This window comes from Podarcis muralis, chromosome 8 (assembly GCF_964188315.1).
Source record: "Podarcis muralis chromosome 8, rPodMur119.hap1.1, whole genome shotgun sequence".
NCBI classification, from domain to species: domain Eukaryota; kingdom Metazoa; phylum Chordata; class Lepidosauria; order Squamata; family Lacertidae; genus Podarcis; species Podarcis muralis.
Genome location: NC_135662.1, coordinates 25,308,502 through 25,447,332, shown reverse-complemented (window position 1 = coordinate 25,447,332; position 138,831 = coordinate 25,308,502). Strand labels below are relative to the sequence as shown.

General features: G+C 44.5%; 4 protein-coding genes across 11 annotated transcripts; 3 read left to right on the top strand and 1 right to left on the bottom strand.

Annotated features, from left to right (window-relative positions):
• Positions 1 to 6,499: 6,499 nt before the first annotated feature.
• DPY19L4 (dpy-19 like 4) lies at positions 6,500 to 28,933 on the top strand. The gene is made up of 18 exons (XM_077932845.1): positions 6,500 to 6,607; positions 8,361 to 8,485; positions 9,337 to 9,427; positions 10,931 to 11,052; positions 11,609 to 11,754; positions 13,144 to 13,267; positions 14,141 to 14,275; positions 14,505 to 14,636; positions 15,881 to 15,979; positions 16,332 to 16,405; positions 17,748 to 17,906; positions 20,163 to 20,282; positions 20,832 to 20,952; positions 21,550 to 21,606; positions 22,220 to 22,302; positions 22,956 to 23,088; positions 23,518 to 23,676; positions 25,720 to 28,933. Exons 2-18 carry the CDS (start codon positions 8,423 to 8,425, stop codon positions 25,882 to 25,884), a joined length of 1,983 nt encoding a protein of 660 aa, XP_077788971.1. The 5' UTR covers positions 6,500 to 6,607; positions 8,361 to 8,422; the 3' UTR covers positions 25,885 to 28,933.
• A 1,278-nt stretch (positions 28,934 to 30,211) lies between these two features.
• On the top strand, positions 30,212 to 86,333 carry LOC114600413 (neural-cadherin-like). 6 transcript variants are annotated; one of them, XM_028736479.2, is made up of 34 exons: positions 30,213 to 31,359; positions 44,293 to 44,487; positions 45,861 to 46,086; positions 46,858 to 47,062; positions 48,381 to 48,492; positions 49,676 to 49,925; positions 51,768 to 51,910; positions 52,450 to 52,622; positions 52,974 to 53,142; positions 54,889 to 55,059; positions 57,121 to 57,293; positions 57,635 to 57,802; positions 58,424 to 58,673; positions 58,774 to 58,901; positions 60,413 to 60,599; positions 60,727 to 60,870; positions 62,430 to 62,713; positions 63,794 to 65,411; positions 67,294 to 67,387; positions 68,748 to 68,932; positions 70,148 to 70,380; positions 71,684 to 71,961; positions 73,518 to 73,732; positions 74,939 to 75,066; positions 75,357 to 75,484; positions 75,995 to 76,118; positions 76,222 to 76,402; positions 76,933 to 77,099; positions 78,019 to 78,283; positions 78,986 to 79,166; positions 80,593 to 80,846; positions 82,902 to 83,056; positions 84,507 to 84,663; positions 85,510 to 85,634. In XM_028736479.2, exons 1-34 carry the CDS (start codon positions 30,303 to 30,305, stop codon positions 85,518 to 85,520), a joined length of 8,409 nt encoding a protein of 2,802 aa, XP_028592312.2. In that variant the 5' UTR covers positions 30,213 to 30,302; the 3' UTR covers positions 85,521 to 85,634. The 6 variants fall into 6 exon arrangements, with proteins under 6 accessions (XP_028592315.2, XP_028592312.2, XP_028592309.2 ...); XM_028736476.2 differs by lacking the exon at positions 84,507 to 84,663 and having other exon boundaries at positions 30,214 to 31,359; positions 82,902 to 83,002; positions 85,510 to 86,333; XM_028736475.2 differs by lacking the exon at positions 84,507 to 84,663 and having other exon boundaries at positions 30,214 to 31,359; positions 85,510 to 86,333.
• Positions 86,334 to 87,934: 1,601 nt separating this feature from the next.
• Positions 87,935 to 113,977, top strand: INTS8 (integrator complex subunit 8). The gene is made up of 28 exons (XM_077932842.1): positions 87,935 to 88,123; positions 88,824 to 89,005; positions 89,564 to 89,738; positions 90,560 to 90,700; positions 91,500 to 91,571; positions 92,081 to 92,132; positions 97,078 to 97,260; positions 97,836 to 97,943; positions 98,250 to 98,399; positions 99,213 to 99,313; positions 100,232 to 100,373; positions 101,144 to 101,214; positions 101,807 to 101,982; positions 103,179 to 103,312; positions 103,760 to 103,870; positions 105,071 to 105,272; positions 105,670 to 105,791; positions 106,934 to 107,118; positions 107,526 to 107,559; positions 108,638 to 108,694; positions 108,785 to 108,846; positions 111,013 to 111,131; positions 112,208 to 112,311; positions 112,681 to 112,731; positions 112,909 to 112,982; positions 113,059 to 113,123; positions 113,433 to 113,476; positions 113,627 to 113,977. The coding sequence occupies exons 1-28, from the start codon at positions 88,008 to 88,010 to the stop codon at positions 113,741 to 113,743; spliced, it is 3,150 nt and encodes a 1,049-aa protein (XP_077788968.1). The 5' UTR covers positions 87,935 to 88,007; the 3' UTR covers positions 113,744 to 113,977.
• Positions 113,978 to 114,609: 632 nt separating this feature from the next.
• Positions 114,610 to 132,261, bottom strand: CCNE2 (cyclin E2). Of its 3 annotated transcripts, XM_077932843.1 has the most exons (12): positions 132,177 to 132,261; positions 129,512 to 129,549; positions 129,249 to 129,351; positions 128,131 to 128,181; positions 127,002 to 127,153; positions 124,642 to 124,777; positions 121,190 to 121,336; positions 119,407 to 119,502; positions 118,239 to 118,373; positions 117,054 to 117,165; positions 115,652 to 115,806; positions 114,610 to 114,777 (listed from the first exon to the last, which is right to left on the bottom strand). In XM_077932843.1, the coding sequence occupies exons 2-12, from the start codon at positions 129,523 to 129,525 to the stop codon at positions 114,679 to 114,681; spliced, it is 1,200 nt and encodes a 399-aa protein (XP_077788969.1). In that variant the 5' UTR covers positions 129,526 to 129,549; positions 132,177 to 132,261; the 3' UTR covers positions 114,610 to 114,678. The 3 variants fall into 3 exon arrangements, with proteins under 3 accessions (XP_077788969.1, XP_028592299.2, XP_028592301.2); XM_028736466.2 differs by having other exon boundaries at positions 114,612 to 115,806; XM_028736468.2 differs by lacking the exon at positions 132,177 to 132,261 and adding an exon at positions 131,358 to 131,377 and having other exon boundaries at positions 114,612 to 115,806.
• Between the last annotated feature and the right edge of the window lie 6,570 nt (positions 132,262 to 138,831).

Here is a 138,831-nt window from a genome sequence, read left to right as displayed (position 1 = left end):
CGCCGGGGCTGCGGGGCTCCGCGGCCGGGCTGGAGGAAGGCGCTGCGGGTTGAGATTAGGAGGGGCGTGGATGTGGGGCGTGTGTGTGTGTCGGGCTCACTGAAATGCAAGAAGGAATGTAGGAAGCCAAAGGAGTCGTGGGGAGGGAGTTAGGAAGGCGAGGACGACCAGGTGGGCATTTAGCTCCCCTTCGTCCCTGTACAAGTGAGTGTGTATGTGGATTTTTCCCCCCTCCCTCTCTCTTTTGGCTTCTCAGTTTCTGCAAACAATTGTGACACAGGTGAAACCAGGCTTTTCGAAACGCAGGTGACAAAAGTAAGCGGTTGGTTTTTTCAAGGAATGTGCTTTGCCTGTTAAGGAGTTCTCTGGACAGGAAGCACTTGGGGGGAAAGCGAAATCTGCAGGCGCCCAACAGGGGTGTGTGATGGTTTTGATGCTCTCTGCGTTATATGGGGTTCTTGTGCGTCTTCCTACACGGAAGAGCTTTCTGTGTGAGGAGGTACAACCCATGTTTGTTTTAATGGGCTTTCATACTCATTTGCTTCCATCTTCCGTGCCTTTTTAAAGTTTTGAAAAGTCTAAACCGCTGGTATGACTTGATGGGACCCTCAGGGTGGCTTCCGTTGAAACAAGGTTTAAGCAAGATTGTATTAAATGCACAAATAAATACTGTAACATATATTGTACCAAAGTTGGCAGGTATAGACATTTGAAGGAGTGGAACAAAAATATATTAACAGCCCTCTATCTGGTTCTTGTTGAAAGAAAGAAAGAAAGAAAGAAAGAAAGAAAGAAAGAAAGAAAGAAAGACATATGTCAGCTCAGCAAGATCTTGCCTTTCCAACTCCAGCGGTTGTTGCAACAAAAATATTGTTGCGCCAACCTTGTGAAACAGAAGCAAGATGGCCTGCCAGATCTATTGATGAAAGAGAAGTCCTGCTCTTTAGCTTCTGGCAAAGATAGGACTCTGAGCTCTCCCAGCACCCCCTTGGACCAAGGCTGTTTTGAGTTAGGTTTAAAGCTGGGTTAGAAAATCTCTGGCCTGGGACCGAAATGGCCAGGGACCCTTCATGCCTGGCCCTCAGGACTCCCTGCAGGCTGCACACCCACCCTGGCCACACTGTTAACCAGCCCCGCTTTGCACCTTCCTTAAAGAGTTTTTGCCAGGTTGGGATGTGTCCTTGAACTCTGATAATGCTTCTTGCTTGCCTGTGTGGAGGATAGAGAGGGGTTGTGAGCATATGTGGAAACTACCCTACCTTACAAAGGTAAAATTTACACCCAGAGGGGAATGTGGGCCTCGGACTCAAATCGGTTCCCCTGGTTTAAAGGTTGAATTTGGTGCTTTAGTGCTTTGCATTGTGTCAGGAAGCCAATTGGAAGCCAGTGCCAGATCTCCTAGCATGGTTGTACCGTGCTCTCAGTGGCTAATAATGAATGGGACACCACATTTTGAATTAACTGAAGTTTCTGAACAGTTTTCAATGACAGATCAATGTAGAGTGCATTGTAGTACCCCAGCCTGGGAGTTACTAAAGTGCTTGTGTATGTCTTAAGTATCATGTGACATCCCTACCTCAAAATATGTGCCCCAAATAATCTCACAATATTTAACCACACTCATATCTATAAGGACAATTCTATAAACTAACGTAAAAAGAGAAACTTCAACACACCACCAGATTTTTATACAATGGTACCCGTTGCTTGGTCTCTGCTCCTGCCAACCTAGCAGTTCGAAAGCGCGTCAAAGTGCAAGTAGATAAGTGGGGGGAAGGTAAACAGCGTTTCCGTGCGCTTCTCTGGTTTGCCAGAAGCAGCTTAGTCATGCTGGCCACATGACCCGGAAGCTGTACGCCGGCTCCCTCGGCCAGTAAAACGAGATGAGCGCTACAACCCCAGAGTCGTCCGCGACTGGACCTAACAGTCAGGGGTCCCTTTACCGTTACCTTTACCTTTACCTTGGTTTACGAACTTAATCCGTTCCGGAAGTCCATTCTTAAACCAAAGCGTTCTTAAACCGAGGTGTGCTTTCCCTACTGAGGCCTCCTGCTGCCAGTGCCCTTCCACCGTTCGGCTTCTGAGGCAAAGCTCGCTAACCGGAACACCTTCTTCCAGTTTTGCAGAGTTTGTTTTCCGAATACAGTGGTACCTCGGGTTACATATGCTTCAGGTTACATACACTTCAGGTTACAGACTCCGCTAACCCAGAAATAGTACCTCGGGTTAAGAACTTTGCTTCAGGATGAGAACAGAAATCGTGCTCCGGGGCGCAGCGGCAGCAGGAGGCCCCACTAGCTAAAGTGGTGCTTCAGGTTAAGAACAGTTTCAGGTTAAGAACAGACCTCCAGAACGAATTAAATACTTAACCCGAGGTACCACTGTAGTTCGTGAACAGGGCTGTTCATAGACCAAGGTACCACTGCATTTGGCTTACTGTTATCTTTCTTTCAATTAGATAAACAGAATTTGGTCTAAGCTACATGACCGAAACATAATATTAAGTTGCTTTTTTCATTCTTTGAAGCATGCTGTCTTAAAGTTATAATAATTTTGTGGAACATACTACTGGGTGACAGGTTCAACATACGTATAGATGATGAGAGTTTTCCATGTGGCTCAAATGCAACAGTGATCTTTGCAATATAAAAAACTCAGATGCAGTACATCTGCTCAGTCAAATGTTAACTTTTGGCTAATAAGCTAAACCTACCTGAGCAGTTAAGTCTATGCATGCACTTTGCAAGCATCCTCCAAATGAGTGTGCATTAAAGAAAAAAGACTAGTGGTGGCCTGTTACCCTAACACTGTTATCCTTGAAGCACTGGCTTGGTTATATCATGCTTGTTTTAAGGTAGTTGAGCAATTGGCACAAAGAGAAACTTTTATTTATTATTGCCGTCGTTGCAAACTGGTATATTTTTCATTGACATATTGCTTGTATCTCATTTTGCAATATGTTTAATGTGCCCTGTTCCCCAGTCTGCATCCACCATCATATACACCTGCAATCATAAACCACCTGCCCTCTTCCACCTCCCATTTCTGTTACTCACCCACTCTGCTCGCTCCCCAACCTGGAAAAAGATTAAGAGAAGTGGGGCCGGACAGTGACCTTAAGCAACTGCTGTTTTTGCACCCTTGGACAATCTCCTTATCTCCTTTACTTATTTTTGAAAGGAAACTTAACATTTTGCTTTAGATATGACCTTACCACATCATAACATTCTTGGCTTTGTTGCACAACATAGTGCTGCTCATATCAGGTTTGTTTGGTATTGTGAATGTGTTTACCTTCAAAGATCAGTATATAGTATTTTAGATATCCTAAACATCTGGACAGACCAGCTCAGAATTCAGAATGTCATTTGCATCTCTGAAAATTTCCAAAATTCCAGATAAGGGACTACAATGCTGACTGAGATTATCTAGATTGTTCTTAGTGACTGCAGATGAGTGAGATTTTTATCTTCTCTGTGGAAAGAGGTTTGTAACATTCATTGGGCTTCGTGAGCCTGACAAACTTGTTTCATAAGAACGCATGAAGAGTCCTGCTGAATTTGGCCAAGACCCACAGAGTCTTGTGGCCCCATCCATACATGTAAACAGGGACGCGGACTTATAAAAAATATTGGGGGGGCCCGGGAAAGCTCATGAATAATAAATAAGCTAATGAATATGCAAATAAAGTGGCGCCGCCTCCTCGTGAGCGAATAGGGGAGAGCGTGCTGCGCCTATTAATCAGCTCCAAAGGAAATTGGGTGGAGCTTTTGCTCGGGAGGGAGGGCAGGAGGCATGCAGCCCGCCCCTCCCTGTGCATTTTGGGCTGGGGGAGGGGCGGCGATGGCGCTCTGCTGGAGGGGCGCCGGAGATTATTGGGGGGGCGGAGCCCCCCCATACGAATTTTTGAGGGGGCTCGGGCCCCCTCAAGCCCCATGGAGTCGGCGCCTATGCATGTAAAGCAGTATCATACTGCTTTAAACAGTCAAGGCTTCCCCCAAAGAATCCTGGGAACTGTAGTGTGTTTTTTTTAAAGGGTGCTGAGAAACTATAGAAACTATTGTTCCCCTTAGAGAGCTAACTATTCCCAGAGTTCCCTGGGGTTGATTGTTAAACCGCTTTGGGAATCTTAGCTCTGTGGTGGGAATAGGGATCTCCTAAGAACTCTCAGCACCCTTAACAAATTACATTTCCCAGGATTCTTTGGGGGAAGCCACAATTGTTTAAATTAGTATGATACTGCTTTAAATGTATCGTGCAGATGGGGCCTTGTATCCTGGTTGCAGCAATGAATAGCCAGGTGCTTCTTGGAAGATCTTGTTTTTTCCAAGGATCTGGTATTCAGAAGTGTTTCACCCCTGGAGATGTGGAGATTCCATTTAGGTATTGTAGCTTGTGGTTAATAGCTTCTAGTCCCCTCCCCTGCCCCCATAATGGGGGTCCTTTGAAATGCTAAACATCCTAATTATGTGTCAGAATGGAAAATCGTAGACCTATTTTTAGCACTTAACCTTGCTCAACTTTCCCTTTCACCTTGGTAAAAGGTATTCAGGGGATGAAAACAATATTTTCCTTGTTTTTAAAGCAGCAAGAAACTAAACAGAAGCAGTTTGCCTGTGTGTTTTGGTCACAGTTCAGCAGTCTGTAAAATCAACATGTAGGTCATTTAGCTGACTTCCTCTGTGTTACAGTGTGGGTGTTTTAATGCTTCTTATTTAGACTTTCCTGTTATAAAAAAGGTTTTGAAGCTCAACTATGTGAAAAAACGTTAATTTGCATAGTCTTGCCTGTGTGTGGTAAAATAACCAGTGGTATAGAACTGTAGTGTTCAAAGCTGTACCTTTTTAAAAAATAGATAACTTACCTGCCCTTTACCACAAGGTCCCAAGGCAGTTTACAACAATAAAAGGCACAATGATAAAACAAAGAAAATAGATACAATGGTGAAACCAGAAAAGTGTAAAAATAATTGAAAAACAGCTTCACATATAAAAATAGTTTAAAAGTGTTCCAGTACAGATGCAGTCTGGAATAATGATCTCTACTTAGCTAAGAGTCTCCCTCTGACACACAGGTATTTGCAGGAGGTCTTCTCATAGGAGATCACAAGTAGAACCTGTAAGAAAATGTTGTAGTGGGTTCTGGTCATTTCTGGTTCTGGTCATTTCATTCCCCCCCCCCCGTCTTGATTTTCAGTCCCCCTCCCCAACAACAGTCAGTTCCTACTGAGCATGTTCAGTCCTCGTTGGGCCCTTTTTAGGAATTCCCCCCAATTTAGGGGTCCCTTCCCCCCCAAAACCCCAGTTCTTTTAAAATACTTTTTCTTGTGAATGTGTTGGTGGGAGTTTGTAGGAGTGTCAGTGGGCAGAAGTCTTGTGTCTGAAGTCTCTCCTGCCAATTCCCCCCCCCCCTTTTCCCTCCCCGTGTACTTAATTTCTGGCCTTGGAATCTGGATGAATTAAAAACAGGTTAAAATCAGCCAAGATAGCGATAGTAATTGGCAGGGGAGAATTGGCATAGCGGGAGAAGGATTAAAACATCTGCCTGCAAGTGCCCTCACACTGCACTTGCCTTCTGATACCTATTATTTGTTAATTTGCAATTTGTTTATTAACGGGATTGTTCCTCAGTGCTCTTCAGTGCCATGGAAAGGGGTCCACTTGGGCCTCCCAGGTTAGGGAGTTCCACAACATGGGCACTAAAACTGAAAATGTGGCCTAGGACCCACGTACCTACGGGACCGCCCCTCCTGGTATGCCCCGCGGAGGACCTTAAGATACACAAATAACATCACTTTGGAGGTCCTGAGCCTCAAGGAGGTTATATTGGTTTCAACTAGGGCCAGGGCCTTTTCAGCACTGGCCCCGACGTGGTGGAACGCTCTGTCACAAGAGACTAGGGCCCTGCAGGACTTGACATCTTTCTGCAGGGCCTGCAAGACAGAGCTGTTCCGCCTGGCCTTTGGTTTGGACTTGGTCTGACCCATGTTTCCCTCCCCTTATGATTTATCAGCTACTTTAAAATGAGGCTGCATTTAAAATTGCATTTTAAACTGTATTTTAAATTGTGTCCCCCCCCCTTTTTCTTTCCCCCCTCTCTTTTTCCCCTATTAGGTTTTTACTGTGATTTTATTGGTGTTAGCCGCCCTAAGCCCAGCTCTGGCTGGGGAGGGTGGGGTATAAATAAAATTTATTATTACTATTAAAATGCCAGCCAGCCTTCTGTTGATGTCAGTAAGATGCAAAGCAGGGCCTCCGACTATGATGGTGGGTGGGCTGGTTGCTTATGTAGGAAGGCTGTCCTCTGAATACCCTGGGCTGATGCTTGCCATTGCTCAGCATTATGCTAATATATGGGCACCACACCTAATTAGAAAACTTAATGAGACACAATCCTGTTTGGAAGAAGTCCCACTGAGTTCCATGGGATTTGTTCCCAGATAAGAGAATGTGTATTTGTAGGATTGCAGCCCAATAATAACTTCTGGCTCTATTGTCAGGAGCTGCAGATCTGAAGCAGAGAAAGAAGCCGAACAGTACAGAAGCTGAAGGAAAAGCTCCTGAAGAAAACAATGAGGAAACGAAAAAGTCAAAAAAACCTCCAAGACGTAAGTTGTGTCCTTTTTTTTTAACGTGGCGCTCTACTTCTTTCATTGTAAAATCATGTACAGTGGTGCCTCGCAAGACGAAAATAATCCGTTCTGCGAGTCTCTTCGTCTAGCGTCTTTTTCGTCTTGCGAAGCAACCCGATTAGCGGATTAGCGGATTAGCACTATTAGCGGCTTAGCGGTTTAGCGGCTATTAAAGGCTTAGCGGTTTAGCAGCTAAAAGGCTATTAGCGGCTTAGCGGCTTAGAAAAAGGGGGGAGGAGCGGGAAAAAATCACAAGACTCGCAAGACGTTTTCGTCTTGTAAAGCAAGCCCATAGGGAAAATCGTCTTGCGAAGCAACTCAAAAACGGAAAACCCTTTCGTCTAGCGGGTTTTTCGTCTTGCGAGGCATTCGTCTTGCGGGGCACCACTGTATATGGGTTAAGATTTTCTCTGTGTTGCAAATTCACTTTGCAATTCTTTTGTTGCACCACATGAAAATCTTTACATTGAGGGGGGGGAACTTGTGGCTGCAGCACACTATGTAATAGTGCAGCCTTGTAAATCAACATGCAAAAGATTCTCTAGCCTGTAAAAGAATAAAATACTAGCCGACTACAAAACTAGGAGTCTGCATTTCTGTGCTGGCTGTGGAAGAGAGAAGCCCTCTTCTTTGAGACCAGCAGGGAAAACACATATGATCTAACCTCTTAAACTAGTAAATGATATTTGATTTCCAGTAATTGACTGCTAGTTTTGGGCTTGCAGTCAATTACTGGAAGGGTGGACCATTTTGTCTCTTCTCTGCCAGGCTGCTGAATTTCTGTGCTGGCTGTGGTAGGTGAGAGTTCCCTCCCTCTGTGGCTAGTATGGAAAGCTAGTGGGATGTTGGATGAGGAATGGAGTGATCTACCCTTCCTCTCCCAGGCTGCCCACTAGCCTCCGTGGAACAGCTGCCAAGCAAGAGGCTAGGCTGTCTCAGCAGTTGACTCTGCGCTTCATGCTGGTTTCACAGTTACTCTTCCGAAAAACAGTCATGTTCGTGCATCGCTTCCTTTGCCTACAGCCGTACTGCTGATGGGCCATCTACATGAGAAATGTACAGTAGCTAGAAATGGATTCAGTTTATGCTTTTCCCTAAACTGCAGTTTCCCCTTAAATAATGCCCCAGTTCAGTCTGGGTGGCAAGCTCTGTCTTCAGTGAGAGAAGCTTTCCTGGTTAAAGTTCTTCTGCCCATTTCAGCAGCTTACAGAGGTGGAAATGGTGGTTCTGCAGGAGCATCTAAACTGGAGTCTGCAGAGTTGGAGGGTGATGACGTGACTTCCTCAGGCCACAGAGGTGTTGGCAGAATGGACTCCTTCTGTGCTGGAGGTTCTGGGGAACAGGAAACCAGTGTGTCTCGTCCCTGTGAACAGTTCCCTGTTCTTCCTTCAATTCTTCCTCCAAGTCCTCATCCCCCAAAGAGGGGAAGGTCATGGCACTGGAAGGCTTAGACTAGGACACACTCCTCAGGAAGCTAGATAGGAAAAACAGCAACAGGAAATTCCAGATTGAACTATATAATGACTAAAGTATATAATGGCTCTATCCACACAGCGTCCTGTAGCTTCTGTGTCTTGTTGGAAACTCTTGATCAGGTCACTGGAACTGGCTGATATGAGAATATGGGATTAGGCGGACCATTGGTTTGGCCTTGAAAGCTTTGTTCTTTGTGCTCAAGACCTAGAGCTTCCTGGTGGCTTCATGTGACGTTCCTAACATTCTTTTACAGATGTCTTCATTCCACGTTTCGCAAAGCTTTTCTTTGGCTGTCTTGCAGCAGTCATAAGTGGAATGATGTATGCCATGTACCTTTCGACATACCATGAGCGCAAATTCTGGTTCTCTGGCAGGCCGGTAAGGAAATAGAATCATAATTACAAACAATACAGAAAACGCTCTATCTTTACCTTATTCAGAAGAGAGGAGCCTCTAGCCCTTGGGTTGAATGTGGCCCTCTCAGCCTTTCTGTCTGGCCCTCAGAACTTCCTCCAGGCCATGTTCCCTTTCCCCCCTTCTCTGCACCCTTTATTGGGCTGGTCTGAACCTGAAGTGTGATAAAGCATCTTGCTTACTAGGACGGGTGGGTACAGACACCTTTCTCTACTGGAAAAGGGCTGCTGCCAGATGGAGTACCAGTATCAAGCTAGTTAGGCTGTCATTCTGAAAGAACATAAAAGCTGCTCTTTGTAGCTCATAGATACTCCAGATTAATTCCCATTATTGTGGTGAACAAGTCTGCTGTTGCAATTGCCAGAAGCTGCAACTGGAGTTTTGTGCTGCCCCAGGTCTTTTCCATTGAAGTATTTTTCACAGCCTCTGTGCAAGGAGGAGGTGTTTTTTGTTCTTTTGCTGTGTTTTACTGTTGGCTTTTAAATCTTGTTAACATTTTGTAGTGAGCCACTCGTGGAAGTTCATTGACAAATAGCTCAATAAATCTTATAACTATTATTGGGTGATCTCCAACATTCATCAATAGAGCAGACCCATTGAAATTGTTGGAGTTGTCTGCACTCAGTTTGCTGTGAGTATGACTTAGTTGAATATCACCCATTATTGCTGTTAGGATTATTAATGAATGGAAATGACACCCCAGTCGAACTTCCCCCGTGATTTATTAAAGATGTATCCTTTCTCGGTGGATGGTTGTGTCATCCAGGCAAATGAATATAAAATGAGAATATGATTTTCTTATTTTGGTTTTCTAGGAGCTTGAACGAGAAATCACATTTCAGGGTGATGGTGCCATTTACTACTCATTTTACAAAGACTTATTAAGAGCTCCCTCCTTTAAAAGAGGTAAGACACATACATTTACTAAATAGCAAGTGAGACAAAATCAGAAAAGATAGTACTGAGTGGCTTCTTGGGATGGAGGAGAGAAAGCCAGTGTGGTGTAGTGGTTAAGAGCAGTAGTCTCGTAATCTGGTGAACCGGGTTCGCGTCTCCGCTCCTCCACTTGCAGCTGCTGGGTGACCTTGGGCTAGTCACACTTCTTTGAAGTCTCTCAGCCCCACTCACCTCACAGAGTGTTTGTTGTGGGGGAGGAAGGGAAAGGAGAATGTTAGCCGCTTTGAGACTCCTTAAAGGGAGTGAAAGGCGGGATATCAAATCCAAACTCTTCTTCTTCTTACACAAAGCTGTTGGACAGGCTTATGTAACTCCGTTTGCACATCTTATCAATGCAAAGTTGGTTCATCAAAGCTTCCACTTGTGTATTATATCCCTTGTTCTCTGGGATAATGTATTTCTAATCTTATTAGGCCTAGTGGTCTGGAAACCCTAACCCAGTGGTCAGGCAAAGGAGAACTATGGACCTGATCTGTTCCCCTACAGGAGACAGCTGAGATTCTCCTGTGAGCCACAGAACTTCACTCCACCACCAAAAGCTCTTTTCCCTGGATTGCGCTGCTAGCTGTAGAGTAGAGCAGGGCCTGCGCTGCTAATGAATTGTAAATAAAGAGCTAGATTTCAGGACTGGCGTAATGAAGCTTGCACACTGTTTCGTCCAAGGAGCTGCAGTGTTCACTGCACAGTGGCAAAGCCAGAGGCTGCCTATCAAATTCATCAACAGACAAATGCAGGCTTTGTAGCAGGACTAGTTCGGGAAGGGAGTTACTAGCCTCCCAAGCAAATGGGTGTAGATACTCTCCAATACATCTGTCTAACCTTGCTTGTTATGTTATCAGATGGCATCTAGCAGCTTTTCACAAAGCACAATATCCCTGAAATCCTAAAGGCTATTCCAATATTTCACCCCATGGAGATGCCCTATGCCTTTGCAAGTAGCCTCCACAGTAGTCCTGTTCAAGCATTTAGAGAATGGCAACACAAGTAGTGGATTTGTCAGGCACACATCAGTCCTGCCTATGGTGTTCCATCTATTCCATCCACCTCCAATCCTCTCTTGTTCAGCAGGAAGGTCTGCATTCAGCTGAACGTGCTTAGAAGCCTCCCAATAACTGGGAATACTGTGCCATCTGTGGTCCCAATTGCAAGGAGCCTTCAGAGCCTGCTCAGCCGAATACCCTTTGGACCTTCCTACTCAATGCAGGAAGGATGGGGCCAGCGCATGCAAGGGCATTGGGTGGGCGAGACTAGTTGGCCTGGCCTCAACTCATGGAGATGTTCCATTCTTAGGCATGACTCCTGAACAGGGCTCAAGTTGCAGAAACCAAACATGGTAGAACTCTTCCTCAAGTTGCAGAAACCAAACATGGTAGAACTCTTCCTTTTGTTGATCTTGAGAAATTGCATAAATAATGCTGGCATCCCTTCCTCCCACCCAAATCTCATTCTCAGGAGTTAATCAATTAACCCACGACAACAGGACTCTCTCGCTGAAGACCATGAATGTCGTGCGGCAAATGACCTTGTATCCAGAATTGATCGCCAGCCTCTTATACCAAGCATCTGGCAGTGAAGTATGCTTTGTCCCCCTCTTGTTTCTTTACAGTCCTGGGGGATAAGTAGTTGGGAAGTGTGTTGCCCTAAAAGCAAGCAGCTTTTTTTCCTCCAGAGCATTATATGTGGTGAGCTGTCGGAGGACTGCTACACTGTGCACTGAGGGTTCTCTGTGTGCCCAGAGAAAGTGCAACCCCCTCTGCGTGTAATCAGCCCCTTAGTTGAGACCTGGGTGTGGAGTCTCAGTTAATGGAAGTACCCCTAAGAGTAGCTTGAGGAGTGTAAGGAAGTCCATATCTTATATTTTGAAAAGCTGAAAGCTGCATGGCTGCAGTTTATTGCTATGAGGGTTCTCAGTGACCCATGCAAATAGCCTTTGCCTTTGCTCTATAAAGGGGTTAGTGTTTTGCGGCAACAGTAAGGTGCTGCTGCTACTCCCCACCCCCGGTTATTATCTTCCAGCCCATCAGCTTCATGGTCTTCTCTTTCCATTTGTGAATTTCAAACGGTGCTTTATTGTTGTAACTGAGCTGCTAGTATTGCGTGTTTGAAAATATTTATGTCTTTAATTTTCAGGAGGTTATTGAGCCAGTATATTTTTACATTGGCATAGTATTTGGACTGCAGGGGATCTATGTGACTGCGTTGTTCGTAACCAGCTGGCTAATGAGTGGGACTTGGCTGGCAGGGATGCTGACTGTCGTCTGGTTCATTATTAACAGGTAAAGCAAATCTTTACTACCCACCCCACCCCACCCCATAATTTGCTGTTCTTTCCCTGCCTTCAACTGAACAAGCAACTGTATTCCTAATTCTTTCTTTTCCTTTTCCCTTCTACACTATTTCCAAAGGGAACTTTTATGAAAGTTTCTAGTTGCTGATGTATAACACTACCAGGAGAGGTTCATTCTGTAACTGGAAATATTATAAGAGCGGGAAATGGATCATGTGAATAAGAATTGGTTATGGCCTTTCACACACGCACGCGCACACACACCATACTTGTTGTCCTGTGGTTTTTGTTGGTTACATTTGCATGTTGGGCTTTAAATGTATGGAAAGTGTCTTGAAGCCCATTGTATGAAATTCTCTGTGGAGAGGTTATAGGCTTATGGATTCCGGATGGAGCGTGTCACTTTCTTCATGCCGTTTCATGACGGGGCAAGGTATTTAATTCTTGTATATGTAGTTTATACTCCAATTTGTGGCTATAATTGTGCTGTTTATAAAATCAAATATATACATCTGAGAGGGAAAGAACCCATTGCATAGACCATTGCTTTTGCAGTATTGCTGTTTAAAATTTAGTAATCGAAATGTTATTGTAAAAGCTCATTGTCCTTGCTTTCATTAGAGTATTTTTCTATTTGTAGAAGGCAGTCTTTCCCAACCAGGTCTTTTGGCCTGCAGCTCCATTCAGGCCTATTGCCCATGCTGCCTGGACCCAATATGTGTTGTAATCTAAAGGGCACCAGGTTGGGTTAGGGTGAAAAATGACATCTAGGATTAAATAGCAAGGCTATTAATGATCAGTCCCCCAAAAGTTCTAATCGCTAAAAACTCCAAGGCTCTTCATTATGGTCAGTGACTAATATTCAGAAAAAAAGTCATACAAATGAATATACAAAAGAATACCAAACAAAACAAAATAGAGAACCTTTACAATAAAAACAAAATAGAGAACCATAAGTGTCGTACTATAAAATGCCCGGCACAGAGAACAAAATTATCAATTTGCTAAAATTAGTCTCTGGAGAGTTTTACATGCAGCAGCACAATATTGAGCCATCCTGGAAGAGATGGATGTGTTCTTATCAGAAAGGAGTAAAATAGCATTAAATGCATCCAGTCGCTCTGGGAATTTCCGTTTGAAATGGGTGAATAAAAATCATGCATATCACGATAGAAGGAGCAGTACGTAAGAACACCAGTTCTACCTCTCCAGATTTGCAGGGACATTGACATTGACCACAGGGGATTTTTTAGAACTTCCCTTCCAAAACTGCCGATCTCTTAAGGCTTTATTGCTGATACGTTGTTTCTGTCAAGCCTATATTTATGTTCTAAAGTAACCTGTATATTTTAATGGGTCGTCCCTGTATGTTTTCCAGGGCAGATACCACAAAAATAGACTATTCTATCCCGTCAAGAGAAAATTGGGCATTGCCATATTTTGCTTGTCAAGTAGCAGCTCTTACTGGCTATTTAAAGAACAACATAAATCCTTCTGCTGAGGTAAGATGAAGATGTTTTCATTCAAAATATAATAGTATAAATAGGCTGATCAGATTTGAGAACCTTGATCCAATAAACCATTTCGGGCCAGGGGCTGAATTTGGCCCTGCAGGCTTCTGTGTTTGGCCCTCTGAACTCTCCCCAGGCCACACCCCCTCCGTAAACACACTTTCTACTGGCATTCCTTCACATCTTGAGTACTTTTGCCTGGCTGGCATGTGTCCTTAAACCCAGATAATGCATTATTGTTTCCGTGGATGGAGGATAAGAGAGGAGCGTTCATACCATACGAAGGTTTAAATTTGCATGAATTGCTCCGCCCACTCCCCTGGCCCAATCCAGCGCTGGCATGTGGCCCATGGGAAATTGCCCAGAGGCAAATGCAGCCTTTTGGCTGGAAAGGGTGCCCCAACTCTGCTTTAAAAAATGAGATGGTTTTGCCTAAGGTAAAATGTAATGGACCAAAAAAAAATTCATTTTCCAGTACTGTTAAGGCCTCTTCTTCTTGCTACTATCATATTAAGAATAAAAATGCATTCATGAGTTATGCAGGATTGTATGTTTTAAGATGGAATGCCAGTTACTGATACAGTGGTACCTCAGGTTACATACGCTTCAGGTTACAGACTCTGCTAAACCAGATATAGTACCTCGGGTTAAGAACTTTACCTCAGGATGAGAACAGAAATTGTGTGGCGGAAGCGGGAGGCCCCATTAGCTAAAGTGGTACCTCAGGTTAAGAACAGTTTCAGGTTAAGAACAGACCTCCGGAATGAATTAAGTACTTAACCCAAGGTACCACTGTACTAAATCTTGCTTTGTATGAAAATAAGTACATGGTGATTAAGATGTCTTCCCTTTCAATTCCCCCAGAGGTTTTGCTACCTGTTGGTGAGTGCTTCAACCTACACTTTCATGATGATGTGGGAGTACAGTCACTATCTGCTGTTTGTCCAGGCTGTGTCTCTCTTCTTGTTGGACACCGTGGGTTTCACGCAGACAGAGAAGGTATTTCGGCACTTGAAACTTACCAATTTTAATACCAGTTTAATTGCTAGCTTGCTGCTCTTCCCCTCTCTTTTTGCCTGCCTTCTAAACCCGTGAACTGTTCATTCTGCTAACAGGCACAGATAAAAGGCTGGCAGAAAAAGTTTAAATATAGAGGATGGTTGTTTCTTGCAGCCGTGATCGCCTGTTGCTTTGAGGGTCAATACCTTTTTGCTTTTCCCTTCCGCAGGTACATGAAGTGTATAAGGTCTACTTGTTTTCTCTCTTTCTGGGATACATGTTACAGTTTGAGAATCCAGCTCTGTTAGTGTCTCCGCTCCTCAGCCTTGTCGCAGCGGTGCTGCTGGCAAAATACCTCCAGGTAATAACTGGGAAATCATTTGGTGGTTTTACCTCTGCCTGTACTGCTGTTTCTCTCTCTCTCTCTCTCTCTCTCTAGCAGAGGTAGTGAATCTTTTTCAGCCTGAGGTCTGTGTTCCACCATGGACAACCTTCCATGGTCTCTTTGTCATGGACGGGCTGGATACAGTGGAATGGTGGGAGGAACCAGCTGGGGAACCCCCAAGGGGAAAAAGCCCAGAGCCCAGGGATTGGTGGTGGGATGAGGATAAGTGGTCAGAGGGAGAAGAGGGAGCAGGCTGGGAGAAGGAGGTGTCAGAAGCTGAAGAGGTAACAGGATTTAGTGAGCAGCAAGAGCTTATAGCAGAGAGAAGTCCAGAATCAGAAGCAAGAGAGGATAGAGGCCAAGAGGTGGAGGTGTTTCAGGCTGGTGAAGAAGCCAGGATGTTTCCACCTCCGGCTGCGACAAGCTCCCCTCCCCCTTGGTCTCCCAGAACCAGGAGAGGGATGAAGTGAAAGGAGCAAAGGCAGGCATGCCGGCGTAATCTCAGATGGCTTGGGAAAGACCCGGGAAAGGAGGAGACTTAGGCAGCCGTGGGAAGGCGGGGACATTCAGAAGAGTTGCTGTGGTCATTAGGCCTGGCACTACTGAACAACCCTTGTTTCTTCTAACTCCTGACATCTCTGCATGTGGGGCATGAAAGGCCCAAAGTGGGGGGGGGGGGTCTGAGGCAAAAGTGGGCGGAGCAACCTAAGTAGGATGCATCCCAGCCATGAAAAGGGCAGAGTGTTCTGTAACACGACACATCTCTCTGTGCAGGCAAGCGAGGTCAGGGACACGTTCCAGTTAGGCAGAAGCGCTTGAGGAGAGAGTGGAGAAGGGCAGGCAAGGGCCATGGTTTAGGAAGTAGGGGGTGGACGTGGCCTGAGTGGGTTCTGAGAGGCTTGGAGGGCTCCATTTGACCCACAGGCCTGATGTTCCCTGTCTCCCTCCTCTATAAGAGCCAGTGTGGTGTAGTGGTTAAGAGCAGTAGACTCGTAATCCGGTGAACCGGGTTCACGTCTCCGCTCCTCCACATGCAGCTGCTGGGTGACCTTGGGCTAGTCGCCTTCTCTCAGCCTCACTCACCTCACAGAGTGTTTGTTGTGGGGAAGGAAGGAAAAGGAGATTGTTAGCCGCTTTGAGATTCCTTAGGGTAGTGATAAAGCGGGATATTAAATCCAAACTCTTCTTCTTCTGTAAATACTTTCTTGTCTGTTTTTTAGATGAATACAAAAAAGGGGACACTTCTTTCAAGGATGCTGAAAGTCATTTACTTTTATTTGGTATTCACAATAACAGTGACTTTGAATTTTGTAGTGAAGGTAAGATTTTATTTTAATTTTTTTAAATTAATCGTACAGGATAATGAAAGCATTTGTTTGTTTTTGGATGTTAGTTGCCTAGGGGAATAATAATAATCTCAAAATGCCTCTTCCTGCTGTGCCTTTTCTTTTTCTAGTGGAAAAAGATAACTGGTAAAGAATTAACCCATCTTTTGAAACTGTCAACATGGCTAAGTTTTTTTGTTTTTAAAAAAATCTTCCAGTAGAAAATGTGATGCTGCTAACTGAAAGATTGTTTATCTCTTGTGCTGGCAAATGTTTGTCAGATGCAGCAACGATCTGTCAAAAAGTGTGGTGCTAACACACAATTTCTTTTCTGTTTGTTTTGCAGACTTTTATTCCCCATAAAGAAAATGAACATTTAATGAAAGTGCTTGAAGTAAAATTGGGTTTAAACATTACTAAGTAAGTCTGAAGTGATATTTTGTAAAATGCAAGGAGTTGTACATTACGATCACTGGAGGAGAGCTTGGCGTCTGTTTGAGAATCTTATCAGCTCTAACCCAGTGGCAGCTGTCCAGGTTCACTAGCAGAGCTTTACACACTGAGATGGGGGGAGTACTTGTTATTACTGGATTTTCAGTATCTTAGTTGATGAAAATGCCAGCCAATGTGCAGCTGTTGTGAAAGACAAATTCAGTGTGTTTTTTTTAAATGATATTTATTAGAAGTTTAAAGATTACAAAAAAAAGAAAAAGAAAAACAACAAAAAATTTAACAAGACATACATTACAATACATAAAATCCAATACAACAATACAGCAAAAAAAAAAAAAAGAACGATAACATTAAAACACATCCAATATTGAAAGACAAATTCAGTGTTGGGAATCATTTGAAAATAAAGCTGCTGATACTGTAATGCGACCACATTTGGAAAACTGTATACTTTTCTGGTTGCTGCACTTCTAAAGGGATATTGTCGAGCTTTAAAAAGTGCAGAAGAAAGGCAGTCAAAATGGGCTGGAGCAACTGGAAAGGTTATAGCATTTGGAGTTCTGTAGCTTAAAAAAAAAAAAGCAAGGGAAGGGAACGGGGACACGATAGAGGTGCGTAAATTCTGCATGACACTTGGAGAAATTAGACAGAGTTTTTTCTTCCTCTCATGATAGTAGAAGCTGGGGTAATCCAATGGAGTTGAATGATAGCTGTTCCAAACAGAAGGAAGTGCTTTTTCACACAACACACTAAGCAATGGAGTTCACTACCACAGGATTTGGTGAACGCCAGCAATTTGGTGAACAGTTTTAACGGGTTTAGAAGATCATATGGAGGATAAGGCCAACGTAGCTGCTGTCTGTCACCTCTAGAATCAGAGGCAGTATGGCTCTACATACCTGTTGCTGAGGGTCACGGGCAGAAAAGTGCAATTGAGCTCATGTCCTGCTTGTGGGGAGAAGCAAGTCACCCAGTAGGGTGGAGCTGCAGTCCTAGCTTCCCAGCAACAGGGTTGCTGCCACTTAACTGGGAGGGAGAAGGGGAGGCAGGCACAGTGGCAAGAGCACCAGAGAAGATTGGCGTGGTGCAAAAGCACCAGCGGAGCCATTCTGCCTAGAAAGCAGCACTGCCCTTGCTTCTGGGCTTCCCATAGACATCTGATTGGCCACTGTGGGAGCAAAGTGCTGGAGCAGACAAGTCTTTGGTCTGATCCAGCAACTTGGTGATATTAGAAAATGCAATTGATAGGGCTTATACTGACTGGCTAAGCTCATGACTGCCCTCCCCACCCTTTTTTTGCAATTTTTAGGAACTTCACAATCAACTGGCTGCTTTGTCAAGAGTCCCTTCAGGCACCATCCCAAGACTTCTTTCTGCGACTCACTCAGTCCTCACTATTGCCTTTCTACCTTTTAGTGCTAATCATTTGCCTCGTGTCTGTTGGCCAGGCCACCTTCAGGAGAATTAGGTAAGGTAACTTCTCTCTGTTCTCAACCGCATGGTCCGTAGCTTGTTTATGACCTTATGTGTTAGTTGCTGCATGTAATGGAGGTACCTTCAACAGCAAACACCAGCTGCAGAACAAGAACTTCCAAGCTGGAAAACACTCTTTTTGAGGTAGTACATATAACTTCCCCTTCCTTTGCATGTAACATAATATATGATGCATGCCTATCTGTTTGCATTTGAATTTTGCATACAGAAATGCATTCTGTATTTACATGTGAAAAAATTATGCAGAATAGTGGTATAAATCCTGAGCTGTTGCATGTAGAGGTGTGATTGTAGGCAAGTATGTGCTGCACAGGGACGCGGGTGGCGCTGTGGGTAAAACCTCAGCGCCTAGGACTTGCCAATCGCATGGTCGGCGGTTTGAATCCCCGCATGTGCTCCCGCTGCTCGGTCCCAGCGCCTGCCAACCTAGCAGTTCGAAAGCACCCCCGGGTGGAAGTAGATAAATAGGGACCGCTTACTACTAGTGGGAAGGTAAATGGCGTTTCCGTGTGCGGCTCTGGCTCGCCAGAGTAGCTTCGTCACGCTGGCCACGTGACCCGGAAGTGTCTGCGGACAGCGCTGGCTCCCGGCCTCTAGAGTGAGATGAGCGCACAACCCTAGAGTCTGTCAAGACTGGCCCGTACGGGCAGGGGTACCTTTACCTTTACTAGGTGCTGCACACGACATAGAATATATACCACCCTTAGGTAACCCTGGTGCCCTCTGACGTTTTTGACTACAACTCCCATCAGCCCCAGCCGGCATGTGCTGGAGGACATCAGGTTGGCTAAGGATGGTGATATTACGGTGGTGACATTAGTTCACTGCCACACCATCATGCCTAGAGTGCTTCAGAATTGGAGGCTGTGTGAATCTGCTCAAAGACTGAGCTGAAAAAGATTGAATTTGTCAGATTGGATATGTTTAATGTTTTAATTGTAGCTGGTTTTGGGCAAGCAGTGGCTGTGCTGAATACAGATACTGCTGCAAAAAGGGTTGGTGGTGGGGAGGGGGAACTTAAGAGGTCTGTTCTTGGGTTATTGTAAGGCTCTAAGTTGATATCATGGACTGGTTGGAAGAATGGTGGGAGGAACCACCTGGGGAACCCCCAAGGGAAAGAAGTCTCCGAGCCCAGAGAGGGGTGGTGGGGCAACAATGAGCGGTCAGAGAAGAAAGAGGAGACTGAGAAGAGAAGGTGTCAGAAGCTGAAGAGGTAACAGGGCTTAGTGAGCAGGGAGAGTCTGTGGCAGAGAGAAGTCCAGAATGAGAGGCAGAAGCTTTGCCAAGAGGCAAAGATGAGTCAGGCTGGGTCAGGGATTGGCTGGACGAGGAAGAGTGGTATAAGCCAGTAGACCAGGAGGCCCCTGAGGTGGAAGGGGACTTTGAACCAGGTTTCAGACTTGTGAGACAGGGAGAAATCAGCAGCAGAGAATGAGAGTGAAGGGGAGAGGCTTGAGGTAGCCACAGACATGGATAGAGAAGGAGCAGGGACTGTGTCTTCTCTGCAATACAGTCCTGGTTCAGCTCCTACCCTTCCCCAACTCTCAGTGCAGGAATTAAGGGTTGAGAAAAGGCTACAACAATTAAGAAAAGTTGAGTCGCAGCGAAAAAATGTAAGGAGGAGGGAGGTATAAATAAGGGGGAGAGAGGACAGAACTTTAGCTTCTGCAGCTGACGTGCTTATCTGATGAGTGTGCTGTATGCTGACTCCTTGGTTACTGAGCAGAAAAGTTAATTACTGCAAGCACTGTGCCTGGTTCCGCTTACGTCGGACGAAAGATGGAGGGGCTTTTCTGACAGCCTGACTGGCTGGTGAAGAGTCACAGGTGTCTCCCCCTCCTGCTGTGATAAGCTCCCTCCCCCGAGTCTCCCAGAACCAGAAGAAGTATGAAAAGGGCAGAGGAGAAGTTGGCTTCATGCAGGCACAGTGTCTGATTGATTGCTTGGGGAAAACCCTGGAGAGGAGGGACTTTCAGTCTCGGCATCTGATCCATGGGGCAAGACTTAACAGTTGTGGGCTGCTGTGCTCATTAGGTCTGATGCTCTGCCAAATCTTTGCAGATCGTGTTCTTGCTAAAAAAAAAAGTTAACTTCAACTTGCATGGTGTGATTTAATGCAAGCTTACTTCTGACAGATGAGCATAAGGAAGAGCCCCATCTTGGGGCTTGATGTGGACTGCTTAGTTGTCAATGGACTCTATAGTTTTTCTTTGTCTTCCACAAGCTGCAGTGGTGAACCAGTCAATGACACAGCGAAGCTTGAGGGCAGGAGGATTGGAGAAAGGCCAGAGGTGGTGTACCATGTACTTCACACACTTTCGCTGGGATTGCTTGCAATGATGATGGAAGGGTGAGTTTGTCTAGGTTTGGTTTTCCCTGGAAGTGGCAAGGAATTTCTCTTAACTTGCTTTCGTTTCTTTCTGGATGTGGATGGAGGAACTCTTTCAGACAAATATATGTGCTTGGATCAAAATGGGCTTCAGTTGCAGAATCAGATTTTAACTGCAGAATAGGGCTATCTGCACCTTAGGAAATAGAGGCAAGAAGACCCCTCGGACAGCTTCTTATGGGTCTGCGAGGACCATTATGTACTCCTGCACCCTCTGGAAGTGCTGTTCTATGAAAGCAGCTTCAAATGCCTATTTTGGATGCCTCAAACAGGCTTAGAAATGGGTTTGAGTCTAAAGAAAGTCTAAAGAAAGCCCACACAGAAGTAGTTTGTTGGAGGACGCAGAGAAATTGCTGTAGGTTTCTTTGTAGTCTTCGATGGTGTCTTCTTGACACCAGCTTTTCGCGAAGGCACTCGGAGATGGTAGTGGGATTCGATGCTGTTGCAATCTCCCTTGAACAATATATGTAGGAACTCATCTCTTTATGGATTTGTGTGGTGGTTTTCTAGAATGAAGTACGTGTGGACTCCCTATGTTTGCATGATTGCTGCATTTGGCGTATGCTCTCCGGAGCTCTGGATGACTCTATTCAAGTGGCTCCGACTGAAGGCTGTGCACCCTATTTTGCTGGTGAGTTCCTAGTTCTAGGTAATTGTATCCATGGAGGAGCTGTGTGCATGCCAGCTCCACCCGCAACTTTCCCCCACTGCATGGGGGAGAAAACCTGAAGGGGAATGATAAGCATGTGCAGCTGAATCTGCTTTCAGTCATCCCCAACGATCAGGAACCCTGCGCACTGGATACAGTGCCTGTTCCATCACAATTATCTCTGGTCCTGTCATAATGTAAGTATAGGATTGCTTTGTTAAGCTAATTAACCGACAGTACAGTGGTACCTCGGTTTACGAACTTAATTCAATCTGGAAGTCCGTTCTTACACCAAAGCATTCTTAAACCGAGGCGCGCTCACCGAATAGTTTGTTAACAGGGCTGTTCGTAGACCGAGGTACCACTGTAGTATTTAGAACTCTTCAGTGCAATCCTGTACACGCCTACTCAAGGTAAGTCCCATTGAATCCAAGGGGACTTCCCTCCATTCAAATGTGTGTATATTACTGCAGTCGCAACGAGTGAACTGTAGTGATAAGAAGGTATCTGCGCTTGCGTGGTTGAGGACTTAAAAGAGCAAATCATAATCTTTTATGGTGTGTCTGATTGATATTTCAGGCTCTTATCCTGAGTATGGCAGTCCCAGCTATCATTGGCTTCAGCTTGTGGAAAGAGGTAAGATAATATGACACTCCCATTATTACTAACAGCAGTCAGCATTATCCAGTTGGAGTATTGGTTGAAGGGGACTCGACAAGGGTGAGCAGGTAGTTCATTTTCATGCTTGTGCAGTTCTCCAAATTCTCCATATATTGCTGTATTTTGAGAGAGGCTTTTCCGACATATCTCCTTGGCCAGAAATCCACAGCTAAAATGGCAGCAGCAAAAGTGTATGGCCACTAGGTAGCACTGTGAGTCTCAAATGCAGGCCTGGTTGGTTTGCTAAAGTAAATAAATAGAAATAAAAATGAATCTAGCCCGGTGATGAGGAAAACGAACACTTTATATTAACAAAAATTTTTATTAATAAATTGTGGATAATTTTGTTGGGAGTATTTGAGTCAAAAGGATTCCTTTTTTCTTTTACTAATGCATTATGAAGAATAAAATGGATTCTGTCCACTCTGATGGAAGCTAGCCTAATAGTGTAGCAAAGGGCTCTTGAGCATTGATGCTGCTGCGATTTGATAGTAAAGCTAGAAAGATGGTTTTTAGTCTGATCCCCTGCATTATTTAAAGTTCTGTAATTTGTTTTCCCACAGTTCATAGCCTTGGTGCTTCCTTTTAGTTTTTTCCTAGGATAATGGCAGAACTTTCAGAACTGCAGGAGTTTTATGACCCTGACACAGTTGGACTCATGACCTGGATCAAGTAAGCCATCCCATTTTGCGTACTTTTTGGTGTTCCTTCTTAGCGCAGGATATTTTTTGTAACCTAAGCTGCAGTCAGTGCAGTTGTTTATCTCACACATGCCTCTAGCCAAGCTCCATGTGGCCTTGCCACTCACCTTTTTGGGTTAGCACTCGGGACTGTTGCCCGGTTGAAGAAACCTTGGTGAATTGAATGTGTGTGTTTTAACCCATCTAGATTGCATGTTTTGCTATTGGCAGCATTACAGCTGTGCAGGACCCCGTTCTTGTCGATTCCTCTATTGCGCAGCCTGGAGTGGTGTGATGTGTTGAAGCACCATCTATCTTTTGCCTCAGACAGCTAGATGTCTTAGACTGGCCTTGCCTTCACTGCTGCATTTTGCACCAGCTGAAGTTTCCAAATACTTTTCAGAGGCAGCCACACATCATACTCCAATCCTCATGGAACTAAAGGGTGGTGACTGTGGCCCAATACACCCTCTCTAGGAACAGGCGCCGTGAGCACTGCAGTCTTAAGCTGTGCAAGAGCACCCCTGGCCTGGCCGCTATGTGGAAGCACAGCCAGGTCCCAAGAGCATTTTCAGGCTGTACTATATAACTTTATAGAATTACTTAAGTGAGGACATGGTTTCTCCCCCCCCCCCCCCCCCGCAGAAGACAGGCTCCTATCGCTGCTGTGTTTGCCGGCAGTCCGCAGCTGATGGGCACGGTCAAGTTGTGCACTGGCTGGATGGTGACCAATCTGCCCCTGTATAATGAGGAGGACCTGCAAAAGAGGAATGAGAATGTGAGTCATCTTTGCTTTGTATCATTTTTAAAGGGCTTCTCACGTTTTGTAGTGTACTTCGAAATCTTTAGCCGGGGATAATGTTGCTGTTGTTCCCATTCCACGGGCAGGAAATGGAAGCTGAAACTTGCTCATGTATTTTGAATGCAAGCTTAGAAAGTTAAGTTCACTGAAATCAACAGAAATTTAAACACCACACTGTATTGTTATTGTTGCTGATGATTCTTCCAAGTGGAAATAAAAACCATTTAATGCAATGGGGTCTGGCGTAAGTCTGTGTAGGATTCAGGAGTAAAACTTGAGGGTGACTGCTTTTGTTTGACACGATGAAAAGTCTTGTTTAAAATTCTTGCATTAGAATTGTATCACTCCTCCAAATAATTAATGAATAAGGTTATTAAATTTCGATTGCACATTTGAATCCTGCAGATTTTTCAGATCTATTCCAAAAGATCAGCTGAAGATATTTATAAGATACTCACGTCATACAAAGCCACCTATTTGGTTATAGAGGATTCCATTTGCAATGAGGTGGGGCCTGTGAGGGGATGCCGGGTCAAAGACTTACTGGATATTGCCAACGGCCATGTAAGTAGCACCTTGAGCTTCTGTCAAAATTCTTTTGCAAGTTTCCTTTTAGAAGGTATAAAGTTTCCTGGAGGGCTTTATACTACATTCAGTTTAAGCCATGGGTAGGCAAACTAAGGCCTGGGGGCTAGATCCGTCCCAATTGCTTTCTAAATTTGGCCCATGGATGGTCCGGAAATCAGCATGTTTTTACATAAGTAGAATATGTCCTTTTACACTGGTACGCCGGGTTAAGTACTTAATTCGTTCAGGAGGTCCATTCTTAACCTGAAACTGTTCTTAACCTGAAGCACCACTTTAGCTAATGGGGCCTCCCGCTGCTGCTGCGCCGCCAGAGCACGATTTCTGTTCTCATCCTGTAGCAAAGTTCTTAACCCAAGGTAATATTTCAGGGTTAGCGGAGTCTGTAACCTGAAGCGTATGTAACCCAAGGTACCACTGTATTTAAAATGCATCTCTGGGTTATTTGTGGGGCATAGGAATTTGTTCATCACCTCCTCCCAAATATAGTCCAGCCCCCCACAAGGTCTGAGGGACAGTGGACCGGCCCGCTGCTGAAAAAGTTTGCTGACAGCTTTTGCTTGCTTGTTAGAAGGAAGTCCCACTGTATTGAGTACTACTCACTTACAAATGTGTCTATAGGATTTCAGCCTGTTTCTTCACTTACACAAGTGCCTAATTTCCATAGGGGTAACTCTGTTAGTCTCTTGCAGCAAAAACACGAGCTAAAGACTAACCAGTTCATAATGGAAAAGATTTCATGAACTGCTGTGCACTTCATCAGACGCGTTAAGTGTTAGGAAAATGAAACGTCAGAGGGAGACTGCAATGTGAAATTGCAGAGTTAAAATTCATTCAGTGCTATTACTTGGGGACTAAATTGGCACAATGGATTTATGTCACACTTTGCGGGTTAATTGGATTACCCATGCCAGAGTGTCTGTTATCTTCAACACAACTACTTTTCTTTTAATGGCCACTGTTAAGAATGTAATTATAACAACCTGTACTTTTATGTATTTCATTTCTTTTTGACTTCACTCATTACACCCTCAAACCATGTTTATACACCTAGAGTTTCCTGCCAAAAAATGTGCTGCTAGCCACTGGTGTAGGTTGCTTTAGAAGGGAATTAGACAAATTCAGGGAAGATGGGTTTATCAACATCTAATAGCCACAGGGATTGGCTAGTTCAACAAAGCAGAGCTATTGGCTTCATGTCCTACTTATAGGCTTTCCAGAAGTCTGATGGATCTTTGGTCTGATCTGTCATGACTCTTTTTCTGTAGGTATGGAGTAGCTATTTGACCATCACAACAGCATTCACTGAGTACAAGGGCCTCAAAGGCAGTGGTCAAGCACCACCTTGACTGGGTCATTGTGGTTCAGTGTCACTCAATAATTTGTGAGGAATTGGTGTGCACAAACTTCTATTTCTGTTTTGGACATCTTTTTTTCTGTCTTTCATGCTTTATCAATTAGATACCGATTATGTCTCCAAAGCCACACAGATGGATCCAATCTCATGCCAATGAACTCAAATCTTTTTTTTATATGTTAGACTGAGTCTGAGGTTTTTTTTAATGTTCATTTCTTCCTTATCCAGATTAATGATAAAATATATATTTCACTTGTTGCTACTGCAGGACTGGGTAACTTCATTCAGTGCTAATAATCACTTCAGGCAGAATATGATTATTTGAATATTATTCATCATAGAATAATTGAGTTGGAAGGGTCATCTAGTCCAGTCTCCCTACAATGCAGGAACTAGGTCATACATGACACAGGTAGCTTGCATTGAATTTTCTCATATGGGATAATAGATTCCGTGCTGTTAACGAGTGGCTCCTACATTCTACAACATACTTTTAGAAAGAATTGTTGCTCTACAAATGAAATGTTCCCCTCTCTCTTTCTCCAGCACAGCTAGACTAGGTTCGTTCACAGTACAGTTTCTCAGATCGTGAAATTAAAAATCAGTTAATGTCAGTCCTTTGTGTGCATTGAGTTAAAATACACATTTTCCTTGTTTCTCCCCAGGTGTATTATGAAGACAACGACAGCTATGGCTACTCTAAATATGGACGGTTTTGCCAGGAGATCAAAATGAACTATTCTCCGTACGTGAACTACTTCACTCGAGTATACTGGAACAGGTCCTATTACGTATACAAAATCAACACTGTGATATCCTTCCAGTCCTGAGATACCATTTTGAAGACTGACTTGAGTTGGCAGAATTCCTAAATGGGAAGAGGTCATTTACGAACGTACTTTTTTATATCCCATATACAGTATAAACACACACACACATCCTTGAGAACATGCAAAACGGTACCTGACTGGAATACTGCGGACAGACTACAGAACAGCAAAAGAGAGAGATGCTGCAAGGCCATGCGAGTAGAATATGGACTGTCTTCCATATTTTAAAATACCTCTTCCCAGCTTTTCCAGTTTTAACCTTATTTTAATGTGCATTGATTTTATTTTTTATTGTTTATAGCAACTGCTGCCTTTAAGTAGTTTTATTTACTTGGTTAAATATAAAAAAAGGAATGTGTAAACCTTCTGGGCATGATCCTGAAGCTATGCATATTTATCTGGGGTTGTGGGAGGATATTCAGTCCTTTTTGGAGCTGCAGGTTCCCACCATATTTTTTTAATGAATGGAAGTGGAGCAGGAGGGTTTGGAGATTGCTGGAAATTATTCGGGTTGGGTGGGGTATGAGTTGTATACAGGGTATTGCTTGGCTGAGATTGATTCTTGTTAATCATGGTTGCTAGCTATGATCTGCTTTCTGGCAGATCTGTCATTGATCTTCAATGGAGCACAATTTTACCCTACGTTTGGTGAAAGACTATATCCTAAGAAGGTAGCACACAGTGGACTACATGTCTTTAAAAAAGAAATCAGTGTCCCAAATAAGAGTTTACTCTTAATATGTACAATTTTCTTTGAAATGTGTAGATGTGTTTTAGGAATATACATCCAATATTATGATGGAGACCTTCTAATTGTTTCAAATATACAATTTAGTCCCTAAACAGGAAAGGGCTTGGAGAGGTTTGACTTAACCATTTTGCAGATTTCAGCCACTTTGCAGAACTGTGCATCCGCTTAAATATGATGGATGGGGTTAATCACTTTGATCTGGTTTTATAGCCTTGTTAAAAGTTATTTCTCGAATTGGATTTTAAAAACCACACACTGAAGACCAGGCTGGTAACAGCAGATTGTATTTTGGGTCAAGTTGTTTTTAAACATTTAAATATTGTTATGGGACCTTAGCAATTTCTCTCCATGTATTTATGCTGTTGTTCTTGGTAATTTTCTTTACTTTTCTGTGTGTGTGTGTCCCCCCCCCCCCCCCCCATCCCTCTGAGTTTGATATTTATGGTCTTTCAAAAACAACAATCCTGAAGAGTTTTGTTTTTTTAAAGTGTAAGCTGTGAGAGCATTCCTTCTGTGCTTCACGGAAAGCCTTCTACCCACTGACTAGAACTGAAATTCCAGATGCTGGCATTTTCATTCAAGGTACACAAACATGAGAACAACCAGGCAAAGCAGATTTAGTATGTGTATATTTTATTACACACGTTATGTGTGGTAGTCATTGCTGCCTATTTTATGCAGGTCAAACAACTTGGTAGTAATATTTTGAAGAAGAATTCATTATGAAGAACTCCAGCTCATAGAACTTAAAATCATATTGGTGTTATGATTTCTGAGAGGGTATATATTGTACTGCTGAATGATTGGATGTAAAATGCCTTATGACATTAGCCTTGAGATGCATTCACTTCGACAATGTCTGTATCCGTGAGGTTTTGTTTGCCGCAGTCATTCTCTGTGTTCCTTTACAAATGCAATTATGCCTCTGCATTGAAAAAAAATTCTGATGCTGCAATAAATTGCATCAGATGCACTTACCTTGAATTTACTGCAAGGGAATTTACGTTTCAATACTTTTTTGTACTGATTGAAGGGCTGCACATTTTGACATGTTTCCGGCATCAAATACTCCACCTCCCTTCACCAGGCACTGCCGTGGTGTAATCACCTTTGAATTCTATGAGGCTTCCATGGAAATAGATGCAGGTCATGCAGTAACGTCAATATGTCTGGCCAGCTCTAATATAATATCATTAATGGAGGTAAACCAGCAACCTCTATGGTAGTCTCTAATGTTCATGAATTCCACTCCTAACTATTGCACTTCTGCGCTGGCTGAATTACTTCAGCCCTAACAGTCTTGCTCAAAATGCAGTTATATCTCCGCTTCTGAAATGGGCTCCTTTTGAATATTTACTCCAGTGCTGAGTAACTTCAAGCTTGTCCACACAGTTGAAGATGAGCTTGTTTTCCAGCCTGAAATTTTGTTTTATATGTTCTGAGCGCATAAGCCCTTACCCCTGATTTTTAAGTAGTGATGTTGCTTACCCATATCCCACTCCTCATGCTTGAAGAGAAATGAAATCCGATAGCTCTTAAGTTCCAGAAACTTATTACAGCAACAAGGGGTGGAAAGTGCCGCTCTGCTAATAGAGATGGAGGTATTCCACCTGGAAGTCCCCTGCATGCCTGTAGAGAAGAGGGAAACAGGACATGGTGGGAACAAGCACGTATTCCTCCCCACAGTAGCCAATGGGAAGGTAGAAGAAAAAAGCTACCCTTGCCCTGTCCATGGCAAAATCTTGGGACAATGGATGAGGACAGCTGCTATTCTCCCTATTGCAAATGTGCAGTAGGATTGCTCTGTTTTGTAAGCTTTCTCTGTGAGTTGTGGGACCTTTTGAAATCAGATTTGCAGCTGTGGAAGGAGGAGGTGGTGGCTCTCATGGCCTCTGGTTAGATAAAAACTTCACAAACCGTGATAGTGTTTTTTCCCCCATAGAGAAAAAAGTAGCAAAAAAATTAAAACTGCAAATCTAATGTTGGTTATTGGACTAGCTGTTGAATAGCCAGAAGTGGGAGGTAGATGAGGTCTTGTTATTTTTATTAGTTTTGCAAAATGCAGCATTTTCCTAACATTCCCTGAGGACTTTGAAGGCGGTATTTGGAAAGCTTGTAAGCATCACTCTAATTAAGGTTTTTCGGGCATAACCTGTTATGGTTCTAATGAATGGAGAAATAACTAGTCCTTAAAAAAAAAAAAAAGCATTCAAACCTCTTGCTGTCGATGTTGCAGTCCAGTTGGAACATGTGCCTTGTAAATCTTTTTTTTATTAAAGAAACAAACTCTAACCTCTGCACATTTTGTTGATTCTTTTTATGTCTAAAATCCACAGTTGAATTTCAGTAGGGACAAATGTCAGGTTCTACACTTAGGCAAGAAGAACTAGCTGCACAAATATAAGATGGGGGACACCTGGATTGCCAGTAGTATACGGGAAAAGGACCTAGGGGTCTTAGTAGACCACAAGCTTAACGTAACAGTGTGATGCAGCAGCAAAAAAAGCTGCTGCTATTCTAGAATGCATCTACTGAAGTACAGTGTCCTAATCAAGGGAAGTAATAGTACCACTCTATTCTGCCTTGGTCAGACCACACCTGGAGTACTGTGTCCAGTTCTGGGCACCACAATTTAAGTAGGATATTGACTAGCTAGAATGTGTGCAGAGGAGGGCAACCAAGATTATCAAGGGTCTGGAAATCAAGCCTTGGAGGGAATAGTTGAGGGTATGCTTAGCCTGGAAAAGAGGATACTGAGAGAAGATATGACAGTCTTCTTCAAGTATCTAAAGGGCTGTCACATGGAGGAAGCATGTTTTCTCTGCTCCAGAGGGTAGGACTGGAAACAACAAGAAAGGAGATTCCGACTAAACATCAGGAAGAACTTTCTGAAAATACGAGCTGTTTGACAGTGGAATGGACTCCCATGAAAGGTGATTGACTCTCCTTTCCAGGAAGGTACATGGTCTGGGCCCTAGGGAGCAGTTGCTGCAACCTGAGCCATAACCTGAGACTTCTGCATTGAAGGTGCTGCTGTGCTTTTCGCTTCAAGCCCATAGCTGTCAGCTTTCAGATTTGAAAATAAGGGATCAGCAGCCTCGAAAATAACGGATCAGCAGCCTCATCTGTCCCGGGGACAGTCTACGGGATATCTAACAATCCGGGATAGCAGCGGGAAACAGCGCTGGAATAAGGGAATTTCCCGCAAAAAAAGGGGAAGGTTGACAGCTATGTTCAAGCCCCTCTTGGTTCTAGCAGACAGCGAGGCGGGGGAAGGTGGCCTACGGACCCGTCTCTCGGCTGAACTTTCTCCTGCGACCTCTGGCGCGCCTTCCCCTGTCTCAAGTCTGCCCTGACTCTTCCTCCTGCCTTGCGGGCGGCATCACACCCCCAAAACCACTGGTCATCGCTTCTGCGAGAGTGATCTTACGCACAGAATCTGCAAAGAGCGGGCCGTTTTTTTCACACCATCGACCCACACGGTACAAGTTTCTAGGCAAACGCACTCCGCCTCCTCTCACCCGATTGGCCGCTCTTGCGCGGAGGGCGGAGCGCCCGTCCCGCCCATCCCTCCACGTGGAGTCGGCGGTGCTGGGCGCGCAGTCTTGGGCTGCTGGAGAACTTGCCCCGTCTCCGGGCATCGCTGGGCGCCGCACCGAGGGGGAGAATGAGGGACTCGCCGGCCGGGGCCCGCCGATGGCTCCTCTTCCTCTGGCTGGCGGCCGGCTCGGGCGGCTCCCCGTGCCGCTGGCCCGCCTCGCCGCGCGCGCTCTGCTTCTATGGGCAGGTGCCCGAGAACAGCCCTCCGGGGACGCGGGTGCAAGGGCTGCGGGTGCCGCTGCGGAGGCTGCTGCTGCGGGCGCCGTCCCCGACGCCGGGAGCCGCCTGGGCCCTGGAGGGCGACGGCGCCTCGCACTTCGCCCTGCAGCTGCTCCCGCCCGGGGCTCCCCGTCGGCGGCCGGCGCTGCTGCTGCTTTTGCGCACGGCCGAGCGCCTGGACCGGGAGGCGCGCCCGCGCTACAGCCTGCGGCTGACGGGCCCCTCGAGGGCGGCGCTGCTGCTCCGGCTGCGGGTGCTGGACCGCAACGACCACCGGCCTCGCTTCCCGCCGGGCCCCGCGCCGCCCCTCGAGGTGGACGAGCTGGCGCCGCTGGGCTCCGAGGTGGCGCGCCTGCGCGCCCTGGACGCCGACGAAGGCGCCAACGCGCGCCTCACCTACCGCTCGTGGCCCGGCGCCTCTTCCGAGCCGGGCCGCCGCCTCTTCGTGGTGCCGCGCAGCGGGCAGGTGCTCACCGTGGGCTCCCTGCTGGGCCTGCGCCGCCTCAGCCTCTGGGTCTCGGCCCAGGACCACGGGCTGCCCCGGCCCTTGCGCAGCCCCGCCAGGCGCCTGGAGCTGGCCGTGAGGAAGAGGACGGCGACGACGGCCGCCGTCCAAGGCGCTGCTCCGTCGCCGCGCAAGGCCCGCGCCCTGGCCGCCTCCTCCAGCCCCAGCTACAAAGTCCACGTCCCCGTCGGGGCGCCTGCGGGGGAGCTCATCTTCACCGTCCCGGACACCCGCTACCAGGAGGCGGGCGGCAGCTGGTTCGAGATGGTCTCTCCGGCCGCGGCGGGGGCTTTCCCGGTGGAGCTGGACAGGGGCTCCGGCCGACTGTCCCTCGTCCGGCAGCTGGAGAGGGGAGGCCGGACGGAGGTGGTGGTCAAGGTGCATCGGATAGACGGGCAAGGTGAGGCTGCCTCACAGCAGATGCAGTGACATCTTAGGGGTTTTAATAAAAACAACAGGTATAAGCCAGTCCTTTACTCAAAGTATATCTTTTGGGGTTGTCGACACAGAAATTTAAGGTAAACGTCCCAGCAACGCAATAAGATTGAGAATAATGAAACCATCTAACTATCTAAATGCAGCATATTCTAAAATGCTTGGGCTTGATGCTGAACAGAACACAGTGTTAGGTGCCAGGTGTGGGTTGTGTGGTAAATTGCCCCATGTGGAGCGGGTCAGAGAAGTGCTTTGCCACTAAGGCTGTTCTAGATGCATAAGCTGCCCAAATGATTTCCTGGGATAGCAACATTTTTGTGGTGCTGTGGGAGCAACACGGAAGCAGCATGTAGACTGAAAGATTGGTGCCTGCATTCATGTGATTATTTCAAAAGAGATGCTGGAGTTCACAGACTCATTCCCTTTTTAATTATTTTGTTTTAAAGCATATATTGACTTGTGTGAGAGATTGCAGACTTTAGAAATGCTTTAGAAATAAACCTACTGAGCAGAAATTCTGCCTCCTAATTCTTCAGACTCGTGATACAGCTACTCTCCATAGATGAGGCTTGTCTAATGCTTCAAACTACAATACACATCGTGCTCAAGTGTTCATAATTTTGCTCAGCCTTTTTCTCAAATGAAAATGGTCACAGGTCTGGTGGATGGGAAGGAGGTGATTCACTCTTTCTCCTTGGGCCTTTTCTCCTGATGGGAAAAGTACACAATCCTTTCATGTTTTCCCTTTGGAGAGAAGAAGGACATGGGAGAGCAATACAGTATTTGATTAGAAAAATGGTTTGAGAGGCTCTTCCACCTCCTCCCTCATTTCTTTGTTTGAGATTGCAGGTGGCAGACGTTTTGGTTTTTCTTCAACTTTGTATTTTATAGTTTAGCTGTGTGAGTTCATCATTTGTAAAGATTTCAACAGTTTTGGAACAGAATATTGAGTTATGGTGCAAACATTCACAAGCAAACAAGACATGCTGAAGCACATTTCAAGCTGTACATCCTATTATCCTTGGCAAACAGTGTGTGGACTGAGGGATCCTTCCTAACCAGTGTGAAAATGGTTGCTTGTTTGCACAAAACAACAGTTATTTCAAATATGCAGTTTGCTTTTGAATAAATGCAGCTTCCTTTCTAAAGAGAGAGGTCATTAAACAGGTGCAGCGGCAATATCTGAAAGTGCAGTATTGATATTTTTTTGCTTACATTCCTTGATTGCAAAACAGCCCCCCCCCCCCCCCCCCCCGTGAAAGCATAGTGATTCAACCTATTGAGAATCTTGTTTCTTTTTTCTGGGGGGGGAAATTAAGTTTCTAGTCTTCAAGACTTCTAAGATGGAACTGACTGTAGTGGAGCAAGTCCCTTTATTGTGACTAACCAAAATGTCACAAAAAGCGCACAAGCTCTTTGAGTCCAGCAAAACTCTTTATCATGCTGGATGTTAAGCAAAGTGGGAAGGACGGAGAGCGGTGATAAGAGAGCTGGTTTGATTTTGAAGCCATGGTGTCTGGATTTTCAGTAGTACACCTTCCTTCTCTTAAGTAGGGGCAAGTGCCTACATCAGGGATAGCAAGTTTTCTGCCCTCCAGATGTTGCTGAACTTGCCTGTTGACTGTGCTGGCTGGGGCGCCTGGGAGTTACTTTTGCTATCTACATGCAGGTGGTACTGTTAAAGGGTTTGTTAGTGGTCATAGAGATTGAACATATTTAGATACACTTTGTATATGTGTTCTAAAGCTTCCTCCTTGTTTCCCATCCCTGGACTTCAGTGTAAGTTGAGGTTTCACACTCACAAGGGCTAACAACACATTTATGTATTTTTGGTCATATGAAGAGCCAGTTGTGTTCTCAAGGTGCTAACACTGCCTGTTACAGCAGGTATGGGTAGCCTGTAGCCCTCCAGATATGGCAGCTCCCAGCCAGCATGGTCAATGGCTGGGGATAATGGGAGTTGTATCTGGAGGGCCACACTGAGCTGTGGAGCATCTCCAAGTGGCTTAGTTTCCATCTCATATGACTCTTTCCATTGACGCAATCTAGACAGTGTCTTAGTGCAGGTTTGATGCAACAACATCTGGACGTCTTTCCCATGCTTACTGTGTACATTTCTGTTTGCAAATGTCATGGATGAGGACATGGTAACAGAGGTCAGGCCATTTCTCCATCTGGTCCAGTATTGTTCTCTCTGGCATCAGAGTCAAAGGCAGATGCTCTTTCCCACCAGGTGCTACTTGATCTCAGGGGCCGAACCTGGGACCTTCTCCATTCAAAACAGCGACAGAGAACCTCTGGCCCTCCAGGTGTTCCTAGGTTCCAGTTCTTACTAGACCCAACCACCATGGCCAGTGATCGTAGATGATGGCAGTTGTGATCCAAGAGGGCAATTGGATCCTCACTTCCTGGTGTAAACTGCATGCTCTACTACATCCCTTGAATGTTTTAAATAGCTATTTTTAACTGTCCTTATGGATGATTTTACTGTTTGGTTCTTTTTGTCAACCGCATTGAGTTTTTCTTCTTGCAACCAGGTAGTGTCTAAATTCTATGAAATGTATAAATAATAAAATACTGAGCTGTGGTTCCTCCCCACCCCCCACGCCAGCCCTTCAAATTGGTTTAGTCCCATCCACCTCCACTGCATTAAAAGTCCAGACAAGGCTTTTTGTGCAGGCTTGATCTAGCTTATTAAGTTAAAAGCAGGCAAACCGATGAAGGGTATTGCTGTGTTAACTTGTGAAGCCGACTGCACAATCGGTGTGCTGCTCTTCTGCATTGTTGTTCTTTAAAAAGAGCTTATTATGATCTCTGCCATGATCCTCTTTGCAAAGCTGTGTTCTGCTTCATCCTGTGCCCAATAACAATATCGACAAGACAAAACGCCTCGGGGTGGAAATCATTCCAGTGATCATGTAGGACAAGGTCATAGCCACACTTCCTTTAGAGCAGCTGTTCAAAATTAAATTACATTTGGAAATCTTCAAAATAAAACATGCTGGGAAAATGTCTGTGTGGTTGCTTATAACTGTTAAGCAGTTCCGGGAACTATTAAGTTTTACAAATGCACTCGGAAGAATTGGCAAAAACCAACCCATTGGTGGCTCTTGCGACAGTGCAATACTGTGGAATGCCAAGCTTGACCCAGCAAACAGCCCTTTACCAACATCCATTATGTGGACTATAAAGATGAGGAAGGAAATGTAAAGAGAATTCTGTAATTTTTTTCGTGCCCTTCATTTGAGTAGGATTACACTTAAACAGGCAGTACAAAGTTGCCCTGTGTGGTTGTTACTTATTTATTAGACTTGTTGATCCCTCGCTACCCATAGGTCTCCAAACGATTCACAGCACATTTAAAAAGAAAGTATAAATAAGCTATATAATGAAAACGGAATAAAGCAACTCCCATAATAACCACATGTTGAGGAAGTTATCTCTCAATTTCAATTTCCTACCTATAAAATGGAAATACACGTAGTGCATAGAATTGTTTAAGGATAAACTAGTTCAGGCAATGTTATTGCCCACCATGGATATTACAAAAAAGTAGGTTTGATGCTTTGCTGACTCTGGTTTCATTATTTTGTGTGCTATTCTTGTCATCTTTTAAGGTTTGTGTACATTGCTCTGTCATGAATAGCTATAGGCTTTCTGTGCCTCCTTGTCCCTGGGAGTCTAATTTAGTCTGCGTGGGTCCCAATTAGCAAAGGAAACAGGTAATTACAAAAGCCAATTTAATCTCCAAATTAGTCTAAATTTTTTAAAGATAGGAAAATGCAAAATCCATTAAATTCCCAGGACTGCTTCTTTGTACTGGTCGTTATTGCTTTCCTTTTCTTCCAGTATAAATCCATCCTTTGTGTCCTTTCCCTTGATATTCCTGAGGCTCTTGGTGTCTGCCCTACTTGAGAGACAAAGTGACCATAAGCTGCATATTGAACCCTGCCGCAGCTTTATGAAAGCGAAAAAAAGCAGCTTTTGTGAGTGTTTGAGAGGAGTTCCAAGCGCTCCATCACCTTATTTCTTAGCAAAATGGAAAGCCTAAAAGAGCAGGGTGTAAAAAAAGGGAAAAAAGTTATATGTTCTGTATTTCTGAAGGGTGGCTGCTCATTGTCCTTTAACACACTGTATAACAAATCAACTCATTTTATGGGTAACATTTATCATAGAGCCCATAACGGATGTTCTCTGAGTGTTAAAAGTGTGTATTCTTAAAAATGCACTTTTCAGATAGATCAAACACAGAGTTAAGTGCAATGAAAACCGATTTGAATTAAAATGGAACTAAATTAAAAATGGTCCGCATTCTGCCAGAGGAATTTAATTTTCATCAGTTCACCCAGAAGTTATAGGAATGACTTCAGAGATATTTTTGAACTATTTCAGTGAATTTGTTCCAAGTACTGGCAGTACCTTGCATGATGAAGGAAATATATGTCTCTTCTTTAAGCAGCTTACGTTTATTATTGATTTGTATACTTTTGGAATAAGTTGGTGGGACGAAAGTGTAGCAGCAGTGGTTTGCATTCAGTTTTCAACACTTATTTTGGGCTAAGTAAACTTGCCCAGACCAGGCCTGTGTGGTTTAAGTAGGTAGTAATATCCCTCCCCCCCCCCCCCCCGCACTCTTTGGTATCAGTTTGGCTTAAACATCCTGCTGATTTTGTGTCTTGCCAGATCGCTTTCTTGTGGTGACAGATCAGTATTGACAAATAGCTTGGCTGTAACATCAAGCTGTTTATGTCAACGGAACAAAATGTTGTGTGGTCATATTGATTCAGCACTAGCTGAACACTTTTGTATGTCTGATTATTATTTTTTGTCAGGCGGGGGCTTGGCTGAAAATCGGGAGCCAGGGAGGCACATTTTGTATGTAAAATGCTTGTCTGGTGTAGCACTGATGTTAAGTACTTCTGAATTTTTGGCTAATGGTATGTAACATCCTAAACACAAGAAGGTAATTGGGTTGGCTTTTGTTCCATTTGAAAAGCATGTCTTGAGCACAAACCACAGGAATTGTTTCTTCACCAAAAGCCCCGTCAACACAATCATCAAAGTTGGCAGCATTGTGTAAGTAGCCAGCCAGTGTTAGAAACTCAGCTATATAAGCTAGGCTCCTTAAACCAGGGTTACAGTCACCAAAATGGAATGCCTAGTTGCCATTTTGGGGCCAGACAGCTTTGAAAGTCATATTTTTCAATACGACTTTTTGGTTCCTGAAATTCATTCTGATCGTGCAGATAAAATATAATGGATAGAATTCTCCAGCTTGTGTTGCTAGTGTGTGAAAACAGTCAAGATCCAAGGCGTGGCACCTCCAGATGGTGGAGACGTCAGGTGCCATCCTGGTGCCCGGGCATATTCACTTGGTTGCAAGTGGCCGATAGCCAGGTGCAAAGTGCACCTGGTGAATTTTGAACGATGTAGCCAGCCACCAGTTAAGTATGGAAACTAAACGCGTGTGAGTGCATCTAGAATTATTAAAAGCCATTGTCAAGCAAAGGTGGTTGTCTCTTTCTAAGTGGCTTTAGTTAATCAAGTCAACCTCAGTAAGGCCTCTTTTTAATCAAGTAAGTTAAGTCTTTTAGCCTCAGTTTTCTTGTCAGTGCCTATAAAACAGTGCTTTTCATGTACCGTATTTTTTGCACCATAACACTCACTTTTTTCCTCCTAAAAAGTAAAGGGAAATGTCTGTGCGTGTTATGGAGGGAATGCCTACGGTTGGCATGCCTACGGATTTTCCTCCTCTAAAAACTACGTGTGTGTTATGGTCGGGTGCGTGTAATAGAGCAAAAATTACGGTATTTATAATACACCTTTGTTCAGTTACGGATATAAAGATGCAGTGGTCTCTCATTGGGGCACCATCCAGACCCAAACCTGCTTGGCATTAGCAAGATGGCCAACAGCTCCCATCATCTCTGATCGTTGGTCATGTTAGCCAAAGACCATTATCCATTGCAAGATGCTTTTGAAGGTGAATTATATTTATTTATTTCAAAAAATTTACCGGTACATACCGCTTGATTGTAAAAGCAAAGCAGAACACCCCAGATGGGTTTAAAAAAAAAAAAAAAAGAGGTTTAAAGGAGGGCTCCAAGGCATTTGAGATGCTGAAAATGCTACAGAAAACAATGGTGAAGCCCCAGTTCTTTGTTCCGAATCCATACCTACTCTTTGCTTGAGCAGAAGGTAAAACTAATCAAGGTCCAGATAGCGTTTTCTGTTAGTATGCCCTGTTCGCTGGCATTTTGGATTTCATTGGTTTCATAAAGCAGTGCTGGACTTAGGACAGTGCAGAAGGTTTCCCCGAGCCGAGGGAGCACAAAATAATAAATGAATTATTGCGATAATAAGAAATATTTGGGGGGACGACGCCAAATTTTGTCCTCACTCAGGGCACCATATTACCAAAGTCCTTCCCTGCAGAATGGCTCAAGTTCAAGCATAAGCCAGTTTGCATCGATTGCTATAGCTTGTTATCCTCTGGCTATTAATTGACCTATGTGCAAATTAGTGGGTGAGCTCCGTGAGTGGTTTCTGAGAGCTTGTTTGTATGCTGTAGTGATGGGCTTAATGCCTTGCAGGGTTTTTGCATTGCAGTGGGATTATAAATCTGTCACTTATTAACTTCGGAAGGTGGTGGACTCTCCTTCATTGAAGGTTTTTAAGCAAAGTTTGGGTGGCCATCAGTCATGGGTGCTTTAGTTGAGAGTCCTGCATTGGACTAAATGACCATCTGGTTCCCCTCCAGCTCTACAATTCTGGGAGCAACAGGAAGGTTGTCAGGAGCTCAGCCTACACTTGAGTAGGACCCTAGCAGAGACACATGCCCAACTGGCATGTTCTCTCCCTCCTGCTCGATCGTTTGGGAGCTTCATAAGCTTTCTTCAGCCCAAACATCACAGCGACCGATGCCAACAGACACCGGCACACTTAGGGATCCGCAGAGTCTTCGCAACTTGCGTGGCAGACCTCAGCAACTCAGCATTTTGGCTAATCTACTTTATTTACATATAAACACGCACGGAGCACTGCAACATGGCTCCCTCTCTAGCATCAGACAGCAAAGAGAAAAAGAACAAAAGACAATAGTCCCACTTCACGGAACACAGTAACACAAACCAGTGTGCCAGTGTGGTGTAGTGGTTAAGAGCAGTAGTCTCGTAATCTGGGGAACCGGGTTCACTTCCCGCTCCTCTACCTTCAGCTGCTGGGTGACCTGGGTGTCGCGTATTCCACGCGGCGTTTTCAGCGAAGCACTAAGAGTTCCAGGTTTTTCAGTGCAGTCCTTTTAATGTGAGCTATATACAGGCATTTACAAAAGAAACAGTCCATACAGAGTACTTACAAACGAATACTCTCCACCACAGCACCACCACACTACAGCACAACCACCACACCCACTGTTATCAGGCTTTCCTTTTAAAACAGGTGATAGCCAATCACACTAATCACACTCCTGCTGAGTCACTCTGACCCAGCAGAGTATTGCATCATCCTGTTGAAGCCTGCAGACTTATCCAGTATCCTGCAAATCCCAACACTCCTCCTTAAGTCAAAGGCTTGAGACCTAATAATTCTCTTAAGTCTCGAAATTTAGGAGCATCCAAACATTTTGTATACAAATCTGCCACATTACATTTTGTGTTACAGTGCTGTACCTTTAACACATTTCTTTCCAAAGCATTTTTCACATTTCCGTATCTTATAGCAATATGTTTACTCTTGCTTTTAAAGTTCTGTTGGTTGGCAAGCTGTTGTGCAGCCATGTTGTCACTTAGCACAGTGATTGGCATTTCAGAAGGTATTCCAAGCTCTTTTGTTAGGCAAGCAAACCATTCTATTTGTGATACACATTCACTTATGGCTGAGTACTCTGCTTCACAAGTACTTGTGGCAACAAATGTTTGTTTCTGGGATTTCCACTGAACCAGGGCATTTCCAATATATATGGCATAGCCAGTGGTAGACTTTCCATTTTCTCTGTCCCCCCAGCTGGCATCAGCGTATGCATACACTTGCTGATCATATCCTGTATCCAGCACCAGTTTGTAATCTTTTGTGCCTTTCAGATACCTTAGGATTCTTTTAAGTGCTACCCAATCTCTCTGAGCCGGGTCTGCACTTCTTTGGCTTAACATGTGCACTGCCAATGTTATGTCGGGTCTTGTCCAACAACTTAAATATAACAGAGAACCCAACAGAGAATGAAACGCTGTTGCATTCTCACATTTTTGCCCTTCTGGTTCATTTTTGTACTGGGTAGTTATGGGAGTGTCAACCTCATTTGCCCTCTCCATTCCATATGTCTTCAGCAACTTTTCGATTTTTTCCTTCTGACTCAGAGAGTAGATGCCCTTTTCATTTCTCTGAACCTCTACTCCTAAGTAATTCTGAATCTCTCCCAAATACTTCAGTTTGTATTTGTTACCTAGGCTGTTTATAAACCAAGACACTTGCTTTTGTGCAGTTGTTATTAGACAGATATCATCAACATACAAAAGTAAATAACAAACACTTCCTTGCACCATTGCTGAATATAAACAGGAATCAGCCAGGCTTTGTTTGAATCCCATCTTTTTCAAAGTTGTGTCTATGCATTCATGCCATAGACGTGCACTTTGGTGTAAACCGTATAGTGCCCTTTGCAGTTTTAACACCATGCTGTCTTTTTCCAGCTCATAACCTGGTATTTGCTGTAAATACACCTCGGCATCAATAGGAGCATTTAAATATGCTGAGGCAACATCAAAATGATTAACTTTTAACCCTCTCAGACTTGCCATTGCTAAAACTGATTTTACTGTTTCAGCCTTTGCTGTTGGGGCAAACACTTCATCATAATGTATCATTTTCCTTTGTGTAAAGCCCCTTGCAACCAACCTGGCTTTCCTCTGACAACTACCATCAGCCAGCTTTTTCACTTTAAAAACCCACTTACAGCTTATGGGCTTTTTACCTTCAGGCAATTCTGTAGGTACAAACACATTGTTGTTTTGCAGAGAGTTATACTCTGCCTGCATTGCCTTTAACCACGCCTCTTTCTCTAGAGTAGGTAACTCTTGCACTTCTTCAAAGTTTTCTGGCTCAGTTACACAAACCTGGTTTATGGTGGCTGGGAACCCATAACGGTCTGGAGGTTGACCTTTATTACTTCTTGCAGACCTCCTTGGTTCATTAATCTCACCCCCTGGGCTACCTTCAGGACTGCTTTTGGGGTGGATTGATTCTGGAGATTTACCTCCTCCTGTCCCTGTTGCACTTTCTTTTCCCCCCTGCTCTATGCTAGCAGCTGGAGAAAAATGCTCAACCTTTACCTCCTCCCTTTCAGTTTCTCTGGGAGAGCTGCCAATTCTCAGCTTTGTTTCAACTGCCTTATCAGGTATGCTCGGCAGTAAAACTTTTTCTGGCAGCAGGTTTGCATGTATCTTGGGCCAATTTCTTTGCTCATTAAAGCTGGCTGATCGACTATAACTCAAAAGATTTTTATCATCTTCAAACCTATAGGCTTTTGTACCACTTTCATACCCAAGAAATAGCAACTGCTGTGCCCTTTTCCCACCTTTTCTTCGGTTTTTCACAGGTATGTCAACCCATGCCTTTGTCCCAAAGATTCTTAAATGTTGCAAACTGGGACTTTTGTTATAGAGAATTTTATAGGGTATGTCATCTAGTACCCTTGACCACAAGCGATTCCCAATATAATTCGCAGTCTTAATACTTTCAGCCCAGTACTTAATTGGAAGATTTGCATCTGCTAACAATGCTTTCATTTGTGTCTGCAAGACACCTCCCCTACGCTCTGCTACTCCGTTCTCCTGAGGTGTTGCCACATTGGTAAGCCTATGTTTAATCCCTTGGGAACGCAACCAGTTTCTTAGGGAGCTTGCCATAAACTCTCCTCCCCTGTCTGTCTGAATAGAGCACACCTTTTCGCCAAGTTGCCTTTCTACCCTTCTTACCCAGAACTTCAAAGTTTGGGCAACGTCAGACTTTTGCTTTAATGGATAGACCCAGCCAAATCTAGAATAGTCATCCACTAGGATCAAACAATACTTGTTATGGGAGACACTTGGTGGAAAAGGACCAGTTACATCAGCATGAATCAACTCCAGTGGTTTTTTAGTTTCTCTCTGGCTTGCTCTTGCTACTGGGAAAGCCCTGCTTTTAACCTCCTTGCAGATATTGCAGTCTAAGTAATTATCACAACTTTTAATGTTTTTCATCCCCCCACACAACTCCAATGTTTTGTTTAGCACCTTATAGCTAGCATGAGCCAGACGCCTGTGCAGGAGATGAATACACATATCATGGGTTGGGACATTTTGCACATTCGCAACCTTAGACTCACACTGCAGTACATACATATTAGTTCTAAGGTTAGCATTTGCCAACACTGCCCCATTTTGCTTTATCTGGCACTGATCTCCCACAAAGTTTACTTCAAAGCCTGCTTTTGCCAAGTCAGGAATGCTCAGGAGATTGTTTTGCAAACTAGGCACACACAACACATTCCTGAATGTGTGTCCCAGCTGTGGTAACACAACCTCCCCCTCACAAACCACATTAGCTTTCTGGCCCGTAGCAAGACTTACATGTTTTTTGTTTGAAGCCCTAGCATCAGTTAGCAATGCTTTTCTTTTACAAAAGGTTTGAGAAGCTCCACTGTCCAGAACCCACAGCTCTTCATTTTCTTGGCCATCTGCAGATACCCAAGCGGTAGACTCCCTCTGCTGCCTCTTGTGCTTCTGCTGTTTTTGTTGTTTTCTTGGGCAGTCCCGCAGCAGATGTCCACTGGACTTGCAGCAAAAACACCTTTTTACTTTGTTGACCACCAGCTGGTCTGCAGTAGCTCCTCCTGGCTGTTTCTCCGGCTCCCAACACCTCTGCTCTTCCCGGCTGTTGTTCCCTCTGGGATGCTCCAACAGCTGGGCTGAGGTCATCTTTCGCTCTGCACGCCTGTCTTCCTCTGCATACAACCGTCCGGTAACGTATTCCAGAGTCAGCTTATCAGTCTCTACAGACTCGAGGGAGTTGACCAGCATATCATAGCTGTCATCAAGGGAACTCAGGACTATAAAGACTTTGTCCTCTTCCCCCACAGGCCTCCCTCTTAAGGCTAGCTCCTGGAAACAGCCTGTTAGGAATTTTAGGTGGTTTACCAGGGAGTCCCCCGGTTTCTTCCGACACCGGTACAGTCTCCTGGTCAGTGTTATCAGTGAGCCAGCTGTCTCTTGCACATGGACAGCCTTGAGCGCATTCCACGCCTCACTTGCCGTCACCTTATCAGCTACGTAGACTAGCTGGCTGTCGTCCACTCCAAGGATGATCGTAGCCAAAGCTTTCTCATCCCTTTCAAGCTGGGCCTCTGCTAGTGCCAGCTTTTCATCGTCGTCCTCCCACTCCTCCTCCTCCTCAGGGGGCTGCGGTGGATTTTCCACCACCTTCCACAGGCCCTCACGCTTGAGGAAGTGTTGCATGCGGACCGACCAGATGCTGTAGTTTGTGGCCGTCAGCTTCTCCAGCAACACGCCAGTTCTGGACTGCTCCATCCCTGCAGCTCACCTCCAGCACCCACGGCTAGATAACTGCCACCTGTACTCTTGCGCAGCGGAAGCGTGCTGGGCCCATAACCCTGTCGCGTATTCCACGCGGCGTTTTCAGCGAAGCACTAAGAGTTCCAGGTTTTTCAGTGCAGTCCTTTTAATGTGAGCTATATACAGGCATTTACAAAAGAAACAGTCCATACAGAGTACTTACAAACGAATACTCTCCACCACAGCACCACCACACTACAGCACAACCACCACACCCACTGTTATCAGGCTTTCCTTTTAAAACAGGTGATAGCCAATCACACTAATCACACTCCTGCTGAGTCACTCTGACCCAGCAGAGTATTGCATCATCCTGTTGAAGCCTGCAGACTTATCCAGTATCCTGCAAATCCCAGTCACACTTCTCTGAAGTCTCTCAGCCCCACTCACCTCACAGAGTGTTTGTTGTGGGGGAGGAAGGGAAAGGAGAATGTTAGCCGCTTTGAGACTCCTGAAAGGGAGTGAAAGGCGGGATATCAAATCCAAACTTTTCTTCTTCTTCTTCACAAACATCCTGTCTCCGTCACTTCCCACTCTGTGGAGTCAAACATACACCGTCATGCGGAAGACAAAAATCCCATGACTGCAATAATCGGTCAGGAATTCTAACAGTCCCCCCCCCCCCCCAAATCCCACTGTTGGTTTTGATATTCCTTGAAACAATTCCTCTTCTGATCAAAATAAAAACACAGTGGGGCTTTCAGGAAGGAGTATAGGAGGGAAAGAATTCAGCACTCACTCCCTGCCTACCCCATTTCCTTACAAAATTCTTTTTCTTACACATGCAATTTATAGTTATTCTGTAGTTACCTATCTTCTGTGCATGCTAAGATGCCCACTGATATGCATGGGGTCCTTCCTAGTAGCCAAAGGAATTCATTAAACCAAGACAAAGGATTCTTATCACATCATTTGTGTTAATGAGCTGTCCAATTAATTAGCCAGGATAATGGTGCTATATATGACAGTTCCTGACAAATGATTTTTTGTGCTGTTACAGGTGTTAATACAACCATCTTGGCAGTTAACCACCAATCTTCTGCTGTAAAAGGCTGAAGATGTGCCTGCTGAACTTAAGCTCTAATTATTACTGGCAGCTCCCACCTTATCATGTTCTCCTGCCAGCTAAGAGTAGGGCTGGGTGATACCTGGCTCTCAACATCACAATATATACCAGCTAAATATATTGATATCACAATATATATCTGTAGTGGCGGAGGGCCTCCCTGGGCCTCCCTGTGTAAGCTCCCAAATTCTTATTTACTTACTTATTTTTTCTGTATCCCTTGCAGACCATGACTGGTATTTGTGCCGTGTGGTGATTATAGCCGTTGAAGAGGAGCTCATCTCTTGGGAAATGTATCCGTACCCCTATTTGGCACGTGTTGATCCTGACGCTCGAGCCGGCACATCAGTCTATCAACTTGTTGCCCATTACAGTGGTAATGAAAATTCTACCGTTGGGATATCCTATGCTCTGATTGCAGGTAAATAGGTGCTGCTTTCTGTCTGAAATGAATTTTGCCTCTTTTTATTTTGAAACCCATTGATGCACTGCCAGGATTCAAGCCCTGATCCACTAGGGTGCTTTGAATTTTTCAACTTTCCAATTCCAAAAATGAGTGGTGCTAAAAAGGTGTAACATGACTGGGGAAATTCAAAAGATAGTTGAGTTAACTTAATATAATTTAGGTTGGCTTGGCAAGTAAAATGTGTGCAAAATTGTATAGAAATCATTAAAATGATTGCAAAGTACTTGCAGTTCTATTAAATATTTATTTATTTATACTTATATTTTTCTTATTATTTTATTTAGCACTACCTGACATTTTCAGTAGGTAAAATTAAAACTCATAGGTTTTCCAAAAGCAGTTTATGTGCTTCTTCATCAAATGCAGATTTACCAAGCTAAATGTTGTCCAGTCACAAAGATAATAGCAGATTTGAATTCATCACACCCAAAACCATATTTTCAAAATCCTTCATTGAAGAAATTTGTAAAAACTAAGTATCACCACTTAAAATGACACACCCTACTGACCCACCTCTAGAGATTAAACTGCCCCAGCTAGTCTCTTTTTGGCAAACTTAAAAAGCTTTTGTTACGTTGCGTTGATTATACATATTTTAATTGAAAAGTGACTAAGGGATTGCATCTTTACTGCCCCATTTAATGTCCCCACCTCAACAAACCCCACTGCAGCCACAACCAAACTACTTTTTGTGCTGAGTCCTAGATTAGTTTGAAGCGTCAGTGCTCTGCAAATGGTCTTTTCTCCCCCTACTGCTGTTGCTTTCCCCTATAATTCACTTTCCCTTCCTATACCCTTCATTCTTCTGTGCCATATGCTTGATAGAAGCAGCAGATGAGATAGCGTAATGTAGTCAAGTGAGGTAAATTGGTTAGGGACTTGCTTGATTTAATCGCTAGTGCCAAACTGCTTTGCATAAATGGGATTTTTAATTGGCTCAGAGGGTACACAGGAATGTGTGCAAGCCCTGCTCTTTCCTGTGCCACTGGTGTGTGCAGGAGACAATGGCAGCTCATGTGTGCTACTAACTTTGGCCCAAGAATGGGAACAGAATTCCTGTTCAGAATACTGATGGTGGCAGTTCAAAGTCTTCCTTCCCAGGCATAATAAGTGGAGCACCAAGTTTGGTGGATGTGCTAAGCCACCCTGCTTGCTGATTTAGCTGCCACTCAGCCATCAAAAGCATCTTATTCTGTCCACTGCAATGTGTAAAAGTCAGTGTTGGTGGGAAATAGTACTGGGAAAGAAATTTGTGTAAGTGGGGAGCTTGGTGCTAAAAGGTAACAACACCTCTTTTCATAATTTTTTGTACTCCTTTCACTCAACAGGTGGTGAGGAACGATTTGATATAGATATGGAGACAGGGGTCATATTGACAACTGGCTTGCCCTTAACTCTGAACCAGGAGTATGTGGTGACCGTGCTGGCCATTGATGAATATGGCAGCAAAAGCCCATACGCTTACATATCTATCCTGGCTGGCTCCAGGCCTCCTCAGTTCACAAATATGTCCTACAGTGTGTTTGTTCCAGAAAATACTCCAGCAAGTGAAAAGTAAGTGGTGAATTAATGTCCTGCTGTACTAAAAGACTGTGTCGTAGATACTTACGCACGTTACTTAAACATAAAAAGCTTGCATTGTAAAACCAAAATTTATTTTCAGTGTGTAGTTGGGTCTAGCTTGCTCTACTGGGGCGACCCTTGATGGCTGCTTTGAAGTTTTAACAGGTGAAAAATGTGGAAATCTGCTTCTCTATGTGAATGGGTAAACAGGAGCATGCTACAGCTCTAGTAGCTTCCTGTTGTTTTCTGAGCCCAGTTTGTGTCTGCAGAAACCTAATGGCCACATCAGACAGAACACCAGGCCATTAGCTATGGTTGAGCAAATCGTTCTTTGCACAATCTGTATGGTGGTGTGCACAGCCCTGTAACTCCTGCTTTGCTTGAAACAAACCATGCAGCAGCTGGCTTAGTATTGATGTCCCAGTCACCTCCCCAGTTGTGGTTTTTTTGGGAGAAACAGATCGCCATTTGTTTGGTAAGGAACAAATCATAGGTGCTGGTAATTGCTAAGCCAGGTGCCTCCATGGTTTGTTTTCCCACCCAACTAGGGGAGGAGCAAAGTGGGAGCACCTGGACTGACTGCAGCAGCCTAATTTGAAGTCTAATTTCAGGAGTTATTTTAAAATCCATGTACTGAAAGTGTAAATATGAAATTTGCAAGGAGAAACTGGTAACTTGGCAAGGGATCCTGGTTCACCTCTTTCATCTCTTCTGCCTACCCAGGATTAACAAACTGTCTCTTGGTTAATCTTTCCTTTTCAGAGTGGCTGTTATTGAAGCAGTCTCCTTCCAAAGCCAACCTCTCTCTTACACTCTGCTGATGAATCCCAGTGGCCTCTTCAGCATGGACCCAGAGACCGGCATGCTAAGCTTGACTCATACGGTGGACTACGAGAGCGAGCATCACCTCTACCATTTTTTAGTTAAAGCAATGGAAGCCGAGAGTTTGCTCAGCAGTGTCACTGAGGTAGAGCCAGGGTTTTCCTTCCCGTACTTGGTGATCTGTTCATTTCAGTATAGGGGGGTTGCATGTTAAGATCATTACACAGAGCATATCGAAATACCAGTCCTCCAATGCCAGCCTAAAAAGTTTGGGTATTGAATTAGAATGGCAACCCCAAATGGATTTTTTAAAAAAGGCATTAGCGCTTGTGTAAGGAGATTTCCCTTTCTCCACCCATGCATGCTCTATGGGTTACCCCAGGATGCGGGTGGTGCTGTGGTCTAAACCACTGAGCCTCTTGGGCTTGCCAATCAGAAGGTCGGTGGTTCGAATCCCCACGACGGAGTGAGCTCCTATTGCTCTGTCCCAGCTCCTGCCAACCTAGCAGTTCGAAAGCACTCCAGTGCAAGTAGGTAAATAGGTACCGCTCCAGCGGGAAGGGAAACGGTGTTTCCATGCGCTCTGGTTTCCGTCACGGTGTCCCGTTGCACCAGAAGCGGTTTAGTCATGCTAGCCACATGACCTGGAAAGCTGCCTGTGGACAAACGCTGGCTCCCTCAGCCTGAAAGCAAAATGAGTGCTGCAACCCCATAGTCGCCTTTGACTGGACGTAACCATCCAGGGGTCCTTTACCTTTATACCCCATGCCATTCCCAAATGTGCTCTGAAGGGTTGAGGGAATCTCCCAGAACTGATTTAGGGAACTTGGACAGGTGGTGAGTCCATCAGTGCACGGATTTCTTGTGCAGTGGAGCAGTCTGCTTAATGCTATGTTGAATAGCATGAACAACAACAATAATAAACAGAAACAAAAGGTGCCCATTTTTCAGTACATGGTTCCCAGAATCTGGATCCCTGAGGTGATGTGTTCATCAGTTCGTTGTTGCTTGGTTTATCCGCTGCCTCATAATCTTGTTGTTTTTTTAAGTTCAGTTCTTTATATTTTTAGATCTAAAATATAATTTGTTTAATTACCTTGTCATGTAAGACCTTGAAATGGCCATAGCCCAATGATAGAGCATCTCCTGGGAAGGTCCCAGGCTCAACCCCCAGTGTCTCCAGATAGGACCACTGTGTGAAACTCTGGAGAGAGCCACTGCCAGTCAGTGTAGACAGTACTGGGCTAGATGGACCAATGGTCAGACTCAATATAGAGCAGATACCTAGAATTGTTTAATTATCTAAGTTATGTAAGCCGCCTTGAGTGGTTGCTTTAGAACCAGAACTCCAGGGTGTACATTTTCCAGGGACTATGGAAAATGGAATGAATTTCTCTTGGCAAAGAAATATGCACTTGATCGGATCCCATGTAACTAAGCATTTCTCTTCTGTCCCCTTGTAGGTCATAGTTCATATCACGGATGAAAACGACTGCTCTCCTGAATTTCAGCAATCTATTTATAGCCGGGAAAGCATTCTTGAATCAATCCCTATAGGCACGTCTTTATTGCAAGGTAAAACAGAGCCATCATTCCCTTGCCTGTCTTTGCAAAGCACCACATGATAAGCTGAGGAATGCAGGCAAGCTACTTTAAGCAGAGACGGGTGCAGCCCTTACTCACAAGAGTCTGTCCCTGCTTGGGCAGCTAGTATGAAAGTGGGCACATGTGCCTCTTCCCTGGTCCTGGGATGGAGCGCTGGGGACCCTCCTCCCCACCGCCAGAGCCCTTCCTGGATTCCAACAACACTCTGTCCAGCTCCGGACTTCCATCTTCCTTCCCACTACAGCCAGGCAGGGTGCAAGGTGTGTGGGGGCTCAGCGGACATCTGTTCCAGCCTCCTATCCCTCCTCATCTTCCTCCAGAGCCTCTCATTCTGGGGCTGAGCCTGATGGTGTAGTCATGACACTTGGAAAGAATACATCCATGTATATTAAGATTTCATTCTGGCATTCTGCTTATCCCCCCCCCCCCCCTTTATTATCGCACTTCAAACAAATAAGCAGTCACTATTATATTTTGCTTTAAAAAAACACACACACCCTGTTGCTGAATATTTGGACAGCTCTTGGTCTCGTGCTCTCAATATCTTGAATGAATACTCAAAGGTCAGTGAGTTTCCATCCTCTTAATTGCACTGGGGATTCTGAAAAAAATGCTTGCTCCCATAGGGCTTTACAACGTGTTTTCTCCCTGTGGGCAAGCTGTGAAAACATCTTTCTTGGGTGTTAGAAACAGCACAGAACAGCTCTTCTACTTCCTGTCATGTTTGACTCTGCAGTGCAAACAGCACCTTTTTCCTAGGTTGTGTTTGGCAGACTGTGATGGTCTCCTCCCAGCCACTGTGGGCTCCCTGCCTTCTGATGGAAGGGTGTTTCCTGCTAATGCAGTGTGTACCCCTCTGTTCACTCTCCCGCTTTAAAGACCAGCTGCCACTGGACAAGGTTTTAATTATTTCCACGAGGCTACCCCTTACCAATCAGCCTCCAAATTTACCTGGGCTCCTGTCTGAATCATTATTACTATTGGTACTAATTCCTTTATTTTCTGCTCTTCACTCTTAAGGTCCCAGAAAGTGTTTGTGTGTCTGAGCAGTTCTTTGTTAATTACTGAAACTTGTGTTGACTAGTCTTCTGTATTGTGACCCAGCTCAAATGTCCTCATTGTTTTTTACCCTTTTAAACATTCCTGGCTGCAGTTCTTGCAGCAGACTGTGACTCTGGATCCAACGCTGAGATCCTCTACTTCATTCAGAGTGCGGATTTTTCCATCACGCCCGAGGGTGTCGTCAATTCCAATCAGCGGCTGGACTATGAGCGAGCCAACCACATGTATGAGTTTGTGGTCATTGCTGTGGACAAAGGGCACCCTCCACGGACAGGGACGGCGTCCGTGCGCATTCGCTTGACAAATGTGAATGATGAGACCCCGGTGTTCTCCCAGTCAGTGTAAGCAGAGCTGCAGTCTTCCTTTGCAGTGTTACCACTCCTGCATTGCAGATTTGCTGTGTAACCTTGTTGTGCCAGTCAGAATGGTTGTTAGGTCCTAACCCTTAGCTGTCTTAAACTGACCTGCAGAAACTAATGTAATGTTATGAAGGTGCATTGCACAAAATAGCTGCAATATCTGATTTTTTGGACCATCAGGATATGTAAAAATATGGCGCTGCTTTTTTAAAAAAATAAAAAATAAAGACAACTTGAGGTAGATGTTTTGACTACAGCTGCTGGCTGGGGCTGATGGCAGTTGCAATCCAAAACATCTAGAGTGGACCAGGTTTGCAAAGGCCTGTTTAGTCAGACATATTATGGGATACATAGAATCAGCAGTGGCGTGACTATGTGGTAGATGGAGGCCGATGAACTTACCTTTAGTTCCTGACCATTTCCTGCTAGTTCCTACAGCAGGTTTTAAATTACAATTCTCTCAAAATTCCAGAATGTATTCTCTTCCCTTCCTCAGAGCTAAACAATGTATTACATTTAAGGTAAAGGTACCCCTGCCCGTACGGGCCAGTCTTGCCAGACTCTAGGGTTGTGCGCCCATCTCACTCAAGAGGCCGGGGGCCAGTGCTGTCCGGAGACACTTCCGGGTCACGTGGCCAGCGTGACATCACTGCTCTGGCGAGCCAGAGCCACACACGGAAACGCCGTTTACCTTCCCGCTAGTAAGCGGTCCCTATTTATCTACTTGCACCCGGGGGTGCTTTCGAACTGCTAGGTTGGCAGGCGTTGGGACCGAACAACGGGAGCGCACCCCGCAGCGGGGATTCGAAACGCCGACCTTTCGATCGGCAAGCCCTAGGCGCTGAGGCTTTTACCCACAGCGCCACCCGCGTATTACATTTATTCAGTGTCAAATGACATAAGCATTTCCCTTGCTTCTGGCACACAAATGATGTACAAATAATTCTAGCATCGCACAAAGTCCACACGCTATAAGCCAAAATTCTCCTTTCCTAAAGAGCTGTTTAGTCACAAAGTGAAATCTGGCCAAATTATTATCATTATTATTATTATGAATTATTATTATTATTATTTATTTATTTATTTATAACCCCCCCATCTGGCTGGGTTTCCCCAGCCACTCTGGGCAGCTTCCAACAGAGGACTAAAATACAATAACCTATTAAACATTAAAAGCTTCCCTAAACAGGGCTGCCTTCAGATGTCTTCTAAAAGTTCGGTAGTTATTTTTCTCTTTGACATCTGGTGGGAGGGCATTCCACAGGGCAGGTGCCACTACTGAGAAGGCCCTCTGCCTGGTTCCCTGCAACTTGGCTTCTCGTAGCGAGGGAACCGCCAGAGGGCCCTCGGCGCTGGACCTCAGTGTCCGGGCAGAACGATGGATAGCAGGGCTGTGAAAACACCGTGCCTATAAAGTACATTTCTTCCTGCAAAGAATCCTGGGAACTGTAGTTTGTTAAGGGTGCTAGGAATTGTAGCTCCCTGAGGGGTAAATTGACAGCTCTGTGGGTTTTGTGGGGGAAACCAAGTGTTTTCATTTTCTGGTTTGTCAACCTGCTTGCCCACCTAGCCCCAGAGGCATTGCTAGGTGCTTAGTCCCATAACACACATTTACATATGATTTACATATGTGGGGGTGTTTTTTGGGGGGTGTAAATATGCCTCTGGGAAATTAAGGTGGTGGCTGGGAGTTTCACCAGCACTGTGCTTTGCTATATGCCCAGCCCACTCTGTACGAAGTTTAAAGAACTGTACAATGCTGTTTAATGGGAAATTGTTGAGTGAGTTAGGAATTAGAATGCATTTTTTCTTTCCTTCCATCAGTTACAGAACTTTCCTCTCAGAAGATGCAGGCCCTGGTACATTAGTGGCTACCATCCACGCAAAAGATCCTGATGGAGATGGAGTGCTGTACTTAATTACGGGTGGGAACGAAGAAGGCAATTTTGAATTGGATAGCCATAAAGGTAAGGAAAGAGATGCTGAATGTTAGTCTATTGCATCTTCTTCCACACTGTACAGTATTGATAAACCTAAATAGGAAAATCCTTGCAAATATGTGCAGGCTACTCATTGTTTCAGCATAGCTTTCCTGGCAATGCCAGAATAAATTGGATTTATTCATTTATTATAAGTTGTAATGTTTATTTGTGTAGCCAAAGCCATTCAAAAAGGAAAAGTACAAGATAAAATATATTACACAGCTAAAATAGTTATAAAAACCAGGCATTCTGTCAAATAGACAATCGCTCCACTGATGAATTTGACTAATCATCCCCACAAACATTTCCCTTTAGAAGTGTCACTCTAAAGATAAAACAAGCCACCTTTTCCAGAAATCTATGGGGACCTATCATTCTCACATTTAAGACCCTTATGTCCTGTAAAGAGAGATACCTTTTTATTTTCCTTTTTGGTAACTCCACCTCCCCCCCCTACTCCTGAATCCAAGTATACCTAATTTTCTTTTGCTTTCTTTTCTTGATCTTCAATCTTCTGAATCCAGGTATCCTCCGACTTCGCAGAAACCCCCCGCCTAAACTGAAAAGCCCGCAGTATGTTCTAAATATCTCTGCCATAGATGACAATTCCTCGGGGGGACCACGATCTCTCAGCAGCTTTGCAGAAGTCGTGGTGGAAATAAATGACATTAACAACAACAAGCCTGTTTTCAGGGAGGTGAGTTGACTTGCTGCCCCATTCGTGTGTTTTTAATTTTTTATGTAGCAGCAGAATTGTTAGTAGTTTTGACTTCTGCTTGTCAAACTTGCAGGATGTGGTATTCTCTACGTTTGGCTGCTGCTGATTTTGAAAAGTTCAAATCTGTCAAGTTTCGTCCAGTTTTAAATCAGTCTTTGAAGTCTCCCTAAATAACTCGTGCTTAAAACTTTCTCTCTTCCTTTCAGATGAATGCCTCTGACTCCTTCTGCTTTATCTTGCGCTTAATTTGGTTGCCAGCGTACTGTGCCTTACATGATAATGGATTTCTGAAGTTGCTCAAATTAACTTGCTGTTTTCTTGTATTTTCAGTGTGCTTACTACAGTGACAGTACCTGGGTTCTAGAGAACCAGCCTCCAGGAACCTATGTTCTGCAGGTGGAAGCCTATGATGCAGACTTTGGAGTGAATGGAGAAGTGAAGTATGGCCTCATGCACAGAGATGGAGCTTCACCAGGCTTCAGTATTGATCCTGATTCAGGTAAGAATCGCCATTCATAGTCTGGCTAGCCCAACATTCTTTTTTCTTTTCTCTTTACAATAATTGTTATTAGTTTTCGATTACAACAATCCAATGATAGCCTCATTATAACAATGCCAAATTATAATGCAATTACTAATCCCAATCATTCAAATTATATAATTCAGGTGGCCTCCCATGTGCTAGAATGGATGGTTTGATGATTTACTTTGTTTCTGCGTTCAAAATCTTATTCATCTCAGTTACACTCCAGTCAAAATAACAATCCCTTATACAACAACTGCAATATTAACGACATCCATTTGTCTTGACACATTAAATGTTTTATACATCTATAGGTGAAGCATTCAAACTACATCCTTATTCCTCCTGTGTGTGACAATTATTCTGTCCGTGGTGTTCCTTCCTGTCCTTGTAAAATATGATGTCTATCTTTTCCCAGCCGTTGCTGCTCTCCATCATGTCTTGGGCGGAGCTAATATCCCATTGTTGTTTCAGAGTTCTCCATTCTCAAATGCCGGGCGAGCCAGATCCTGCATGATCAGAAAGTGTTAACTCCATAGCCTGTTCCCCTCTTGCTATAGGAACCTGGGGAACTGCTTTATACAGAGTCAGACCACTGGTCCATGTAGCTCAGCAATGTCTGCCCTGACTGGCAGGGCCTGTCCAGGATTTCACATGGCTGGGATCTCTCCCGGCCCTTACCTGGAGACACCTGGGACCTTCTAGATGCAAAGCAGGTGCTCCACCCACTGAGCTCTACAGCCCTCCCTGTATGGGAGGCACTTGCACTAGAGTGCTTCCGAAGACTGTTCGTTTGCTCATGCTTTCTCTGGCTAAGTCATTGGCCCATTGACCCTGACACTGCTCCTGACATTATATTCATATTTGTGAAAGGAGGGTGGTGATGGTGGTTATTGTTTTGTTTTTGCTTTAACTAGTTATCTTGTGCTTTTATTATGTATTTTTATCTTGTGAACTGCCCTGAGATTTTATGTATATTTTAATATTCATTTTATTTTGCATGGTTTTTTTTAAACATTTTAGTGCTTGCTATAAATGCTGCAGGACCCTTGGATGGGAAATTGTCTATAAACTATTGTTATGAAATAAAGCCATAAATTATATCCTCAAAATTTAAATGGAGATGAACCATTTGAAGGGGTGATTTGGGAGAGTTAAATACCCCTCTCCTCCCTGTCAATCCCACTGGAAATAGTTTTTCTTCATCTAAACTGCTTGTTGGTCTACTGTCACTTGCTTTTAAGTGTATATCCTTGTACTTATTTCAAGCCTCACCGTGTTGTGCTTCTAAATAATGATGATAAATTCTTCGGGTGCACAAGTATTTACTGAATTTTTGTTTTCAGACTCTCAATGCATTTCAAGCTGACTACTCATCTTCTGCTTATTTCAGGAGAGGCTCGTGATGCATTCTGTAGTTACATCATTTCTTTTAAATAGCCCTTTACCCTGAAGAAGAGAGAAATTGGGTCAAAATACATTGGGAGTTGAGCAATTTCTTCGGTAAATGTTTGTATACCAACTAAGCTATTTTGTGAGACACAACAAAAATAAATTGCAGAGAGGAAGAAAAAGGGAGCCCCTCTGTGCAGGCAAACATTACAAGGGATAAGCTTTTATTAAGCCTGGACGGTGGGAGTGAGTTGCTGCAGACTTGTGAAAACGTCTGATTAAAGCCAGCGGTGATCCTGCTGAAACTTTGATAATAATGTTTCTGTTTAGGTGTTATCGTTTCAACTCGGCGTTTTGACCGAGAGAAACAGAAGGAGTATACGCTCTCTGTGACGGCTACAGATCAAGCTCAGGAGCCACTGATTGGAGTGTGTCAAATCACCATCTTCATTGCTGATATGAATGACAACGATCCAAAGTTCGAGAACAGCCGATATCAATGTGAGTAGGCACAAACTGTTGTTGCACTGTGGGAGTTGATTTAGGTTTGCGAAGTGTGTGTTGAGCCAGAAGCCTTCAGTTTAGATTCCTTCTCTGTAGGGCTGTAAGAAGGCATAAATTTCCTTTCAAACCCATGTTCATCACACGCAGCAATGTTTCCGTTCCACTGCATTTCAGTTTCTGGCAGTTATCATTACATTATTCCACACCATTTGTCCCAGTTCAAAGGCCATTCATTTCATTGTATAGGAAATGCAAGGCAAATGGGAAGGGGGATAACATCATGAAATACATATTGCTTGTGTTACATATCATTTGCAAACCGGGGGGGGGGGGGGGGGCAGAATCAAATTCCAATTGTAGTCAATGGATTGATTTCTGTTCTTGGCACGGGATGATTGAGTGAACGTTGGCAATTTCCGCTTCTGTTTTTATTGGAATTCTGCAACATCTCTGGCTGTGGCTTATAATCACCTCACCTGTGTGAGCAGCAGTGCAGAAGCCGGCTATACTAAAGCTATGTGGAGACTGATTTGTATGGGAAAATGTACATTTGTGGTCACTGGCCTAGGTGGGTTACTTGTTAGGAAGAAAATGTATGCTGCCTTAGGTTCCAAGATGAAAGAAAGGTGGGAAGTAAATAATCATTATCATCTTAATTTTATTATTAATATGCCGCCCATCTGACTGGGTTGCCCCAGCCACTCTGGATGGCGTCCAGCAAAATATAAAAACATAATAAAACATCAAACATTAAAAAAGGTCTCTATACAGGGCTGCCTTCAGATGTCTTCTAAAGGTTAAATAGTTACTCATCTCCTTGACATCTGATGGGAGAGCATTCTACAGGGTGGGTGCCACTACCCAGAAACCCTCTGCCTGGTTCCCTGTAACTTCACTTCTCACAGTAAGGGAACCACCAGAAGGCCCTCAGAGCTAGATCTCAGTGTCTGGGGGTGGAGACACTCCTTCATATATTTAGGGCTTTAAAGGTCAGCGCCAACACTTTGAATTGTGCTTGAAAACATACTGGGAGCCAATGTAGAGCCTTTAGGACTGGTGTTCTATGGTCCTGGCAGTTGCTCCCACTCACCTGTCTAGTTGTCACATTCTGGATTAGTTGTAGAAGAAGAAGAAGAAGAGTTTGGATTTGATATCCCGCCTTTCACTCCCTTTAAGGAGTCTCAAAGCGGCTAACATTCTCCTTTCCCTTCCTCCCCCACAACAAACACTCTGTGAGGTGAGTGGGGCTGAGAGACTTCAAAGAAGTGTGACTGGCCCAAGGTCACCCCAGCAGCTGCATGTGGAGGAGCGGAGACACGAACCCGGTTCCCCAGATTACGAGACTACCGCTCTTAACCACTACACCACACTGGTTGTAGCTTCCGAGTCACCTTCAAAGGTAGCCCCACGTAGAGCGCATTGCAGTAGTCCAAGTGGGAGATAATCAGAGCGTGTACCACTTTGGCGAGGCAGTGCACAAGCAGGTAGGGTCTCCTCTGGCGTACCGAATGGAGCTGGTAGGCGGCCGCCCTGGACACAGAATTGGCCTACATCTCCATGGGCAGCTATGAGTCCAAAATGACCCCCAGGCTGCATACAGTGGCTGTCCGCAGATGGTAATCCATTAGGGCAAGTTGGACTCTGCCCCACCAACCTCATTCTGTCCTTAGCCAGCTCCTTCCTGCCTGCCTTCAAAAGGTGGCTTTACCTGTTGTTGCCTCTGGCTCCACCTACTGTTGTTCCCTTGCCTCCTGCCTTACCAGTCACATCAGGCACAAGTTGTCACTGGGCTAAATATTGCTTCCAGGATCAGAGGCAACAATGCCTCCGAGTAGCAGTCCATTGGGGAGAAACAGCAGGAAGAGATTATTGCCATCATGTTCTGTTTCTGTGCTTCTTAAAGAGGCATCTGGTTGGCCACTAAGATAAAGGATGCTGGACTAGATCTGGCAGGGCCTTCCTTGCATTTTTATGTGCCGTGATTGCCATCACTGAAATGCCACTTTAACTAGGCCAGGGCATGTTTAGAATGAACTCTGTGCTTCCATCTTTCCAAAGACTTCCTTCGTGAAGACACCCCAGTGGGGACAAGTTTCCTCCATGCTGCAGCTCATGACGACGACCAGGGGGTAAACGCCGCCATCACGTACTCCATGTTGCCGCAGGAGCCAGAATACTTCCAAGTCAGCCCCAGCACAGGCTGGGTGTACGTGAATCTCGTAATCTCCCAGGTATGCTTCTGCATACAGCAGAGCTTTCCAAACTGTGTGCCGCAACACATTAGTGTGTTGGCTCAGTGTGTAGGTGTGTTACATGGCCACTACCCGCGCTCCTCCCAGAGCTGGAAAGGGGTCAGTTTAACCTCCGGTTTGCTGCTAAAACTGAACTGCTGTGTTGTGAAATGATGCATGTCCGAAAAAGTATGTCACCAGCATGAAAAATTTTGAAAGCTCTGGCTTACAGAATTTAATCTGGCAGGCAGAATACTTGCTGCACCTGCTTTTTTTCAGCCTTTGTTCTAGCAAACGAGCATTCGCTTTTTGGTGAACGGCTGCTAAAAATTATTTTGCAGACATTTCAGATCACAAGATACATCGTGGCCACAGATGGAGGGAACCGGAGCAGCACGGTGGAACTGACCGTCACTGTAACGAACACACTTAATCAGTCGCCGCAGTGGGAGAAAAGTGCCTATTCGGTCACGATCCCGGAGAGCACGATTCGAGACACCAAGATAGTGGTAGGCTTTAAAAATAAAATTGGAAACGTATTTGTTTCAGGATAAAAGGAAGCTGGTTTACACTGAGTGGTGCCCAGAACTGGACACAAAATAGAGTGGGACTATTAGTTTCTTACCTTTCTTCCCAGGAGCTCAAGAGGGTGCGCATGGTTCTTCTCTATGAGTCGTGGTCCCTCCCCTAATTGTTCTGAAATTCTGCAAACAAGTCTTGCTCCTATTGGACACCAGTATCCACAAGTGAATCCATATGTCTGCATCTCTGATTTTTTTTTTTTTTAAAGAAGAATTGGCTCCTTTTGCTCCACAGCTCATTTCTGTTCTTCCTTGAGTGTGGATTCCTGTGTGAAATGTGCGTGGCAGTAATTTGAACATCCTTTCCAGACATTTTGAAGTATAATTCCCAACATCCCTGACTACCAGTTGGCTGGGGCTAATGTGAGGTGTGTTCCAAAACACCTGCAGAATTAGAGGATTGGTTATTATTAACAGGAAAGCAGAGCTCTGATGCCATGGGCCGTTGGCCGCAATAGTATCATCTGCATTTCGACTCTTAAGGATCAAGGTGGCCCATGTAAATGCATCTCCCCACTGAATGGTGTTCCTGGTTATTCCTGTTCCTAGACTATCAAAGCAACGTCTCCACTTGGTGACCCAAGGGTTACCTATACCCTGGAGGAGGGCCAGGTTCCGGAGACAAACATGCCTGTCCGCTTCTACCTCAAACCGAACAGAGCAGATGGGTCTGCTTCACTGCTGGTTGCTGAACCTCTTGACTTTGAGACCACCAAGTTCTTTGCACTGAGCATCAAGGCTCAGAATGTAGCTACAATTCCATTGGCATCTTTCACCACGGTTTGTGTTAATGTCACAGGTTGGTTATCCGTTCATTAATATCGGCATATCAAACTGAAATTACAAGTACTTGATGTCAGCGAACCATGTATCGCTAAATCTGCCTTTTTGTTCTGCAGATGTCAATGATAACGTCCCGTTCTTCACATCTTCTACTTACGAGGTTTCTGTACCTGAGGGAGCAGCGGTTGGTACCTCTGTTGTGCAGGTTCTTGCTACGGATTCAGACTTGGGACTCCACGGAGAGGTTCGTTGTTACCTTTCCCTTTACTGAAAACGAGTGAGAAAATGCAACATGCGATTCTGTATCCCTAAACTTTCTGGGGGGGTGGTCAGTGAAGTCTTGCTTAGAGTAGACCCATTGAACATTACTAAGTTAAGTCCATTAATTTTAGTGCATGCGCTCCGAGTAAAATCTAGTACCATTTAATTGACTCAAGACCCTAACTTTTTGTACCTCAGTAGAACCTCTGTTTTCGAATGTAATCCGTTCCGGAAGTCTGTTCGACTTCCGAAACGTTTGAAAACCGAGGATCAGTGGGCTGGCTGCAAAGTCAGTGGGGGGGGGGAAATGAAAAAAGCGCCTTGGAAGCCATTCGACTTCTGAGGCCTGTTCGAAAACGGAAGCATTCACTTCTGGGCTTTTGGCGTTCGGCTTCTGAAACTTTTGGCAGCCGAGACGTTAGAAAACAGAGTGTAATAGCCTCCTGAAGTAGGAAGTTACAGTATACATATTCTTTTCAACTGGTGCCACATGCCATCTGTTGCATGTGTTAAAACATGTGGATGCCAATATGCATTAAAGCACTTGTGTAGACTGTATATCATTTAAGACAAGAATGGAAGAATTCTTATTTTCTGCCAAAAGTTGCATTCTTCTCAGGGGTAATTTGTTAGGGGCTGCATGCTGGCAGTGGGTGAGACCATCTCTTTCCCTGCCTCTGTCCTTCCCTTCTCTCTCTCTCTGTCCCTCCTTTCCCCTTTCTCATCCTCTTCTTTTCATGGGAGAAATAGATTAACTCTGGCTAGAGCCTGAACTGATCGCTTACTCTTGACCTCATGTTAGTGTATTATAGGGGACCCTTGGACGACTGTGCTGATACTTTCCCTCCCCCCCCCCCACTTTGTGCTGAGTGGATGGGCCTGTGAGCTTCCATTTTAACTTCCCACGATCCCTCTGAGGTCACATTATTCGGGGACATTGTGGCAAATTAAAACGGGGACTTTATGCTACTCACATTTGATAGCAGAAGCGTTGTTGCTGCCTGCAGGGCTTATTGGCGCAAGAGGACTCCAGAAGACACTTTGCTGAGGGCAACCTCAGACCTTAAAGCCGTTCTCACATTACTCAATAATCAACGGCAACCAACAGCAGATTCACAAACATAGGAATGTCTGATTCTCCAATGCAAAGATTTAAAGACCAGTGTGTGAATCCAAATTGCAGCAATTGGTGAGAGTCCTGAATTGTTCAGTCGTTGACGTGCTTCAAAGGTTATGCCCTCTGTGGCAAGTCCACACAGCTCTTCAAACTGTAGAGCAGCGGTTCTCAACCTGTGGGTCCCCAGATGTTGCTGGACTACAACTCCCATCACCCCTGAGCTCTGGCCTTGCTAGCTAGGGATGATGGGAGCTGTAGTCCAACAACATCTGGGGACCCACAGGTTGAGAAAGGCTGCTCTAGAGGGTAACCTGTTTCTGAGCTGTTACGAAGATGGGATAGAGTATAAAGCCCACTCCTATGTTCCTCAATTGCAGGTCCACTATTCAATACTGAAGGACGCTAGTGAAGATTACCAATACTTCAACATTGATTCCAAGTTGGGAGTCATTTCTACCCAGGCATCTTTTGACAGAGAGAAGAGAGGATCTTACTTGATCGAAGTTCATTCCCAGGATTCTTCTGAATCAGCCAGGCCTGGTTTATATGGGCAGCCTAACACAGGTAAACCTCAGTGGATTTCAAAAAGAACATAGAGGTTCCTGTGGGTCAAAAGAGGGTTCAGAATGATGTGCTGGCATTGTGATTGCCTGAGTCTCCAAAGGCAAATAGCTGATTATTTGCTTTTCAGATACAGCGTATGTGAGGATTTTAATTAGTGACATAAACGACAATGCCCCTGCTTTCCTGCATCCAGTGTATGAAATTAATATAGATGAAGACGAGGATGTCGGGTATGCATTTTTGACGGCAACAGCAGATGACAAAGATGAAGGTACACAAACACAGGTTTATTTTATGTGTTGTACAGTCTTGACTGAAACCTCTCTAATTTGGAAGCAGTATTGAGACTATGGCAGGCTGTTCCAGAAGATGAGGTGACAGCTGTCCTGTCTTCAAAGGAACTTTTTCTATATATGGTACAGGAACAGGTTTATAGAATGTGGAATATAACAGTAATGACAAAAAATGCATGTCATGTACTTTTCAAAATACGACTATTTGGAAACTAGCTTTATTCAGACCTTTTTTAATGTTCTGTAAAGAGAACCATGATAATTTTTTAAAGCATTTCTCATAAGCTAATTATATCCCCCCCTTTTTAAAAAAAAGGAAAGTAGACTAGGACCTTTTGAGTTAGAATATAGCTAAGCTAAAATTTTTTGGCTAGTATCTCACACGTGTTAGTATCTTTGTCTGGCACTCTTACATTCCCAAGGTTTTTTTATTTAAATAGGATGGATCATAATTTTGGACTGACGCCCATTAAGAGTTGGTTAAAATAACAAAGGGACTTGTTATTTCTGTGCTGGAATTGTTATTTATAGGGCAAAATGCTGCTATTAAATTGGAGGACTTACTGCATTTTTTGCTAGTTGCCGTTGGTGAACTGTAGTCCAAAGGTGGAAAGCTTTGGAAAGTCTAAATATTGCTGCTTGGTATTAAAATGTCTGGACAGTTGCAGTCTCAGAAAAGATTACATGCAATGCACAAGTTCTGCAAGGCGGAGAAAAACCGCAAACCTTCTGTCCCATTGGGGATGAAACTGTATTTGGTATATTTCTGACCATAATACACAAAGACACTTAACAGCACTTGCTGTAGATATTTGGAAGTCATATACTCTTTATGGTGCTATTCTCTTTTCACAGAAAATATCACACTGTCGTGTCAGTAGCAGTTCCTATTTGTACATGACTCCTAAACTGGGACAGTTTTCTGTTGTTTGTTCTTTATGCCTACTGTATTATAATAAAATGCAAAGTAATAATAATGACATAAGAGAGAGGTACCTAGCCTCTAGATTCACTTCAGAGTCTTGCTATACATGCAGTTTACTTTGGAAGTAGGCATGCATGACCCTTCTACATTTTGGGTTGGATCCAAGCATACAATGTAATCCTAACCTTGTCTACTCAGAACTAAGCCCTATTGAATTCAGCAGGGCTTACTTCTAAGTTAGTGGGGTTAGAACTGAAGCCTTAGTCCAGGCATAGGAAAACTCGGCCCTTCAGATGTTTTGGGACTACAATTCCCATCTTCCCTGACCAGAAGTCATTAGCTAGGTATCATGAGAGTTGTAGTCCCAAAATATCTGGAGGGCCAAGTTTGCCTATGCCCGCCTTAGTCATACTGAGAGTAGACCCATTGAAACACATGGCTCTCAAGTCAGTTGATTTCAATGGGTCTACTCTTAAGCAAGTCTAAGTCTGGATCTAAAATTTTCTTGTTTTTTTCAAAATTATTCTGAAAGTAATGTTGGGATAGACCCTAGTGCTCAGAGATCTCCCGGGCTGTGATAAGGATAATATGGTAGCAACCTCGTGTTTTTAGGATCTAACGCCAAGCTCAGATATCAGATCACTTCAGGAAATGAGCGAGGAGATTTTTACGTGGAACCTGAGATGGGAACTCTGTTGATTGCCCAGTGTCTTGACTATGAACAAGAACAGCATTATGAGCTTCAGTTGGTAGCTTCTGATGGAAAATGGGAGAACCACACCCTTGTTGTCATCAATGTAGTCAATAAGAATGATGAAGCCCCTGTCTTCTCCCAGGACGAGTACCACAGCAGTGTCTTGGAGGAACTTACTGATCTGCCGGTAACTGTTTTACGGGTAAGCAGGGTAAATCTCGGTTCAAAAATAATGCAAATGACGCTGGTGGAAAATTCCAGTAACTTAAAAGAATTGCAATTCTTAAAATCAAAGCATATTCACCCAGAAGACAGTTTTGAGGAGCTTTGTTGGGTTTATTCTCCATAGTAAGTGTGGGTTTGCACTTAGGATTGTAGCCTAATTCAAGCACAGTGGTACCTCGGGTTAAGAACTTAATTCGTTCTGGAAAAGAAGAAGAGGAGTTTGGATTTGATTTCCTGCTTTATCACTACCCGAGGGAGTCTCAAAGTGGCTAACAATCTCCTTTCCCTTCCTCCCCCACAACAAACACTCTGTGAGATGAATGGGGCTGAGAGACTTCAAAGAAGTGTGACTCGCCCAAGGTCACCCAGCAGCTGCATGTGGAGGAGCGGAGATACAAACCCGGTTCACCAGATTACAAGTCTACCGCTCTTAACCACTACACCACACTGTTCTTAACCTGAAGCACCACTTTAGCTAATGGGGCCTCCCGCTGCTGCCATGCCGCTGCTGCACGATTTCTGTTCTCATCCTGAAGCAAAGTTCTTAACCCGAGGTACTATTTCTGGGTTAGCGGAATCTGTAACCTGAAGCGTCTGTAACATGAGGTACCAGTGTAATGTGAATTTCTGGATACTAATTGTACATTTACACCATGTCATCGTCGTTGGGTTTCCACCAGACTCCATCGTGATCTGAGCTGGTTGCAGTACAGCTATCATGTTCGGGCTTTTATTTTTATTATTTCAATGTATACACCACCTATCCAGATAATAGTGTGCAAAGTGATTAAGAACAAAGAAAGTATAACATAAAACAAACAAAACATCATCAAATATAAACCGATATACAAGACAAGTTTTTAAAAAAACCAGATCAATGAAACAGCCTATTAAAAGCAGCAGGAAAAAACCCCAGCTGAGCTTGATGGCTAAAAACCTTTCTAAATAATGTATCTATTGTCGGAAGACCACCCGTGGGGGGCACTAAACAGGCCTCCGTAGGAAGGGAATTCCAAAGTTTAGATGTTTGGTGCTTAACCTTTGTGCTTGCTTTCAGGTTTCTGCAACTGACCCCGATCAGGAAGCTGACCAGAGTGCCCTTCGCTACTCCTTGCACGGTCAGGGTGCCCAAGCGGAGTTCACTATCAGTGAGTACACAGGCGAGATCACTGCAAATGAGAAGCTGGACCGGGAAAAGCGGTCCGTGTGGCGCTTCCTTGTTCTTGCTACGGATGAGGATGGGGAGGGTCTAACCGGCTTCGCAGATGTCATCATTGAAGTGACGGACGTGAACGACAACCCGCCTCTTTTCCTTTGCGCCTCGGACGGTTGCTTTATGGGGCAAATTCCAGAAGACGCCCCCGCTGACTCCACCGTCATGGAGATGTCGGCGGTAGACCTTGATGATCCCAGAGCTGGGAAGAATGCCGTGTTAACCTACAGTATTATTCAGAACGTCCAAAACGAGATTAACCTCAACCTGTTCTCAGTTAACCCAGCTACTGGCACCATCTACACTGTGTTGGGATCCTTAGACAGGGAGAAAGAAGACCGGTACCTGGTGGTGGTTGAGGCGAAAGATGGAGGAGGCCTGACAGGAACAGGGACTGCCACTATTTTGGTCACTGACGTAAATGACCACACGCCAACCTTCACGCAAAAGATCTACACGGCCTTTGTCTCCGAGGGCGCAAGCCTCAGCGCTGAGGTTGCTGTGGTGTCAGCTACTGATGGGGATGAAGGAGAAAACGCTGTGGTGGCTTTCAGCATCGTAGGTGGAGATGAGGACCACAAATTCTTTATTGAGACGGACAAAGCAGACAAACGCGGTATAATTCGGCTGAGGAAGCGGATAGATTTCGAGAAACCCCACGAGAGGGTGTTTAACTTGACCGTAAAAGCAGAGGACCTGGATTTTTCCAGCATAGCTCACTGTGTCATCTACGTGGAGGACTCCAATGACCACGCTCCTCTGTTTTACCCACAATTCTATGAGGTAGCAGGTCTGGCTGAAGACGTCCCCCTCGGAACTAAAGTCGTCCAGGTTATTGCTGTCGATTTAGATTCCGGGCTGAATGGACGGTTCTCTTACCGCCTGCTAAATAAGTCGGACCCAAATGGGAAGTTCTCTGTGGCTACTGATGGCTGGGTCCTTGTGGCAGGTCTTCTGGATTATGAAACTGTGGCACAGTACCAACTCGTGGTCATCGCTACGGATATGGGACAGCCTCCTTTGAGCGGCAGTGCCACAGTCCTCGTGGCTCTCCAGGACGTAAACGACAACGGACCCGAGTTTGAGGTGCAGTACAACCCAGTAGTTTGGGAAAACACTCCTTCTCCTCAGATTGTCCAGATGAACGATACCTCAACGCTTTTGTACGCTAAGGACAGGGACAGCCCAGCAAACGGGGCGCCTTTCTCCTTTCACTTACTGAGCGACTTTGGCAGCGTGACTTACTTTAATTTGCAGGACTTCAGCAACGGGAGTGCAATGCTAACTGCGTTGCACACGTTTGACAGGGAGGTGCACAAGGTATTTGAACTGCGGATACTCATTGCTGACAGCGGGAGCCCTCCCATGAGCTCAACCAACACATTAACCGTGAATATCGGAGACCGAAATGACCACCCTCATGCTGCTGGCTTCATGGAGTGCCTCATCTACAGCTACAACGGTAAGCTGATGGTGATGAAGCTGGCTGGCATGCTTAAAGGAGACTGCCTTATTCCAGGTCATGTTTTGTACATCTACCTTGGTATTGTCTACTCAAACTGGCAGCAGCTCTGCAGGGTCTCAGGCTCATTTTTCCCACCAGCTGATCCTTAAAAAATACAAAAAAACCCAGAAACTCTGATGCCGGGGGTTGAACATGAGACCGTCTTCATGCAGAGCATGTGACTTGCCACGAAGCTATCTATGGTCATGCCTGTATTCTGCATTCATGTGGCCTGCATTCCCTGTTCATAGTCAGTTTCAGAACACCTTGGGTGAACATTAGGATGCATACAGAGGGGTTCTTGGTGAATCCCCTCCCAACTTTACATTTCCGATTGGTTTTACCTTGATGAGTCCTTCCCAAAGATTTACGGGTTGTAAATTTGGGTGCATTTGGGGGAAGGAGTAAAAATAGTACTAAAGAAAGTCAGGTAGGTTGAATGTGTTCCTTCGTGCAATGTCTTCCAAAATGTGTTCTGGCGAATGCCCATCAGTTTGCCTACTACCATCAATCTTCCCCTTAAATCACATGGCAGTAGTGATTGTCACGTCCATCAGGCTGTTATGCAAGCAGAGACTGGCACCTGCTGTGCTGTTTGGCATTCTGGCTATCTATCCTTAATAAAAAAGCATATGTTTAGCCCTTCTTTTTAAGAGAAGTGTGAATGAGTGCAAACCAGGCTTGGGGAACCTTCTGCTCATGGGTCTAATTAGGTCTCAATTTGGCCCATGAGGCTGTTTTCCCTTAACCCACACCCACTTCCCTTTACAGCTGACATCATGTGTGATAATCGGCTGATGGGTGGTGTTTCAATGCACCATGCAGGGCTCTTTGCAAGATTGCCCCTATCACCTGGCATAACTGTCACGTCAAGTGACTGACAGGTCAAATTTGGCCCACGAGAGTTAGAGGAGAGAAGGATCTGGGCTGCTTCACAGATCTAATTCTAGTGCTTGCTGAAATCCTGGTCTGGGACCAATGATCCACGTGTGGGCAAGAGGAAAGCACTTCTGAAGGTGCAGGGTATTTTGTTGATTTCCCCCACCAGCCGCAGAGCATGCTACAACTTCTGAAAAGCCACTCTATATGGTGAGAGGACTTTACATGGGGGGGGGGGGCTGGAACTGGCACATCCCTCCCCCCAGTGCATGGATCATTCCTCAGTGATTGAGCTCATGCATTGCATGCAGAAGGTCATAGGTACAATCCCTGGCATCTTCAGGTAGGGCTGAGAAAGACTTCTGTTGTCTAAAATTGTGGAGAGCAATGGTGAGTCATTGTAGAGAATAGTGAGAGCAGTGGTCCGACTAGGCATAAAGCAGGTCCCTCTGCTCTTCCCTAGGAATTGTTAGATCCAAGCCTCAGGTGGCATAGGGGCCTGAACAGGAATTTTGGTGGTTGGTGAGCTCAGCATAGTTCCCATGGCCCTTACCTGGCTGGTTTCTGAGTCTCTGTATTTCCTTTGCTGAGACATTCCCTTCACTTAAAAAACCTGGGTTTCTAAAACAGGTGCCTGCTATAAGCAAGCATATGCAATTTTTTCTTGATTGTCTCAATTCACTAAATTTGAGTTTCCTTATTTCACCTTGGAACAAGAGTTTTCTTGCCCCAGATTTTGTTTTCGTAGGCACAGCCTGGATGACAGATGTGTGTCAGGTTGCAGGTGTTGATATCTTGCGCTGATATTTCAACAGCACAACATGCTTCCAGAACAGTTGAAAAGCAAACATGATAGGAGAAGAAAATGAATAGTAATTTTTTAACACTTGCAGAATGCTTTCTCACATTTACGTAAGTAGTAGATTTTCTTTTTTCCCATTTTTCTTCTCTTTTTTTAAAGGTATCCTACCCACAACTGTGTTGGGTCAGATTCATGCCCCAGACAATGATGACTGGGACCACAAGACGTATCACTTTGAAGGGAAAGCACCCAGGTAAATGTCAAGTTCTTATGTTTTTTGAAAATAGCTCTCTCTTAATGAGAGAGTCGAGTATCAGAAACGGGTAGCTGTTCTGAAAACTAATGCAGTATAGCTTCACAGAACACATGGGCTGCATTCACACATCATACTAAATCAGGGTTGCCAACATGGCGGCTGATACCTCTGAGCACCCACCCACCCACCCACACGCACGCACACACAGACTACCCCCTTTGTCTTAAGGTGCTAAGAGTGGTTTCCTTTTTCTACCTTAAGAACAACATAGAGCTGAAGAAGGAAGTTGGAGGAGGGGACTCTCTTCCCCACTTCCTCTTTCAGCTCTATGTGTTTTCAAGGCCCAGATGGATTCTGCTGAATCTGACTTTTACCCAGCTCTTAGAAATGTGAAATGTTTGCACACTTTATTTCTGGGTTTTGTTTTAAAGGTAGGCTGCTAAGGTAGGGGGTAACCAGTGGCATAGTGCCCACTTGCCCAAAAATCTAATTGTGCCTGTGGACCTAAAAATGTTGGCAACCCTTGCACTGTGCAATAGTTTAGTGTGACGTGCATAAAGTGAAAGGGTGGACATAGGAAAACATTTTCGGCTATCGTTACTAAGACTATTGAGGAGATTTTTAGATATAAATTGCTGGGCCCTATGTTTCACTTATGGGGCAATTTGCACAAGAGAATGTAATCAACCTATTAAAAAATAGTATTATGTGCACCCCTTAACTTCAAACTATGAGAGATTTCAGGGGTGCAAGTATGTGCCATAGGTTTGGTTTCTTTAGAAGGAAAGTCTTTAAGAGATTATGTGTGTTTTTGCAATGCATTAATATGCAAATTTCATACTTCAAAGTGATTTGGGAAGGGCAGGAGTCCCCAAAAGGTGGCATGCCACTGCCCAGAAGCAGAGGCACTGCCAATCACCGAGAAGTGGGGGGGGGGGGAGCAGTGAAGTGGTTGACGCTGTGCAAACACATCAGCAGGAATGCTGGATTGGCTTTTCCACTGGGCCCACAAAGCACGGGTTGCTTAGTTCCTTTCCCTCCAGGAGGGCAGTAACTTCGCTGGCCAGGAGGTCAGGTGCGTTAGTGCCACCCTTTCTCACTTACTGCTCCTGGACAAATTTATTTTAAGGATCAACAGGTGAGCATAACCAATTATACTGGGGAGCAGATAAATTTACCAGAGGGTAAATTCACATGAAATGCAACGAGCCAACACAGCAATGAAAATCAAGCAGATGATGTGAATGCGTGTATAAGTTGTTATTTCATTTAACAAAATTTATACACCACTTAAGTCAACAGAGAGCTCTAGCCACAATTTGATCGGGTGATACCATGAATGGTTTCTTCCTCTCAGGTATTTTATTCTGAATGACAATTCTGGCTTACTAAGTATCAAAGAAGGAACTCCTTCAGGAACCTATGACATAAGAGTGAAAGTTACAGATGGCATCTGGCCTGATGTGGTCTCCACTGTAAGGGTGGTTGTGAAAGAAATCAAGGAAGAAGCTGCCCACAATGCAGGATCTATCCGAATAAGAGGTAATTGATGAGTTGTAAGCATCTTCTGGAGATCAGTTAACATTGTTGAGACTCCTGAATGCCCACCAAGGCCTGCAACTGAGTCACTAAGGACTCATGACCAGGGGTATCAAAGGTTGCAATGTAACAGGTTCATGAGGGTATCATAGTTCTCTCGGTGGAAGGTTGTTGATGCAGGACCCAGAAGAGTGATATTCTAGGACAAGAGTGGGGAACCTTTTCTGGCTGGAGCACCTGATCTTTATCAACCCCACCTCTAGCGGGCCAGTGTTGACAAGGCGATCTGACATGTCGATCACCTGACCTTATAGCGGCATCCAGTGATGCTTTCCCTTTGCAAAAGCCTCTTTGAAGTGGCTAATGCAGGCACGTTGCTTCAAAGGATGCTTTTGCACAGGGCTGGAGGTCCCCCACCCCTGGTATAGAAGACAGAAAGTGATTTCTCACTGTCAGCAACCTTCCCTGGTTGGATTCCAGCACAAGCAACTCAACTGGCCCCCAGTATCAGTAGGAGAAGAGCGGTCTGCACCCTCAAATGCTGCCATGACTAGTGATGGGGAACACTGTCAATTATGATTTCTGTCAAGTTCCCATTTTTTCCATTCTCATTTTCAAATCGGTCTGCCACTCCTTTTTAACAAAACTTTCTTACAAAAATTCACCAGCATTTTAGGGTACATTTTTCTATACCTGTGTTTGTATGCAATTTTGTCTAAACTGCAAAGCAGTTTACCTAATAAGAGTGCATTTTAATACAAACATTACCCTGGTTTATGCATTTTTGTATGCATCACTTGGCTAGAAAGCTGCCTTGCAAATTCAGAGAAATGTGAATTTCAAACAATGGCTGTGTTTCAGGTTGTGAATTTTTTTCTGTGTGTGCAAAATTTGGCATGTCCACTATTACATATGAACTGAATCAAATATCTCCCCCATACCTAGTCATGGCATCCCCCAAAGCCAGGATTTCAGGTCAGTTTAATAGCCCAAGGTTTCATGCAACGTGTCTTGTCCCTTGGTAGAGGCCACAGGTAACCATGGAGTAGCAAGATGTTGGTAAAGTAGTATGAGTTTTAAAAAATTAAGGTTTAGGTATGAGATTGGATAAATGTTCAAAGGATCTTGCCTTTTAGAGAGGAGATGCCTGAAGGTTTTTATTTCACCGTTGCTTCAGTGTCAGGCTTGGAAATTTGCGTGTGTGTGATATATTTACAGATATCACTGCAGAGGATTTTATATATCAGTCATCTGAGAGTGAAAGTAAGTACAACCAAATGAAGAAGCTTTTTTCAGAAATCATACCGGCCCAACTCGAAAATGTCCACATCTTCAGTGTCTTGAACAGCCCAGGCAAAACTCAAGGAGTAGATGTATGGTTTGCAATTCATGGATCACCCTATTACAAAGCAGAAAAACTTAACGGAAATGTTGCTGTGTCCAAAGCACGGGTAAGTGATGTTTATTTGTCATCCCCCCCCCCCCCAAAAAAAACCCCTTGCAATTCTAGGCAACATTTTTAATGAAGTCTACAGAAGCTATCTGATGGAATCTTTGTGGATTTCCTTCTAAATTTTATTCCAGATTTTGAGAGTGCAGTTTTGTATGGGAAGCACACGGCAGCTACTTCATGATCAAACAGGTTTGAAGATAGTCTTTCCCCCAAAGAACTCCACTCTGCAGGGGGAGTGGACCTGTTGAGATGGCCTGCCTGTGGGGACTGGTGGAATCTGATGGTTTCCTTAACACCTGGTGGTGTGCAGGCAAAAAAAAAAAAAAATGGTGTGGGGGAGGGGGCAGCTGGAGCACAGGTAGTGTAAATCCCAGTCTGAACCTGAGGGTATACAGTCGTACCTTGGAAATCGAATGGAATCCATTCCGGAAGTCTGTTCAGCTTCCAAAATGTTCGGAAACCAAGGTGCAGCTTCCGATTGGCTGCAGGAAGCTCCTGCAGCCAATCGGAAGCCGTGGAACCCATGTTGGATGTTCGGGTTCCAAAGAACGTTCACAAACTGGAACACTCACTTCTGGGTTTGCAGTGTTCGGGAGTCAAAAGGTTCGAGTTGCAAGGCATTCGACTTCCAAGGTATGACTGTATTGCCATTCTTAGCATAGGGTGATGATGGCAGGAAAAGCCATCCAGCAAAACTTTTCCAAGTGGTGAGTGGACTCTTGCCATGTGGCCAAGAGAACATTGTTCTTGTCCTCAGCAGCCTACTGTAACAATTTTACAGATTTCTAAATGCAATAAGAAATAATAAATTCCTGAGGGACAAAATGGCTCAGAGTCACATAGAGCTGCACATCACAGTTACAGCTTGCCCAGTGAACGGGCAGTTTCAGTTATTGGAGTGGGGAAGCTGCTTGGAGAAGCAAGGCCATTCCATTCACCTGCCCCCTTGACCCTTTCCCGCCTTAGCTTCTTAGAGCTGGCTGAAGGAGACTTGACAGGGTGGGTCCAGTGGGTTATTGGAGGAGAGCTAATGGTAGTTGTTGTCCAAAACATCTGGAGGGTACCAGGGTTGCAGAAAGCTGCACTAGCTTAAGATTAAATTGAACATTGAATTCAGTTCAGAGGAGACTTTTTGAGAACAAATACGTTGCGGGGCACTGCTTGCTATGAGACAACTGCAGCAGAGCCCAAAAGGTATCATTTGTGAAGTCTTCAAAGAGGTGTTTTTAGTCTAGTTCTCTTGTGCATTTGGGGTTCCTTTAAAAAAAAAAGGACTGACAACTAGCTCTAACCCACAACAGCTGGAAACTATCCTGAATATCAGCATCACACAAGTTGGCATAGATGAGTGCGCCACTGAAAACTGCTCTCATAGCGCCGGATGCAGCAGCAAAAATGAATTCAGTGCTCTTCCCACGATTACTTCTTCCGGAAATGTTTTGCTGGCCTCCATTACAGTGCTGAGCAGTGCCCAGTGTACTTGCGAAGCTCGGGAGAGAAAGCACCATTCTTGTTCCTCCTACCGGATCAATCCATGCTTTAATGGTGGCACCTGTACAGACACAGACCTGGGCTACAGGTTAGTAGATTGGCTCATGATTGAGCTGTGTTGTTGTTGTTGTTTTAAAAAAGTGCCAACCTTTATGTGGGGATCATGGTAGAACTCCAGATTCGAAAGGAGCCAACCCTCTGCAGGCCTCTTTTGACAGGCGGGTGGGGCCACTCAGCTGCCAATCACTTGACATCATATAAAACCATGCGAATTGAATGGCTGCAAAGGAAGAATGGGCTCCCCCTCCTTCCTTCGCAGCCACAGCTTGAAGGTTTGCCTCATGAACTTCCCGCTCCTGACATCAAGTGTGGAAAATGTGGGTGCGGTTGACACAAAATGACCTGGTGACCCGCCCTTAGAGACTGGACAAGTCTCAGAGGCTTTATAGTGAAGAAATGTTCAAGGCGGAGTACAATAATTCCAACTAAAAGCACAGTAAAGGAAATGCCATTCGCAGATTATATACTCGGGTCACCTTATATGCTAATAACCAATTCTGATGTAGCTGAAACAACACCATCTGCACACAAGAGGGAAGTATCTTGAAGCCTGGGAGAATCCCAGGTTTTGCAGAATTACCGTATACATCTTTGATCCCAGACATGTTTCTGAAATGGCTTCATGGCTGTCATATTTTTCCAAGACACAAGATGGCAATGTTGGGCTTTGAAGTTAAATCTCTATGGTTTCAAGCTTAAGGATAGCTCCTCTTGCCTCCCTGATCAACTCTTTCCTACAACCAGTGAATAGAAGTGGACCCGTTATATTTGAAAGGAAATTATTCCCCTGCAAAAAATGTTTTGGGTTTTTGTCTCCTTTCTCCTCCTGGAACATTGTCTGCCATCTCTTGAGTACTTCTCACTGTACAGTGAACTTTCCCATTTCTTTATTTGTGGATGTCCATTAGGCCCTTTAGATACTAAAGAACTTAGAAGAAATTTGTTTTGTTAGATTTAGTGTGTGTATGTAGGAGATATATACCACCTTCTCTCTGAGGAACTCAAGGCAGTGTACATAGTCTCCCCCCCCCCATCCCCTCCTTTTTAATCCTCACAACAACACACTGAGGTAGATAATTCTGAGAAATAACGGCTATTTCAGGGTCATCCATTGAGCTTAAGGGCTGAGGAGAATTCTTCCCTGCCCTTATCTGACACCATAACCCAAGGTGGGGAACCTGTGGCCCTCTAAATGTCGCTGGACTACAACTCCCATCACCCCTGGTCATTAGCCAAGCCACCCATCTTAGAGGCCCTCACTTCCTCCTGCTGGAGTGAGTTACATAGTTTAACTGCACTGTGTGAAGAAACTCCGCCTGTACGTTACTACTACTAACAATAATCTTAAGGGGGGGGGGGTTGTTGCCTGCCCTTCACCAGAAGTTCTCAAAGCGGGTTAAGTAATGTACAAATAAAATATTAAAACCAGTTTAAACAACTAACCATCAGGAAGAATAAGGTGAGTCCTAGAAACCATTCTTCCGGTGTGGCAAAGGGTAGCTGCTATGCTCTCTGATTTGCAATGTCTGCCTGCCTAGGGGTAGAGAGAGGGGGCAGGAATAACATGTCAGTTTATTTCTGCAGCTGCAAGTGCCCCATGGCTTTCCATGGGCCTGAATGCCAGCAGACACAGCACACCTTCCGAGGACACGGCTATGCCTGGTTCCCGACCCTCAAGCCTTGCTTTCAGAGCCGTATCTCGCTGGATTTCATTACCGAAGCAGCCAATGGACTTCTGCTTTACAACGGGCCCATGACACGCCTGAAGCCGGGGGAAGCAGAGGATTTCATTGCCCTAGGTGAAAGATTTCTGTTTCTCTCCTTCTGTACTACTGGATCATAAAGCAGGGGTTGGGAATCATCCCCCTCCCCCCCCCCCGGCATTCCCTCAGGGCCGCATACTAGAGATGGGTAGGGCCAGAGGCAAAATGGGTAGAGCAGTGGAAGTGATTCCAAAGGCCTCTGGACTATGGCAGTACAGACACTGGGGTCCAGCTCCAAGGGCCTTCTGGTGGTTCCCTCACTGTGAGAAGTGAAGTTTAAAAGGAACAAGGCAGAGGCCCTTCTTGGTAGCGGCACCCGCCCTGTGGAACACCCTCCCACCAGATGTCAAGGAGATAAATAACTACACAACTTTCTGAAGACATCTGAAAGCAGCCCTGCATAGGGAAGTTTTTAATGTTTGATATTTGTTTGCCGTGTTTTATTCTCTTGCAAGCTGCCTAGAATGGCTAGGACAACCCAGTCAGTTGGGCAGGGTATAAATAATAAACTTATTATTATTTCTCATTTTGCTCTCTACACCTAAGGTATGTTCCTCTTTCAAATGTATTTATACTGGAATCATAGAATTGGAAGAGATCACAAGGGTCATCTCTTGTGCAGGAATCTCTTGCCCAACGTGGGGCTCAAACTCACAACATGTGAGATTAAGAGTCTCATTCTGTACCAGCTGAGTTATCCCAGCTGAGGGTATGCAAAGCCAGGAGTGACTTGACTGGTGGGGCCTCCCCGCAGTAGCATCGCTGCTACTTACAGGGAGGGACGAGGCAGCAGCAAGGTCAGGGCTGCAAAGATGCACTGGTAGAGCCAACTGAGCAGTCCTGCTGGTGCATCCTCTAAGTCGCATCCGCTTTCCCCCACTCCTGGTAAGCGACAGTGATGCTTCTCCTTGGGATGCTGTTGCTGTGGCCAACTCCTCTTCCACTGGGCAAGCTGCTCCTGCATAAAGGTAATGTGAGTTCTTGTAGTCTTAGATCAGGCATCCCCAAACTCGGCATCCCCAAACTCCGTCCTCCAGATGTTTTGGCACTACAATTCCCATCATCCCTGACCACTGGTCCTGTAAGCTAGGGATGATGGGAGTTGTAGTCCCAAAACATCTGGAGGGCCGAGTTTGGGGGTGCCTGTCTTAGATGATACAAAAGAAGTGCATGTCAACAAGGATCAAGCGAAATTCTCAAGGAAGAAAACCACCCGATATGCTTTTCTCTTTCATTAAACAGAGCTCTCGGAGGGCGTTCCGTTGCTAACTTTGAGCCATGGCTCAGGGGCACTGCTTCTGCAGCTGTCGGAGAAAGTCAACGTCGCTGATCGGCGCTGGCATAACATAAACATAATCAACGATGGAAAGGCAAGTGTAAAGTGTACCCCAAAAGGACTCTAGAAGTTTTCGAGCTTTCACACCCAATCTTTATTTGAGCATAGCATATGTTTTTTTATGTTAGTTTATCCTGAACGGAAGTCACATTTGTAGAGGAAGGGAGGAAATTAGATTTGTGATTAGATGCTACAAGGGTAGATGCATATTTTTTTCCTCAGGTGGAATAATTTGGTTGGGGAATTGGCACAGGGGGCAGGAGACAGGACTGTCCAGCGCTCTGGCTCCAATCTGAGTCAACATAAATATCTTTTCCACTTTAGAAAGTACAGCTGATCTTGGACCACTGCGTAAATGTCTCTGTTATGAACAGCGTCGGTGCCCTGCAGGGAGTGTCGAGGGCAGATAAATCTGCCTGTAAAGTTTCTTCCGAGACTCCAGGAAGTGAGAGGTAAAATATTGGAAATATAAGCTTTGACTGGTAGATCAATCAACTTGAGTTTAGGTTGTTTAATTGATGCAGGCCAATTTGAATCGGTAGGGCCGTGGGCTAAGTCAGCAAATTTCATTACGCCGCAAGACATGCAGGTTAGTGACTTGTTTAATGATAACCTTTGATTCTTTGGGCCACTTCAGACATCATACCATTCAGTTGTCAACAACCTGCCTTCTGTCTGGGGTTCTTAGTTTAGCTACCGTTCCGAGGATCCTTTGGGGGAGCCATGTGCTTTAAATGCATGGTGTGTACACAGCCACAGTGTGAATCCATGGAGAGCTGCTGCCTGTCAGTGTTGGCAGCTAGATGAACCAGTGGTCTGACTCAGTATAGGGCATCTTCCTGTGTTCCCTTCCTCAAAGGCCAGCGGTTATCCTTACCTAAGTTGGCTGTAGGTTTATTAGAACTGTGGGGGGTGTTTTGCTTTTTTGCTTTCTACCTTTCCAATTCTCTTGCTGTTGGTAGATTTCTCAATGTTCACCAGCCTCTCCAGCTGGGTGGAGTGAAGAAGGCCCAGCCCTACCATACGTCACAAAAGCATTTCAGAGGGTTTGTTGGCTGCATCCGGAATGTTGTCCTCGATAGCCAGGTAAGACCGTCAAGGCATTGCACATTCTTCCCCAGCTCCCTGCCATCCCAGTCTACCTGCAGCTGCTTACCGCCATTCTTCTTGCTTATCTATTTTTCTATAGGTATACAATTTAGAGCATCCTGCAGAGTCCTTGAACAGTGCGCCAGGCTGCTCTCTGACTGACGGGCTGTGCCAGAAAGCTGGTGTGTCTTCCTGTGGCACCCATGGCAAATGCATTGGCGACTGGGGCTCTTTTAACTGTGATTGTTTCACCGGCTACACAGGAGCAAGATGTGACAAAGGTTTGGTTTGCATTGTGGGGGAAATCTCAGTAATCCCAAAGAAAAGACTCTGGCAACAAGGCAGTGGACTCATCACGGAGTAGAGTTGGTTTCGGTTTTGATTTTAATGAGACAGATTTGTTAGCTTTTCCGTTAGGAGTTCCTTTTTGCACCATGCTCCCACCCCTAATTTTGTGTATTTTTTACTTAAGCGCTGCATAATCTATTCTGCTTCCATAACAAGGAATAGGGACTTTCAGTAAATGGAGCATGGAGGTGCTGAGGACTAGATATATTTTTGTCCCTAACCAAAATAAAATGCATGCTAATATTCTTAGTCAATAAATGTGTCGTGTTTATGCCTGCCAGCTTAATAGAACACCTTCCTGCAGCCATGTAGGTGGCCATGGTCCACAAAACCTTGTGCCCTAATAAAGACTCTTTGATTTTAATAAAATATAAATTCATACTAGACACTTAGGAAGTAAAAGGGAGGTGGGAAAGTCCAAATTATTACACAGTATGACCTTCGTCTGTCCTTTCACATTTAGCTCTTCCAGAATGGACTTTTGGAAAGGATAGTTGGATTCACTATGAACTGAAAACGCTGTTTAATGCATACCACACCCGTGTCCAACTGGCAGTGCGCACAAGGATGTCCTTCTGCACCCTTCTCAGTATGGCATCTTCAGATGGAAGCGGATACATTAGAGTGGAGGTAAACAATGTTTTTCCACAAACACTTTTATTTTAATTTTTTTAATAATAATAATAATATAATAATATAATAATATCTTTATTGTCATTGCCCCCTCTCGGGGACAACGAAATTAAAAAAACAAACCAGCAATTACAGGAGCAGAAAATAAAATTAAGTAAAAGAAAGTGTCACATCATACATTGATGTTAAGGAGAAGACAAACCAGATTTCCCTCATCAGTGCAGGTAGAGAATAATTTGCATCAGTTCCAAAAGTGCAATAAATAAAGCATAAAAACAATCTGGGTCTTTTGACCCATTGGAGACCTTTAAATTGTGTGTAATCCTCTCCGAAATGGATATTTCTATAACAACGTGTTAACTATAAGGCCCTCAGTGTTTTCTACCTTTCATAGAATCATAGAGTTGGAAGGGATCCTGAGGATCATCTATTCCAGCCCCCTGCAATGCAGGAATATGCAGCTGCCCCTTACGGGGATTGAACCTGCAACCTTGGCTTCAATCACCACCATGCTCTAACCAGCTGAGCTGTCCAGCTGCCTTTGTGCCACTGAGATTCTGGCTGCAGCCAGCATCCAGCTTTCAAGCACAAATTGCATACATGACCATCCCAGATACTTAAAGAAAGTTGTTTTTACATATTCCATAATTCTATAGCTGTTTTCTCCTGTGACTATGTTAGACACAACACAACAATTATTTTTCTTTCCATTTCTCAGTTAAATGGGTTTCCAGTTAAAAAGCTGCATTTTCTGAAAAGTTTCTTTAATCTTATAAAAACTTAATTGGAGCAGAGCACTTTTCCCACTGCAAAGAACAACAGTTTGCTCCCATTAAACCCTCAGATCTTTAAGTATGCTGTATGCGTCTTCCATAAAATTATTTATCAAGACCATGCTTCTCATGTCTCCATGCAGGTAATTGGTGGACATTTTGGTGTGAGCTTCAATTTGGGAGACAAAGACCACACGCTTCAGTTAAGCACTGTGCACATAGACAACGGTCAGTGGGTTGAACTAGCCTTACAGCGGTATCACAATGAATTTTATTTGCGTATCAATGATGGTGGAGGCGATCATGAGACTTCAGCCATTCTGGGATCGAGCGGACAGTTTGAAATGAATTTGGCAAGCATTGTGCTCGGAAACCGCCTTGCTAACGGTTCAGAAAGCGATTTCCAAGGTACGTGGTGTATCTGATGGACCTGGAAAATTTGAAAACCAGTAAAAATTGCTCATGTCCTTTGTAGAACCACTAAGGATGTGCAGCTCAGAACTTCCTCCAGAGGGCAGCCGCACTGGGCATTTCCCAGGGCCCCAAGACCAGAAATGGGCCCACTCATCTAACAGTACTACCAGTTCTGCTTTGTACAGTGTATCTAAGAAGATCAGGGGCAGCTTATGAGAATTTGCACCACCCATTTCTTCCATGTTTGGGGCCCCCACTGAAAATGCCATGCCATCCTAGAATAACTCCTAGGAAGCCATTCATTTAAAAAATATTTATCATCATCATCATTTCTCCCCATAACTGTGGCTTTTTCCATGTTGTATCAATGGAATGCAATTGTAACAGGTAATAGGTGTTGCTTGTTCAATAGCAATGGAATAACCTTTCTAGATGCATTGGGAAGTGGTTCTCATTGTCTCCGCCCATTTCTCTGTTAATGGGACAGCTTTGCACTGTGCTGTACTTGGCAAGACTAGCAGTTATCTGCATCACTGCACCAGCATGATGCTCCTGACTCGAGTGACATCCAGGGTTCACTGAACATCGGTGCAATGCACTTTCACCACTTCTGATGTCGCACTACACTCCCGTTAAAGGAGGACCATTTACAACGAAACTCACTTAAGCCTCTCTTCCTTCTGGTGCCCCCTGCAGGCTGTATGAGGGATGTCCGCCTGAATGGCCAGCCTCTTCTTGTGGATGGCAAAAGCACTGAATACAGCTTCATTGTGGAGCAGCAGGGCATCACCATAGGTTGTCATTCCAGCTCTTGCAGCAGTCAGCCCTGTTACAGCCCTTTCCACTGTGTAGACCTTTGGAGGAAGTATGAGTGCAGGTATATATACCCTGGCCTTGCTTTGTTCTCTTTTCCTTTTGAAATCTTTTTCCTTTTGTAAAATCAACTGGTTGGCCACGGTGAGAACAGAATGCCAGCCTAGGTGGCCCATTGGGCTGATCCACTAAGGCTCTTCTCTCATATCTGTGGAAGGAATCAAGCCAGCAGTAACCCTACCATATGTAGCAACCGAATGTAAATGTCCCGTGTTAAGTCTTTTTGCTGCAACACCAGTGTGCATGAGCTCCTGCACACAGACAAGAAAGGAACTTCGCCACCTGCACCCAGAGAGCTTTGCATCTTTGCTTTAGTTGGGAGCTGGGACTAGCTTACTTTCTGGGACATCATCTGTTCCCGAGAACATTTCCTGCCGTCGTTCCAGATTTTGTGATAACCGTTCTAACTCGTCTGTAGAGGGCATCAACATTGATGCAGGAGCAGGCAAGCACTGGCTTAAGGGGGCTGGAGAGCATTGCACCACTTTTGAAAAAAAACTCCGTTCCCATCCCTTGCTTTTAGAGGGGCACCAAGTAGTCCAGGGTCCTTATTGGCCTGCACACATCACCAAGGGACCACAGGAAGTATTGCTTCTGGTCCATCATTTCAGGAGCACAGCCACACAAGATAGGTGCTCCTCCCAGGCGATCTGTTTATTCTGCATCAATCCTGGTTTGCTTGCACAAAGCATATGTTGTGTCTGGCCTTCATTGAGCATGCATTCCGATTCATTTATGTGGCAGCTCTGTAACAATGAACAGTCACACTGCTTTGCTCGTGGAGTGTTAACACATTTCCCTCCTAACCCCACAACTTTCAGTGCATTTTCCCTATCAGAGTCCATTTGCCGTTCCTATTAATTGGGTTTGTTGTGCTAGGGCATGGGTAGGCAAACTAGGGCCTGGGGGCCAGATCCGGCCCAATCGCCGTCTAAATCCAGCGCGCAGATGGTCAGTGTGTTTTTACACGAGTAGAATGTGTCCTTTTATTTAAAATGCATCTCTGGGTTATTTGTGGGGCATAGGAATTCGTTCATTTTTTTCCCTTCCCAAAATATAGTCTGGCCCCCCACAAGGTCTGAGGGACAGTGGACCGTCCCCCAGCTGAAAAATTTTGCTGACCCCTTCACTAGGGCAACAGGGTGCCCCTATCTACTTTAATTATGCAAACCTGAATTTCTGGCATATGCTTGAATCCCTCCCGCAAAATAGTGGAGCCTGGAGACATCCAGAGACAAAAGCAGCTCAGGTGGGACCCAAGAGGTACCTCCTGTTATTTCAGCCACTGGCTCTGCTCGCTCCCCTAAAGAAACTTGTAGTCCCACGGCAAGGGATTTCCGATCCTTCCTTTGCATTTATAAACATTGCAAAATAACGGAGCGGCTTCATGTTTTCTCTTTTATGAAAACGGTGGGTTTCTCTTCATCCAGGTGCCCAGCTGGGAAAGTGGAAGTGATGGATAATCTCACGGGCCTGAAACAGTGCACATCGTCACCCTGCGGGCACTGGAACTGCAGGAATGGAGGGACCTGTGTGGCCCAGTCCCGAGACAAATACGTCTGCCAGTGCCCTGAAGGTTATAAAGGGAAATGGTGCGAAGTCGGCCCCGTGAAAGCAGGAAGACCCGTGGGGCTCAGCTCTGGTTCCATCTTGGCTATCAGCATGTGCCTGCTTGTTTTTCTAGGTAGGAAAGTTTCACCTCTCTTGTGCTACATCTTAATACTGTATTGAAATGAGGACGCTTAGCAACGCCTCTGCCTTCCTGTGCTGCTTTAACAACTGTTAGTAAAAGATACTCCATGGAGATCTGGCTACATTCTTCCTTCCCTTCCCTCGCCCCAGTTCTTCCCATCTCCCCATCTATGTCTTCAGTAGTTCTTGGTCAAGATTGGCACACGTGCTAGACAAAACGGAAGCTTATCTCCATTGTTTTGAATATATATGGCAGGCCTAGTCCCACTGCTCCTCTGTGCACCCCGTAAAATTCCCTGCCCTGGTGCTCAGATCAGCATTGGGCAACTGGGTCCAAGACCTGGCATTTACATTTCCCACAGGACCCCAGAATGCTGCTATGCTGGGCACTGTGGGCAACCACTGTAGGGAAAGAAAGGGCCAGTGGGTGTGATTCTACTCCCCTGCTGTGTGCATTTGGATAACAGCTGAGCAGTCTTGCTAAAGCTGGTTGTGTACACAGGGCTCCCCTTCTTTGCCTGCTGTCTTCAGTGGAGCTCCACAGATGCATGGGGCTTGCCAGTGAGAGATCCACACTTGAACCTCCAAGGCTGCCTCCCTGCATTTAACCCTGTGCTTAGGACTTTGAAAACCCAAATGCAAAACTGAGCTCAGCTTTGAATGAATTGTTAACTCGGGAAAGATAAAAATGAGCCCGAGGATCATGTGCATTGCCTGGAGGAAAGGCAGGAAATAAAGCAAAATAAAAGCCTCCCTCAAATAGTCAGCTTGGATGGTGATATTTCTGCTGATATAAGCACAAGCTAGTGGGACGTGGGTGGCGCTGTGGGTAAAAGCCTCAGCGCCTAGGGCTTACTGATCGAAAGGTCGGCGGTTCGAATCCCCACAGCGGGGTGCGCTCCCGTTGTTCAGTCCCAGCGCCTGCCAACCTAGCAGTTCGAAAGCACTCCCGGGTGCAAGTAGATAAATAGGGACCGCTTACTAGCGGGAAGGTAAACGGCGTTTCCGTGTGCGGCTCTGGCTCGCCAGAGCAGCGATGTCACGCTGGCCACGTGACCCGGAAGTGTCTCCGGACAGCGCTGGCCCCCGGCCTCTTGAGTGAGATGGGCGCACAACCCTAGAGTCTGTCAAGACTGGCCCGTACGGGCAGGGGTACCTTTAGCTTTTTAAGCACAAGCTACTTACCCATGTTTTCGCAGCCCCTTCGCTTCTCTCTTTGGATGTGGGAAGAGCCAGGCTGGATCAGAGCATCCTGCTTTCCACAGCAGCTAGCCAGATGCCTGTGGAAAGTACACAAGATGAGGACAATTGCTCTCTCCCACTGTTGTTCCCCAATGACTAGTATACAGAGACATGCAGTCTCACCCTGGAAGTAATATATAGCTATAGCAACTATTAGTCATTGAACAAGCCAAGATATATTAAACCAAATTCAAACCGTGATTTAATATCCTGACTTGTTCTGAAGCTGGCACCAATAGTTTCATGATTTAGATGAAATGGGAAACTATGGTCATTTACAGACTTCCTCATTTCATCGTGGTTTTCAACAAGGTGAGAGGAAGGAAGGGGCTGCACGCATGAGTAAAAGGTTCACGTGCCTCAGCTTAAGTCAAGATACGAGCATACAAATGCGGCCACTGTGTACATGTCTCAGAAAAGTAATGACTCAATTTATAATACCACTTTAATCTTCATTAAAACAGTGTTTTACTTACTTTGGGTATCTTATTTACTCAGGATTGGTGAAAGGCCAGAGACTGGCCAAAATGCCCTCTATTTAAATGTCCTAGTGGATTCCTGTAGGTAAGTAAAATACCCTTTTAATGAAGCTTGATGTTAAGATATAGATGATTCATTACACTCCTGAAAAATGTACTTTTGTTTAATTGACCCTTAAATTAAAACACGGAATTTCCTCCATACGAATATAAACCTTAAATGCTTTGCTTTTCTTCTTTATGAATTGTATACAGCTGTGCTCTGCAGGTTGAAGGCTGCTCATAACCAATGTTTCTTTTTTCTTTCTCTCTTTTTCCTTCCTCAGGTTTATTAGTTTCCTATACTGTGTGGAGTCAGTGGGGGAGATCAAGGTTTCGGAAAGGAGGAATTTACCACATCCCTGAGGAACACGAAAGCTGGGAAGATGTTAGAGAAAACATCTTCAATTATAATGAGGAGGGTGGAGGGGAGCATGACCTGGTATGGTTTTGCATGACCTGGTATGGCATCACGACAGCATTTTAAATTCCTTAATAGGCCAGATTCAAATATGCATCAGAGAAATAAAAAAGAAGTAAAATGAACATTTTGAAGGCATGATTGCAAACTGTTTTGTCAGGGGAAAAGTTTCGTAAATGAAATACTTAACCATAGCTAAAGCATAATGCTGTCCATGTTTACTCAAAAGTAAGCCCCACTGTGTTCAGTGGGGATTACTCCCTAGTGTGCAGGTTTAGGACTGCATAAAATTAATATTTATTTATTGCTTTCAAGTTTTGTTTACAAAGCAGTTTACAATATGAATAAGAGTGAGGGGGGTGATAAACAAGAAAAGAGTGAATATAGGGGAGAAGATAATCGGGGTAAAATACATATACCCTTCCCCCCCAAAAATGTACTCTCCAGACAAAAACATTGCAAAGAATATTTGTGCTTCCAGTTTTTTAAATTAGTTTTTATTACTGTTATTGTGTTACAAAACAAATCTTAGTTACATTCTTACAAAACTGGAAGAGATTAGACATTACAGTTGCATAATGCAGCCCCTGCCCAGCTGTATGCAGCTTACCTGACCAGGTTACTGAAGTCTATCCTTTATAAGCCTCTTGCTGTGAGGTTCCAAATAGAACAGGTTAATTGACTAGCAAAGCATGGGCTGTGGCTTTGATACAGGAAGTATGCCATGAAAGTTTAAAAAAACAAAACTGGGAGGCTGGGAATGGGTGGGTCAGTGAGGAAATAAGTGTCACAACCACTTCCAGAATTGTAATGGGAAAGAGATGTTGCCTTTGTGATAAGACCCCCTTTGCCCTTGATTTTATCCCTGATGCCTATCCCTCAAATATTCTCATTAACATTGATTTAAAAAACCCAGACCCTGACTTCTTAGCATCCTGGACCACATTCACCAGCCCTGACTTATTTGTCTGAGGTAAACATTGAGTTCCCATAGACCTCCCTTGTGTTTCACGTCTCTCCCCTTTTTGTCATTGTCACTTTCCTTTAGGGCGATTCACATGAACCCCTCCACATGGAAGGGATCATCATAGGGCCTTACCTGTCGCTGCCACATTCCCCTGAAGTTTTCATGTTCAGTTGAAATTGGAAGGAGTTCTACCTGTGTACATCTACATGTGGGTACAACTCTTCCTGATGCCACTGAACACACGGATGTTACAGAGTGTGGTGGTAGTAATGCACAAGTGGGCTAGCCCACACAGACCCTCCATGTAGTCCTTTACTGCACATTTATGTGAATTCCCCTTTGAGTACTCCAGGGCTGGCTCAGGGGATGATGAGGTGTGCTTCTGAGGAGGCTTCAAGATGGGTGAAGGGCCCATCATCCCACCATTCTCCTTTTGTATGGAGCCCTCCCCCTCCCAGTGGCAGAACGAGAGGATTCTCAGTTTGCATGACCTGCTTCTTCCAGGTTAAGAGGGCCAGGGTTGCCTTGTCTGAGCGCCCCCCAAAATCCAAGAGCCGGGTCTGGAGTACTCGCAAATTTTATTGGTCGCCACATTTAAAAGAAGAGATAAAACTGAATACAGTACTTTCAGCTGAGGCTAAACCAACTCTGAGTACAAAAGGTACTTAACACTGTCTCTCCTGTCTTGTGTTTAATATTAATTAGCATTAACTTCTTAAAAAACTGGCATTGTGCATTTTAACTGTGTTGTTTCTCTGGAACTGACGTTTTGCCAAAACGTTCCCTCATGAGAAGTCTCTGAAAGCTATTTCATATAATAAAAATTTCTTAGAGTTTGATCTTCATGTGGGGAAAACTATATACACTGTAAATTAAGAGGTCTGGCATGAGTGGTTCTCCCCAACCATCAGTACATGAAGTTTGAGTCTGTATGTTCATTGGCTAGTAAGTCTGTGGACCTACAGAAGGGAAGCAGAAATCTTTAAGAAATTTTGTATGACCTGACCTTGATTGTATGTAGAAGTGTGTATTTGGTGGGTGCGGCTAAGGGTTAATATGTGAAGCACTGCCATTTATTTGACTGAGTTTTTGAGAATCAATGTGATTCAGTAGATAAAGCAGCCTTTCCGAAACCAGTTCTTTCCTGATGTTTTGGACCACAAGTCCCATCACTTGTGACCATCAGCCATTCTGGCTGGGGCTGATGGGAGTTGGAGTCCAACAGCTTCTGTAGGCCACCATATTGGGGAAGGAGAGATGGACTTGGATCTGGAAAACTCCCAATGCAAAGTCCTCCTTCCTCTACCATGGTCTGAATATGGCCTTGAGTAAGTCCATCATCTTACTACCATGGTCACCATCTTTCAAACAGGACAAATAGTGACTGACGTCCCAGGGCACTGGGATAGAAAACAGAATAAAGACTTGAAAGTGATGAAAAGTGTGATAAAATAATTAAAGGTAGTAAATTTATTTGCTTAATGTTTCCTTTCCATTTCCTCCCTAGAGTGCTTATAATATAGACGCATTGAAGCAACCTCTACAAAGTATACCTCATCTTTCCTCAGGAAACACTGCTTCACTCCTCAGATCACATTCTGGACCACAAAGAAACCCACTTGTGAATCACGCATGCCTGAAAGAATCTTCTTCTTTGGTCCCAGACCTCAAATATTATGTGTCTCAAATACAACAGGATGCAGACAAAGATTTGCAGAGCCTTCCAGCTGATACTGTTCAAGTTTATTGTCGAGAGTGCCAACACTCTTTGAGTGGAAGCTTGCATTCCTTGGACCTCTCCAGCATAGAGGAAGATCTAAATTATAATTATCTCCAAGAATGGGGACCAAAGTTTGTAAGGTTAAAAGAGCTCTATGAACTTCCAACTGAACAGTTGTAAAACGTGGGAGACAGGAACCTAGCACATTGCTGTGTGATGGATCCTACTCCTAGGAGAGCACACTTCAAAAACATTCTAGTATTTTATTTAACAATCCAATTTTGGTTCTATTTATTCATGCTGGTTATTTGGGAACAGTAGTGTGGTTGATCTCCTCACCTTCCCTTAATTTATCTGTATACAATATTTTAGTGTCTGTTGTACAAATAACGTTAGAGGGATATTTGTTGTGAAGCTTTGAAATGCTTTGAAATGAAGGAATTCTGTAGCACTGAAGAGTAGCCTTTAAAGTATCTGTAGCGTGTGAATCTTTAGTAGTAATCTAGATGTGCAAGTAAATTTCCGCCATATTGTATTATTTAATCCTCTTAATGCTAAATGTTTTGTGTAGATATTGTGTAGATATTGTAAAATACATTTGTTTACTTGTCTCTCTCTTTTTGTACTTGGGCGTCAATAAAATCTTCACTCATTTTTCTAAATAAGGGGAAGAAAATAACAGTTGGGCGGCAGCAGGAACCACAAAATGTAGAATTAGTATAGAATTAACCCACAGCTCCCCATGGGCATATGGGAAGCACTTCTTTGGGTGGTGGGTCTGATGCTGCTGGGCTTGCCTGTGAATGATTTGATACCAAAGGGCATTGTTCCTTCTAGAGCCTCCCGCCTATAAGTTTGGGTGCTAATTAGGTTGATTCCTGTGTGAGAGCCAGAAGCAAGCAGAAGGGGTGTTATGTGACTAACCCAGATTCTTGCAGAGATACGGAGTGCTGGGGAATGGCCAGCTGGTGAGAACATACAAGCCAACTTCTTTGGCAATCACTCATGGCCGAGTAAGATTGTCTTCCATGAACACGATCTTTACAGTGAGTCTGTAAGTGACTACGGAGGCCAATTCTGGTTCCACACGTCCTTCCACAGTGGAGCGCTTGCAGGTTCAGTGTTTCCCAGTTATCAGTGCTTATAACGCATTTTTAAAAGATTTGCCTTGAAAGAGTCCCTCTTTTGCTGACCACCAGCATTACACTTTTCATTTTTAAGTTTGGAATAGAGTAGTTGCTTTGGAAGGCTTCCATTGCCACATACAGAGGATGCTTGATGGGTGGGAATGTGGTATTGAGCTCACCTGTTGTGCTGAGCACTTCACTTGGAGGAAAGAGGGGAAATTAGGAAAAGGCTGCAGGTACCTGGGTCAGAGAGAGCAGATGGTGAACCACCATTACCAGGGTCCTGGGGAACTGTGGTGGGCAATAAATGAGGGAGTAGACGTTTGTAAACTGCTCAACTCTCGCCCACCTGTCGGTGCTGTTGCTCAATGTCAGCTCAGCCCACTATAAAAATCCTCCGCGATTGGATAGTGGAGACACAGCTGATCCGTATATTTGCAATCAGGCGGTGTAGAAATGATAAGACAAATCTCTGCAATTTATCTCAAGGGAGCGGATAGTGCCAAGATAATGCGCAGGATTCCACCGTCTTAAACACATACACACGCACGCATAAATGCTCCAGCTCCCCCCGGGATTAACAATCCATTAAACCTTTTCACCCGCCGCACAGCTGCCCCGGGAGAAGGTCTACCGGTTGAATTACTGCTTCTCGCCGCGCACGTGCGAGTTCTGTGGTCCTGGGTGGAATCCTGCGCGAGCGAGCAAGCAAGCAAACGAAAGGCACTATGCTTAGGCGAGCGGCAACGGAGGCGGAGGCAGCCGGAAAGCGACGAATCGCTTTCCGAGCCCGGCCTGCCGCCGCTTCTGGATTGGCCGGAATCTAACAATCGGGGCGGAGCAAAAGCCCGGCCGGCTGGCTTTCCGCCCCTCCCCTTTCCCCGAGGCCGGGCGGGCGGGATAAGAGCAAGCGGCGCAGGCGGCGGCCATTTTGGTTGGTGGCGGGAGGAGGCGGAGGCGGAGGCGGAGGTGTTTGCCTGTGAAGGGTCAGAGGCAAAGGTGAGGAGGGCGAAGGGGCTGCCGCGTCGCTGGGCTCCAGTGGTGTGGTGGTGGGGAGTGCTCTGAAGGGATGGGATGTTGAAGTAGGTGGCGTGCGGTCTTGCAAAATAAAAGGGGTGCAAAGGAGGAGGCGCTGGAAGATGTGCCGCAGGACCCGGAATGTGTCGCTTTGCACCGCTGCCGTGGCCCCTCCAAAACGGGGTCTGGGTGCAGGAATGGTTGGCCCCCCGCGTATGTGAGATGCAACAGGGTGGTAGCCAACACACGCCTGAAAGGTGACGCTTCTATGCAAAGCTCACTGTTTGCAACATTTGCAACGTTTCTACGTGTATCCGTGTCAGCTGATAATAACAGCTCTAGTGCACATGGGGAAGACAGCTCCGGTGCACAAAAGCAAAGGCCTCAATGAAATCATTTTAAAAACACAAAAAAGAGTCACTTCATGTATGTTTTTAAATGAGGGACACTCTGTTGGTTTTCATGTAAGGATGCAGGTGAAATGGAAATGGAGCCTAATGAGAAGCGTTTAATGTTGTGGACCGCCCCTGAGATCTATGGATGTTTGGCTGCAGACCAATCAATAATTAAATAGCTATTTGTTTATTTGTTTGTTTTGCATTTTATTTATTTTGCATTTGTTTTGATGGTTCTGGAGTGTGTTGCTTTCGTACAAACAAACAAACAAGATATAATAATAATAAATTTTATTTATATCCCGCCCTCCCCAGCCTTAGCCGGGCTCAGGGCGGCTAACAACAATAAAACAGTACAAAGGTACAGCATAAACAACACTCTAAAATCATTCATTCTAAAATTAATTTTTTAATTAATTAATTCCCGCTCAAATGGATCCCCATTTGTTGTGTTTGTGTTGTGGATCTTAGTGAGGATTAGATACTCTGCAGTCGTAGGAATATATTGCACTGTATGGAGCAGCCATGTTCTGTTATGGTGTTGCTTTTAAATCTGGTGCAGCTGCTGGCCCAGCAAATGCTTGAAGAAAGGGAAAGAAACTGCAGAGAGGAAGATGAGTGCAGAAGCTGCTGACCGGGAGGCTGTCACTTCAAGTCGACCTTGCACACCTCCCCAAACATCCTGGTTTGAGTTTTTGCTAGAGGAGTCTCTGCTGGACAAACATCTGAAAAAAGTTTCGCCTGGTTAGTAATATCAAAAAATCTACAGAGAACAAGAGAGCTTGACTGTGTTGTTTCTGATGGAATGGTTAGGATTCTCCTTAGTTCTATGTATAGGAATTCTTTTGTTGTGAGCTAAATTTGTTACTTGTCATTTGAATGTGGCTGTACAGTTAAGCTGCTTAAATCCCATTGAAATCAGTGGCATTTTAGCCTAAGGGAATGCCACATATTATGAATATGTGAATGTTTAGCAACAAATGTATAAAAGGTATCATATTGAATAGAAATAGGGCAAACATTTGCAAGCACACATCATAAACATAGCCATGATTGGTTACAGTGTTCATTTGGTGGTAGACCTGAGTTTGTGTCTGTGTGATGTGTGAAAGGGCCATAAATGCAGGGTTGTAATCTTCATCAGTATTAAATAATCAGACAAGTTTGTTTTCTCTAAATAAAAAATCATCGCTGCATGTTCATCCTGGAAAGAATGCTGTTTGCTTTGTATTGGTTACCTCTTTTTCTCTAGTATTTTCATCCAGATTAAACTTTTCCAAACCTGTCTTTTCTGCCCAGTAGATCCCTCACCTGTTCAGCTAATCGTTCAGTTTTTGGAGCAGGCTTCCAAACCTTTGGTGAATGAGCAGAATCAGGTCCAGCCTCCACCTGATAACAAGAGAAACCGCATTTTAAAATTGCTTGCTCTGAAAGTTGCAGCACATTTAAAGTGGGATTTGGATGTACTGGAGAAAAGGTATCAGTGGACTTCTTGGTTAATGTTGTTAACATATAATCAATGGGAAACTTGCAGCTCTTGGGAATTGTAGACCAGAAACATCTTATTATCTCCCACCATTAGCCATACTGTCTGGGCTGATGGGAGTTGTAGTCCAACATCATCTGGAGGGTCCCAGGGTTTAGACAGCATTCATTTTTTAAATTTTTTTAAAACATATTTTGTGCACGTTCTCTCTGGTTTTTATTGTTTTTGTTGTCTTAGAGGAGCACATGCTAATACAAATGTATGCTTTAAAAATGACCTACAGTGCTATATTAATAATTATTAATCATGATTCAGCAAGCCTGCTGAAAGTAAACAAGTCTGGTCAGGGCCTGCATGGGAGAACACTTGGAAACCTGATGTATGCTACCTTAAGTTGTACAGTGGTGCCTCGCAAGACAAAAATAATCCGTTCCGCGATTCTCTTCGTCTAGCGGTTTTTTCGTCTTGCGAAGCAACCCTATTAGCGGATTAGCGCTATTTATTTAAGTTTAGCGGCTTAGCGGCTATTAGAGGCTTAGCGGCTTAGCTGCTAAAAGGCTATTAGCGGCTTAGAAAAAGGGGGGGGGGAGCGGAAAAAATATCGCAAGACTTGCAAGACGTTTTCGTCTTGTGAAGCAAGCCCATAGGGAAAATCGTCTTCCGAAGCAACTCAAAAACGGAAAACCCTTTCGTCTAGCGGGTTTTCCGTCTTGCAAGGCATTCGTCTTGTGGGGCACCACTGTATTGCTTTAAGGAAGCTTTGTAACGAAGTACCATTCGGTAACTTCTGCAATCCTTGGTCTTTTATTCAGTTTATCGGTTCCTGTATTGAACATGCTGCTGAACGAACTGCTGTGCATTAGTAAGGTTCCTCCAGGAACTAAGCATGTAGATGTGGACCTTGCCAGTTTACCTCCAACCACAGCAATGGCGATACTACTCTACAATAGATGGTGAGAACGTCATTGTTTGAGTGTCATTGATGTAATTCAAATATGGAGACAAGTGTTAAGATTAAATTAATCTTGATTATATTGCTTAAACTAAACTGGTCTAATTTGATAGTCCTATGACAAAAATGTTGTATGCACATTGGTTTGCAGTTTTCTTTGAGATTTAAACCAGCAGTTGTAATAAATCATTATTTTCAGTGTGTACGCAGATCCCTAACTATAATAGTATTTTGTAACTTACATAAAAGATCAAGGAAAATTATAGGGATATACTGTCAAGTTATTGAATCGGAGGAGAGGTTGACCACAATCCCATTTTAAATGTGGTGTAGACTAGAATCTTAGATCTATTTGTTGCCATTTTTCTTGGGTGGGGCATATGCAGTCATGGATAAAGTTTCACATATTTTTCCTTGTAAAATAGCTTTTTGATACGTAGGAGCCATGCAAGAAAAAAGGTTGCAACTTCATGTGCAATACTATACATGATATTTTTTAGAATCAGATAGGCTGTTGGTGCTTTTTGATAACTTGTGACTATCACACTTTGAGTGCTGTTTTAATGTAGCACAAACTTTTGTTTGAAGCTGTAATAATGGATAGAGATAATAATAATAATAATAATAATAATAATAATAATAATAATAATTTTTATTTATACCCCGGCCAGAGCCGGGCTCAGGGCAGCTAACACTAGTAAAATTACAGTAAAAACATAATGAGGGCAAAAAAACAATTTAAAAATCAGGTTGTTTCCATGACTGAACTGTATGCTTATCACTTAACTTTCTTTTAATAGGGCTATTAGGACCATAGTCAAAAGCAGTTTTCCTGTCAAACAAGTGAAACCCGGTCCACCTCAGTTAAATGTGTAAGTTTGTGCATCTGTTTCAGACCCTTACAAACAATACATTAATCAACTTAACTCTAATTTTAGCAAGGCATAGCAGTGGTTTAACATCGTAGATCATTACAATAAATATTGTTCAGACATTTAATATTATTGTTGGTTACATGGTCAATTGAAACTTTACTGTATTTTTTTTAAAAGGGTGTGTGTGCATGCTGGTAAATTATTATTATTATTATTTTAAAAAAGAACCCTGCCACTGAATTGATTGTAGCTGAGAATAGGTTCTGGTCCTATTAGAGCAAATTATATTCAGAAAAGTTTTGTAAAATGCCTAAAATTTAAAAACTGAATCAATTCTCTGTTACTGAAGTGTTGTTGGAGAAATTTAAAATGCCGTAAACAAAAAAATAACTTTGTTTTCTTAAATTCAGAAGATGTAAGCTGTTTTGGAAATCTAAATATAGGGGCATCCATTTAATATTGCTTTGAATGGTACGCTCATTGTTGCTTTTGGCTTTTTTATTTAGAATGAATCAGATTCAGCAAGAAAAGGAAGTAACAGAAAATATCCTGAAAGTAGTAAGTGCCTTTTTCTTTGCTAGATGTGAATGTGAGTGGATTGACATATTTAAGGAAAAAATGTGGAACTTTAGATCAATGTACTGAATTTAAACCCTTCCTGGATAAATATGGCCCTTCGTAACTTTCTTTTCTTTTCAATAGTTTATTTGCCATAGCATATATTCCAAACATTCTCGTGCTCTTAAAACCATAGAGTAACACGTCATGTGCTCCAATCTCATTAAAAGGAAGGAATACATTAAGATGTGAGTGAAAATTAAGATGTGAGTGTATTAACAGAGCAACTCCTCTTGCTTTATTGGAGACACTGGCTGTAAATTTTTGCCCAACCCATGACTGTGTAAATAAATAACTGTCTGCTTTATGAGTTCCTTGCAAGAATACTTATGTGTGGGTCCATTTTGTATAAATATGTTGCCATTCTGGCCTGTTTTACCACATTTCCCAGTACCTTCACATTTAAAGTAATTATGTTGGTGTCAGTACTCATTCTGACAGGTGGCTATTACCATATTTTTCGCTCTATAACACGCACCCGACCATAACACGCACATAGTTTTTAGAGGAGGAAAATCCGTAGGCATGCCACCCGTAGGCATTTCCTCCATAACACGCACAGACATTTCCCCTTACTTTCTAGGAGGAAAAAAGTGTTATGGTGCAAAAAATACGGTAATTACCCCCCCCCCCAAATTAAGTTGTTCTATAAAGTTATTGTCATTATGGCAGATAGCAGTGAGCGACTGCCATCGCTGTGCAGGCAATGTCGGCAAAGCAGGTTCTTGAACACTAGTTTCTAAGATTTCTTGTGCTAAGGATCTACAGTTCCTGAGTCCCTGATCCACGCCACTATTAAGTGTCCCGTATACTGTTGTGGGTGGCACTGTGGGTTAAACCACAGAGCCTAGGACTTGCTGATCAGAAGGTTGGCGGTTCGAATCCCCGCGATGGGGTGAGCTCCCGTTGCTCACTCCCTGCTCCTGCCAACCTATCAGTTCGAAAGCACACCCAAGTGCAAGTAGATAAATAGGTACCGCTCCAGCGGGAAGGTAAACGGTGTTTCCGTGCGTTGCTCTAGTTTGCCAGAAGCGGCTTAGTCATGCTGGCCACATGACCTGGAAGCTGTACGCCGGCTCCCTCGGCCAATAAAGCGAGATGAGCACCGCAACCCCAGAGTCGGTCACGACTGGACCTAATGGTCGGGGGTCCCTTTACCTTTACCTATACTGTCATACCTTGGGTTACAGACTTTTCAGGTTGTATTTTTTTGGGCTACGGACCACCGAAACCTGGAAGTACCGGAACAGGTTACTTCTGGGTTTCTGCGGCTGCGCATGTGCAGAAGTACTAAATCGTGCTTTGCACATGCGCAGAAGTGCTGAATCGCAACCTGCACATGCGCAGACGCGCCACTGCAGGTTGTGAAGGCTGCGGGTTGCGAATGTGCATCCTGCACCGATCACGTTCGCAACCCGAGCATCCACTGTACTATACGCGGTTGCTGCATCTTCTGTGCAGGCAGATGTGCTGTTACGTCCGCTGCTAAGACCTTCACCCAATTTTCTGGGTGAATCAATGCAGCAAAATGAGGGACTCCAACAAGCAGTGATGCTACTGCCTTATGTGGTGAACCCAATTCCTGATCCTCAAGCTCCCTCATTGAGAGCCAGGCTGATGTTGTGACCATACCTGCCTCACTGTAACGCTTTTTCCCCACCGAATCTCAGATTTTGCTTGCTGAAAGGGACTGGACTGTGCTTGTGTTTCGTATTTTGATGAATAGTTCCTTGTGTGAGGTGGTATTGAGGATAATGGGTTTTCGTGAAGACTCCTTGGATTGAAAATCGATTGGGTATGTTGTAGGAATCTTGAACTCTGCAGAAATCTTTAAAAGACTGGATTTCAAAAGTTCAAGCCTTCTGATAAAATCCCTTGTTGCTCTTCTATTGGGAGGTTTTTAAAAGAGCATTTCAAATTCTCCTCCCAGTTGCAGTTGTCTTTGGTTAAATCTTCTGATTCCAGGCACTTGATCAGATCCTTTGAGGGGGGGTTGCTTAGGCTATTTTGAATTCTCCTTATTGGTGTCCTGTTGTTGTTGTGGTGGCCAGCTGCTTTAGGGTTATCTAATAATGGCAACATAGTCAAATTTTTTAAAAGCTTGTAAGCTTGTGTTGGAAATCAGTCAGCATAGACTTGGCATGTTGTAACATTGTCAGGATACTGGGACTCCTGAAAGATAGTAAAACTTTCTGTGTTTGTTTGGGGCAGATCAGAGACTCTTTTAGCTGATAGAAGTGTGGACCAAGGTAGGAATCTGCCTTTGTATGTGCATATTGTAAGGTTGACTTGGTTTGCTTGCAGCACTAAATGTTGCTGCTCTTTCATTTCACTGCCAGACTTCTGGCTTGAGTTCTCTCAAGGCTTGGAACTCTCTTTTTTGTTTTGTTTTGTTTTGTTTATCTCCTTAGCTCGTGGGGCGTTAGAGGAGGTACCTTTGAGACCCTGTGACAACTCGAGTAGATCTCCCTACTGAGTGTCCCCTTGACCTTACTGATCAAAATATTCATTTTGGAATGTAGTAAGTTTGGTGTTTGACAAATCAATTGTTTTAGCTGTCATTAGAATCAGCTCAGCTGGGTTCTCCTGAGTAGCACTCGGGTTCGTCTCAGCCTTCTGGGGTTCTGAATTTGCCTTACAGTGGTGCCTCGCAAGACGAAATTAATCCATTCCGCGAGTCTCTTCGTCTTGCGGTTTTTTCGTCTTGCGAAGCACGGCTATTAGCGGCTATTAACGGCTTAGCGGCTTTAAGAAAAAGGAAACAAACTCGCAAGAACTGGCAAGACGTTTTGTCTTGCGAAGCAAGCCCATAGGGAAATTCGTCTTGCGGAACGACTCAAAAAACGGAAAACCCTTTCATCTAGCGAGTTTTTCGTCTTGCGAGGCATTCGTCTTGCAGGGCACCACTGTATTATGATTGCTGTTGGGCTCCCCGATAATGCTGATAGGATCTTCATATGAATCTCCATGTACTTCAGCTAGCACTGCAAAGCGATTGTGAAAGGGAACTTGTGCAGACGTAGCAAGACATGTTGAGGGGGGGAAATCCCGATCTTAGACTGTTTAGCTGTGTGGGGGGGGTGAATAGTCCTCAATTTCTCTAAAACGTTTGTTTGGCCCCCTGATCATCCTTCCCACCAGTTAGTGTGCCAGACTGGTCAGAGGGCAATTAAAAATTACAGAGCAGCCGGCTTAATTAAGCATAGGTTTACTCTAGAAACACTATTGTTGTTTTTGAGTGAGTTGAACCTCCCGCAACCTCTTATCAGCATTAATAGTTGAAGCTGCTTGGGCGGCTGGGGCATGTTTTGACTACTGCCAGCTTTATCTTCCAAGAATACTGAATAGTTTCCTTTCAGGAACCCTACATTTCAGACAGCTGGGACACAGGTGGCACTGTGGTCTAAACCACCGAGCCTTGGGCTTGCCGATCAAAAGGTTGGCGATTCGAATCCCTGCGACGGGGTGAGCTCCCGCTGCTTGGTCCCAGCTCCTGCCAACCTAGCAGTTTGAAAGCACGTCAAAGTGCAAGTAGATTAATAGGTACTGCTCCGGCGGGAAGGCAAACGGCGTTTCTGTGCGCTGCTCTGGTTTCGCCAGAAGCGGCTTAGCCATGACCCGGAAAAACTGTCTGTGGAGCAGACAAACGTCGGCTCCCTCAGCCTGTAAAGTGAGATGAGCGCCGCAACCCCAGAGTCGTTCGCGACTAGACTTAGCTGTCAGGGGTCCCTTTACCTTTACACTTCAGACAACTGTAAGTCTGTGTATAGGCTGAATGTAAACTCCCCCTCTGGATTATCCTGCAGCTACCATCTTCAGTTCAATTAATTAGCTTATGTAGGTAACAATTTAAGATTTTAAGGAGGTTTTCTCACTGCTGCTGTATCGTAGTCGCCATCTTTCTTGTAACTTTCATGTGACCCTGTCTTATTTGTGATCTAATTCCGGGTCCATGTTATAAGAAAGAGTTTGTTCAAGGAGGTTGGGGTGGAGAACCTCTGACCCATGGGCCTAATTTGGTCTGCCAGGTCATTTTGGCTAAGTCATTCCCACCTGCTCCTACACCTTGTGTCATATACGATGTAAGGTACGGGATAGATAAAAACCTGTCTCAGGGATTAGCTGATTGGCAGTGTCTGTAAAACCCTATGCAAAGCGCTGTGTGAAATAGTGCTTTAAAGGGGGCTACTGGAGACAACTTTGGGCTAAAAGATCACCTGGTGTCATTTGTGAGGTCAGTTGACGGACCTGTCACACTCTACCTGGAAGGGGGTGGGACACATGATGATCTGGTCTGCCGGACAGATGCAGCTCCCCACCCCGAAGGAAATTTTCTCACGTATGTGTATTGTGGTGCAAGGAACTAGGCCACAAAAGCACAGGAAGAAAGAGCCAGGCTCTTTTCACAAGTTACTGGTCTTATTCCCTCATTCATTCATATTTTTATTTATTTATTTCTTAAATTTATTTGCCGCCCTTCATCACAAGATGTCAGGGCTGTTCACAGAATAAAATACAAGATAAAAACACAAGTAAATAATTGAAACAAAAGCAACAATAATCTTCTCTTCTCACAGGCACATTTAAAGTTGGTGTATAATTTTAATCAGCCAAAGGCCTGGTTGAAGATTGTGATTGAATTCAGTAGGACTTGCTTCTGAGTGAGCATGTTTAGGACTGTGATGTTACTTCTGAAGTGTGCAAGATAATCTGAACCGGAAGCCAATTAAAGGGTTATTGTTTGGGGTTAAGTAAGTTAGTAAGATCCTATGCTGCTTATGGAGTAAAGGAGAACTTCGTGCTAAATATTCTAAATATAATGAACACATTGAATAAATAAGTGGCAATAATAACTGGATACATGCATTTCTTTGGGTCGTTACAGCTAAAAGAACAGGCTGCTGATTCCATTCTGGTCTTAGAAGGAGCACTCAAATTAAATAAAGATCTTTATATTCACACAATACGGACTCTAGATTTGCTAGCCATGGACCCTGGTGCGGTTAATGGAGAAACAGAGAGTTCCACAGCGGGATTCAACATCAGTGCTGAGGAACTGCAGTGTCAGGTATGCCGAATGAATGAATGCCAGACATTTTGCCTGAAAGCATAGCTGCTGAAATGGTGGTGCTTATGATGCAATTCATGATGCCTCAAAGCACCACTATTATTCTATATTCAAGCTTCCTTGATTTACCTGTGGCTTCTAAGCTTATTTCATATTTAATTATTTCATAAAATGCATATATCACTTGAATGTGTATTTTTAAAAAAATAAATAAATCTCAAAGTGGTTTACAAAAAGTAAGCTTCAAGTATGGAGTCTTACAATTATCTCTAGGCCTCTGTTCCTTTCCCAATTATTACTAAGTTCAATTTGGATATTTTCCAATTGTTGGGAACGGAAGGAAAACCCATATTCAAGCTAATATGTACCACAGAGTCTTCGACACTGAGCATAGTCAATCTTTTCCTTGAAGCTTTTCTCAAAGATTGTGGCAGACACAGAGATTTTATATATCTACCATAGTTTTGTTTGTTTAGATAATTTATATCCTGCACTTTCAACATAGATTTATGTTCCCACAGCGTAAGAAACAAAAAATATAATTTTGAAAGAAATGCTGCTTGTTTGTGTTTCAGGTCTGCTATGATTTAGGTGCCATCTATTTTCAGCAAGGTTCCACAGATTCTGCTCTTTATGGAAACGCCAGAGAGAAATTTTTTAGAACCAAGGAACTGATTTCAAAGGTAAGTCATTCAACAATAGACAGCTCATTTCAGTTTTTGCATGTGTAACCAAATATTTCACATTCATGCAATGCGATCTAGTGCTCACTTTAACTAGATATATCCTGTGAGCAATTTGGGTTTACCTATTTGGGTTTCCTGTTCCTTTGTCTTAAGTACAAGAAAACTGAGTTTTCCATTGGAACATGTAATGCATAATGTTTATACATTGAGGAAATGATTTCATCATATATAGCCTTTGAAGACATTTGTCTTAAATAATGAATTATTTTAAAGTTACTGATAGAAATTGGATATTTCTTACAGATTGGCTCTTCGCTTCATTGCATCATAGATGAAAAAAGGTTAGCTGGTTACTGCCAAGCTTGTGGAGTTCTTGCACCTTCTGACAATACTTCACAGCCATCAACTCCTTACAGTCAAATCCACAGCTGTTTAAGATCTGGCAGTTATCAGGTAAAGGATTTGCAAAGCTTGAATTGCACATCATGTGATCCTTATATTAGTCTGCTTGTTTATTCCTCAAGTAAGGTAAAAAGGTAACCAGTAAATGACCCCTAGGTGGTTAAGTCCAGTCAAAGGCGACTACGGGGTGCGGCGCTCATCTTACTTTTCAGGTTGAGGGAGCTGGTGTTTGTCACAGACAGCTTTCCAGGTCATGTGGCCAGCATGACTAAACCACTTGTGGTGCAACTGAACACCGTGACAGAAGCCTGAACGCATGGAAACGCCTTTTACCTTCCCACCGCAGCAGTACCTATTTATCTACTTGCACTGGCATGATTTCAAACTGCTAAGTTGGCAGAACTGGGACGGAGCAGAGTGGTTTAGACGAGAGTGCCCCCCGCGTCCCTATTCCTCAAGTATATTATTAGTAGTAAGCAGAATATTATTAAGTAGTCTGCTGTATATAGGAATTGTTATTCTCCTGAGAATAAAAACCAGATAGAACCAAAGCTATCTCTTTTAATTTTGTATTGTAATCAATTGGTTACATAAATAACAAAAAAAAGTTCATTATACTTTTAAAACCTTTTCATATTCTGATTTTCGCAGCACGCTTTATATATTGACATGTTTTTAAGTTCAAAACAATGAAAAATAACATTTCACATCTGTATAAGTTAATTTAATATCTGTATAAGTTGAGTTGTTGTTGCACTATCCAGTAAACTGGTTCCAGCTAACTTTGAAACTATTCCGTCTTGGTGTTGGGCCAAGTGCCATATATTGTCAAACTGATTCATCTTCTCTCTGCATGTACTTCAGGAACTAGTGAAGATTTTCCTTGAAGATAACCGAACACCCAGTTTACCCGTTCAGTTCAGGCAATCAGTTCTCAGGGAACTCTCCCAGAAAGCTCAACAAGGGTGAGAAATAACTTGAATGAATCATTCCGATGCATGCTTTGCTTAACAGTTAAGGCCAGGCAGAAGGTATAGATTTCCGAGCAGTTGGCTCGGACCAGTTCCAAGCCAATTGGTACTTTCAGCTCATGGTTGACAACTTAAAACTCCGAGGTAATTTGGCCTGATTTGCTTGTAGTTCACATTATTTTTAAAATGTTGAACTACTTGCTTTTCATTATTAGAACAGCATTTCAAGCAGGAATTGAATAATCCTAGGTGTCTGGTCCCTACTATTCCCTTAGGGTGAAAAGAATTGAAATGTTTCATTGATTCAGTGCAGGGCTAACTTGTAAGCATTCAAAATGCATTTGACGAAACCCCACCCCCCCACTAGGTTCGAAGCATACGCTTTCTGTGTTTATTTCTTCCAAAAAAAGAGTTGTTAAGCTGTATTTTATGTTGCCTCATTGAGGAACATCTCTGGGTTATTTGTGGGGCATAGGAATTTGTTCACCCCCCCCCAAAAAAAAATACTCCGGTCCACCACATAGTCTGAGGGACGGTGGACTGGCCCACGGCTGAAAAGGGTTGCTGACCCCTGGTGTATATCTATCCACAGTCCTGATGCCACATTCATAATCTTTTATGAATGCCACATTCATAATTTTTACCATACAAGTGCATAAATTTTATGAAATAAATCAATCAATCAAACAAACAAACAAACAAACAAACAAACAAATAAGAGAATGGCTGGAATGTGAAGGATGAATTGTTTGCCCCATATCTTACTGTCCATCATCAATACCTTTCTCAAACTTGCTTCTGCAGTAGCCCCTTCTGGGCAGTCAAGCTTCATTCTGGAGTGTAAGAAGTGTCCCTTGTGTCCTTTTATGTGCTTTTCTTCTAACAGCATGTGAACTTTCCGTATTTTTCTAGGAATGATGTCTTGGAAGAAATATGTTTCAAGGTGTGTGTGTGCAACAGTGTTTGTGATGTAATGCAAGGCCGACCAGTCGGTGTCCACTTTAACCAGCAGTTTCTTAGACCCACCAAAGAAAAAATAGACTTTCTCCTAGAGGTATGGAATTGTCCTCAGTTTTAGGCATATCTGCTTAAACTGTTTTCTGAGCTGCTTTTTAAAGCTACTGAATACAGCTTATTGATCCTAATGCACTTTTTAAGTGCTATGCTTTTCACTGTTGCATCTGAACTAATGGGTGCTACTTAACTTTAAAAATATGTGTTACTTAGTTTTGTGGCTATGAAATCATTAGCCGTTCAGTTACGGTATTGGGTAGCAGATTGGTTGACTAGATACATATCCTTACCATGTAATTATTGGTTAGAGTTATCAGACAATTGAGTGTATAACTGCTTCAGAAGGTATACAACCAGCATGTGGAAGCCACAATACACAGTATGTTTTCAGATTGCCCTCACCCAAATGAACTAATGTTATGAATGTGAAAAGGTTATCTGCTGGCTAGCTTTAAGTCTGCCTTGACAACTACTTCAGGTAAAATCTGCTCTTTCATGGGGTTGATTCAGACATTCAGAAGCATGCAGGGCTGCATGTGTGTAGAGGTGCTGTTCTCATGAACCACCAAATCCATCTGGGACCTAAAACATTTCATACAGTTGTTGTTAGAATGTTTTTTTCCTCAGTGGCTAGCATGCTATCTTTATTACTCCTCTTTTGCATACTCTTTTGAGGGAGCTTATGAAAATGTCTATTTTCTGAAGGAGTATATGCAATCTGAAAAAAAATTAAAATGTGTGTGCTTTTGTTTTTGTTTTAAGCTTACTTAATTTTTCACTAAAGCTCAGTTCAGTATTTCAACTTTGCAGGTATGTTCAAAATCAATACAAGTAGAAAGTGCTTCAGAATCCTCAAAAAGGAAAATGGCCTATTTTCTGAAGTAAGTATGCAATACTAGATTACTTGCAGTACTTCTTAAAAAGTTGAGTAGTATCTTTCATTCAGGGAAGTAGTTAAGTGCTAAGTACATCAGGTCCTAAGATATCATTGGTACCAAGGAAGAAACAACAAGAAGCACACAACAATGTTGGTCTGTAAGCTAAATAGCCCTCAGACATTTTCTCAGCTTCAACAAATTCCCACATGTGCCACTTCTAAAAGGTGGGGTGATAACTGCTGGTGTAATTTGTGGTCAAACCTTAGCTAAATAACTCTTACGTAGAATGCTTTTTGTTCATTGCCATTATCCACTCTAGGTAGGCGATTCAAAAGGCAGTTGTAATTAAGACCTGCTGATTTCCTTAGCCTATGCTACACAAGATACCAGTGTCTCAACAACTACCTTTCTCATGTGGTCAGTTGGACACCTGGCATGATTCACTGTAAGTGCAGTGATTAGTGAATAGCCCCTTGTTTAAAAACATCTTTGAATGTATATTCCAAATGTCATGCCACTACAAACTACACAAAGTGCTGCAATTTCTCTTTCTGCTAATCTTTGCTTAATGAGACCTTTGATTGTTTTTTTACAGAAATCTCTGTTTGGGTTTGGAAGACCTCCAACTTGTCTTCATGATTTCCTCCCACGAGCTCTTCATAGCGTTGCTGAAAGATGATGAACGAAAGCTGCTTATTGATCAAATGAGGAAAAGGTCGCCTCGAGTCAACTTAGGCACTAAGCCTATAACTTCATTTTATGATATTCCAGGTTATTTTCTCACCCTCCCACTTAAAATATTCATAGATAGCTTTTTTCTGAAGACAAATGACAGTCCTTCAGTAAGTTAAGCCCTGATCAAAGAAGTAATTGGCTTATGCAACAAGTTGCTATAGTATGTGTTTTGGCAGTTATTGTAGATTCCTATTAGTCATCATAGATGGCTAACACTGCAGCCTGCATATTCAGAAGCCATGCACTTCTGACTACCAGGTGCTAAGGGTTCCAGCTCAATATGGGATATCAACAGGCCTGCAGTTCACTACTCAATCTGCGGTAGTTATCTCCCTGGCAAGCATCTGAGTGAAAAATCTAAACTGCACACCTGTAGCCAGTAGAGTACTGTTGCGTGCTGCGCTCTGGCTTGAAAGAGTTGAGATAATGGGACTAGCCGCTGCTAGGTTGTGAAGATGGAGCTATTGTCTTTTGCTTTAAGGGCTACTGGCTTGTCAGGGCAGAAATGAGAGTGGTTGAACCAAGCATGCAATCTCTCAAGGTGCTCCTGGGAGCAGGAAAGAGATCTTTCTGCTTGCCTTCCCAGCTTCATTCAGGGAGGCACAGAATTGGACTTACATGGCTTTCTGAGCTGCAGCTAGGATGACCCATATTTACTTGGGAGTTGAGTTGGAGAGCTTAGAGAAGAGAGAGGCATCATCTTGGGCGTTATGTGAAACAGTGGGATATTGCTGTCATGCAGTATTTCTGAGACTGAGATTCTCTTTGAGACTGTTTATCGAGCCCAAGAGTCTATTCGTTTATTGTTGCAACCCAGTGCAGAGATTTCATTTCCCCTGTCTTGAAAAGGATGACCAAACACAGTGTGGATGTGTGGTTGGTTGGTTGGTAGGTAGGTAGGTACAGAAGTGTAACGTTTTTAGGGAATCCAAAATTAATGTGTCCTGAGGGCTATGACTACAAAGAGTCTTGATGCCACCTGAAGGTTTCTGTGTATGTCTGTGTCTATGTATGACAGTGACATTAGCACTGTACATTCAAACATTTATATGGTGGATAGCATTAATTAAAGTGATTTCATTTTGGTGTAAAATAAAAGCATCTTTAGTTGATCCATCTTTTCTTAAAAATGTCAGTCTTTTGTCTGTTGCCTCCAGTTAGTTATAGCTTGGTTCAGGGAAAACTCAATATAATAAATTGCTCATTGACCCCTGTGATACTTTCTCTTCCAGCCTCAGCAAGTGTGAATATTGGTCAGCTTGAACATCAGCTTATATTATCAGCTGATCCCTGGAGGATCCGCCAAATTTTAATTGAATTGCATGGCATGACATCAGAACGCCAGTTCTGGACAGTTTCTAACAAGGTACTTTTAATTTTTTGACTACCGTATTTTTCCTTTTATAAGACACCACCATGTATAAGACGGCCCCTATTTTTGGGGACTAAATTTAAAGAAAATGAGGGGAGATGGCCCAAAGTTGTTGAACTTTTTTTAGGGGGAATTGCATGAGCACAATCAACCCAGTAGGGCTGTTGCTAGGGGTTGGCAAAGTGGGCAGCTGCTCCCCACATACCACTGCAAGCAGAGTAAGCTCCTTAGAGCACACACTTCCCACAGCAGCATGGGGGAGGGAATTGCGCACCCACCAACCAGCTGGCAGGCTGCGTTATCTGTGTATAGGACAACCCCAGTTTTTTGAGATGATTCTTAAGTCAAAAAACCTCGTCTAAGACATGGAAAAATACGGAAAATTGTTTAAATGTGAGCTATATTACAGTTATTGATTTCTGTGTTGTTGCTTTTTCTTAGTGGGAAGTGCCAAATGTTTACGGCAATGTAATCCTAGGGATCAAAGATAATTTGACCAGGGATTTGGTCTATATCCTTATGGCAAAGGGGCTACACTGCAGTACAGTCAAGGTGAGGTAATCATTATCTTGCTAATAAGAATCTTGCCAATTACCATTATGGAATGCTACTAATAACTATTACTAGGACTGAGTATTATGTAAGCATGTGGGTTTTTTTAAAAAAAGATGGTGCCACTTTCCTATTCGTCGTGGTTGTTCCCTTTACTGCGATTTCCAGTGTCTTGGTCTTAGGGCCCAAATGGCATATTTGAGTTGCACATAAAGCCACCAGCGTTATGAGAGGGAAGTGTGGCTGACTGTTGTAATTTTAGGCTGTGTGCCTAATTTGCTCCATGTTCCTTTTGCCTGAAGACTACTGGCCTTTCAAGTGGGGTGGGATAGGTTTGTGGATGGTTTCCCACTGTATATCAGCAATAGGTGCTCTGGAATTGTTCTGCCTTTTCCGGGCAGATCTGTTCTCACAACTGAGAAAGAGGCGTAGCCGGCTCCATAGCCTGCATTGCTGCGCAGAGCAAGGCAGTTGTGAGCATGAAAACATTGTGCTCCATGCAATATTTAGATTTTAAAAAACCTACTACTTTGACTTTCCTTATTTTCTATGGGTTGATTTCAGTTTCTGTGGTTCAAAGTAATAATTTCAAAAGCCTACTAGCCCTTTAAGACAGGATGGAGATAGTCATGTGATAGACAGTCATGATGCAGCACAGTGATCTCCACAGGGTATGGGGGCATGGACACCATTGATTTTTATCCCAGCCTTCTTAGCAGGAACCAAAATCATGAGTGTGGAATTTAATTATTCCCTTTGCCTCCGCCAAAACAAACCACCACTTTAGCAAGCGTATTGCATTATGTGCTTCTGTAGGCTAAATGTTTTATTACAGGACTCTGGACTTTTTGTTGTAGTACAGTGGTACTTCGGGTTACATACGCTTCAGGTTACACACTTCGCTAACCCAGAAATAGTGCTTCAGGTTAAGAACTTTGCTTCAGCATAAAAACAGAAATCGGGCTCTGGCGGCGCGGCGGCAGCAGGAGGCTCCATTAGCTAAAGTGGTGCTTCAGGTTAAGGACAGTTTCAGGTTAAGAACGGACCTCCGGAACGAATTAAGTACTTAACCCGAGGTACCACTGTACATGAATGTAGCTACTGTCGTTCTCCCCCCCCCCCCAAAAAAAAATCATACATGCAAACTAGAAGAGAAATAGGCAAACTCCTCACACTGTTGTTGTTTTATTATTATTACAGGATTTTGTCCATGCAAAACAGCTTTTTGCCGCTTGCCTTGAACTTGTGACAGAGTTTTCTCCAAAGCTACGTCAAGTGATGCTGAACGAGGTGCTACTTTTGGACATTTATTCCCATGAAGCAGGAGCAGGGCTTTTGGGAGAAACACCCCCCTCTAACCTGATCAGCAGAGTTCGAGGTTACTTAGAAATGAGGGTTCCTGGTAAGAATGCTTGGCTAATTATGTGAGAAAACTTCTTCAGAAGCTTAGGATCAGAGGGGGAGAGATACTCCACAACTGATAGATATTAGCTTGTAATCAAAGTGAATGATTTTACCTGTATTCTCCAGTCCTGGTGCTTGGGGGAAGGATCTCCACAGGATGCTGAAGTAACATGGATGCACTTCAATCTTTTTTGCTGTGCTGTCAATTTTAATTATATTTAAATGTTTTAACTTCTTAATGATAATGTTAACGTTTATTGTAAACAAACGGCTTAGAGGTTTGACTACAATAACGCGGTATATAAATTTTCTCAAACAAATAAACATTGTATGCTTGTAAACATATAAGATGTTAAAAGTAACTAATCAGTTGCTCTTTAAAAATATTGTTTTAGATATTCCACTTCGACAAGTTGTAGCAGAGGAATGCGTTGCCTTTTTGTTGAATTGGAGGGAGAATGAGTACTTAACGATGCAAGTTCCTCTCCCGCTGGTTCAGACAAATCCTTACGTGAAGGTAAGGCATGTTTCGGAACTGACTACCAATACATTTGAAATTGTATAAATCCTAAACTGTCTTAAGACTTATTCTGTTCAAATGCATCCCAAATTAATGGAACTTTATTTTTCAACAACATTTGCTTTAACTCATCTGTCTAGATATAAATTGCATATATAGATACACCCATACATATACATATACATATGCATATACATATACACATACACATACCATATTTTTCGCTCCATGACACACTTTTTCCCTCCTAAAAAGTAAGGGGAAATGTGTGTGCGTCTTATGGAGCGAATGCAGGCGGGAGGCTCTACTCAGTGCTCCCTTTAAAGAGCCGCGTGGAGTGTGTGTGTGGCTTCTGGGGGCTTTTCTGCAAGGTGGGAGAAGGGACTGATGGGCTGCCCTCTGTCCCTTCCCACACCTCCTGGAAAAGCCAGCAAGAGCAGCTGCCGGGCTCTGCTCAGCACTCCCTTGTAAGGGCTCCCTTTCATCCCTCATCCTGCTTTGCTGGGAAGCCAGCAGAACAAGAGGCGCTGCACAGCTATCGCTCTTGCTCTACTGGCTTCAGTGAGAGTTGTGCAGCTTGCTCTGCTGGCTTCTCAGTGAAGCGGGAGGAGGGATGGAAGGGTTTAAAGCAAGAAAAGCGAGAGCCGCTTACATGCTCTGTGCAGAATATTTTATTTCTTGCTTTCCCCCTCTAAAAACTAGGGCGCGTCTTAGGGAGCGAAAAACACAGTACACACAGTGCTTTTTTTCTTAAATAATGTTTAGGGGTGCTCTCATTTTGACTCAAGAAAATCACCATTTGATAGTTCAAATTGGGAAACATAAAAACAGTAAATGGACAAAAGTATAAAGATTCACAAAATGTATGTGCTAAACTTGTTGAAATTCTAAATTCCAAAAGCACATGTTATATAAGGTGTAAGAGTTTGTCTGCTGCCAGGAAAGAGTAAAACATTCTGGACATCCACAAGCAACTTTGGGTTTCCCCGAAGTAGGTCTCTGGGTTGTGTAGCTGAGGATTTCATTGCCAGATTTGATTTCCTAGCTGTAACCAGGCATAGATTGCTGGAAAAAGAAACAGCGTGCCTTGAGAGCTTTCAAAGACTGACGGTTCCTTCTTGGTGGTGTGTTTTGCTTAGCTTGGACAGCTTTTGGCTGCCACATGTAAAGATCTTCCTGGACCCAAAGAAAGTAGACGGGCCGCGAAAGACCTTTGGGAGGTGGTTGTACAGATATGCAGTGTAACCAACCAACACAAACGAGGGAATGATGGCAGAGTGAGCTTAATAAAGCAGAGAGACTCAACGTTGGGCATAATGTACAGGTAAGTTGCTATAGGTTTTTTTAAAAATACAACTCAAAGCCAAAATAGGTGTCTTCTGAACATGGGTGTACCTGTAGCCAACATTAGGAAGAGCTACAACATTGCTCCACCCCTAAATTGCGTCTAATTAAATTAATTATTGCATATGATTAATTGAATATATGGGTGGGGAGGGAAAAGAGTAAACTGACCTGCTTATTTGAGCCCCTTACAGTTTATAGCACCCTCTTCTGGGGTTGAAGATACACTTCAGCATTTTGGTTCAGGTCTGATGGTTGATTGTACATTGTAGTTCCTGTTGTATTAAAATTTGCTTTTAAAACCTTTTACAAATAAATTGAATAAACATAAATAATGAATTATTTTAAATAATTGATAACAGTAACCACATGTCTTCTATTATTTAGGAGTGAGCTGCTCTCTTTTATCAAAAAGTTGCGGGTGAGTTTGGAGCTAAAGTTTTTGCAATGGACTAACCCAGTAAAAAAAACCACTGTTGCAGGGAAATATTTTGAAGGCGGATATTATCTTTTTCTTGAGAAATGTGTTATTTCCTCATCCTTCGTTCAAAGGGAGTTGTAACAGGAGATGCATTCCCCTTTGTCAGGTTGAGTTTGCCAAATTCCAGATAGATGCTAGAATAAATGTAATAAACTGAAGCAAATCAGTCAAACTCCAGAGAGATGGGTGACTACTTCTGTGTGCTCAGTGGACAGTCCCTTTTTCAAATTGACTCTATTGTTTAGGTTGCTTGTTTTATCATTGATTTAACAAAGAGGCTGCCTTTGATTCCACAAACTGAGAAATACATAGAATGAAAATTATAGAATCACAGAATTGCAGAGTTGGAAGGGACCCTGAGAATCATCCAGGAATATGCAGCTGTACCATCTGGGGATCAAACCTGCAACATTTGCATTACCAGCACCATGTTCTGAGCTATCCAGGCTTAGCTATATATTGTATATTACCAATAATATGCACCAGACTTTCTAGAAACAACAGGGCAATGGTAGGAAACAAGCTCCTTGTTCTGAATAGAAGGAATACTACTAGTCCAACCCTAAACATGCAGCTGGCCATATAAATTTTTGCTATGGTGTGGCCCTACAGATAAATAGCTTGGGTAACTTACCTAAGAATTGCTACTTAAATATATTTTCGCAAGTAATTGCAAGAACGCCTGTTCTGTACAGTGCCATATTTTAAAATGTTGGTGAGATTTGGAAAGAGAGTCGTTTTAATCAAGTGTGCTTCGTAGGCCATGCAGCTTTTTAAAGAATTTAGACTTGAGAAATGCAAAGAGTGACATGCATCTCTTGCAAAATGGCCTTAACCTATGTATGAAGTTGTATAATTTTCTACAACATGTAATATGGTTATCGGTAATCTAAGAGGCTATGTATATAGATTTCATTTCAAAGTTGTATAAGCATTTTGAAAGTTTGCGAAGAAAAACTGGATTTCCCTGACTCTGAAAAGAAGCATTGTATCATGTACTTTTGTTTTTCCGCTATAGGAGCCTCTAGTTTTGACAACAATATTATCTTTGTTTGTCAAGCTTCATAATGTTCGGGTAAGTGCAGTACTCTCCTTATCATAAATATTTGACTTTGTTGTCTACTTCTCGGACTCATTTCCCATATCATATTCTTTCCTCTTCTAGGAAGACATTGTGAATGATATTACCGCAGAACATATTTCTATTTGGCCGTCATCCATTCCTAAGTAAGAAAATTGTTTTTGCTCCAATTATAATTGCGAAATGTGCTTTTCTGGGGATCTGCAGATTGCTTCTTGGTCCTGAGTGTCTTGTTTCAAGGGTTGTCTATGTGTTACCGTATTTTTTGCTCCTTGAGACGCACTTTTTTCCTCCTAAAAAGTAAGGGGAAATGTCTGTGCGTCTTGTGGAGCAAATGTGTGGTTGATCGCTGGCTCCCTTTCTGGCCCCGCCCCCTTGCCCAGGCCTCCATTGTTGAATGTTCTGCTGACTGGCTGATTATCTGTCTGGAAACAGCTCCCTTTCCTTTCCTAAAGAAGCTACAGAACTGTGAACTGTGAAAAGCTCAACAACTTTGAGCTGATCTTAAGGGGGGGGGGGGCTTTTCCCCTCTGCAAAAGAAGCTGCACAACTGTGAGCTGATCCCCCAAAAACAGGGCTTTCCCCCTTTCCTCCTCTAAAAACTAGGTGCGTCTTATGATCAGGCGCGTCTTATGGAGCGAAAACTATGGCAATTATATTTTAACAGTCTTTCAGGAGCAACTCTGCACCTTCCATTTTAAAGAATAAAATGGCTTTCCTGTCAATTATGCAAGGAACTACACCTCCCATTCTGTTTTCCCCGGAGAGAGCAATGTCTGTTTGTTAAATCTAGAATATTTAGGGCTTGGTACCTTTTGGTTGTGCTTGACTAACTACTCTCATGTGTTAACGAGCCTTTCTTAAAGCTTATGTGACAGCGGGTGATGCCTGAGGAGGACTCTGGGTTTGTTAGGGGAACTGGATAATGATCAGCTTGGAGAGACTATGACAAATAAATATCTAAGGAACATTATGGGGCAATTCCCCATCCTTCCTAGGGTGGCTCAAGCCAGTTTTGGCAGTGCATCGTGTAGGATGGTAACTGTACATCTTTAAGCCTGGAGCCAGTATAACACCAATAATGGAATCCCTGTCTGCTCTATGTATCTCCTGGTTGAGGTGTTTTGTTGGAATGGCTGTGAAATGCATTCTGAACAGTTGGAAAGAGAGTTATTTAATCCTGGCTGATAATGGTGAGGGAGAATAGGAGAATTAATGAAGTAGGAAACTGCACATGACTTCTTTCCTGTGTGACTAGACCACTGTAATGAGAGTGTATTCTTCTTCAGATGTACACACCACCCATATTCAAAAGATCTCAAGGCAGTTCACAAAATACAAGATAAAAGCACAAACAATTAGTTGAAACAGAAACAAAGAAATCAATAACCCCCCCCCTTTCCACAAACACATTTAAAAGGCTGTAGAATATTAATCCGGGACGCGGGTGGCGCTGTGGGTAAAAGCCTCAGCGCCTAGGGCTTGCCGATCGAAAGGTCGGCGGTTCAAATCCCCGCGCCGGGGTGCGCTCCCATTGTTCAGTCCCAGCGCCTGCCAACCTAGCAGTTTGAAAGCACCCCTGGGTGCAAGTAGATAAATAGGGACCGCTTACCAGCAGGAAGGTAAACGGCGTTTCCGTGTGCGGCTCTGGCTCGCCAGAGCAGCGATGTCACGCTGGCCACGTGACCCGGAAGTGTCTGCGGACAGCGCTGGCCCCCGGCCTATAGAGTGAGATGGGCGCACAACCCTAGAGTCTGTCAAGACTGGCCCGTACGGGCAGGGGTACCTTTACCTTTACCTAGAATATTAATCAGAAAAGACCTTTTCTTATGTTTCCACCCTCTGTGGTGGGGGCACATCAAGAAGGGCCTCAGATGATGAATTCAGAGTCTGGGTCAGTTTATATGGGGAGAGGCAGTCCTTGAGGTATTGCAGTCCTGAGCCATTTAGGGCTTTATAGGTCAAAACCAACACTTGGGCCCAGAAATGAAATGGCAGCCACTGCAGTCAGGCCAGGATCAGTGTAATATGCTCAAACCAAATTCCCTGGTGAGCAACCTGGCTGCCAAATTGTGCACCAGCTGCAGACAAAAATGAAGTGGCTCTTGCTGCAGCCTGGCTTCTTCCTGATCACACTTAACATGCCCAAGTGGTGGTATTTCTGTGATCCTGGGGTACTTTAATCATACACAGGAAATGTGTTTAAATAGTGCATGACGATGTGGGAGTTTAATTACATCTTTAAAATTTAAGCGCTACACTTTCAGTTTAAAAGTAGGTGACGAATGTTATAAAATGTTTTGTCTTTTCAGCTTGCAGTCAGTGGATTTTGAAGCTGTAGCTGTTACTATCAAAGAGTTGGTCAGTTATGCACTGACTGTAAATTCAAATAATCACTTCTGGTTAATCATTCAAGCGGATATTTATTTTGGTAAGTTGAATGACCTTCTTCCTCTCACTCTTTCATTTGTGTTGCTGGCTGTCTTCACACACACATATATATCTTGTTATGTAAGATAGAAGGAAAGATTTGGTGAATAATAGTTTGGAGACTCCTCTGGAAGCAATGCCTGGAATTGCAAGTGGGGCGTTCTGTCTCATGAGTAGTCATTGTTCTTGTGGAGCAGCTTCAAAAATAAACAGGTTACCAGCCTGCTTAGAAGGTTTAATTTCACTGCACACAGGTGGTGTAGTGACAATAAAGGTTTATTATTTATTATTATTATTATTATAAAAGGTTTGTAGCTGCACTTTCATGCAGAAAGGAATCTTCTTCCTCCACAGCCAGTACAGAAATGTAGGCTTACTAGACCAGGTTTCCTCAACCTTGGCCCTCCAGATGTTTTTGGCCTACAACTCCCATGATCACTAGCTAGCAGGACCAGTGGTCAGGGATGATGGGAATTGTAATCTCAAAACATCTGGAGGGCCGAGTTTGAGGAAGACTGGACTAGAATCTTAACTGAAAATTTGTTTTTTACCCTTGCTTCCTTAGTTGCCATAATAAATACTAACTACTGCTGTCTTTAGGGACGTGGGTGGCGCTGTGGGTTAAACCACAGAGCCTAGGGCTTGCCGATCAGAAGGTCGGCGGTTCGAATCCCCACAACGGGGTGAGCTCCCGTTGCTTGGTCCCTGCTCCTGCCAACTTAGCAGTTCAAAAGCACATCAAAGTGCAAGTAGATAAATAGGTACCGCTCCGGCGGGAAGGTAAACGTTTCCGTGCACTGCTCTAGTTTGCCAGAAGCGGCTTAGTCATGCTGGCCACATGACCCGGAAGCTGTATGCCGGCTCCCTCGGCCAATAAGGCGAGATGAGTGCCGCAACCCCAGAGTCGGTCACGACTGGACCTAATGGTCAGGGATCCCTTTACCTTTTACTGCTGTCTTCAGTTAATCTTACCTACTGCATGCTGTTTCAAAAGAGTCGGGATAGAAATTGAAATAAACGCTTAGTGAATTAGTGTGGCATTTACTGCTTGTTTTTATTGCTCTCTCCCCAATGCAGCAACCAATCAGTACTCTGCTGCTCTTCACTACTATCTTCAGGCAGGAGCTGTGTGTTCGGATTTCTTTACTAAAATGGTACCGCCAGATGTATATACAGATCAGGTGAGTTACATGTCAGCGAACAAGCAAAAGATGTTCCGCTTCAACATAAAATAGGGCTCTGGTTTTCAAAGTTTGATAACACAAGTTCAGTCGATGGCTTTCCCTAGGCTCTGAGCAGTTCCAGAGCCAAAGAAACCTAGTTCTAGGTAAACCAGAAGCCTGTAGAAATTCATGTTGAGCAAAAGGATAATTGATATAGTTGCCAGATATATTTGCTCTGTTACTTTATTATTGCTAGCTTCAGCCAAAAAAAGTAGCAGGCTAAGTGCTTTGTGGAGGGGTTAGTTGTATCTGGAGTATCAGATGATTATCTCAGATGATTGGATACATTATAGACTTACTAAAAATGGTATATCCATTTCTCTCCAGGTGATAAAACGAATGATAAAATGTTGTTCTCTGCTCAACTGCCACACGCAGGTAAGGCATATATCCGCTGTGTACCTAGAAACAAGTCCTACCAATACAAGTCTGCTAGAATAAAACACAGTCTTGTATAGTATAATATACATTGCAGTATAATATAAATGAAATAGGAGCCTCCCTTATCTGGAGTTAGTGACATAGTTACATTTTATCAACTCTCAATTTTTCTAGGTAGCCATTTTGTGCCAGTTTCTTAGAGAAATAGATTATAAAACTGCATTTAAAGCACTTCAGGAACAAAACAGGTAAGCAAGGTTTTATATTTCCACATACTGTGCATTTGAATGTATTGACATACATTAACTAAGATTTCTTTCTTAGCCATGATGCAATGGACTCCTATTATGACTACATCTGGGATATTACCATCTTGGAATACTTGACATGTATCCTTTTATAAAAACAGCCACGTGGGATTGGTTTGAAAACCAGGGTGGCTTATACTGTTGAATTGTGCTCACAGAAGGATTCTTTCCATCAAAGTATATAAGCTTCACTTTATTTTTTCTGCTGTATGATTCCACGATTCTATTTTGTTGTATTAATGACATTTTAAAATGGTTTATTTTACTAAGATGAAAAAGATAATAAAGCAGAACTTCCATTCATAGGAGTATTTAATAATTGTGAGAGGCTAAAGGATGTGAAAACTGTCCTGCTCACTGTATTTCTAGGTTTCCTTAATTGTGTTTCAGACCTTCATCATAAGCGAGGAGAGACAGACAAGAAACAAATAGCAGTAAGTTGCTGTTTAAGTTTTGCTACTATGTGCTTTCTTCTGTGCAGCCATTACATAAACAATATGCATTGCATATAAAACACTGAAACGATTCTCAGAACTTGCTTATTGCCAGTACTAACTTATGTTGATGCTTGTTTCAATACTTAGATTAAAGCTATTGGGCAGACTGAGCTGAATTCCAGTAATCCAGAAGAAGTGCTGCAACTTGCTGCTCAAAGGCGGAAAAAGAAGTTTCTTCAAGCAATGGCAAAGCTTTACTTTTAGAGCACCATTTCTAAGAGAGCAAGATAAACAATGGCAGCTGCAAGTTATTTCCAACACTTTATTAACGCATAAGACCTTTTTTTTTTTTACAAATTTATAAACATACTGTGTGGTATCTTCCTATTTAGAAAACTTAAAAATTCTTCCTTTCTTTTTACAAGATTATACAGAAGCGGGTTAGCTTTTGTAATGCAAGCTGGCATAAAGAGGGACAGTAAACTACCTTGGACAGAGCATGACTCTCCGTAGTACTTAAGCTGTTGCAGAACAGTCTTAACTTCACCTGTTTGTTTTTTCACCCTTGCTTTGTGGCAGCTTTTCTTGTATAAAAGGAAAGATAGCACCTCATGAGGAAAGAGGTAGTATGTGACATTTATTCACGGTAAAGCAGGTGTTGTTCCAGTTACATGCTGGTTGCTTAAGTTGCCTGCTGATTTTAGAAGTAGTTTCAATGTTTAACTGCAGCCTCTTCTCCCCCCCACTTTCCTATGCCAATGCTTAAAACCAGTTTCACCTTATCTCATAGCTATACTACACAAGTATAGTAGCAAGATTGATCTCCCAGTAGCAGTTACACTGCTATGCAGGCTTCTAAAATCTGACTAATGCTGTTGAGTGTAGACGTTGACTGTACAATGTGCTTTCAACAGAAGTCAGCAGAATATATCTTAAGTTCATACATAGCTAAACCACTGACACACTCACCCACAGGTATCAAAAAACTCAGTTACTTGAGGCCATTCAACAGGTTAAAAATGTGTAGTTCATTCTGACTGCTGAACAGTTAATTCATAGTCTGTTCTTCACTGGGCTGCAAAGTCAGTAAAGTTGAATGTGAGCTTCCTTTTGATAGTCTTCCCAAAAGTCCAGGATGTATTTTCCAACAGTCTTAGAATATTGTTCAGGTTGGCACACACTCCTGTTGTGCAGAGATTTCATTTTTCAGAACTCTTGGGTGGGGTAATTATTCCTCCTGTAGACACCGGTGATAGCTGGCCTGGTGCTGCAACAGCTACTTCATAGTTGACTTCATCCTATTTAATTAATATTTAAATTAATGCACCAAAATGGTAAACCAAGCAATTTCTGCTTTGCTATTCCCCTATGGTTCAGAGCACATTCCTTCATGAGTGTTTTTGCCTGTGGACTCAAAGGCAGAAAATTGCTCCCTTGCATTCCTACATATAGTCCCCCTTTCCTTGAAAAGGAACTGGTACAGCTAGGGTGCCCTCTCCTCGTCTCATGGTCTGCATCTTTCATGCAAATGGCAAGAATTTCCTTCCTTTTTCTCCAGGGAGGTAAGGGGACATACATGGTTCATGTATCCACCTCTACCCCATTGCCCTTAAACAAGCCTAGTGACTGGTCAAAATAGCCCTGTTGGATCAAGCCAGTAGCCCACCTAGTCTGAGTTGGGGGCACATTGGTTCTGTTTACAGTATGTCTGTCTACTGATAAAAGACCAACTGTACTACTGTTCCAACACAGCTTATCTCTTACTGTGTTCATGTATTTAAAACTAGATGCATCTTCAAATCTCAGTTATCTTTATACATTAGTTTTACTTTCTAATGCAACTATATTAACTGCCAAAAATGTACATCACTGTCTTTACAGCCCTAGTCAGTATGGACATGGTCAGGGACGATAGGTCTTTTAAAACATGAAACACTCTAAGGGTCAGAGGTTTGTCCTGGACCAGCTCAAGTGGAGAAGGAAGCAGCTGGATCTGGCCCAGAACTCACTAGCTCCTGACCTTGAACCAATTTCTTTAAACATCTCTGTAGTGCTATACAAATATGTCTTGCCAGCCCAAATAACTTTTACACTGGAAGTGGGCAAGATACGTGACATTACTTTAACACTCAGAGGTACAACATGAAACTCAGAGTGGGAGAAACAACTCACCAGCATGTCCAAGTAGTTTGTGTGCGTCTGTATATTATGCCTGTCTTCTGCTGCAATTTTCTTAAAATTCTTTAGTTTCACTGGTGATTTTTTTGCAACCTTAAGAAACGGTTTTAGCCACTCTACACATTCTGCAATACTGTCCCACTCCAAGCCTAATAATAAAAGAGAAATTTTGAGTCCAGGTCTTCGTAATGCGTATTCACTGCTCTACAACATACAAGAGCTACACTTGATATTTTACATAAACAGTTGGACAGAATGTAAATAAAATTACATGATTACAAATAAAAGCCTTTAAGTATTTATATGGCATTCTGCGTATATTACTAAGCCAATAATGCTAGAACAAATCTATTGGAACAGTAGCTTGTTCCAGGCCAACTACTGAGTTCATGGCAGAGGCAAGATTTTCAATTTCTAGCTTCTCTCATTCACAGCTTAACGTTCTTGCGCTCGCTGAAATAGCTTTCAGTTTCAGACTCAAGGCAACCTCAAAACTAGAAAACAACAGTCATGAACCCCTTGGTTTCACCACTACTGTGCATTTCTGAAACTTTGAACCTTGTGCAGGGTTTAATATGCCTTGTTTCAGATATAAACGGCCACAGCCCAGCGAAGCTAGATGAGCATAAGTGCAAGATATTACCAAATATTATTTCCAAGATAGTGGCTGGTGTGCTGGCAAGAGGATCTAGCAATTCTTATTCCTATTGCAAAGGGATAAAGTAGTACCCAGCATGTCCAAGGATAACTCCTAATAGACTCAGCTAGTGACAACTGCAGATAAAACGCCCTCTTGTTTCTCATTAATCTTATCATGCTTGGAGTAATCACAGTTTGCACATGGAGGAGAGAAATGGAACAGAACAGGATGAAGAGACGTTGTGTAAAAGACAGGAAAAATCCCATTGTTTGGGTAGGCAATTTTTAAATGTGCCCAGGGATAAAGTGAGAGGTAACCCTAGAATTCAAAATTTAATGTAGCACGATTAAATGCGAGAAAGCTCAAGGGGCAGCAGAGTTATGAGATAGCATGAGCTAAGGGGCAGAGGTGCAAGGGAGGAAACAGAGGAAAAATTAGCCTATTGAGAAGTACACAGACACAATTTGTGAGCAGGCTCCATAACTAACCCTCCAGAGAGTGAGAACGACCCCTTTCAATCCTGAGCCAACAGCCCCCTCAACCACAATATCGGGTAACACACCAGTGATACAATATTGTTGAGGAGCCCTGCTTGTACTTTATTTCTAAAATAAAAAGGTATCCAGCCAGTTTGCATGCCCACATATTTATTTATGTGCCAGTTTGCATGCCCACATATTTATTGCAGCCTCAGACATCTTACAATAGGCAGGACATGAAAACCTGAGTAACAACAAAAAAGATGCTCCATCTTACCTGAGACTCTTGTAACTACATGTACTGAGGTATAGTGACAGAGTGCAGCCGCCGCCAATATTCTATACTGGAAATCCAAAGAATTGACATCTAGAATACATAGATCTAAAAGCTGCAAGGAAGGAAAACCCACATTTATTAGTATAAATACGTGGTTATAGCCAATCTCGTATTTGATAGCTAATCACTGCAAGCTGAAGTAACTCGCGGAATCAGAGTTGGAAGGGATGCTGAAGGTCATCTAATCCAGTCCCCTGCAATGCAGGAATCTCAACTAAAGCATCCATGATGGATGGCTGCTTGTCCATTGATTGGATTATGAGGGTGCAAGATTACAAATAATGCCTGTCGGTTGCTTAGAGTTTAGGAATAGCACCAGTTTCACTAAGCTTATGTTACTTGAGCTGATACACGGAGGTTCCTCATAACACTTAAGACTATTGGGTCTGAGTAGGGCTATCCAAAGGACGAATTAATTTAATAAAATCCAGATGTTAAAAATATTTCAACTGAATTAAGATCAAATGTATTTGGAAAACATTTGCAAACTACAGTCTCACATAATCGTCCTGAGTCCTCGAGATCAACACTGCACTGATGCTAGCTCATGAGATTCCTCATCACATTTTAGAATCCAAACCAATTGTCTTATGTATCCACTTGCCAAGAGCTCAATGTGCTGCACTAAAGGTTTCTCATCTTATAATTTGTTTGCAACCAAGCACTGCTTTGAATCACCCAGAGACCAGGTGAACTGGGTACCTCCATATATTTTGAAGCGGGGTGGGTGGGTGTGGGGGTTATATCATACAGGCTTTATAACCAATGCAACAAACATGTTCTCTTCTGCATTTTACTGTATTACAATGCAATATATAAGAAAAGCTCGAATTAAAAAATAATACAGCATCTAGCACAATTGCTCCAACAGGCAAAAAAACCATTTACGTGGTCTGCCAAGACCCTTCACAATTTTCAAGTCGTCTGTGGGAGACCACCGCTGGAGACAGCTGTATGATCAAGCACTGAAGAAATTTCCATCACTTGATTCTTGCCCTGTACCTCAATGTCCTCTTCCTGGTGTTCAAACATGAACCCTGCAAGTTGTCTACCTGAGCTGAAATCTTGCATCTATATATCTGTATGGTGCTCTTATGCACCAGATGTGCTGGAATAGGAACTTACCTGTGCTATTTCAATAAACTTTTCCTGAGAATACTGAGGTAGCAGCACCTTTGGGACATCTTTCAGAGCATCCACTTGGAGATAAAGGTTCAGCCAAGAGATGATCGTTACTGGGCACAGCTCCCACTTTAGAGCCTACATGTGTGTGAACATCATAACAAAGGCTTTAGGGCATGATGCCTACATCTACAAACTTAGCAAGTAAACTTTTATTCATGCAGCCCAAAACCCCGCACAAGTTCTCACACAGCAGTGTGCAGAACTGTTTCTGCACTGGCGCGTCAGGGAGAACAGTTCTCTATTTTTTCCTTCTCCCCAACATGCTCAGCATTCTTTGTGTAGAATGAAGCAGAATTTAAGTTGTGAGCCCTCCCCTCATGCTATCCTATGATACAGAAATCCACTCGGTCTTTTCTTCTACTGCTCTGCAAGACTTAACCCTTGCACAATGCCCTAAATCAGGAATAGAGAGCCTGTGTTGCCCTCTAGACGTTGCTGGATTCCAACTCCCATCAACACATCTGGAGGGCCACAGATACCCCATTCCTGCCTGAAAATATGTACAAGATCCCAGTGCCCTCTCCTGGTACTGGCAACAAGCCTCCGATTAAGCACTCCCATTCTGAGAATGCCAAGCAAAACCAGTTCTTATGTAAAATCAAGTAAAGTTGCTCAAGTCACAGGCAATTCTCTTATCCCAGAGGGTACTGTTAGAGCATTCCAGGATGTATACACTGGCATGAGATGTTTAGCTGCTTTATACATAGCTCCAACTCTTTCCAGCCCTGAGATGGTGGTCATGAAATATCTTCTGTAAAATACAAAGCTTAAAATGGATCCACTCTTTTCACAGAGTGTATCCAAGCAGCTTTCACAGTATACATCAGAGTCAGGTTCCAAATTTTGGAGACATTGCTAATAAATAAATATGATCTGCTCTGCCTAAGAAGCCAATAGAGTAGGAGGAGCAAATATGATAACCCCCCCCCCAGATGTTTTGGACTTCAATTTCCATCAAGAGCAGCTAGCATGGCCAATGGTCAGAGTAATAGGAACTGCACTTAAAACATCTGGAAGGCACCATGTTAGCTACCCATCCAATAGAGTAATTCCTAGGATGCTGACTCTTAAATATGTGCTAAAATGGTCAGCATCTTCATTTTGTTACCTTTAATATAATGAGCTCCATTCTTATAATATCATCTTCGCTACAAGCACCATCAGTAACATAGGCAAATTCCTGTAGTTTGGGAGCATAAATCTCCTTAAAGGAAGAAGAAAAAGACAGAATGTTAGAACAAACCACAGCAAATCCAACAGGGCTTACAGACTTGTTGATCCATTCTCCTACAACCCTATTCTGCATACCACAGCTATTTCAATTTCACAAATTAGATTCAGATGCTTTTAGGCTCCTGTTACCACCCATGGGAGAGCAGCCATTAGCATGCCAACTTATAGGCTCAGCTGCAAATCCTTGTTTCCATGTAGGAGTGGGCAAGCAGTTGAAAAAGCAAAGAGCCAAGCACTCGCTGAGCTAGATCCTCAGCCACTACGGTTATGCACTGATCCCCACACATGGAGAAGAAACTTCACAGAAGTGGTACTACTGTGCAGAGTCTCATATCATGAGCCCACTGGCAAGGCCATGAAATCCTAAGGCCAATTGCACAGGGCAGTCCAAAAGCTTCTTCACTGAACCACTGTCACTTGCCCAGGTCTGACTTGCAAAGCACCACTGTCACAAAGCAGGAGTCAGAGGTGAAATTTGAAGCCAGACCATTAGAACCAAGTCCTTTACCATGTCCCCAACCTAAGCTGTGCTTGAGATCTTTACAGATCTCATCAGTTGCCAGCTTAATTGAAACATTTTAAGATGTACAGGCCCGGCCCATAGAGTGCATTAAAAGATGGTGAAGTTTACAACGAAAACATGTTGCATCATTCAAATGATGTTGACATGTTTGGCCTGCTAGGCATACATATCGGTGCTCTTCTTTTAGCAAGTCTTAGCAAAAGCCAGTGTGGTAGTGGTTGGAGTTTCTGACTAGAATTGGGAGTATAAAGGTAAAGGGCCCCTGACAGTTAAGTCCAGTCGCAAACGACTCTGGGGTTGCGGCGCTCATCTCGCTTTACTGGCGAAGGGAGCCGACATTTGTCTGCAGACAGTTTTTCCGGGTCATGAGGCCAGCATGACTAAGCCGCTTTTGGCGAAACCAGAGCAGCGGACGGAAACGCCGTTTACCTTCCCGCTGGAGTGCTATCTATTTATCTACTTGCACTTTGACGTGCTTTCGAACTGCTAGATTGACAGGAGCTGGGACTGAGCTACGAACCACCGACCTTCCAATTGGCAAGCCCTAGACTCAGTGGTTTAGACCACAGCGCCACTCGCGTCCCTTGTGAGTACCAGGGTTCAAACCCCCATTCAGTTCACTGCGGGAGTTTACACCAGTCACCACCTCTCAGCTTAACAGGGTTGTTGTGGGAATAAAATGGGGGAAACGATGCAGGTTACCTTGAGGTTCTTGGTGAAAAGGCAAGTTGTAAAGCAGAAAGGATACAAAATAAAGTGTTCAGTCTCAGCTAAGTATTAGGAAACTCCCAGCCTTCAGTTACTGAGGGATGCATTTCCCCGTGATCAGAATCCTAGTAAGAACTCTGAGGGCTAAGAACACAGGCAGCTATTTGCTAATGGCAATTAGGGCTATCATTTGTGAGCACACACACACACTTCCAAGAGCTGCTCTTTCAGTGTGCAAACTCTGCAACTCAGACTTCCATTTTCCTCAGTAATAAGCCAAACTACTTTAATCAAAAGAAAAAAGACCCATTTCTTCCTCAGCTGCTATACTGGGATGGGCCTTTGTCTGTAAAGGACATGCAGCACAATTATGGGTTTAAAATGCTATATTGTCAACGGCAGAATGGTTTCACTGACAGCTACTTACCTCAAGCTTGGAAGCAATGAACAGGGTTGTAATTCCTATGAGCTGAAGCATGGTTTTGTTTAAATTCTTTTGAGTCAGCATGAATCTGTCAAAAAAGTCTTGTGCCAAGTAGAAAGTTTCCCTATGGAGCGTGTATACTTCACATACCTGTTACAGAATAAGCTTTGTTTATTCACAGTCACTATACTACAAACAGCGAGACAAAACATTTTTAAAAAGTTGTAATTCAGCAAGGGATATATTTATGCCTATGTTTTTGTTGCGCCTATATATCAGAGGTCAGCAACCTAAGGCCCATGGGCCAGAAGTGGCCTGTGGAGGTCGTTTGACTGGCCCCCGAGCCGCCCCTGAACTGAGCTGCCCGCTCGTGCGCTGCGCTAAACCAGCACGGTGTGGAGACTCGCTTCTGCGGCACCGAAAATCGCATCTGCGCACGGGCAGATGCTGAAAATCGTGGGCTCGTGCACTCACATGCACACCAATCTGGCCCACGGACGGATCTCTGTGAGACCGATCCGGGCCAGACATGATAAACCTTGCTGACCCCTGCTATATATTGATATGCTGACTAACCTTGTGAGCTGCTTTCAGCACAATTTGGAAAAGCAGAATATAAACAAGCATAATAATTAAAAGGGGGAGGTAGGAAGCATTCTGGGTCAGTCTTGCTACTTCTCAGGACTGTCCTTTATACACACATTACATTTACAGTGGTACCCCGCAAGACGAATGCCTCGCAAGACGGAAAACCCGCAAGACGAAAGGGTTTTCTGTTTTGGAGGCGCTTCGCAAGACGAATTTCCCTATGGGCTTGCATCGCAAGACGAAAGCCCATAGGGAAATGCTGGCGGTCGGGAGCAAAGACTTTCGCCCACAGCCGGCCTTCAGAAGAGGACCTCTTCTGAAGGCCGGCGGGGGGCAAAAGTCTTTGCTCCCCCCGCCTGCCTTCCCCCCGCCTGCCCCGGGCGATCTTAAAATGCTGGCGGGCGGGAGCGAAGCGTTCGCTGCCGACCCCCAGCATTTTAAAATCTCCAAGGGACAGCAGAGAAGTCTCTGTCCCGAGGAGATTTTAAAATGCTGGGGGTCGGGAGGGAAGCGCTGCCGACCCCCAGCATTTTAAAATCTCCCCGTGTCCAGGGGAGGTTTTAAAATGCTGGGGGTCGGGAGCGAAGCGTTCGCTGCCGACCCCAGCATTTTAAAATCTCCAAGGGACAGCAGAGAAGTCTCTGTCCCGAGGAGATTTTAAAATGCTGGGGGTCGGGAGGGAAGCGCTGCCGACCCCCAGCATTTTAAAATCTCCCCGTGTCCCGGGAAGGTTTTAAAATGCTGGGGGTCGGGAGGGAAGCGCTGCCGACCCCCAGCATTTTAAAATCTCCCCGTGTCCCGGGAAGGTTTTAAAATGCTGGGGGTCGGGAGGGAAGCGCTGCCGGCCCCCAGCATTTTAAAATCTCCCCGTGTCCAGGGGAGGTTTTAAAATGCTGGGGGTCGGGAGCGAAGCGCTGCCGACCCCCAGCATTTTTAAATCTCCCCGTGTCCCGGGAAGGTTTTAAAATGCTGGGGGTCGGGAGGGAAGCGCTGCCGACCCCCAGCATTTTAAAATCTCCCCGTGTCCAGGGGAGGTTTTAAAATGCTTGGGGGTCGGGAGCGAAGCGCTGCCGACCCCCAGCATTTTTAAATCTCCCCGGGACACGGGGAGATTTTAAAATGCTGGGGTCGGCAGCGAACGCTTCGCTCCCGACCCCCAGCATTTTAAAATCTCCTCGGGACAGAGACTTCTCTGCTGTCCCTTGGAGATTTTAAAATGCTGGGGTCGGCAGCGAACGCTTCGCTCCCGACCCCCAGCATTTTAAAACGCTGTTCCGAAGGGGGGGGGCGGGATCACCTGCCCCAGCCGCCCCACTTCGGAACGCTGTTCCGAAGCGGGGAGGGGGGGCGGGAAGACCTGCCCCAGCCGCCCCACTTCGGAACGCTGTTCCGAAGCGGGGAGGGGGGGGCGGGATCACCTGCCCCAGCCGCCCCACTTCGGAACGCTGTTCCGAAGCGGGGAGGGGGGGCGGGAAGACCTGCCCCAGCCGCCCCACTTCGGAACGCTGTTCCGAAGCGGGGAGGGGGGGGGCGGGATCACCTGCCCCAGCCGCCCCACTTCGGAACGCTGTTCCGAAGCGGGGAGGGGGGGCGGGATCACCTGCCCCAGCCGCCCCACTTCGGAACGCTGTTCCGAAGCGGGGAGGGGGGGCGGGATCACCTGCCCCAGCCGCCCCACTTCGGAACGCTGTTCCGAAGCGGGGAGGGGGGCGGGATCACCTGCCCCAGCCGCCCCACTTCGGAACGCTGTTCCGAAGCGGGGAGGGGGGGGCGGGATCACCTGCCCCAGCCGCCCCACTTCGGAACGCTGTTCCGAAGCGGGGAGGGGGGGCGGGATCACCTGCCCCAGCCGCCCCACTTCGGAACGCTGTTCCGAAGCGGGGAGGGGGGGCGGGAAGACCTGCCCCAGCCGCCCCACTTCGGAACGCTGTTCCGAAGCGGGGAGGGGGGGCGGGATCACCTGCCCCAGCCGCCCCACTTCGGAACGCTGTTCCGAAGCGGGGAGGGGGGGCGGGAAGACCTGCCCCAGCCGCCCCACTTCGGAACGCTGTTCCGAAGCGGGGAGGGGGGGGCGGGATCACCTGCCCCAGCCGCCCCACTTCGGAACGCTGTTCCGAAGCGGGGAGGGGGGGCGGGATCACCTGCCCCAGCCGCCCCACTTCGGAACGCTGTTCCGAAGCGGGGAGGGGGGGCGGGATCACCTGCCCCAGCCGCCCCACTTCGGAACGCTGTTCCGAAGCGGGGAGGGGGGGCGGGATCACCTGCCCCAGCCGCCCCACTTCGGAACGCTGTTCCGAAGCGGGGAGGGGGGGCGGGAAGACCTGCCCCAGCCGCCCCACTTCGGAACGCTGTTCCGAAGCGGGGAGGGGGGGCGGGATCACCTGCCCCAGCCGCCCCACTTCGGAACGCTGTTCCGAAGCGGGGAGGGGGGGCGGGAAGACCTTCTGAAGGCGGGCAGGGGGCGAAAGTCTTTGTCCCCCCTGCCTGCCTTCCCAGGGGCTTTTAAATCGCCCCGGACAGCGGAGAAGTCCTCCGCTGTCGGGGCGATTTTAAAATGCCGCCCGCCAGCATTTTAAGATTGCCCCGGACAGCGGAGAAGTCCTCCGCTGTCCCAGGGTTTTTTAAAATGCTGGGGGTGGGAAGAAAAGCCCTTGTCCCCCCCCCCCCCAGCCTTCAGAAGAGGTCCGGGGACAGACTGTCCCCGGACCTGGTCTGAAGGCGGTTTCCCTAGGAACGCATTAATTGATTTTCAATGCATTCCTATGGGAAACCGTGCATCGCAAGACGAAAAAACCGCAAGACGAAGAGACTTGCGGAACGAATTAATTTCGTCTTGCGAGGCACCACTGTATAAGTTCAATACTCACCTCCAGAAGCCAGTCCAATAGGATTGATCTCATGTGCGGCTGCAAGTTGGAGTGTAGAGATGTGAAATGCTTACAGTGAGAATATTTGTTCTCCTTTTTGAGAATGTTGAACCAGACATCTTTAGAATTTCCCCAGCTAAAATCAAAGACAGACATTTTAAATTCCAGATTATTTTTAAGACATAAAATACGTGGTCTCAGCAAAAATTGGACTTCAATGGCATGAAGCCAAATGCTTGGATTTAGTGCATTCAATGTATTGTTTCTAGCCTCCAAACTCTAATGACCTTAGTTTTCCAAAGGGGTTCTACTCGAAGCTTGTTTGGATTTCATGAAATACAGTTTTTTTAAAAAAATATCTGAGGTAGAACAGATAAAGAAAAGTCCATTTGCCTGAAGACTACATATGATGCAGGTGGCTGTATCTGACTTTTCAGACTTTAAAGGGAGCTGAAGGGATGGGACAACATTTCTTTATAGCATTTTAGCCCCTCTCAACTGAAAGGTCTCACAGCATGGCTACTTCCTACTCCCAACAAGATAAGAGATTGAGGTAGTATTCCTGGGATGAGGCTTCAATCCTTCACCCCTGCACCATTTCTATGATTTAATTATGCCAATGACAAGCATAATAAAAGGTGCTTGCTCTTCCCTTCAGCTGCTGCCCCTGATCAAATGGAGTTGCTTTGAGGTTTGTAAATCCAATCAAGGATGGTCAATGTTGCATGCCTTCAAGGGCAAAAACTGAATAGAGGTAGATATTACTCAGTAATCAATTCACTGAGCTTTTAAGTGGCTATGGAGACTTGTCAGAAGACAGTAAGTTTTCAACAATTGCTTCAAATTATTGTCATTTTGTCATTAAGCAAAACTAACAGGTTTTCTGTCAGATAAGTTGAGAAATGATTTTTCTGACTGACAACAATGAATGACTATATTAGGACTAGGTTGACAATTGGGCAGTTTCAGAACAATGGTCAATTTCACTCAAGCAGGGCAGGGAAAGAGAAAGGACATGGAAACCAACACATACCATACTTTTCCATCTATAAGACAAGGGTTTTTAATTAAAAAATGAGCTTTAAAATTAGCCCTCGTCTTATACATGGGTAGTGCAGGGGGGGGGTGCGATTGGTCACAGCCGTGAGCAGGAGATTCACAGTGGCGATAGTGTGGGTGATTGGTAGCTGTGAGAAGGGCTGTTGGTGATTGGCTGCCGCTGCGGCAATAGGGCGGCCATTTGGCGACTGCGTGTCTTCAGCAATGCATGCAATTGTCAGTGGCGGGTGAGCGATTTCCGGCAATTTCCCCCCACAAAAAAGCTAAACAACTCTGAGTAATCCTCCCCATTTTCTTAATTTGGAGTCCCCCAAAATAGGGGACGTCTTATACATGGGGGTGTCTTATAGATGGAAAAATACGGTATAGGTGCTTCTCTTTACTATATGCATGAATGTGTTGTTCCCAATGTCGCCACCTTCTTGTAGTCCAGTCTTCCCCAATTTGATGCTTCAGACTACAGTTCCTATGAGTCCTCTCATTATGGATTAAATTTGTATACCACCCTTCATCCAAAGATCACATGGTGGCTTCACAACGTAAAAATATGAGAACAAAAAATACGTAATAGAACAAAAACAAATCAATAACCCTCTTCCCCCAAACCCATTTCAAAGGCAATAAAATATTCACAGCATGGTTATCAATGCTTTCACCTGGTGCCTAAAGATGTGTAGTGAAAGCGCCAGGTGAGCCACCCAGGGGAAAAAATTCCACAAATGGGGAGTGACCACAGAAATGGCCCATTCCTGTGTTGCCACCCTCTGGGCCTCTCGTGGAGGGGGGCCCACAAAGAAGGGCCTCGTATGATAATCGCAGAGTCCAGGTATGTTTATATGGGGAGAGGTGGTGTATACGGGGAGGTAGCACATCTAAGTTGGAGGGCACTGTACTGAGGAAGACTATTCTAGTCAGTGCAGTTCCAAAAAGTTAGCAGTATAAGAGACTACACAGCAACAATACTTGCAGACATGATCTTAACACATTTTTCATAGAATGCCAGATTTATATGAAATTTCCATCACACACAGATGACACCTTGGAATATAATTTGTCCATCAAAATTTCACAGCTCACATATTGCCCTTGATGATAGGCAAAGCATTCAGACCAAGGACTAAAACAAGACGGTTTTCTTAGTGGTGTTCCTCATTGTGTTTTCTATATGCCACTAGCTCCAAATCAAAGAGTACCCACCAATGCAAATTGGTGAAGAACACAGGGGTTTTGCACTACATTCGCTTTGCTGACATATCAAAGTATAGCAGCATCACAATTGCTTTTGGTTATAGGCAACTTACCTAAGTTCCGGTAAAGGTGATGGATTTATGAAGAGGTTTCTGAACCTGTATTTTTTGAATCTGGAAAAATCAGTGGTTGTCGCTTCTTTGTGAGGAGTTTCTATTATAATACAAGGGGAGATGCCGCCTGATATTGTAGATGGCCAACAACTCTACAAATGAGATATTAAGAGCTAGCATGAGAAAAATACATACAACACCAAGCAAGATAGTTTATGAGTAGCATAATTTGTCCCAGCCTTTTGAAACCTTTTCACTGTCACATAGAATACTGTATTTTTCGCCCCATAGGACGCACCGGCCCATAGGACGCACCTAGTTTTTTGGGGGGGAAATAAAGGGAAAAAAATTATTTTTCCCCCCCCAGGTGCGGGGCTGGGGCAGGGGAAGCCTGAGCTTCCCCCGACTCCAGCCCCCAGAACAGGCTGCTATCCGCAAGCTGTGGGAGAGCTGCGTGAAGTCGCAGCTTGGGGCGTGCTGAGCTCAGCGCGCCCCAGGCTTCTGTGTGCAGGCAAGCTCTCCGCTAGCCGTGGGAGAGCTGCGTCTCCCACGGCTAGCGGATATCTTCCTGAAGCCTGGAGAGCGAGAGGGGTCAGTGCGCACCGACCCCCCTCGCTCTCCAGGCTTCAGCGAAAGCCTGCATTCGCCCCATAGGACGCACACACATTTCCCCTTCATTTTTGGAGGTGGAAAAGTGCGTCCTATAGGGCGAAAAATACGGTAGATCATCAACCAGCTAATGTTTACTAGGCCTTGCAAATCAAACGCTAGAGCATTTTATCCAAACCCTTGCAGCAGCAAGACATTAGGTGGGATATTGGGAAGTGATATAATTAACACTATACATTCCTGGCAGTTGAAAGTAAATTTTTCAGTGGTGAAATATTCATTGAACACAAATTGCAGCAGCCAACACAACAAAATGAATACAAATCACACACTATGCAGCTGGAGTCATTAATTCTCCCTTATGTATTTAGTTAAAAAGAAAAAAGCTGCTTTCCCTGACAAAAAGTGAAGAACCTCCTGCTCACAATGGACACCACATTAACAATCTAAATTCTCATACATACTGAAGAACGCAGACCAACTTAAGTTAAAAATCAATGGTTACGCAGGTCATTATTACCTTAATTTCATACTGATGTCTCATGTTGATCTCTTCTGTTCTCGTGGGGTCCTTTGGAAAACAGACACAGATGCACCTTGATTAAGAGCAAAGCAGCAACCAAATGAAGCCAAATTCTCCTGGTACATCAAGGGCTCCCTCAATTTCAAATCCCTCCCTCAAAAATAGGAGCATTAAAGCCGTCAGTGCACAACTATTCATTTTTGAAAGTCATTTACTGGCAACATATGCCCAACCACTGATCACAGCTATTAAACAGTGATAATTCAAATACTTCCCCTAACTAAAAAAAGGGATAACGGAGGAAACATTATGCAAGTATCAGAATGCTCTTAATAGCACCCAACAGCATACAAAAAATAACAGGCATAGTGGTCTTGCTGCTCATATCCTTCACAGATTATGCCAGAATTCTTAAAAAGTGATATGCAAAGTGAGCCAGGACGAGGTTTAAAATCTTCCCTGACAAAGTGCTGCTTAGTGTCAGCACCCCTTCCCTTGACTTGGCAGCGTGGACAGGCAGCAACAGAGCTGTGATCTGTGGCAGATGCCTGCAAACCACAGAAACAATGAGCTGCTTTGGTTATTGTGGAAAATATAAAATGTTGGGGAAGCTCCACACAAACCAAAATTGGGATGGGGTGGCGGAAGAAGCAGACCAAGGAATTCGAGACTTCAACATCAGCAGCCTCTTGGCAACCACTTGAGAGTGCCAGGTGCCGATGTCTGCCTTATTTACAAATATGGTGTGGGGTTCACCTAACAAATCCCATCCCCAGAAGGTCTGCTCAAAGGCTTCCACAATGGGGCTTCCCTCCCCTTCCCTCATGTACTGTATGTCCCTGAAATTGGCTCTGGAGTGGGTGGGAGAACCCCTAGAAGAGTGTGCCACTGTCCCATCTGGCAAGTTGATATGCTTGCAGAGACGGAACATTTGTAATAGTGTGATGCTGAATTCCCCCCATTATCTCTACCTTTCAGATGTGAGGATGAGGCCAAGAGAAAGGTGGTTTTACGAATATCAATGCCATGAATTCTTGTCCCAGCTTGAACAAGGCAATCCTGCTCATATTCTTAACCACATCTGGTTCCAGGAGACTGTTTCAATTCCTACTTACCTGCATTGCTTTCCTTTTTCTGTTCTGAAGAGACTCTGGCAGCTGCAGTTCTTGAGGAGACGTATCCTGGCAGGGCTGGTGCAGCTTGGCTTGTAAACGACTACTGTGGAAGTGTAAATACATTTTCCCATCAAGACAGCAGTAGAGAGCATTGCTATACATACACTGTGGCCCCTTAAAGACTAGCCATTTTTATGATGGCATATATTTATGGGCTGCAGTCAGACTGTATACAGTTAGCATATTATAAAAGTGATGTTTACCTGCGCCTTGACATCTTATTAGGATTCCAGATAGTTGCCTGCAAATGAGAGAAGACTATAGGTTAACCCAAAGTACATACAAAGTGCTGTTTAGCTCATGAATTACATCAAGTCAGACCATTGGTCCATCTGGCTCAGTACTGTCTACACTGACTGGCAGTGGCTCTCCAGGTGTTCAGGCAGGGCTGTCTCCTAGCACTACCCGGAAATGCTGGGGATTGAATGTGTAAAGCAGATACTGTACCACTGAGCTACAGGCCTTCCCCTCAAATTAAGTCCAGCTCCCAGTGTGGGCATGCCTGCTGCCTAAACCCCAAAGATATTTCCAGAAAGTAGCAGAGACCAAGAACATCCAAATGGCAACTGCCCAACATCGTGGGCAAGGCATTTTTATGTACAGCTAGGAGCCTACAAGTGTTCCACAGGGAGGCAGGCACCTGTTACCTCGTGACAATCCTGCGCTTGGAACAGGAAATCTGGGCAAACTGCCCACATTAGTCATGTTCCAGTCCCTGAAAAACCCTGCACACCTGAATTAAGAGAAGTGAACTGGCAGTACATTACCCCGCAATCCCTCTTAGTAAGGGTGGTCTGTGTTAATTGCCTCCATCTCAGCTCAAAGCAACAGTTCTTTACACACACAAAACTGAAGGTCACCCTTTCTCATCATCCATGTGCTCACTGGTCAATTTCAGGTTCAACCAGCTTCCATCTGCTGCCTCCCAGCATCAATGCCAGTAGCCATTTTGTTCCACTTCATGCCTTGCTCCAGGCACCATTCCATTTGCTTCCTCAGAGAACTCTGCTATGAGCATGTAGTCCCAAGGTAAGATTTGCCGACTTGCAAGTTTTGTACCCCCATCAATCATAAGCAGTGCTGGTTTGCATATTTTGCAAATATGTATGCCCCATGCGCTCAGAATCAAACCCCATACATAGCATTGTCAGGAGCAGAGACTACTTGCATGTCTATAAGCAGCTATTACTGTACATGAATATAGTTTACACACCAAAATCCTACGTGCAAGGAGACTGCCAAGCTTTACAGTACTTTCACTAGGATCTTATCACTTATGATGACTTTTTGCAAAGACACACATTTTGTTTCGAGTGAACTAAGTAAACCACAAAGACTCGAGCTGCCCCCTCCTCTTTCTGCCATTTGTTCTCCCCGCTGCCTGCCAAGCGGGAAGGGCGGGGGGCAGCAGATTCAGGAGCCCCCCCCCCCCAAGCTGCCGAGCCAGCTATACGCGGCTCTCCGGCCCGCGCCAATTTACAGAAAGCGGGTAAATGCAGGAGGCGGCAACAGCAGGCTGGACTCTGCCACCACCCTCCATCCAGCATGCGGGTGAAACTCCCGCTTGCCCTAAGAGGGTGAAACGTAAAAAATAATAATGAAGAAAAGAGCACAGTGTTTTAAAAAAAGGGGGGAGGGATACCGGAGGGAGTTTTTTGGGGGGGCGGGCAAGAGCGCTCTCTCTCTCGCTCTCTTTTTAAGAAAAGCATTTCCCGCCTACACTTATATATGCTGAGTAGACGACCCCCTATATACTGGGGTTGCAAAAGAGGAAATGTTACAGAGGGGGTGCACGGGATAGGAGTAGAAACCCCGATTGCTCCCCCCCTCCTTGCATCAAGACAGCAAGAGAGGGAAAGATCCACAAACACAGCCCCCCTCCCCAGGCAAGAAGCGCCCCCCTCTCTTCCCGCCGTCCCCCAATAAATCGAGTCCACAGCCAAAGCGGGGAGCTTCTGCAGGATGGACCCCGCCGCACCCCAACCTGCCTCTCCCGCCTTCCAGCCCAACAGGGGAGGGGGAAGATCCCTTCCGCCGCCCGAAACACACCTTTTCCTCTGTGGAGACCCCCCCCCCCCGCAAAAACACCCCGAAGGGTCAGGGGGCGAAAGACGGAGGCAAGTGCTCTCGGGTCAGCCCGGGAAGCCACCAGGCGGGCTCCCCGCCCCCCGCCCCGGAGGAGGGAGTCGCTCTCCCTCCAAAAAAGCCTCACACGCCCAGCAAGGGCAGGCCGACCCAGCCAGTTCCCAGACCACACCGACGAGAGGAACAGGTTTGCCGGGGGTGGGGCGGGGGTGCAAAGGGTCCCCCATAGGGAGACCCCCATCGCCCCCACCCCAAAAAAGGCAGAGACGCCCTAGGAAAAACCGGGAGCAACTCCCCCCCCCCCCCACAATGCGTTGCAGGGGAGACACCTCACTTTCCCGCCTCGCCAGCCCCCACCTCGGCCCCCGAGAGGCCCCCCCGGGCCGGATGGGCGGGGGATCCCCGCTCTTTCCTCGCCGCCGCCTCATTCTCCCTCCAAAAAAAGCCCGGCCGGCGAGCTGGGAGGGCGGGCATCCCGCCTTCTGGCTCCGCTTCCTTCTCCAGCCGGCGCTGGAGCCCTGCCGCCCGCTGCCTCTCCACCCCCCACCCCCTCAGCGCTTTTCTGGGGCAGCCCCCTAAGCGGCGCCCCGGCACCCTCAGCCCCCTCCTCGCCAGGACATTCACCACACGCAGGGAGGGGGGAGTTTTTAAAAAGCCAGCCCCCCCCATATAGGCCGAAAGCAGCAGGGCGCGAGCAGCCCCAGCTGCCCTCGCCCGCCATCCAGCTCCTTCCCGAGCATTGCCGCCCTCCCGCCCCATAGAGAAGACCCCCCAAGACCGCACCTCAGCCGCCGCTGCCGCCCAAACCTGGACTGTTCTCAGCTGGCGCCGGCGCCAAGGCGCTTATATAGGGCGCCGCCTGCGCATGCGCCGGCCTGGGTCCCAGCTCAGCCCTCTCGTCGCCGCCTGCAGTTCCCGGGCTGCGAGTTCTCCCGCCCGACCGCCCCGGAACCCCGAGGTGGAGCGCGCCCGGCGCCCCGCGCGCTGCAAAAAGGACGAACCTCGCGGATTCCCAGCCGCGGACAGACATTAGGAACCCCCGGCTCCTTCCTGCTGGGGTTTTTTCCCCCTTGGAGAGGGAAACACTACTAAATATATATATACACACACACACACCAAAAATATACTATATGTAATGACAGCAGGGCAGCTTTTTAGGCACGCCCGGTGCACGCTCCCGCGCATCGCCCAGCCATCCCCCCCCCGGGGGGGGACATTGCGTAAGAGTGTCCCCTTAGGAGGACGTCCCGCTTCCCCCGCCAGTCCCGCCAAATGCTCGCTCGCCTCCGAGGCCGGTCGTAGATGGCAACCGGCTGTGCCCGCTACTCGGAGACGCGACGGGGCTTTTGCAAGAGCTTGACCCCGTGATCGTTGGTTCTCCGGGGCCGTGGGTGCCATGCAGTGCGCATGAAAGGCCCTGGCTCCGAAATGTGGGGAATTGGGTGGGTGCTCGGGCACCCATGGGGCTTTGACAGCCGAGGCGGGAGGGGAGAAGCCCCCCGCCAAGGCAGGTGGGGGAAGTAACCATAGCTGTCAACCTTCCCTTTTTTGCGGGAAATTCCCTTATTCCAGCGCAGTTTCCCGCTGCTATCCTGGATTGTTAGATATCCCGTAGACTGTCCCCAGGACAGGTGAGGCTGCCGATCCCTTATTTCCAAATCTGAAAGTTGACAGCTATGGAAGCAACCAGCCCTCCCCCCTCCCCAAACGTCCTCTCAGCCCCTTGTTGCGCGTCTTTTACATACCGGTTAACAGCTCGTTAACCCTGCAAAGCCGTGTCAGCTGCGTTCCCGGGAGCCCGTGCAACCAGAATGGCTCCTGCGCCGGCCGCGGCTCTCGGCCTGGCATTAGCAACACGCGCGCTTAGACAGCTCGCCACGTCGGGCTCCACCTCTGGGCGGAGCCGCGCCGCGCGCCGCGGCCAATCAGAAGGCCGAATGGCTCGGCAACGTGGACCTGTCGGCAGAATGTAAACACGGCTCGCGGGAAGCCAGGAGGAAGGCCGCTGTCAAAGATGGAGGGACTGTGAAAGCACCGTTAAGGGGTGCTGGACCTTCTTGCAGCGCGCAGGGCTGTGTCCAGGCTTTGGCATGTGGTCAGGAACACGAGAAATGTTCGATATAATAGTGGGGGGGGGGAGATTTCTCGCAGGGGTGGGGAGAAAAAGAAAGGAAAAAGTGCTTGAGACTGTAATAGAATACGATCTATAGGTAAATAAGTACTGGCAGTATCCTGATGAGTACTGTATACAATTATTAGTAAGTCATTATAAGGAAGACGAGAACTTAAGGTGAGCCCACCTAGTAGCTCGGCAGTCTGTTCTCACGATGGCCAGGCAGATGTCTGCCTGCGGGAAGCCTTCAAGCAGGACCTGAGTGCAAGAATAACCCAGGATTGCTCAATCCGTCGTAGCAGTGGCGTAGCGTGGGGGGTGCAGGGGGGGGCAGCCGCACCGGGCGCAACATCTGGGGTTAGGGCAAATCCACAGGTTAGGGGGCGCAAATCCACGGGTTAGGGGGCGCAAATCCATGGGTTAGGGGGCGCCAATTACTTGCCTTGCCCCGGGTGCTGACAACCCACGCTACGCCACTGCGTCGTAGAGCATGAGACTCTTCATTTTAAGGGTGTTGTAACTCAAGATTGATTAAAGACAAAAGAAGTATTCCAAATGCACCATCAGATTTCTTTATTGCAGGGGGCTGGACTAGATGACCCACGGGATCCCTTCTAACTTGGCAGTTCTATGATTCCAAGGGCACTCTCTCCTGCAGTTTCCTGCAACTGGCATTTATTTACCAAAGTTTATACAGCGCTTGATTGTTTTTTTAAAAAAACCCCAAAGTGGCTTGCAAAGGGAAAAGGAAAAACAAACAAAACCAGGCCTTGCTCCCTAGATATTTAAAACTAGGGTTAGGCAACCTAAGGCCCATGGGCCGGATGCAGCCCAATCACCTTCTCAATCCGGCCCAAGAATCAGCATGTTTTTACATGAGTAGAATGTGTCCTTTTATTTAAAATGCATCTCTGGGGCATAGGAATTTGTTCATTCCCCCCAAAAAATATACTCCGCCCCCCTCCAAGGTCTGAGGGACAGTGGACCAGCCCACAGCTGAAAAAGGTTGCTGACCCCTGTTTAAAACACTTCCCAACAGTGATCATTTAAGCAAATTTAGTACTCAGACCAATTCAAAGCTAGTCTTACTCAGAACAGACTGGTTGAAGTCAATATATATTGACTAACTTAAATACATTAATTTCAGTGTGTATTCCTTGAATACCACCCCAAGGCTTTTGAATGAACATTGTGCAAAATTACCATTTAGGGAATTATAATCTTCATCTTTTTGGGACGCGGGTGGCGCTGTGGGTAAAAGCCTCAGCGCCTAGGGCTTGCCGATCGAAAGGTCGGCGGTTCGAATCCCCGCGGCGGGGTGCACTCCCATTGCTCGGTCCCAGCGCCTGCCAACCTAGCAGTTTGAAAGCACCTTCGAGTGCAAGTAGATAAATAGGGACCGCTTACTAGCGGGAAGGTAAACGGCGTTTCCGTGTGCGGCTCTGGCTCGCCAGAGCAGCGATGTCACGCTTGCCACGTGACCCGGAAGTGTCTCCGGACAGCGCTGGCCCCCGGCCTCTTGAGTGAGATGAGCACACAACCCTAGAGTCTGTCAAGACTGGCACGTATGGGCAGGGGTACCTTTACCTTTACCTTTAATCTTCACCTTTCCCTATATAATCCTTTCAAACTGCAGCAGCACAGTGACAAGATCGTTTCTGCATTTTCTGTTTTAACCAGCCCATGCTGGTGCTGATATCCTTTGCTTTTGATTAAATTCAGGGCTGGATGAAGACCATTAGAGGCCCTAAACGCTGAAAAGATTATGGTGCCTCCCAATAGGTAATTCAAAATAAAAATATTAAAACATAAAATAAAAGATTACTTTCTAAAATGACACAAAATTTAAATATATGCCCGAGATGTAAATGCACATATGTCAGGTGCTAATCCTCGCATTATTTCAGTCTACATTAGGAGTCCGCCCCTTGGTTTTGTTGGGAGTAAGTAATGAGAATACAAGAAAGGGGGCAGAATGTGTAAGGAAGTCCAACAAAGGTCAGATTTTCCCTTGAAGACCACTTTGATGCTTCAATGATTGTTCCCTAAGCACCAGCTGAGCCTCTTTTAATGGTGGGACCCTTCACAGATATTAAAATCAGTTGCCAAAGATAAATGCTGGGACTGCGTCATTAATGTATTTATTCATATGAAAACTGATATCCTGCCATTCTGTTGGCTATGCATCACCCAGAAAAGCTGACAGCGATTTAAACCAATCATAAAATACAATAGCATTTAAAAGAGAAAGATAGAGAGAAATGGGGGTGGGAGGTGGGGTTTGCTGAAATACTGCATGTCTGTTTTGCAGCACAAGCAGCCATTGCCAAGAGCATATGTGGATGTGAAATTCCAGAAAGGAGAAAGAAATGCCATTTATGAAGCTGTGTTGAGTCTACTGTAGAAAGACAAAAGGCATTATGGCATCTTAGGGAGTGCATAATTGGTTTAAGACAGGAGCCCTCCTGCAAATGCAATCAGTGAAAGTCTTGTCATAGTAGGATGGTGTGGATTACACCTACTGCCATCATTGTTAACTGCTTCACTGCCAATGTGTGTTAAAGAAACAGTTCCATTGTCTGCTTAAACAGCATTCAGGACTGGATGATGTTGTAAGCAGAGCGAACGAAGCAGGGTTAATAAACTTGAAGTGCAGATATTTTCAGTTGTGTCCCTCTCTAGGTGTACCCATTGTTTTGTCTCATCTTTGAGTATATATGCTATTATATGGTGTATTTGGTTGGCAATGTATTTTCAGCAGCCAGAAACACCATAACCAGACACTGGAGAGACCTGTCAGGAGCAAGCATGGACCGATGGTACCAAATAGTATGGGAAACACCCCTACTAGAAAAATTAACCAATAAACTGAAACTGACACGGGGACAAACAGAAGAAGACGCCTTCACCCCAGTATGGCTCCCCTTTATCACATACACAGCCCAACAAGACAATTACAAAAACCCACCAACAGCATACAAATCAATATGGCTAACCTGATCCAAAACACCCACCCACCCCACTCACACACGAAAACAAAGATCACCACAGCCAATCACAAACAAACAACCACACCCTAGGCCAACCCCAACCTCTCTCACCACCAAAGGAACACAAGTGAGCAGCACAAGCAACGCTGACACCAAACCCTACATACATTAAGCATAACAGAAACATTGCCACCCGACCCCACCCCCACCTATCTCCCCCCCTCCACCCCCTTCCCCCCCTTCTCCCCCTAATGTCTCAACAAATGAAACGGATTTGTAAAAATGTTACATGGAAAAAATATGAGAGACATTATACTTACTTCTCTAAAACAAGGAAATCTTTAATAAAATAAAATAAGCTTGAAGTGCACAAAGCTGCATTGCCAAAGCCTACCCTGAGCTGTGGCTGCAATCCTCAGCATACCTGTTTTCCAAAGAAGAAAAGAAATAAAAGTTCCTTAAAGCTCTGTGGAACTTGCTGCCAAATAATGTGATCAGAATCAAGGCAAAACCCTTGTGTTTTGATGTGGAGACCCAGTCCCAAATCTCTGCTCAGTGCAGAGATGCTTAAGCCTATCCGCTCTCTCAGCCTAGCCTACCTCACAGGACCATTGTGAAGATAGAATTGAGTAACTTGGCATTTGCATTGGATTTAAGATAGGAAAGAATTCTAAAGGACCAGAAAGCAGCTGGCAGACCATTTTTCTGTACAAAACCTATAGGTGTTGCCTACCACCTTTGGGTTGCATTTAAATGCAATGTGGGGATTTTGTTTGGTTTTTGGCCCTCCTTTGAGATTGGTAGTGACCTGAATTACCAGGGTCCCTTCTGGGATTCACATTCATTTTTTAGAAACAGCAGCTGAATCTCACTTGAAACTGCTGGTGAAGAGGTCATTCCCATCAGAGCAATTTGCATCACTATACTAACAGAACTCAGCCTCCTGGGTGTGGCCAAAATACTACAGCAAGATGTGATCAAGGTCATCCATATTCTGTTGCCTTAGCCATAAGAAGTACATTGATGTGGTTCAGTTTGCAGATAAGGAGATTAGCCTGCCCAATCATAAGATAACGCTGTCAAAAATGAGCCTCTGCAAGGAACTTGTGATGACTCATAGCTGCGAGAGAAACAGCAACTGAAAAAGTAATCAGTGTGGCTCTGGTTCTGTTTTAAACAGCCTGTTCCAAGCTGGCACTCTTCATACTACAGCTCCCATCAACCACAGCTGGATAGGACTGATGGGATTTGTAATCCAAAACATCCCGGGGGGGGGTCACCTGGTTGCCAGGGGGCTGGTTAAAAGAAAGAGTGGAAGTTTTACAAGATCATAGAATCAGCCACAGACCATCCTTGGAAGCTGGCAACAGGTGAAGAGAAAGAATAAACATGCATGCCTGAAGTATTTTCCTCTCACCATCACATCAATTGGCTCTCCATCAACTTACATTAAGAAGAGGTTTAAGGGAGAGAAGGCTAACTTTCAGATGGCTTTAGGCCCTACTACAGTTCAACTTTTAAATTAAGTTCTGAGTCCCACTAAGGTTGCAATTCTAACCCACTTACCTAAGAGTCAGATCCACTGAGTACTTCGGAGTAGACATGGTTAGGATTGTGCTGTACTAGTCTCTTGACCCTGAAAAGTGTTATCTGATACCTGAGGTGTGTGTTTCCCACCCTATCCTTGTGATTGTAATCTGTTTCACCTGGTTTTAGTTTTTAATTGTTGCACTCTGCCCAGGGACCTACAGGTGAAGGATGCATAGTAAATGCAATGAGGATTATGGAAACCAGGCAGCAATTTAACATTTTTGCAAAGGCCAATGGATTCATACTGGTGTCTTTGGACAAATGTATAAAGATGTATAAAATGTATAAAGTATGTATAAAGTATATAGCAAGAAGAAGTGGTGTGCATGCACACGAAAGCTCATACCAATAACAAACTTAGTTGGTCTCTAAGGTGCTGCTGGAAGGATTTTTTTTTAATATTTTGTTTCAAGGATAACAATGTTAGATCTGAAATGTAGAGATAAACACACATCTTTTTATGTTTCAATTCTACAACACCATCCCCCCCTCCACGCCCATTTACAGGAACAGAGTATGCAAATATTCAAATGCAGCATGCCTCTAAATACTGCAGAGCAAAATCAGAAGAGGTGTCTTGCCTTCCATGTCCTGGTGGACTTCCCAGGTGCATCTAGCTGGCTATTGTGGGAAAGGAGCAGCTGAACTAGATGGGCCTGTGGTCTGATTCAGCAGGGCTCATCTCCTGTTCCTATCTCAGAATGTGAGTTTGGCATGATAAAAACTTCATTAATACATTTTTAAT

What these genes read in the sequence shown, in the direction of transcription:
- DPY19L4 (XM_077932845.1), top strand. Translation starts at nt 8,423, where the DNA reads ATGATGTATGCCATGTACCTTTCGACATACCATGAGCGCAAATTCTGG. An exon ending in ACCAAGCATCTGGCAGTGAA is followed by an intron (nt 11,053 to 11,608) that starts GTATGCTTTGTC and finishes TTTAATTTTCAG; the next exon opens with GAGGTTATTGAGCCAGTATA. An exon ending in CTTGCAATGATGATGGAAGG is followed by an intron (nt 20,283 to 20,831) that starts GTGAGTTTGTCT and finishes GTGGTTTTCTAG; the next exon opens with AATGAAGTACGTGTGGACTC.
- LOC114600413 (XM_028736475.2), top strand. Translation starts at nt 30,303, where the DNA reads ATGAGGGACTCGCCGGCCGGGGCCCGCCGATGGCTCCTCTTCCTCTGG. An exon ending in GACACAGACCTGGGCTACAG is followed by an intron (nt 71,962 to 73,517) that starts GTTAGTAGATTG and finishes TTATTTCTGCAG; the next exon opens with CTGCAAGTGCCCCATGGCTT. An exon ending in TTCAGAAAGCGATTTCCAAG is followed by an intron (nt 78,284 to 78,985) that starts GTACGTGGTGTA and finishes TGCCCCCTGCAG; the next exon opens with GCTGTATGAGGGATGTCCGC.
- INTS8 (XM_077932842.1), top strand. Translation starts at nt 88,008, where the DNA reads ATGTGTCGCTTTGCACCGCTGCCGTGGCCCCTCCAAAACGGGGTCTGG. An exon ending in TTGGATGTACTGGAGAAAAG is followed by an intron (nt 89,739 to 90,559) that starts GTATCAGTGGAC and finishes TCTTTTATTCAG; the next exon opens with TTTATCGGTTCCTGTATTGA. An exon ending in CATCTTGGAATACTTGACAT is followed by an intron (nt 113,124 to 113,432) that starts GTATCCTTTTAT and finishes ATTGTGTTTCAG; the next exon opens with ACCTTCATCATAAGCGAGGA.
- CCNE2 (XM_028736466.2), bottom strand. An exon ending in GAAAAAGGAAAGCAATGCAG is followed by an intron (nt 128,182 to 129,248) that starts GTAAGTAGGAAT and finishes TGTTTTCCAAAG; the next exon opens with GACCCCACGAGAACAGAAGA. An exon ending in TGTAGTTACAAGAGTCTCAG is followed by an intron (nt 115,807 to 117,053) that starts GTAAGATGGAGC and finishes TTTTATTATTAG; the next exon opens with GCTTGGAGTGGGACAGTATT.